The sequence below is a fragment of the Ursus arctos genome, unplaced genomic scaffold (genome assembly GCF_023065955.2).
Source record: "Ursus arctos isolate Adak ecotype North America unplaced genomic scaffold, UrsArc2.0 scaffold_11, whole genome shotgun sequence".
NCBI lineage: Eukaryota > Metazoa > Chordata > Mammalia > Carnivora > Ursidae > Ursus > Ursus arctos.
This window is the reverse complement of record NW_026622775.1, coordinates 15,902,426-16,046,604: the sequence shown is the minus strand read 5'-3', so window position 1 is coordinate 16,046,604 and position 144,179 is coordinate 15,902,426. Positions and strand designations below refer to the sequence as shown.

At 35.9% G+C, this 144,179-nt stretch overlaps 2 protein-coding genes across 3 annotated transcripts; one reads left to right on the top strand and one right to left on the bottom strand.

Annotated features, from left to right (window-relative positions):
* The first annotated feature begins 63,581 nt into the window (after window positions 1-63,581).
* On the top strand, window positions 63,582-67,579 carry IL2 (interleukin 2). The gene is made up of 4 exons (XM_026499282.2): window positions 63,582-63,731; window positions 63,819-63,878; window positions 66,345-66,491; window positions 67,469-67,579. Exons 1-4 carry the CDS (start codon window positions 63,582-63,584, stop codon window positions 67,577-67,579), a joined length of 468 nt encoding a protein of 155 aa, XP_026355067.1.
* Window positions 67,580-93,902: 26,323 nt separating this feature from the next.
* ADAD1 (adenosine deaminase domain containing 1) lies at window positions 93,903-141,389 on the bottom strand. Of its 2 annotated transcripts, none has more exons than XM_026499280.2 (11): window positions 141,218-141,389; window positions 140,254-140,442; window positions 137,698-137,865; window positions 131,186-131,254; window positions 127,149-127,274; window positions 123,206-123,329; window positions 121,250-121,420; window positions 119,642-119,871; window positions 112,873-113,110; window positions 106,928-107,060; window positions 93,903-94,016 (listed from the first exon to the last, which is right to left on the bottom strand). In XM_026499280.2, exons 1-11 carry the CDS (start codon window positions 141,387-141,389, stop codon window positions 93,903-93,905), a joined length of 1,734 nt encoding a protein of 577 aa, XP_026355065.2. The 2 variants fall into 2 exon arrangements, with proteins under 2 accessions (XP_026355065.2, XP_026355066.2); XM_026499281.2 differs by having other exon boundaries at window positions 121,250-121,387.
* Window positions 141,390-144,179: the final 2,790 nt, after the last annotated feature.

Here is a 144,179-nt window from a genome sequence, read left to right as displayed (position 1 = left end):
CTGTGTTCCCTCTCTTGCTGGCTGTCTCTTTCTCTGTCAAATAAATAAATAAAATCTTAAAAAAAAAAAGTACTGAAAAGATCAAATTGCTAGGTAATTCAGGGCAGAGCAAAGGAAACAAGAAACTCTGTCGCCCAGTTTGTGTAGGAGGATAGGAACCTAGCTTAGATGGGTGCCTTATTCCAAGATATAACACCATCTCCTGCCATAAAAATGGGAAGTTGTTTTTTTTTTCCTTCAGATAAAGTCAATTAGCTAGCACAGAGGATCACTCTAATTACGAGGTAAAGTGAGGATAAACTATGTGTGACAAATGGTACTATCAAACTGTCTTACTTGAGGACTAGTTATGGTTCATCTTAAAGATATGTATATAACTGGGGATGAGATCTTTCTGTCTCTGCAATCTTTTAGCAGATTGCCTGTGATGTGCATTCAGGCTTAATGCTTATTCTCCCTAAAAGACAAGAAAAAGAAAACAGGTTAGTAAAGAATATGAAAGGAGGTTATAGAGGGAGTGCACTAAATATGGGCACTGTGTTTATATAGCTACCCTATGAGGTAGGTATTATTATTACTATCATTAATACTCCTGTATAAAGGAGAAAAATGAGTGAGTGAGGGGAAGGAAGTAATTTTCCTCGAGTTTCCCTGTGAAAGACATCGGATTCTAATGTGGCTCATGTTCTTAATGCTACCATGCTTCCTGACCCCAGAGTTTGCATTCTTAACCATGATGCTGCCCTGTCTCCAGAAGGGAGTGTAAATCTAGAATAAATTGAGGAAAGACAGGAGAGAGGCTCAAGGGAGGTGGTCCTGGATCTAGCTTCTCAGCATTCCTGCTACACTGATAGATGAGTACAATTTATTTTAGTTTCCCTGGTAATAAATCTCTGTTATTTTATTCCAGTTCTACGTGCTTGAGGGTCTTTCAGCACAGACATGGCATTACTTCTTAAGTGAATCAGACTTCAGCAGAGAGAAACCACTCAGTAGATATATTCAGTTTTGTGACCAAAACTTGGGAATAATGATATCTATAAATAGTTTGATGACAAGCTGTCCTCTAGGAACTAAGATAAATAACACCCATCTTCATCACTTCAGTCAAAACTATGTAAAAAACTGCATACATTATGGAAGAAGGCAAGCATACTATTAGTGAGAGGAAAATCATCATCAAGCATCTCTATTTAGTGAGAGGGAAATATCTGTTGAAAGAAAGGATTCCCTGGGAAGAGAATTCTTTGCACCGAGTTCATGGTAGAGAAGGCATTTCCCCTCTTCTCCATGTGAGGAAAGATAAGAGCTACATGTTCCCTAAGTGCATCTGGGAGGCCTCAAGAGAAGTATTCTCACAGATGACGGTTATCTGCCAGAACAAAACAGGTTATCTATCTGACCTCACATCTCTTGGTGCGACACTTACCATGTGCTGCCACCACCAGAGTGCACAGAGATGAGCTCTGGGGTCAAACTCATGTGTGCTCCCAGAAGCTTAGGGACACATGTGAATAAGAAACCAGAGCGGCCCAAGAGGGTAGGCAGGACAAGAGGAGAGAGCAGCAGTAGGACTGGGCAGACCAAAGATGCCACATGTTCCCCAGGCCAGTTCTGGGTGAATGGGTAGTGGAATGGCCACATTGAGAGCCATTCCTAAAGGGCTCCAACCCAAAAGGCTATCCACTGGGGGGAGGAAATCATGGCAGAACAAGGTCACATGGGGTTACCACCAGATATAAGCTGATGGGATATCACAAGAGGTCATCTGGAGAGGAAATCACCTAAGTCAAGAACCAGGGCAAGTGGAGATCTCTGAGGAATTCACAAATGTGTGCCATGAAAGGGTCAGTATTTGAATCCCCAGTGTGAGAGAGTATAGTCAACAGCACCGAGTAGTTAAAGCATCATGCTTTACTTCTTATCCCTCTTCTGTCCCTGGCCCTGAAGGAACCAAGGGTAGCAAAAATGTGTGTTTGCAAGGGGAGAGAAAGGACAATGAAAGAGCAGAGTATCCCACTCCCTCCTTCCCTACGGCTGGTTTAAATCCATGAGTCAATTCTAAGCTGGCAAGTAGGAGAAGGCTTAATTGGATGAAAGATTTAGATTTTGATGTTAGACTAACCTGTTCTTATTGGCTGAAAATAGGAATTGTTCCACTATCCCAAAATGACTGTAAAAGATTAGCATCTGCCTCACATATTATCCAGTTTTGGGAGATGGAGAGCTGGTACAGTATTCAGGGGCAGTGATGGGAGAAGAATAATGCTATTATGCCTGCTGAATACATCTGTAATGATAGTATCATATATATAAACTGATATACATTAGCATTGTATATTTTGAAAGAAATAAGAGTAGATCAACAAAGATGAGCATTGTCATTAAGATGGATATAAATTTCCTCTCTCAAAATAAAGACACTGAGAACTAAATAAGCAAAAAAATCCACTACTATTGTATAATTCAGAAGCCATTGGAAATCACTACATTAATTTCTTTAGAGACTTTTAAATTTCATTCTGCCCATAGAGATTTTTTTGCCACTGCTTTGCTACTATCCATTCTACAATACAGTCATTATTGTCAAACTTGAACATGAAACACAATTTATAAAGTTTTGTGGCTCAGATTACCATCAGGTAAAAGAGAATTAAGAGATGTATTATTAAGTCTTTTAGAATAATAGAAAATTATAAGCTCTAGGTGTTTTGTCACACTATATAAATGGTGCATACTCCATTATCATTAATAAATAGATCTGCTTTCCTCACCATGAGTTTAATGTGCTTACAAAGAAATATAATCATTCTCTTCAATATTGTTGATCCTCTTCATCTTTCCTCCCTCTTGGTTCCATGATACACTCTGTCCTAATCTTATTCTTCCTTCTCTAATTTTGTCTTGTCTTTTTCTTTAGCATTTCTTTCCTTTTTTACCCTGTTTGCATTAGTTAGATTACATTCGGTTGAAAGTAAGAAAGACCCAACTATAGTGGTTTATACACACAAGGGTTTATTTTCTCCAATAAGAGAAAATCTAGTTATAGAGTATCCAGAGCTGGTATGTAACAGCCTCAGGAAGTTAACAGAAATTCAGGTGTTTCTACTGTTTGTGACTTCCTCAAGGCCACCTCACGACCACATGACTGCTAGCATCAGCCATTACCTTTGCGTTCCAAGCAATAGGAAGGAGAAATGGAGAAAGAGGACTTGCTCTATCCTTGAAGTCCTGTACAACACTTATGACAATAAATAATTGGCTGGAACTTAGTCATGTGACCAACAGCTCTGTGGTATGTTGAGAAATGTGTTCTTTTATTTCAGGAGGTGATGTGCTCGGCTAAAACTCTGCCTTCTCTTAACTAAGGAAGATAGAAGAACGGATATTGGGTAGGTACCTAGCAGTCTCATCAAACCTTTTACCTCCCTCTATATCCTACATTGGTAATCTTACCCAGTCCCACAGTTGCGTGGACAGCCTCTCAAATCTCCAGCCTCATGTCTCTTCAGCTTTTCCTTTCCCATTTACGCATTCCTGTTCAACTTTTCCATCCTGTTCTCTAGATTCTCTAGATTGTATCCAGAACTATCTCAAGTTCATTATATCTAGAACCAAATTTATAATCATCTTACCAAATCGCCAAGCCAGCTTCCACACAATGCTCTACACTCTTACAACCAGCTCACAGCACAAAAAGCAGTTTCCCAAACCCTCTCAGCATTTATTGCCTTCGGGTTAAACAGCTTGCTGTAACTCATATCATGTTTCACATCACCATTTACTTCTGATTTTACGTGATTCCCACAACCATTTTGAAAAAAAATCAGGTTTTTTGTTGTTGTTGTTGTTGTTGTTGCTTTGTTTTGTTTGTAATTTTTCTGCACTTAGCAAAGCCTCCGCAAGTGCCGGACTAGTCTCTTTACATGCCTCGTCATTATAAAGTAAAATAAGCATCAGTGCCTAAAAATACATGAAACAAGTGACTGGAAATATGGTTTTGCAACCAGTTCTGGGTTTGTACCAGTTTGTCTTTTCAGTCAAATTGTTTTTAACCCAATAATCTGGCATGTGCAACATAGCCTTATTGGTGGAGTGATGGTCCAGCGGGGGTGTTTATTGCCAAATTCATTAATACAAATTAGAAGCTGTGCACCAGCTCTGAGAGTTTCTGTTCATATAACAGTTCTTTTTACCAGAACTTGGTGTGCAAATAAGGCAAGAAATAGCAGCATCTTCTCTATGGCGAAAAAAATCTGGGGGAGGAGAGAATGATCCTTCACATAGGAAGAAGGTATATCTCAGTATATTTGGGGAGAAGGAGAAAGAAAAAAGGAAAGTGAAGAAATCTGCTTCTGGTTGTCAGAAGAAGCTGGGATTCTAAGTAGAGGCTCTAGAAGGTAATGTTAATGCCCTTCTTTTATGGCTACTAAGGAGACACAGGCTGCGGTGAGTAAAATAATGTACCAGATGTCCTTTGTCCACCCCACTGAAATTGATATCTGAGGTCACTGACGCTGAAGGCCCTCGTGTTTATCTATCCTACTCAAGTTCTCTATAGCATAGCATCAGGCACTATAAATTGCACCTCTCTTCCCTTGGTTTTCAATTGAGAAACACTCCCATCTGATTCTTCTACCTCTGTAGTCAGTCCTTCTCAGTCTAATTGCTGGTTCCTGTTTCTTAATCCTTTTATTAGTCCTGCTGTTTCCTGGGGTTAATCTTCCACTTGCTTTTCTTCCCTTTTCTTTTCCTGCTGATCTAATTTATTTCTACAGCATTAACTTTATGCATCAATGATTTCCAAATCTGCAGTCCAATCCAGATTTCCTTACCTCTAGACCTATATCTACTAGATATTTCCACCTGAATAATTTACAGATATTTAAAGTTCAACATGTCATCTTTCTCTTTAAATCTGTTACTGCTCTTGCATTTTCTGTCTTGATTAATTTTGTCCCACCCACCCAGTCACCCAGGCTGGAAAGCCTGTAGTCATCCAAGATCCCTACGTCTTTTTTGTTCCCATTCCCCATTTCATCAGTCACCAAGATCTGTGTATCCTTATAGCACATACCACATGGATCATTGTTTACCTGACCATCCCCACACACCACCTTCACTCCACAAATGATCTGAGAATAGAAATCATGTCTGATTGTAGATTCTTATCTCATATCATTGGACCAGATACTTGGCACACTGACTACTTTGTAAATGCTTTCGTATTGTTGCTGATTCCCCTAGACACATACACATTTACAATAATCAGTCAATACCTTGGTCCAATAAGCAATTCTGAGAGAAAAATACTCTCTATTTGTTTCTCCCAACAGAAAAACATAGGACATGGTTACATTTGTGTAATGAATTACTGTTCACATACCTAGATTTTTAGTTTCTGTAGAGAAATCAAGCCCAGCTTCCCCTCAAAAGGTAGTATGTAAAAAGAAGGATACTGTGGAAATGCCAAAAGGTAAAAATTATCACAGAGTTCCAATGAGGAGAATTAGTTTGGGTCCCCCCAATGAAAGGCCTGAGACAGGGATGTGAGTTCAGGCCTCCTTACATCTCCATGTGGTGATCCCAAGAAGCAGGACTGATGGAGATGGGGGAGTTAGGCAGAGGGCAAAGACAAACAGGTAAGAGGGATTTGCTGGGCTGGTTTCCACCATGTTCAACTAGCTGGGACCCTCAAAGGAGCATGTAGACTGCTCCTTGAGATTGTGTAAGTGCAGAAGATTGGGGCACTGTCTACTGACTCCCCTCTGTCCCTAGAGAAGGATTATCTCTAGGAAAATAAGCCTTCTTGAACTTCTGGACTACTCACATGTTTGGGCCAATGAATTCTTTTGGGTTTGCTGCAAACCCTGGGGCAGGAAAATGGAGAGAATATGACAGATGTCTGAGGAGGAAGATTTTTAGTGGCATGCATAGAAATGTCCACCATGGCTGCAATTGAAATCAGAGGTGGGCCAAGAGGAAACAACTGCTACAAGAATGAAAGTGATCAAACAAAAGAAATAGGTTCCCTGGGTATCTGAGCAGATTGGGTGGATGCCAGGTGAGGACTTAAATGAGTTTGATGACTATTTCCACTAGAAATCTTAAGCACTCTCTACTTTTTAAAAAAATATTTTCATGAGGGACAGAGGAGGAAGGAAGCAAGTGGTAAGAATTGTTTGGGAACCCTGTATGGGTTCTCTATTGGACACTGTATGTTGGTTTCCCCACACCCAAATCCAGCTCTCTACTGACTCTATCTATTCGAGAGGATGTAAAAAGTGAAATAGTTTATTTCCTTTGCCTTCTTTGCTAGAATCTCCAGACATTACCAAGTGATACCATTCAGGCAAAAAGACATTAGAGAAAATCTGCTGACACTAACCTTTTACTCCTTGATCCTCCCCTCTAGTTTCTTGAATGAATAGGATGTGATATCCTGAACTCCAGTGTCCATCTTATAGCCATGAAGTGATACATGAGGAAGAAATCAGTCCTAATTGATACAGAGGCAATGCAAATCCAAATATGGCTGGCTCCCTTGAAGCCTTGGCCTGGCCAGGCCATGCATGAGGTCCTTGGCTACTGCTTCACGTAAACATTTCCTTTATGAAAAGGTGACCAGCTCAAGGAAAATGCTTAAGCCTAGTTCCAACCCAATTGCTGTAGGATAGTCTTACTGTGGCAATACCTTGTTTTTAACCTAGCCTTGATTTTGAACAATTCATCATTCTATCTCTACCTACCCATGTTGTCCCCATCACTATCTCACTGTTCCCAGAACCTACCATGTTTCAGGCTTTTAACCTTTAAGTGGCATTCCCACTCAGTAGCTCTCGTCCCTCTTACCTTGCCAACCTGTTTCAGCCTGGCCACAGTGCCCTCTGTTGCTCCCATTTGCCTTACCCTGTCCTCCTCAGATGGGGCAGAGATAACATTATGAGGAAACAAAGGACTGCAGAACATGAGAGTGCCCAGTTCCCTTTTCCTCCACCTCAAGTTCTGCCAGAATTAAGTCTTTCATTGGCTTCCCAAAACCAGCATTTGTGTTTATGAACTGTTACAGCCAAAGAGGATCAGGAAGGACCCTAATTTTTCTCAAGGTTTTTCTCAAGTATAGTACTATGCAGAAGAGGTAAAAATCTGTACATAGTGAAATATAAAAATTTAGTGGGCTCTTTCTTCTGAAACCACCCCAGCCTTTTTATGTTCCAGTCACACAAATAAAATCAAGAATTAAATAATTCTTAATTCTAAGATTAAACTTTACAAAAGAAAAATCAACACAGAGTTATTGGGCCAGTGAATATATCTAAGGGCAATCCCCCCAAAAAACTGGCCAAGAGTCAATAATTTGTATGCCCATTGTCCCTTGAGACCTTCCTGAATCAATCCTCTCTTCTCTAATATGAACTTATCTCCTTGACATGGTAGCAAGTTCTTTGAGGGCAGGGACTGGAGGCTTCTATTTCTCTTGTAACCTACAGGGAACCTAGCATGTTGTAGTCCACACTGTAGGCCCAAGAAAGCTTTAATGAGTATATGGTAGATCACTTTCTTTATTCCAATCAGAACACCTTCTAAAGTGATTTAGACCATTTGTTAAATAGCAGTCTTCTTAGATGGGAATGGAAAATTCCTGCTCTTTGGTGGTTCATGAGCCAACATAAAATTTGATGGTAGGTGGTTTCTGTTTAGTTACTGTAGGTAGACAACTTTTCTTTCTGAAGACATTGCCTTTTACAGTAATTAGTACTCCCGGTGTTTTTGGTTGGGAGACCAAATGAGTCATGGAGGTCTCAGGTCACAATTGAGGCAGGTTTTAAAACCACATGGGAAAAACATTCTACCTAAGGAAATCAAAGTATACAATTTTCTATCATGATATCATCGCCACCTATTCTTGTATTCATTCAACACATAATTGAGAGGATACTGGGTACTAAGTCATGTACGCTAGAATTGGGGTAGAGCAACGAACGAATGAGATAGAGAAGCTGCCTTTCTACCTTATAGTTTAGTAGTGGATACAGACAAATAGGAAATGTCAACAGAGTACAATTGCAATACAATCAACGGATAATTATGAATAGTCAAAGCAAATCCTGAGAATCCCCATATTTAAAAAATGTAAGTGATGACATACAAATAGACCACCATCCAGTAATCAGGAGAGCTGGAGCAAGAGGTTCTGTGTTTTTCCTGATACTCAAGCTCATAACGACAATAATAATGGCAATGATTCTTCATACTTGCAAAGCAGAGGGGGATTCCTAAGCTGTTGTAACATGTTATACTATTGAATCCATACAACAAACTGTTTGAGAAATATTTTATTATAATACTTTACAGAAGAGGGTACTCTGGCTTAGGGAAGTTAAGTTACTCTGAGGGACTCCCTTCACATTTCAGTGACGACAGCACATGACACTGTTTATTATGAGCATACTCTGTACTAAACGTTATTTGATAATTGTTATCAATTTTCTAAATTAAACCCTGTACTCGTAAATACTGTAAATAAGATTTTTTCTATATAAGCAGGGACATATTTACCCAAGATAAAAGCACCTTATGAGAAATGACTTGGGGACTGTGACTAAAAGACCCAGAACTACTTAGAAATTTCAAGTCTCACTTTCTTTTATCTTGGAATTCTTTTTAAGTTTCTCAATTTTAAAATGTTCCACTCTCTCCTACATGGGAAAAAAGTAAAACCTGTCTTTCTATTTTAAGTTTGTAAAAACATGTTGAATGATCCTTCATAATGTAGTCAATATTCTCAGGACCCATGGTTAACAAACAGACACATCAAACAGCATTTCACAGCTCAATAGATATTAAATAACTATTGATCCTCAAAACACATTCTATAATCATAGTATTATCAATATGCACATCCTTCAAATTCACTTTTCCTTCAAAGCATGAAGAAATGCGAAAATCAGTAAATTCTATTTGTAGTACCACAGTAACAAATGTTCCATATTTACACATACCGGTTATAGTTTGAATACTTTCTTATTACTTGTTAAACCTCAAAATCTAAGAAATAAATTTAAGTTTGTTTTCGAAACCAATAATTAGAGTATATATTGACAATTATATAAATATTTCAATTATTTTAAATGTTTTCATTTATCACTGCAAAATCAATGAACACTTTTTAAGAAAAATTTATCTAAAAAGATACATGGCTATATTATGAAATCAGTTGCTAATATGCCTGAGAAGTCACTCGATTTTTTAAAAGATGTATTTATTTATTTATTTATTTATTTATTTATTTATTTGAGAGAGAGAATGTGTGAGCACACAGATGGAGAGGGAGAGGGAGAGGGAGAAGCAGACTCCCTGCTCAGCAGGGAGCCTGACGTGTGGCTCGATCCCAAGACCCTGGGGTCCTGGAATCATGATCTGAGCCAAAGGCAGATGCTTAACCAACTGAGCCACCTTGAAGTCGCTTGATTTTGAAATAACAGGAAGGAATAGTTTATTTGTAGATTTCTCACAATCTTTTCTGGGGTTTCATTAGTTGGCTTCATTGCTTTTTTAGACCTGAATGAGCATATGTCTTGTTTCTGAAGTATAAGAATGATATTAGGACATTTGCCTGGTTTTCTGAAGGGAGGGCATGTTCTCATTTTTCCCTGTGATTTTTCTTATTTGTCAGACCAAAAAGTCACATCATGTTGGCAGAGGACTATTTAATGTGAAGGAAAGGCAGGATAAACCTTGGGACTCCCCCCTTAAACCGATCCCTTCCACAGCACTAGGAGGGTTCCTATCAATGTGTTTCTATGGTCATATGTTTCTCTCCTTTCCAATTTACATTCTGTCACATTTCTTCTTGGGCTGAATGACATTAGAATGGCATAAACATTTGGGGGGATTTGGTAAAGTATGTTTTCTTACTGAGGGTGATAAATTCCTCCCAACAGAGGCAAAACATCTTACTTTTTATGTATATAGCATATACATACGTTGCATAAGCATATCCATAATATACCTTTGGTATTAAAGTTTCATGTGGGAAGCAATTAAGAGAAAAATATCTATGAATGTTCCATGAAGAAAGGTAATAAAAATGAAAAAAAAAAAAAAAGGTTGAGAAGCACTGGTCTAAGCACTGGTCTAAGGGGAATTACACTGGAAATACCTTTAGTTTCGGTCAATGGCCTATACTTTCCCCATGAAATCAAAATTGTATTGGATGTATTTGGATTAGATTACAAATATGGATATATTTAAGATACATTGTTTGCTGTGCAGAACTGAGAAAAAAAAATTGTGCTTCTCAGCAGATGTAAGCCATAAAAGATGTGTTAGTTGCAATGCTTGCCTGAGTAAGACAAGTAGTTATTAAATGTGGGCTCCTGCTTCTAACTAATGAGACTTGGTGGTAAAATGATTAAAAGAAAAAAAAAACAAAAACCCTAACATTTACTGAGCAGTCACTGTCAGACACTATTCTAAGCATTTTAAATACAGTAACTCATTAAATATACACAACAGACACAGACACACACACAAGAACTAAAGGAAGATACTGTCATTTCTCAATCTTTTGGTTACTTAATCACGGAGATTAACTAAGTTACCCAGGATCACAAAGCTGGTAAGTAGTGGAGTTAGAATTGAAACCCTGCAGGCTGACTTCAGAGCCTGTGCTTTTAACCAGGACATTTCCGGCTTCCAAATAAACAACATAGGAATGTATGAAAAGTAAATGATTAATCAGTGACCCTTTAATCACTGATGGACTGAGGCTCACACGAAACAAAAGGAAATAGTATCAAGAGCACTTTACTGGCTACATCTCAAATAAAGATTAACTTCTCTTCTCTCTGAGGCCAGTAGGGTCGGCAGGCTGCAGGCGGCAGACAAAAGAGCGAGGCCCTGGAAACGACCAAGCTCTAGGTCAGTGGCTCTCAACCATGTCTGTGCATTAGAACCACCTAGGGAACTGTTCGAAAAATACTAGTGCTTGGACCCCACTCCCCGGATATTAACTCAACTAGTGTCGGGGGACAGGCCCACCCACTGCATTTTCTCGAGACTACCCAAGGTGATTCTAAAGTACAGACAGGTTTGAGACACTGCTCTAGACATACCACAAACTCCTGCCATTGTTATTTTATATATCTCCTGTCCTGAAGCTGACCTGAAACCCAACTCTAAACGTCAGTGCCCACCCACCCAGCCCCACCTTCAGCACATTGAAGGTCAGAGCCCTGGAGAAGCCCAGCCACTTTGCGCAGGAGCTTTCACTACAACACCAATCCTGTCCCCCTGGTGGTGGTGGTGGTGGGGGGGGGGAACCTCACAGTGAGGTGACTCCTGCGCTGAGACCAAAAGAGAAAAGGAAGGGTCGGGGCACAAAGTTCTTTGCTGCCCTCCCCACAGAGTGATTTCACTCTACAAAGCTGGCAGGATCAGTGTTTCACTCCTTTTCCTTCTAAAGGTGATACTGGGAAGAAAACAGAATGAGCACCTGATAGAGTTGGGATTTCCCAGGAGCTGCTGATAGAGTTGGGACTTGCCTGGTACCTAGCCTGGGTTCATAGTCAAAGTAAGGACACCAGGATCCACACTTGTAGCTGTCTGCTACTTCCCAGGGAAAAGCCATTGTTTCAGTTGTGATCGTTATCCTTTTTATTGGCTGTTCTAAGTGAATTTGCTTTAAAGCCTCTTCTCGTTTAAGTGTTGCCCACATAATCAATCAGCCTGAGCACTGCAGGTATGACAGACCGCATCAAGGCCGGGCATGGCAGAGCTGTTAAAGCAGGAGGTGGGCAACGCGTGCATACCATTGTTAAATCAGCTAGACAGAGCTAGGGTCAGGGGCAATACTCCAGAAGTTCTGTTGTAGGGGGCCCCAGCGCCTCTGATTCCTAAATGGCTCATGGCTCTGGAAGTAATTCATCCAACCAAGTTTACCTGGAACTTAAGCTCTGCTTTAAAAGCTTGGTGAATTCTCTTGTTACAAGACACATTCTGGTAAGTCTAACTTTACCACCAAGATTCTGTGTTAGAATTCATCCACTGATGCGGAGCTATAGGGGTCCCAAAGGAGATAACCAGCAGAGGGTGCTGACTGGGAGATGGGAACAGAAGTACACATCCTTTTCTAAGAAGAAAAAAATAACTAGAACATGTTAACCAAAGAGAAAGCCAGGGTTTTCTTAGTGACTTCACCTGTTCTCTTTCAGAAGTGGCAATGGAGAAAAACCATTTCTTCCTCATTTTAGAACACAAAGAAACGACCAATCAAGAGTTTAAAAAAATCTCCATTTCAGGGAAGTTAAAGCCTATAGCAAAATAAAAACCAAAGACATACTGATTCCTGGTATATGTTTTTCAATTCTGGAATGTTTTTCAATTCTAAGTATAAAGATTCAAGGTGAAGAGAAAAGACATCTATACAAGTGCAGAGAAACAGGGCGAGATTAAATAATAATTGATCACACCTAAGAATTTGTAAAGTGCCTAATTGTTCCTAAGTGTTTTTATTTATTTAATTATCTTTTCTGTATTTTTTAGCAATATGACTGATATAGAACTATATTTTTGTTTTGCCTTGTTTATTCACATTTTTAAGAATTTAAGTGGGAAAGAATATAAGGTTTTTTTTTATTTCCATGAATTATAAGAAGTCTAGCTGCTGTCAAAGTCAGCCACTGCATTATTAATATTCTTCCCTTTGGAGCCCTATCACCACGCTCACCCACCACCTCTCCTACCAAGGAAGTTTAGATTTAAAGGGATTCACTCACAGGGCAGAGTGAAGGAGATCACAAAGTAGAGATTAGATGAACTTGTCAGGGAGAGGTACCGGTACTGGGTCCTCTCGGATCCTCTGGTCCTTCTAGCTCCACACGCCTTCTCCCCTATAACCAAATCCCCTGGTTCACCCTTTTAGGGATGTTCCTATTGGCATTCTTGATTCCTTCCTCTCTCTTCCACTTGTGCCTTCTTTGTCAAACCTCATCAGGTTAAAGTCCTCCTCCATTCTTTCTATGCTTGCTTTCCACCTTAGAATAAAGTCACAAACCTGGGCTGAATGGATCCACAATGAAACCACCCAACATGACCCTACTTGGGCCCTCACTGCTAATTGACAAGGCTCTCTTTTTTATGGATGCATTGATACAGGTCTCGAGACACCCATTCTAAGTATTTCTATCAAGCCCCGCTGCCATATCCACTCTCAATAAACAGCTTTCATTCTACTTAATTTAGACCAAGGCCACTCAATATAAATCTCCTATGCAATCTTCCTTTTCAACTCACATTTTCTAAGTATGTCTCTCCCTCATTCCCTCCCTCTCTTTCTCTCCCTCCTCCCCCCCCCCCCCCCCCGCCCCGTCTCTGTCTCTCTCACACACACACACACAAACTCTTCCTTCTTTTATGTCTCTTTCCTAACTACTCCGCCAAGTTGATCCCAGGAGCATCATTCTCTCAAAAAATCTTTCTCTTGACCCTTTAATCATCCCCTCTCCACTGACATTTTTTCTTCTAAGTAATAATCTCTAGCACCTTCCAGGTTTTTGCTTTCTTTTTTTAAAGAACCTCTTTCATGACACCACCACTTTTTACCTTTTGTTAAAATTATTTCTGTATATGTTTACGGATAAAATTTAAACATCTTTTATTTTCTCCAAAATCTAAGAATGAATCTTATACACAGTGTGTGCTTAATGAATGTGTATTGAATGAATGAATGAATGAATGAATATCTTCAGTCTTAAATCATTCCTGGGCTTATTCCTGGTGTCTGAAATAAAATCCATGAAAATGCTTTGAACTTGCTTCAGTGAAACATATTTAGGGTTTGGAATATCTGAAATCTGCCCTGGACTTCTCAGATAATTACCTTCTCAGTGTAATGTAATGCCATAGCCCTTTAGTTAATGTTTCTCATCTTATTTAGTGATACTAGAAACTTCACAATTAGAAATTAATTCCCTGACTTACATCTTCAGTCCTCCTTTAAAGTTACAACTCTTAAAAATAAGCAAGCAAGTAAACAAACAAACAAACAAATAAATAACAGTTGTAACTTTCTAGGAGAGGTATTACATTTAGATCAGAGTAAATTAATTTTTCTGATATTTTTCTTTGGACTGAATGTGATACAGAGAACAGAAATACCGTATTTTGTCCACGGGAAATGGGCAGAAATAGGTGTTATGGGGTTCCTTAACAGGGATTCTTTGATTCTTTCCTTTCTCTTCTCCACCTGTGTCTTCTTTGCCAAACCCCATTAGGTTAAAATCCCCATCCAGGCCCAACTCATAGCAGGGACCCTGTGAACCTACAATGGCTCTCCAATAACCTCCTGTGTTGTCCTCCCTATTACGTGATCTGAAATCCCCAAGGGTAGGTGCTCTCCAAGGATTTGTCTCCAGAAAGCCATTATTAAAATGCAGTTAGAAGCAGACTGGAATCTTGTTTCAGTTTTGTCTCTGCTATAAATAAATGGAGGGACAACTTTGAACCTCACCTATGAGTGAATTAGAATCCATTCCTCTGATCCTGCAAGTACAGGTTGTGATTTCCAAAACAGGCCTGTGGCAGTATATGATTTGTGATATTTTTCCTTCTTTCTAAATTTCCATAATTTCAAATGTCCTATACTTCATATACTTTCATTTTACCAGAAAAATGGGCAAACTAAAGCAAAATGAGAGTATATGAATTACAAGCTTTAGAGGGAGAAAACAGGGAAATATCTTTGGGTCTAGAATGTTTTTCCTTAGATTAATTTTAGTGAGAAATGTTCTTTATAGTAAACAATGTCATAGTTAGACCTGGTCTCCACCAATTCTTGATCACCAGGTTAAGAAAGATATTTTAAGAATTATATAAGAAAGAGAATGCCAAGAAAAAGATCTCTTTATATAAAATAAAGATGCCCCTCACTGTATATAATTATACTAAATATTAAATCCTGGCTACCTTCAACATATACACACACACACGTAAGCATACACACGTGTACACAGGGCCACACAGAGGCATTTCTGATTTTCCTAATAGGCATAGATCAGTTTTCTATCAGAAATCTCCAAACTACTATGTCCCTACGCTTGATTGCAGATTTCAATTTCCCCTCAACATCTCCCACAGTTAATTGAGAGCACCAATTCAAAGGGTACCCTTCACATGTGTCTGACTTAGATCTGCCACATTTCCTACAGTGTCCACAGTTCAGAGGGCCATTGGAAGCAGCATCACTGTAGCCCCTCATGAGAAACATCAAGGCCCATGGCAAAGGTGCTTCTCTAGTACTCCCAAAGCTGCCAATTCTGAAGGCAGCACAGCTACAGGGGCTCCACAAAGGAAGCAGTCTTCTCTATAACTTGGTGTGCTTTGTCACTCAGTCTATCCAAAACACATCTCCTTTGCCCATTGGCTTTCTCTTCCAAAGCCCAAAGGGTGGCAGAGAATAAGTACCACATCCACCCCATTACCTAGCCTGGTTCTAGGAGCTGGACAGAGGACAGAAGCTATAACATCATTCCATTTTCCTCACTTTCTTTATTCTGTTATGCTCAAACCCCAGAAAACTTCTCCTTCCTTCCCCTTCACCACCCAAATTCTCCTGCTTTTCTGTGGATAAAAAACTAGGGCTGGGTGTGGAGGCAGGTGAAATAAAAGGGGAGGATGTTTTCTGTGTTAGCAGTGTTCAAGTCCTGGGTCAATCAGTCAAATGCCCTACTGTAATTCATACACCAAAAGATACCAACTTGTCCTTCAGTCAGTAAAATCATGTCACAGGCCATCTTAGGATACAAGTTTTGAAACCAAGAACTGTACACCATTTCCTAGTGGTGAAGACTCAACCTCTACTGAATCCTCACGCATGCTAGGTAAATCTAACAGATTGTTTCCAACTGATTCTTCTTTCACTTGTACAAAGAAGTTTGGGTTTTCACAAGTCGATGCAACACCATTTTGCTGCCAGCCCAGCTCTCTACCCCTCACTCTGCCAGGCCTTCTATTTAGACCTAGTTAGTGGCACCTCAAGGTAATGCTGGATGACCTTCAAATGCTACCCCAAACTGACCTCAAACGAAAGACAAAGTTTGGAAGACAGCTTCAACAAACTTGGAAAAACTATTCTGCGTATCACAACTGATCTAACTGGGTTTCTGTAGTCACGATCATCCCACCATATTCAGAGATTTTGAACTTACAAAAAATAACAAACAGAAATCCTTGACTCTACCTGGCTTTTTCCAACTGGCCTTTAAGTGAGATGAGCACGTTTCTTTTTCCTACCATACCCATCAACCCCCATCTGAGAAGTTCTTAAAGGATGAGGGGGAGGAGAAAAAGGGAATGGGATAAGAAGCAGATGGGGGAATGCAGTGAAATAAAGGAATGCAGTGTAAGTGTGAAAAAGAAAGAGAAAGTGAAGAAAGCCTATAAGACAAACTGTCTTAATTTCATCGTAGACAGGAAATACTGCTAGAATTGCTGATTCAAGTACTTTGGGACTACTTTACAATCCAGTGCCTTGTTCCAAAGACAGAACTCCAAGAAAGACAGTTTTCCCCTCTTCGCTTGTTGCCGCACACATGACACTCAGGGAAAGCACACAGCTTTGTTTTCCCCCAAATCACTCTACGACTAGACTTAAGTTCTTCCATTAAGTGGGCCTTTTAAAATACAGCCCTGAATCTAGGAGTATAAGTGGAAAATATTCATTAGCAATCAAGAATCCTTTCCAGTTAGCGGTTAGCTCCTGGGGAGGAATTTCTCTTTGCATGGTCCTCACCTTTGAAGGCAATCAAATGCACTGATGCAAAATAGGATTATGAGAGCATTTGTACCTGGCTGTGGTCCAAGAAGAGGTTTACTGGGCATTACTTAATGAAAGAAAGTTGCTAAACCGTAGTAAACACCCACAGATCTCTAAGACCAGGAATGAATCAGAAAGTTAAAAATAGTCATAAAACCTGATCATTTCCTTTTCTGTGTCATCTACACAGGGGTGAATAGGTTAATATATTTCAGACAGTTAAAAACAGGACAGGATATGGAGTCCTCGAGAACTCCCTCCTGTAGAGAGGCTAGGGTTAGCTTCCAAACCTCAACTTTATCAACCTTGATACAGGTCATCATGATGTGGATTAACAAGTGACAGGACAGGGTTATCTAGCTATGAGATGGTGTACTGTTGTAAAACCAGAAAATACTTGACAGTTGTAAGAATCAGTCATTAAGAATCCAATTCCTTTCTACCTTGTAACTGATTGGCTTTTCTAATGATTAGGGTCCTAGAAATAGCCCTACATGGGTACTTGCCCTTTCCAAAGAATGTTAACACCCCAGTAGCTAGAATTGTAGATTTATGTAAATTAATGATAATTTTTAAAAAATTACACGCCTGGTTGAAAGCGTGGTATGGTTTTATTGTTTTGCTAAGACTTGAGGTCTTCAGGAAACCTACTTACTCCCAAGGTTAGTGCATGGTGGGACCAGCACCACCCCAGGTTCAAAGGAACTGACTCCATATATGTCAATGTTGTAGGCAAATATTTCTGAGGGGTGGCATCATCAACTGTCTATATCTTCGTTCTGTCTGTATCAATTCAGGAGTAAAAGGCAACCCTCTCATTTCCTTCCCAGAATGAGGAGACCGCTGAGAATGTTACCTGCTTTCTGGAACCTGACAGCCATGATAAACACTAGTGTCTTTCTGAAAGCCAGAAACATACAGTGCTGGGAATATAAAAGTTTGTTCTTAGTCCACAGAAGAATGATTTATCCTGGGGATCATGATCTTCTGCATAAGTCTGTGACACATCGCAAACTTTATGTGGAATTTCTTCCTTCAATTGAATCAAACACATGTGTGAACTCTAATTTAGCAACATTTCCCTTGGCCATATGGGCCTCAGACAGCAATCGTGCTCCACAATTCTATGAAAAATATCACTCCGGTCCTCTTACAAAGGCTTATACTTTTTCTTTATTGATTCAGTCTCAAGACAGCAGTTGTTCAGTTATAAGGTAAAACAAGGTGTTTCTATGTCTGTTATTACCTTCAGCTTAATTCTCCCTTGCTCTCTTGACTGCTGCTTGATTAAATATTCCCTGGGAATTTTTCCTTTTTTTCAGGGATTTTTATGGCACAGAATTATATCCAGCATGTTAAAATCCAGTCTCCTTTGTTCACTTTATTCGTCAGAATATTATGGTGGGAAAGCTTAAGAGTTTTAATCAGGCAATTTTTCATTTTTCTGTGAAAAGGTTGTAACAAATCTCCCTTAATCTGTCAGACAATACTCATTATGCGATACTTCCCTCTACCATAATTTTAAGACAGGAAGCCACAAATTACTTCATTTTTCACAACTCTGAGCTCTGAGTCAATTAGAAGGGGTGATTAGAATCACAGAACCTAAATCTTGAAGGAAATAGAGAGGTCATCTCACTGACTTATCATGAGAATCACCTAGGTTGCTTTTTGTTGGTTTTGTTTTGTTTTCTTTTTCTTTTTTTTTTAAATACAAGATTCCTTCTTTCTTCTCCCTACCCCAAGAGATACTGATTTTCTAGGTCTGACTTGGGAGTTCAAGAATGTATTTTTACAAGTCTCCCTAGGTGATTCAGAGGATTAGTTGTCAGTGATCCTCTAATGCAGTTCCCTCTTCTTTCAAATGGAGGAATATCTACTTTAACATTCTTGGGTTGTGAACATCCAGCTTTTGTAGGAACAGTATAACAAATGAGACCTTCCCTGTAGAGCTGTGCTTATCACTTCACAGACTGACTGTATAGCGCATTCATCACTCACTCTTTCTGCAAGCATGTGTTAATGCTTAAGCTGAGTCCTAGTACTATTAATAGAAACTGTTTGTGAAGAGCCCACAATAGGCAGGCACTGTAAAAACATTTTACAAATAATATATCTAATCTCCACAATAGCCCTGCAAGGTGGATTTGTATAATTGTCCCCATTTTAAGAAGAAATTTAGAAGAGCTAGAATTTAGGCCCACATCTACTAGGAGCTCTATAGCTCATATGTTTTCAAGTGTTTCATACATACCATCCAGTTTCAGAATAATTACATAGATAAGTATATACACTTTGCCTTTTTAAATTAAGAGAAGATTTTTTTTTGTTAGCCTCTGGAAGATGCTTAATCTTTTTCTGGTCATTTTAATTATGCAAACTTAATTACAGCCAATGATTATTGACCACTTATGTCCCAGCTACTTCATGTGTTAGATTAATTATAACCTTGGCAATCCCTTTGGGGATATACTATTTATGTCTATAAGAGGCTTTATGATTTTAAATTTCCACTTCTTTACAGACCTTTTAAAAATAGGATAGATTCTTACCTTGGGGATGGTTTATACATTATACTACTGAAGAATAGATAGATTCCCAAAATCCATACCAGTCCTCCAATTCTATATGTGGATTATAATTAGCCCTGAGACATCCACTACTGAAAAACTTTCTATTTTGTCAGATTAAAAGCTGTTTCCAGTGCATTTATGGATCAAGCAGACTCTATCTAATCACAATGTTTCGCTTTTCCCATGAGTTCAATAAGTTATATTTTTAACATTTTTTCTGAAGCCAGAATAAAGCCACCCAAAAATCCCAACAAACCCCAAGTGCTATTTTCAAAAGGGAGTTTTTTGGCCACAAGCAGTGGACTACTTTTCAAGTGATTGGAGTAAAACTTAGCCCAAGTTAAATTTAAGGTAGTCTCTTATTTTTTTCTTCCATTCAGACTAAACATTTTTAAATGTCTAGATAAACTAGAAATACTTCTTAACTATGAGAATAACTGTTTTAAACTTGAATCTGTGAATGTAATTCTAATTTTTTTTAAAAAAGGAAGGTCATGTGTATAAAGTCAGAGTAAAATCTAAGATAGTGAAAATTCACTGTATACTCCAAACTTTTCACTTCTTGACTGTTCTTTAATATAAAAATGACTAATTCAGTAAACATTTCCTTATGAACTATGATGTGCCAAAAATCATTTTAGCCACTAGATAAATGGAGATGAATGAGATAAGGGCTCTACTCTTGAGAATTTTCAGGTATACTCCTTTTATATTATTGGATTAAACTGCAGCATATTCTGCCACTTTACCATCTTTTACCCACAAAAATGGCAATTTCATATGGTTCAACCTAACAGTTAATATACTGTATTGCACTGATTTATCTTCAGGAGGATGAGTAGGCATTCCCATGAGGAGACATGGAGTGCAAGATGATAGCAAGACTTCCTCATGCCCATACTACTGAGATTGTACTGAATCCTGCAGCCCAGGAGAACCACTGGAGGTTGCTATAGTGTTCTGGCAAAGGGATGGGGGTGGAAAACACTATCTTTCTGTCTTGTTAAAAAGTAATATAATGTTGGGTAGTATAAGGGATGAATGCAAGGAAGGACAAGTTGGATAGCATGAGGTTAGTTGTAAGTTTGTTCCATTAGTTCAGGTGAGAAATGTTGAGGGCCTGAATTAAATCTATTCTATAAATCTTAGAGACAACATTTATGAAAATAACAAGATGGCTATGATGGTTAATTTTATGTGTCAACTTTACTGGGTCACAAGATATCCAGATTCTTGGCCAAACATTATTCTGGGTGTGTATGGTAGGGTGTTTCTCTATGAGATTAACATTTGAATCAGTAGACTGAGTGAAGCAGATTGCCCTCCGTAGTGTGGGTGGGCCTCATCCAATCCATGGAAGACTTAAATAAAACAAAAGGCTGAGTTAGACTGAACCCTTAACTGATTGACTGAGCTGGGATGTTGATCCATCTTTTCTGGCCTTCAGACTGGAACTTAAACATTGGTCTCCAGCTTGCCAACTGGTACTTCTCAGCTTCTATAATTATGTAAGCCAATTCCTTATAATCAATCAGTCTGTGTATTTATCCCTCTATCTCTTATTGGTCCTGTTTCTCTGGAGAACCCCTGACTAATAGTTTTTGGTACTGAGAGTGGTTCTAGAGAAATAGAATGTTAAGGGTGTGTTTTCTATTATTTCTGGGGTTTCTGGAATTTGTTCTCTATTCTGATTAGATTTAAAGATGTTAATGGTTCTATTTCCAGTAATAAAGAAATCACTGATGTGATCTGGAATAGAGATGTATGGGAAGACTTCTGGTGAAGCTAGGGACATTAAATATCTAAATTCTGATGGGTTTTGTCAGTGGAAGAGGCTTCTGGGCTCCCAGTGGAAGTAGCCTCTCTACCCCTGTCTGAGGGGATTAACCCTGTATTGCCTAAAGAAACTCTAATGACCTCTCTTCAGACAGCTCTGTAAGACAATGCTGATTCTCCCCAGGACCACCTCTACCACCCAGTCTTGCTTCTAGACCTATGGCTAAACTTATATCCCAGAAAGTCCCTAAAGAAAGGTACAGTACAAAGTGTGATCCATGAGGAGATATGCTACATTTTAAAATAACTACTCTAGTTTCCTAGTTTATACAGACAGATATCCAGAAAACATGTGTAGGAACGAATATTAGGAGCATGGGATAATGGAGGAAGGAACATTAAGTTTAAATGGGCCAAATTTGATATCAGCTCATTAAGCAGAGATTCTGCATTTACTGTTGCAATTCAGGGAGTTAGAAAGTATTGTAATAGTTTGGTTGGTTGGCTGAAACACAGATCCAGAGCAAGCAAGTTGGAAATATCAGAATTGCCTTGGTTTAATGTAAAGGAAGGGATTCAAAGCCTTAGGGAAATTGAAATGTTAAAGTGGATTTGTCATTTGAATGACACACTAGGAGGGTCCAGAAGACTACTTCTCATGATGACTGTGGACAATACATGACTATGAGGGGAGTTCCAGCATCCTTAAGAGCACTGTGATCACTGTCCTCTGTAGGCCAGACCTTACAGTGGGAGCTACAGTCACTGAATTGAGAAACCTAAGTGTAATGAGAAAAACTAGATCCTGGGGTAGCAGGGGCCCAGTAGCCACACTCAGTCACCAAAGGCAAGGTGGGTGTGGTTGCCATAATAGACAGCAAAGTCAAAGCAGCAATCGAAATAGTCTGATCACAGACCTATAAAGTTGGCTAATTGATCTTTGTGTTCCAGAAGTAAAATAGATAGGAAGCCTACTAAATTCTTACTTGATCTGTATAAACAGAAAAATTCCAGGTTAAATGAACAAAAGCCTAACCTGAATTATAAAAACAGAGTGTCCCAGCCCCTCCATCAATTCCTAGATTTGAGCCAGTTTACTTACCTAAAACTGCTTGAATGAAGGGAGGTTGGGTCCATTAAGGAAGGACTCTAGTACACTACCAAAGATTTACACTGTCAGTCTTCCTCCTAGCCTTCCCCAAAGGAATCCATGGCCTTTTACCAGAGTAACTGTGTGCTGCAGAACAGGAAAATCATCAGACCTTTCGGGGACTACTGCATATTGGCTCTGAGCTGATATTAATTCCAAAAGACCCAAAATATCATTTTTGTTCATAGAGTAGGAGCTTATAGAGGCCAGGTGACTGATCAAGTTTTAGCTCAGGTCTGTCTCACAGTGAGCCCATTGGGTCCCCAAATGCATCCTGTGGTTATTTCCTCAATTTCAGAATTCATAATTGGAATTGATATTCTCAGTAGTTTGCAGAATCCCCACAATGGTTTTTGACCTGTGGAGTGAGGGCTAGTATTGTGGGAAAGGGCCAGTGGAAGCCACAAGAACTGTCTTATCTAGGAAAATATAAACCAAAAACAATACTGCATTGAGTACGAAATTGAGAGATGCAGGAGTGGTGATTCCCACCACATTACCATTCAATTAGCCTATCTAGCTCTTTAGAAGATGGATGGATCTTGGAAAATGACGTTGGATTATCATAAGTTTAACCAGGTGTTGACTCCAACTGAAGGTTCTGTACCAGATGTGGTTTCATTGCTTGAACAAATTAACACATCCTCTGGTATCTGGTATACAGCTAATGATCTAGCAAATGCCTTTTTCTCCACCCCTGTCAATAAGGACTACCTTGCTTTTGACTGGCAAGGTCAGCAATATACCTTCACTGTCCTAACTCAGGAGTATATTAACTCTCCAACCCTATGTCACAATTCAGTTTGCAGGGATCTTGATCACCTTTCACCTACACAAGATAGCACACTGGTCTATTACATTGATGGCATTATGCTGATTGGACCTAGTGAGTAAGAAGTAGTCACTACTCTAGACTTATTGGTAAGATATTTGCATACCAGAGTGTGAGAAATAAATCTGACAAAAGTTCAGAGGCCTCAGTGAAATTTCTAGGGGTCCAGTGGTGCGGGACATTGAGATACCACTGCTAAGGTAAAGGATAAATTAATGGAGCTGGCTCTTCCTACGACCAAAAAAGAGGTACAATGCCTAATGGACCTCTCTGGATTTTGGAGGCAACATATCATTCGTTTGGATTTATTACTCTGACCTATTTGTCAGATTACCCCAAAAGCTGCTAGTCTTGTGTGGGGCTCAATGCAAGAGAAGACTCTGCAACAGGGCTAGACTGCTGCGAAAGCCTGCTCTGCCACTTGGATCATGTGGTTCAGTAGATCCAATGGTGCCCGAAGTGTCAGTGGCAGACAGGGATGCTGTTTAGAGCCTTTGGAAGGTCCATATAGGTGCAGGCCCTTAGGATACTGGAGCAAAATACTGCCATCCACTACAGATAACTACTCCCTTTCTGAGAAGCAGCTCTTGGCCTTCATAGAAACTGAATGCTTAACTGTGGATCACTGACCCATGTAACCTGAGCTGCCTCTAAAGAACTGGTTTTGTCTGGCCCGCCAAACTACAGAGCTGGACATGCACAGCAGCATTCCTTCATCAGATGGCAGTGGTATATATGTTATCAAGCCTGATCAGGCCCTGAAGTCACAAGTAAGTTACATGAAGAAGTGCCCAATTGCCCATAGTTTCCACTCTTGCTACACTGTTGTCTCTCCCAGCTTGCACCTATGGCCTCATGAAGAATTCCCTATGATCACTTTATTAAGCACTCTATATTCATGAAATCACAATGACCTTGAGGTGAATGTCATCATTTCCATTTTCATTTCCATTTTGAGGAAAATGAAGCACAGAATGGGAAATACCTTGCCCAGGACAATTCCAGCTGGAGTTATGCTATGACACCAGTCTGATACCAACATTTCCCTTTGACAAACATGCCATACCATATTTTCTAAAATTCCACAGGGCAAATGTTGTTAATTTCTCTTTTAGCCTTGCTGTTATTTTTAGCAAATTTCCATTTTTCCTTATTGGAAGGGATGATTGTATGGGGAAGAGTGAGGAGAGGAATCACACTATGTGTCCAAAAGATACTTCAGCTAAATGGCACTTAGTCAACTTAAATTATTCTAAAAATTAACAGTAACAGAGAAAGTGACCTAGGTTCTTTCCTGTTGTAGACACAGGACTTCTGGGAGGAGTACTATTTATTTTTCATCCTAAACCCCAAAGGACATGAATAGTCATATCTACTGAAGAAATTGAATTTATAATTAATAAACCTTCCAATAAAATTTTTTAGGTCCAATTTCTTCACTGGAGAATTCTATTAAACATTTAATAGAATCTCTTTCAGAAAATTAATGATAAGGAAACACTTCCAAACTCATTTTATAAGGTCAGTATTACTGTGATACTAAAATCAGTCAGACATCACAAGAATAATTATAGATCAATATCCCTCACAAACATAAATGCAAAAACCCTGAAGAAAATATTAACAAATCAAATTCAGGAATATATATAAAAATGATAATATATCATGACTAAGTGAGATTTATCCTATGAGTGAAAAGTTGGTATAACATTCAAAAATTAATTAATGTAAGTTAATAAATGACTAAAGTAATAAATCATATGATCATCTCAATAGATATAGGAAAAGCATTTGACAAAATTCAACACCTTCATGATAAAACTCCCAGATAACTCAGGAATAGATGAGAACATCCTCATGTTGATAAAAGACATGTATGAAAAACCTACATCTAATATCATACTTGATGATGAAATACTGAAAACCTCCCTAAAATCTGAAACAAGGCAAGGTTGTCCACTTTTACCACTTCTATTTCATATTCTTTTGTGGGTTTTTTTTTATTAGTTTCAGAGGTAGAGTTTAGTGATTCATCAGTTGCATATAATACCTAGTGCCATCCTTAATGCCCATCACCAATCACCCCTTCCCCCCCACCTCCCCTCCAGCAATCCTCAGTTTGTTTCCTAGAGTTCAGAATCTTTTATGGTTTGCATCCCTCTTAATTTTCACCTTATTTTATTTTCCCTTCCATTCCCTATGTTCATCTGTTTTGTTTCTTAAGTTCCATACATTAGGGAAATCATATGGTATTTGTCTTTCTCTGACTGATTTATTTTGCTTAGCATAATACCCTCTAGTTCCATCCACATCAATGCAAATGGCAAGACTTCATTTTCTAACAGGTTTCTAAAGTGTTTCCCAAACTTCATTCATTTCCCAGCTATCTTAAAAATTTCTATCATAGCTTTATAACTCTGTACAACCACATTTTAGGAATGGCTGAAATACAAAAATAAAACAGAATTTCAGGAGAAGAAATTTTCTTGAGGAGAGGGATTATCTAAACACACATGTGTGAATAAGATCAATAGCCATTTATATAGTGGATAATTAGTCTGACCTAGCCTACGTTTCCTAGAAAACAGAGCCTGAGGAAAGGTTTGCGTGTAAAGACTTTATTTGGAGGTACAGTCTCAGAGCAGAAAGAGTGCGGGGAAAGAAATATGTGGTAGGGAAGAACAGAAAGCAAATACAAGCTACTGTATTTGCAAGCTGACTGGTTTCACAAGAAAACATGGATAACTGCTCAGTCACATAGGATATATTTCAAACAGGCTCTTTGGAGCCATATTGCTTCCAAACAACCTATCAAGGAGAGGAATTATCAGCCAAACACTTTCCATCTTCCATGTTTCAATAGTCAAAGTTTGGCAAATGGTAGATACATTAACTCCCTTGCACTTCTTGGGATGTCCCACCCCACTTGTCCAGGCAGCTGCTGGAGAAGCCAGATACCACACCTTACATTAAGATGCTTCATTTGAGACCACAGTGATGGGAGGAGCCAGATTCTGTGTAGGTTTGGTCAGATCACATCTGCATTCTCAACAGGCACAACAGAGACCATACTGGAGCCCAGCAATCACTCTGAGGAGGTGGTGACAGAAGGTAGTATTAGGTGATGACTTCCTAATGGTGGCCAGGGTACTCCACTGACCATGCAGCAAGAACCCAAAGGGAAGGTGGGCCTGAGTAAATCTGTAAAGGTGCATAAACGAGGTCTGATACAGTTTCCAAAGGACTAATTGCTGTGGGTGATCTGCTAACAGTTTGAAATACCCATCTAATACTTGGTTCATTTTTGAAATCCTTTCGGATAATATTCTCAAAAATATTTTATATGTTATTATTTATTGGCAATACACATAGAGAGTTGCTGAGTTTTCTCAAATGTTGCATAGAGTAGAATTAATTGAACATCAATTCATTATCTATGGCAGAAGTCTGAAATTTTTTTCTACTATGATGCATACCCACATGATATACCAGGGCATTATATACTCCCATGAGCTTCCCTGGGATGGGGTGGAACTCTTAGTGTACTTGACATAACCTGATCATTATCCCTCTCTCTCTTCTACGCAAGGGAATTGTCTAGTAGAGAGTTACACAGGGATAGCTATATATATGTATATGTCACACAACCAAATACCTATAAATCATTTGAAATGATTATTATTTTAGAGAGTGAAGGACAGTGCTTAAATATTTGAGTTCTGGAGTTCTTAAGCAATCCAACTTCTGCCACTTTCTAACGATGTTACCTTGGGCAAATATCTTCACCTCTTCTGCTTCATTTATCTTATCCATAAAACACAGATAATAATAATATCCACCAAATCTGGTTGTGTGACAATTTAATGAATTCATCTCTTGCACCAAGAGTGAGAATTGCTGAGCCAGACCAGTACTTAGCATATACTAAGCATTCATTAAATGTTAATTACCAGCAATAGCTAATTACTTGTGATTATCATTTGAAAACTATTATTAATAACAAATGACTTCATTTGCCAATGTGCCACTGGTATTCAATTCAATTCAATTCAATTCTATGAATATAAACCACTGCTTTATAAGAAAAGTAGAAACTGTGTGTTTTGAATTTGCTATAATTTTCTTCTCTAAAGAAACTAAAAATCTAAGTCATGTGTATAGTTCAAGCACCAACCTCAAGAAGGTACATTCTATTTCTATAGGTTAGATCTTTATCCTAATTGTTTTCAAGAGCTGTAAGATTCTGGGTTCTTTACTGAAAAGGTTATTCTGGAATTTTCAACTGGTTTTATTCTCAATAAGCATGGTAAGTTAAAAATTGCAATATATCAGAACTTGTACCTTAAAACCATTGATGGAAATGAGCTCACGTACACAGGTAGGTGGGAGAGCTGTAGAGTGAAGTAAGACAGTGTGGGAGTTCTCTAAGTGGGTGTTTGTCTTTTTCATGTGCTATTTTCTTCCTAGGCATGAGTGCTCTGTTGTACTTAAACAGACATTGTTTAGTAACAGTAACCACTTTGGGCACCTAATCATGTATCTATCTACATTTTCTGTTAGAAGCAGCTTCATCCTTTGGGCCTCCCAGGACAGAAGTCTTGGTCTGGTCTTTGTTTCATCCCCTTTAGACCCTACATTCAGTTTGCCATTATATTCTCTAGTTGTTTCATCTAATTTACACAGGGCCTCATTCTGTACATACCCGGTTTTTATTTGTTTCCAAAATATATTTATCTTCTTATACATCTATCTCCCCCAGGAGATGAACAGCTACTGCAGGGCAGCACTGTCTTTACTTCTCCCTCCCAGCACTTAGCACAAGTGTCCACAGCGGCATTTTCTCAGTGTTTATTAACTGGGCATTGTCTTCTGCTCTTTTGCCTTCTCTCACAAGCTGCTCTGACTTCCCCATCTGAGGACCACCCGCCACAGAGAGCCCAAGAGAGCTAGCAGGACCCTTGGGCAGAACCTATGACCATTCTGCAACAAGAACATCATTTCTCAGAAATCAGGTTTTATCATATTTGTTTGATATAAAATAACGTCTTCAATTACTTACAAGCTAAATTACCTTTCCCCCAAAATCTTTAAGTAAAATCAATGCTCACAAACATTCTGGTGTGTGAGTGGGAGGTGTATACCCCAGTTTGAAAAGCACAAGTCTGTTTTGTCCAGCATGCATCTATCAATTCAATGTTTCTCATACACATTCTAATCATGACTCACCTCTACTTAATAATTCATAAAATTTCCATGTATTCCTGAATCAAGCCTAAACTCCCCAGTCTGGCTTCTATGCACCCACTGCCTCATTTCTTCCTTGGCCGGTGAACACATCACTCTAACCAGGTTATCTGCTTAGTCTGTCCCTTATGTCATGCTCAATTTTATCTCTAGACCTTCGTATTAATTCTCTAAAATGCTGTCTTATCTTCTTTATTCTGTTTTTCTTAACCTTTCAAGAACCAACTCATACAACTCTAAGAAAACTACAGCAGCTCAGGGGTTTTACCTGCTCTAACATCCTCTGTTACAATTTCTCGTTGTTTCAAGCATTTCCTTTATCTTTTCAGTAACTTTTAAGGCAAGGAGCAAAGGTTGATTTCTCTCTGTATCTTCCACATGGCACAGAGTGGATAGTAGAAAAATCAAAGAGTATCAGCATTCTTCTAGACTTCTGTGGCCACTTAGTTTAATCTTATATAGTAATACACTCATTTATTTACCAAATATAAATTTTTCCAGCTTTATTGAAGTTATAATTGACAAATAAAAATTGTGTATATTTAAGGTGCACAATGTGAAGTTTTGTCATATGCATAAATTGTGAAATGATTATCACAATCAAGCTAATTAATATATCCATTACTTTACATAGTTGCAATTATTTACCAATATGAATTGAGGGTTTATTTTGTACAAGTCAATATGTGTAAAATTTTTCACATTAATACATTTGAAGAGGTTATTGGTCTTGCCTGCATATTTGTCATGACAAAAAGCTTAGTTCCTCACAAGGAGGTTTATTTTATTCTTGGACAGCTGTGCAAGTTCTTTTTTATGATGATCTGAAATATGTTTTTTTCTGATCTTTGTTCTGTTTCTGGAACAATTTAGAATAAATATAATATTTCTTCCATATAACAGTCCTTTGATGTTCATCTCATTTTTTTTAACAATTCTATCCCCAGCTGACATTAAGATCCTCATCTTCTGTTCCTCCTTCACTGTTTATCTTCTACTATAACTCTATGCTTCCTAAACGCTTCCCCATCTTAGCTGTCTTCTTTCAAAGACACTTGATTTTGCCACTGTCCCTTGATAACTAAATATGGAAATATCACTGGAATATTATCAGCACAAGTACCTGTTGCTTAATCAGGGCACTTTAACATTTTACCCTAGAGACCAGTGTCTGAAATGACACATAGGCATGTCTTAGTTACCTATATCACCAGTCCAGTCTTAGTTGCCTTCTCATTGTCAAGCTTGTTGACAAAAATCAAATCTCACACTACTCTTTTATTATTAAAAAAATGACTAGCAAAAATGTATTGCAGTTCCTCTTTGGAACATACAGAAATCAGTATGCAGCAGAACCCACTGTGTTCCTGGCATGGTACCAAGGCACTAGGTGTATGGTAGAGAACAGAGATGCCCCCTGTTATCAAAGGGCTTTCAAATTTTTTATAAAGAAAAATAACAAAAAGTAAACAAATAACAAATTAATATAATTGTTATAAACAAGATAAAGAAATGAAGTAAAAATGGTGGGTCCTACTTAGGTTATCAAGGGAAGGCTTCTCTCTGGCGCTGACATCAAGCTGAGATCTAAAGAGAAGAAAGAGTCTGCTGTACTGAACAAGAAAGGTAATCTTCCAGGAAGAGGAAACCAGTTCTGCAATAACATTAGGGAGAACAACCCTGGTTAAGTTTTAAAGCTGGAGGCCAGAGGGCTGGGGCAAGAAGAGAATGAGACAAGACTGAAAAGATAGGCAAAGGTCAGGTTAGGCAGGGGCTTGTAGGTCATGGGAGATCCTGAGCAGGAGAGAACTCAGAAATGGCTTTTAATTTAAAAAAATATTCTGGCTGCTAGAAAACATGCCAGGAGGCAATTGTAGTGGTCCAGGAAAAAGATGATAATGAGTGACTTGGACCAGGGTTGCTGTAGTGGGGCTGAAGACAAGTTGATTAATTTGAGATACATTATGGAGATGCCAAAGACAGTTTGCTGAGATATCATCTATCAAAAAATATGCATCTATTCGCAAATTCCTACAAACTAAAGAAAGGTATTTTCATGTAAGCCACAGGCACAGAAAATAAATAAGTAGTTTTTTGTTGTTGTTGTTGTCTTCTAAAATCCAAAAAACCCCAACCTATAGCAGAGGTTCTGTTTGCACTGATAGGATGTGGCTGTTCATACTTCAGATTTGAAACATCTGGCACTATCTATTCTGAAAACATGAATGAAAAGAAGCGTAATCTAAAATAGTCACTGAGGTTATGCTCCTCTGATCCTTGGAATAGAACAGTGGATCCCAGTCTCATCTGGATCCACATTTTAAAACACTAAATTTGGTTCAGCCTCAGATTTGTGAGTTGATATTCCAGGAAAACAGATTTCTGCTAATTATATGAAAGAACTTTCCCATAGTTGCATTTTGAATAGTTGGTCAACTTCAGGACAAATTATCTGTCACACTTCTATCATCTCCACTTTTTACTGAGTGGCCATTTAACTCACCTAGGGGTATCGAGAGAATGACTTGCTTTGCTTTTGGGAACTTGAGAAATAAAAGCTGAATTTATTAGGTCTCAAGAACGAAATTAGCACAATATCCCAGAAGCTGAAAACTTAAAAAGTGCTTGAAGAATGTTAAGACATTTGAGTTCTGCTGCTAATAGAGATTAACTTTGTTTTCTTGGACAGGATTCTCAATTATTCTGAGACTTCGTTTACCTAAATGTTAAATAGTTATAAAAAATCAATGGTTCTCTCTCCCCCTGTTTCTTAGTAGCAAATTAAAATCTGAAAAATCCCCAAAACTGAAAAGGAAAAGTGAGAGAAAGTACCTAATAGTCAAAAAAGGAAAGAGGGCATTATTGAAGCACCTGGCAACATTAAGTGATCATGACTCAATGAGCAGAGAAAATCAGTGAGTCAAAAATGAATGCTTTTTTTTTTTTTAACCTGAATAGACTTTTTCTGGTCTGTGAGCCTTATTTTTTCACTGATTTCTAATCCTCTGAAAGGCTGTTGGATATCTCATACTGTGAGGGTGCAGATGTCACCAAGACACTATGACCCCATCCTCATCTTGCCTATTGAACTATGTCCTAAGGTGCATTCAAAAGAGGGTGAACTCTTGGTATTTATCCTTTAAAATGTGGCCTTTGAATTGATTTCATGAGTGGCTTTTCTAAAGATCCCAAAGTAGTAGACCTGTTAGTGTTATTGATGATATCTCTCTCTTCCTGGGCAAGTTCCTAACCCCTCTATACCTCAATGTTTTCATATGTAAAATTAGAATGAGGATGTCACATAACTTACTACAGTTGTTGTAACGTTAAGTGATAAGGGCAAGCTTAAATAAGATTAAAAAAACCTCTTGAAAACATGTTTTATGTTAGTGACATATTATGGATAATGTTAGTGACAATAGATGCCAGCCATTATTCATTTTACATTCTCATCCATAGTCACAACTTCAACTTCCATGTGAGTGCTCACAGTCTGCAGTTACCAACCAGCCGATGTTACCGAACTTCATCCTGTTACAGACTCTTGTAGTCTTCCTCCAAAATTATCAGCCCACAACTGTAACCCTTGTTTACTTATTTCAACATGTCTACTCCAGTATATTCCCAATTCTGCCCTGGTTATGTCCTTTCCTCAGCCCTCATTCACAGCCCCTCCCTCGCTTCCCCCCACCATCTGCAGAAATGCACAATCATGCACAGAATCCTGTATCTACGGCTTTGTTCGTGCTGTTTGCCAAACCTGGAATGCCCTTTTCTTGGCACGAACAAATCCTATGCATTCTTCAAGGCCTTCACTACCATCCCTCTTACAACTTTAACTTAACGACCTAAAACATATCTCTATATCAATGTAGTACTTAATTATAGCATCCTTATTTGTGTTTTCATTTGTTTTCTGACTGAAAATCTAATTTTTCTAACCAAATTGGAGACTTACTGAAAGTAAAGACTATGTCTAATGCCTCTTCCATATCTCCTACAGAGTCTATCACTAATATAAACACACGTAAGCACTAGTGGACTTTAACTGATTCTCCACTGTTCTGAAATAAGCTTAGAACATGCCATGAAGATGGCTAAGAATGGTAAAGACCATATCTGTAATTTCCTAAAATCTCTCATAATAACTATCACTTAATAACTTATCCCATGTGCCAGACCCCATACAAGGCCAAAGCACAATCAAAGCTCTCCAAAACCTATTATCTCCAGTTTGCAGATGAGGAAAGTGAGATAGAAGTTAAGTATTAATTTTCCTCTGGAGATGGAGCTTGAAGGTCATTACCTTCAAACTGCTAGTTACACAGTTTTCCCTGCATTTAATTACAGACTATATGTACTCCTTTAATCCATCAGCAATGTAACAAAAACAGTCTGGTGTTATTTAATTTCTTATGTGGAATCTTTGTAATGAGAAGTCTTAAACTGTCGGTCTATGGCCATATCTGGCCACCAATGTTGTTTTATTTGGCTCACAGATTTAAAAAAAAAATTTTTTAAAGAAGACATTTTAAAGCAGATGATTTTACATGAAAACCTAGATTCCTAGCTAAATTTGAATGAATTCAACTGAGATCAAATATTTGATTGTGAAAAAAATTAAAGCATTAGAAGAAAACATGAATTGATATTTATATACTCTTGGGATTATAAAAAGACTTTCTAATAAATACATGAAGTCCAAAGATCATAAACATTTTTGACACAAAAATTAAAAACATCTATACAGCAGAGAGAAAGAGACAGAGGGGGAGAGGAAGAGAGAGAGAGAGAGAGAGAGAGAGAGAGAGAGGGAGGGAAAGAGAAAGGAGGAAAAGCAGGTAAGAAAACGGAAATCAAAAGACAAAATAGGAAACTAAATTTGCAAAATGTATAGCAGACAAATGCTAAACTATCCCTAATATATAAGAAATTCATCAAAATTAATAAGAAAATTATTAAATTCCCAACAGAAAAAAAGACAGAATTAGGAAGTCACAGAAGAAAAATACAAGTGCCCAAATAAACATATGAAAAGATGCTTAGTAACTTAACAATGAAAGACAGTTAAATAAAAACTGATAAGACAATGATTTTCACTCATCACACTGGCAAATGTTAAAAAGATTAATAATATCCAGTAATGGCAAAAGTATGAGGGAATAGGCACTATTCTACACTAATGGTAGAAATATAAAATAGTACCATCTTGCAGAGGATAATTATACAGCATCTTATTAGATGAAAAGTATATGTGTATATAGTGATCTTATTTTAAAATAATTATATATTTATATATGGGAAAATCCAGGAACATATATATAAACCATTAACAGCAATCTTCTCTGGTGAGATTATTTTATACATTTCTGTTTTTTGCATTTTTAATTAGAGTATATTTCTTTTGTAAACTTCATTCACTTGGGGGGGAAAAGCTATATAGATATTTTATAGTTCCTTTAGTATCTTATTTCTCTCCCTCATTTCTGTCTAGGGAGTCATTCCAGGAGGCTAGTATCTTGGGCCATCTGGAGAAGAGATTTTACTATTTTCTTTATTTCCCCCTCCATTCAAGGATCCAATGCATTTATATATTTAAAATCAAGCAAACAACTGGGAAGAGGCTAGTCCTAGTCCTATGTGCTCAATCTTCATTTAGGCTCAAGGAGAATACAATCTAGTATTGTGTTCTTCAGAAACAAGGACTATGTATGTGTGCAACCTTGAGCAAATTGCTTAATGGTTCTTAACTTCAGTTTCCTTCTCCATAAAGTAGTCACAATAATACATAATTATTAGAGTGGTTGTAAGGATTGAATGAGAATATAAATGCCTGGCATATGGTAGTTACTTGCTAAGTGGTTATCATTACTATTGTCATCAACTGGGTCTCTTAGGGTCAGGACTGTACATTTTACTTAGTTCAGGTTTAGATGTAAATGGGTCCCCAATAAACATTTTTTGATAGTTATGGCCACATAGTTACAAATGATTTCTGTTCGTGTCAGTTTGAATGAATAGTGAGTCTTGGTATATTTTTCAGTTTGGAGACTCTGTTTTACAAGTTGACCCTAAGAAATGTTGACCTTGTTCATTCAATCTAAGACTTATATAAAATGCTAGAATTGCCCAGGACTGACTAGCAGTGCTCTGAGAATGGATAGAATATGGAAATGCAGAGGTAAATTTCTCTGCAGGCAGGGCAGGGAAAGGGGTAGAGAGGAAGAAACTGTGTTTGCATAAACCCCAACCCAATCTTCCTTTCAGTTTCCTCATCTTGATTTCGCTAAAGATAAAAACCAGACCTGTCTTTACTTACTACCCCCCCAATTAAACATGATCTTTTCAGGTTTGAAATCTTAGAAAGTTTTTGTAGTTTGATCATTCTTGTCAAAGAACCTCAAAGAAATATACAGGCAGTCCTAACTTAACAAGCCTCTTAAGAATTTGATTTAAAAAATCTATTCATGATTGTGTGTATGAGACACACCATTGTGCATGACTAAAAAGATGTGTTACAGGGAAAAAAGTTTGTTTTTGAGTATGGGCGGGGGATTCCTGATATGATCAAATCATTAGACTATGTTTTCTTGGGTTTGTGATTTAGGAAGGAATTTCATTTCCTCCACAGTGAATTTTCTTGCCTTTGTTGATTGCTTTTAACCTGAATGCCATTGAAAATTGTGCTTTTAAAAAAACTAAAGTTCTGAATGTGGAAAAACAAATTGCTTGCTCATTCTCATTTTCAGTGATGGAAGGTATGACTGCAGTCACTGTGGTGCACACACCTCCCTTACTTTCAGTTTTTCCCTTGTTAAGATATGGAAAGTAATAAAGATGGTAATTTGAATAAAGGTGGGAAGACCAAGGCTTGGGCAAATTTCTCCATTACTTTTGCTTATATTATCAAGTTGATGTGAATAAAAACTCCAGATTTTTAAGGTAAAATTAATGCCAGGATTTCAGCATTTCTTTCCATTATATCAACTCTAATCAACCTCCATCTTTCCCTCTTCAGAAGGGGAAATACATACCAAGATTTGATATAATGCTTTGTAAGTTGTTAAAATTTTCCATTTTTTTTAAGGGTTTAACTTTTATAAAACTTCACATCATCATGGTCCTGTCAAAATTGAGAGCTATGAATGCACTATGAGTACTCCAAAGCAAAAATTCACATTTGATTTGAAGGAAACTTTCTTTGTGTGTATCTCAAAATTATTACACAAAAAAATAATGTTTGTTCCACAATTGAAAATGCACAGTGGGAACCTTTAGCTTTCTCCCTGTGGTTCGCAGGTGACGTAGCAGAGTGTGAGAAAGACTAGCCTGCGCTGCAGGGACACAAGGTGCTGGAGGGAACTCTGGCCTCAGTTTCCCGGCGCTCCTGCTTATCCTCCTCCACTAACGAGGAGGCAGCTTGGGAGCAGGAGCTGAGGGCAGGAGAGAGGTGGGTATTCGCTAAAGGCCTGGCTGGAAGGAGAGTATCTCTGACCCCCCTAAAAAAACCTGCCCCAGAATAAGGAGTCAATCTAGGAGGGCCAGGCAGACAGGGAGAGCTGAAGTCTGGAGATGGACTCAAACCAATACCCAGGAGTCACAGGGCAGAACTGGTGAGTGGAACCAGCCAAAGAGGAAACAGTTGGGATTAATTCCAAAGATCTGTGTGGATAGGTTCACTTTATTAAAGAGACAAGGGTAGGGCAAATAACCATATTGACTTCTACTTTTAAAACCCAGAATTACTTAATATTTTAAGAATTAAAGTTAAAAGTGTAATCTGCAACTTCATTTGAGCCCTGAGTTACAGTGGACAATAATTTTAAAACTAACGAAAATTTTAAAATGAGGGAGCCCTTTGTCTCTGTTAGTAAAACTAACAAAAGGTGGGTAAGTCCTTTTTTTTGTTTGTATAACCCATGACTGGCTTTATCAGTTTAGAGGCACAACAGCAGTCATAATGTTCTAATTTTAGCCGCTAACTATTTCAGCCTCACCTGCAAGTCATCAACAAGTCCAATATCTCAATCTTGTGTCCTTCCTACTTCTCGACCCCCAAACCCACATGAATTGCCAAGAAAGCCAGGTGCCCACTCATTTCAGAAAGGTCAGTTTTGATTCTAAGCAACAAGTAGAAAACACTCCTGCATTGGTTGCTGCTGTGGGTCCCACACAGGCCAATGGACACTGTCTCCTGGTTAACTGATGTTCTTGCTGTCCCAGATCATGCCCAAGCTGAAGTACTGCCGCATTGGGCTTTAAGGAGAGAGCCAGCCAATCCACGTGTTCACAGTCTTTGTTCTAAAGACTGAGTTCTAGGCCAGAGGGGCTCCCTGGGGAGGCCTTCCAGCCTCAGCCATGTGGTACAGATCTCCCTCTGCCCCATGAACCCATCAGACCAGGCTCCTCATCCTGTATGGTACGCTTTCTTCAGGGATCTCTTATCTTTTCAAACTGTAGGAAAATCTCAATTAGAACCATCCTAATTCATCAGAAAGGTTCTAATGAACTGAACTTTAAAAGGTTTTCCACCCCTTTTTCTCTCAGGAAGTTGCTTAGCATCTATTCATATCTGTCTACCTCTTTTCCAGAGACTAGCCATGCACATGAAGAGGTCTTAAGGGAGGTCTTATGGTCAGGCCATATTGAGATTCTGTTTTACCCTTCTCCTGGGGCAATAGGTATCTGTGTGCCTTTTGTTTGTATAATTATGTGAGATCACTCAAATGACTATCTTGAAAAAGAAGACCCACTGTGCTTGCCTATAAGTTCTGGCAGCTTCAAGTGCTGGCTGAAGTTTTTACATTTCTATCCCACAGCACTTTGTTGGATCTGGAAGCCCAAATCGAAATTCATGGAAAATAGAGTGGGTTTGGATAACTTACGCCATATTCATTTTAGAATACAGGGATGTCTGAGCATATCTAGAAGGTCAGCAGGGTGCCCCAGAATTGGCTTATTTGCCTAGGATTTAAAAACCTTCTGGGAAAGAAAGAATTCATTCAAACAAACACAAGTGGCCACATCTTAAGTTTGGTTCAAGAACAAAGGATCAAGGTGGGCAGTGGGGAAGGAAGTCAAGGAAGGGAGTAGACCATGGTGTTCACTACTCAGATTGTCTTTCAGTCCAGCTCCCATGGACTTAATTCAGGTGTTCAGGGGGGAAGGGGCTATGATAAAGCATGAATAAAAACTAAAAGAGTTGTTTCACTAACCTTTATAGACCTTAAGAAACACAAGGTAGTGCTTTCCAGAGAGGAAAATCAGGAGAGAAGGGAGTTTTGTCAGAAGCCAACAGGGCCCTGACAATATTGGCAATTTGGAATATCACCACAATGGGCTGGAGAAGAGAGAAGGAATGGAAAATGCTAGGTAGGAGCAGAGACTAAGTTAGCAAACACAAGTGACCTCCCACCGGGCTTTTCAGAATTAGCTGGGAGCATCTGCAAAGCAGGTAGAAGCAAAGCAAGAGAAATACTATTTTGTGACTGTTACTGTGACTCTGCTTGTACCCCAGAGCTAGGACTGGGGACACAAAGCCTAAAATATAATTGAAGCTTCAACATTTGTTCCATGGAACCCCACCAGGTCTTCTGCATTCTATTTGTTTTCTATAGATAAAAATGTTTCAAAAACTATTTGACAGGAATCCTTATAAATGGTAGCAGCTTCCTGGGGGCTGAAGAGAGAAGAAATCAATTTAGAAAATGGGCCTATATTGTTGAATAAGAATAAACTGTTAGGAACTGAATGATTACAGTAACATTGTCTTGTCAGTGGTAATATATATTCATGCCTGAGGCTCAATGTTCTAACAGGTGCTCTCTGCCCTGAAACTTTTTTTACTACTTAGAAATGTCAAACTTAAGGAATACTTGCTTGCAAATTTCTTTTGAAAAGAACCTGTACGTCAAATTCTGAACTTACATGTTCTCATTGCTTATAATTTAAATCAAAGCTAACTCTCTCTGTGATGATTATGGCCAATATTATATTTTCTTTTTTAAAGAGCTGTTTTGATTTTTTTTCTTTGCTTTTTATTGAATAATCTCTTAGAAGATTCTTTCCTTTTTCTTTATCTAATTTCTCTTTTAACATTCTTTCATAAGTGAAAAGAAACAAACAGAAGAGTATCAGATTTGAGGATAACCCATAGCTGATAAAGGGAAAGCTGAGACTATTTTTCTCCCACAAGGAGAATAGTCTTTATTGTTACTGTTACTATAAAGGCAATACTGCTTATGTCAAAAAATCAAAAAAATATAGAAAGATATAAAGGAAAAGTAAAACAATTATTTCAAAATCACACTATTCAGAAGATAATCACTATTAATGTTCTAGGACAGAATTTACATGTGTCTCTCCATGTACATATAGACAGACAAAAAGAGAGGGAGAGAGAGCTTGTGCAAGAGCCTTTCTAGGTTCTTCAAGAAAAGCGTGGTACTGCCCCTTGAACCAGTGCCTAAATGTTGTCACCTAGGGAAGAAAGACAGATAAGCAAACCCCATGTTTCAAAATTACCCATAACACAGCAGCTCCACAGATCAAATTAACCACACAGGACAGCCCTAAAGATCGCTCAGGAAAATTGCTAGAACCACATTGTTATCTTGTTTCCAGAGCGAATCAGAACATCTTTGAGGAAACTCATAAGCTATAAAGCATTGTCTTTGACGTACATCGTCATCTGATAGGGGCCACAACTCTTAAGTGGCTCAAAATACCACAGAAGTGGGTGGGGAGTGCATCTACTCAGGGAGAGTCCTTTAACCTCATTTCCCTGCATCTGATCTTTCAGAAAGTCCAAGTAATTTTAATTTATCTTTATAATTGGAGAAGGCCTCCCAGAAAGACTTTAACAAATGTTTGGAATCCATTAGCTGCTGCTCTGCACCCAGGATAAACTGACTTACTTTCTATTAAAGCAAGTATTTAAAAATAGCATAAAGTGAAACAAAACAAAAACTTTCATTAACAGAGGAAGAGGACTGATGCTGTGTAATCCCTAACAAGATTTTCAGTGTAGGAGTGGCGTTCCCTCTTAGTGGGAGAACAGAAAGAGTCGAACTATGGAATCACATTGTTCTGAATCAAATGCCACACACTTAGGGCTGTATTATTGTCTATTGCATGCAATATTTGGGACATATTTACACCAAAGAAGTATTTGTTGTTTATCTGAAATGCAATTTTGACTGTGTATCTTGTATTTTTATTTGCTAAATCTGGCACCCTTACACTCCTCAATGTATGACCACATACAAGGTACTTTATTTCTCAGAACCTCCAGCTCTATATAGGTAAGTTGCAGGATAACCATAATTCTTAGGTGATTGAGAAGGACCTAGAATTCACTCATTAGTTATTTACTGAGTGTCTACTATGGCGAGGGCTCTGGCCGAGGCCAGGAAAATAGAACATGTCCTCCTGAAGATTACATTAAACAGTTAACTGCACAACTAGTTACTTACCTTAAACTGTGATTAGTACAACAGAAAAATATAGGATGTTATGAGATGGAGATGTAACCAGTCAGAGCAGCTTTCCTTGAAGAAATGACATTTGAATATGGATGCATATATTCAAAGGGACATACTTGAGTACTTGAAACTCAAAATGTCCAAAACTGAATTGAATACCTTTCATCTCTTCCTTGCAAACCAGTCTTCTGTCCTAGTCCTTAAACTTCAGTTAAAGGGATAACATTCATAGGTTGCCCATGCCAGAAACCTGGGAGTCATTCTGAACTCATTCCTGATAATCACTCTGTATATCAATTCAATTATCAGTTTTTCTTCCAAACATTCCTCAGATCTGTATACTCTTTTACATCTGTACTACCACTGCCCTCACTGTCTCTTGCATGGATATTTTGATAGCTTCCTAACCAGTTAATATACTGCTAGTTCTACTCCCGTAAAACTTATATTTTACACTCAAACTAAAAAACTAAAAAACTAACATTTTAGTGACTTCCTTTTACCAAAAGCCCAAGATTTCCTTCCCTTTCCCCTTTATAACATCTTTAAGAATCATTCCTGAGCAGCCAATAACCTATTCAGGGAATCAGAGATGTGTTTTAAAACCAAGGATACACCATACCACCCCAACAACAGAGAGAACTGAGAGACTGTTAGAAAACCAACATAGGGCTCTTCTGAGTACAGCAAAGAGTAATATGCCCAGCACTGGGATGAGAAAAATAACCCAAAACCTTATAAAAAAATTTGTTCTTCCAAGCAATCAGTGCCTATTATAAACTTAAGCCTCTTTGCCAAAACCTGAAGTGTTTGGAAAAGAAGAGCTCAGGGAATCCTGGATACATGTAAAATGCTGTCACCACTTAGCTTCTTTGGATTTGAACACTTTCTACTACCTAATTTTCATTGCCTTGGAAGCCACACCTGTTCACGAGTTGTGTTTGGATCTCTGGTGTTGATGCTCTATACGTGTATCACTTCTATGGTTGAACAACCAGTTTCAATCAAAAAATGAAAATATGTACTACATTCCTTCATACACCAATTGTGAAAAACCATTAGCCAGATCCCTAGACTCAGAAATCTAAAGTAATTTTTTTATTTCTCTTTGCCTTAGAACAGAACCACTATTGTGGGAGGGGTGAATTCCATGATAGGATTTAAGAAGCAAGCTCAGAGGGAAGTTCATATAGAGGAGAGCAGTGCTGTTCTAACAGAGAAGAGAATAGGAACTGGAGGCAACAGAAGACAATTACCTCCTGCTTGCTGCCTTGGTTCCAAGTAGGTCTGGGATTCCAAGAGTCATCAGAAGGGCTTCAGTCTTTTCTCTATTCAGATTAGGACGAACCTGAGAATGGTGGAGGTGTGGGAAGTAGGTCCTCCAGTCTTGCCCTGTTCTGCATCCAGCTCCTAGATGCTGTGGGAACAAAGCAGGACTTAATGAATGGCAAAATGAAATCCTTTTTGCTATAATCCTTTCTCCCTCTACTGTACCTCTTTACACCCACTGTCCAGTGAGTTATAAGAGATAAAGAGAGGAGATAAGAGAGTTGAAGCAAAGAAGGGGACAACTCTTGAGGCTTAAGTAAGGAGGGAAAGTCTTCTCCATAGTCTGTCAGAGCTTGCCCATCCAAAATAACAAAGGCCACTTCCGAGGACAGAGGAAGAAAGATAGACTTAAGTAATCACTTATTCCTCACATGGACACTGTGAAAGAGTTATGAGAATAGATCATGCAGGCTATTTGTAGGGTAACAAAAAACCAGGTCAGCCACAGCTTCCTCCAGTCTCAATTGTGATTCAATTCACCAAACCAACTGGGCTCTTTTGGACAGGAACCCAGGAGGTTGGGCTGAAAACCAAAAGGTAAGAGGAGGCCATGGATAGTATAGAGTCTCCCATGTCCAGGAGAGCTGCCACAAGTAGACAGCCTGAAGCATTCATACAGAACAGGTTGGCTAGATCGGACATATATAGATCCTTATGCCTATCATCACCTATAACTCATTTCTATCTTCTGGAAGAAATGATGAGCACTGGGTATTATATGCAACTAGTGGATCATTGAACATTACATCAAAAACGAATGATGTATTATATGTTGGCTAATTGAATTTAATTTTTTTAAAAAGCAAATTACTCTACACTGAATTACATATGCTTACCTACATTATCCAATTTGCAGTGTGCAGAAGACATTATACTTGTTTTATGCAGATACCTTCCTCTTAGTCACCTACCAGCCAGGGGAGGCCATGGGTCATTCATTAATTCTGGCTAATTATATGTAAGTAGGGCCACCTTTCTGCCTTCCTCTTGATTAAAATATAAACTTGATATCTGAAATTGCAGCAGCCATTTTGTCACCACGAGTTGACAGACATATATAAAAAAGACTGAAAATCGTGGACAGTAATCTTGACATTGTCAAGCTACTAAGCCAGTACATGAAAATACATATGCTTAGCTTTCTTATGTGACACAAAAAATTTGTTTAAGCCACTCTTTTGGGGTTACTGTCAACCTTAAAGCTTCCCTAAATGATAAAAGGAGTCCAGCTGCTTTACTGAGTTATTAAAGTGTTGGTTACTGACAAGAGAAAGGCTAAACACCATATGATCATTTCCATAGATGCAAAAAAAAAAAAAAAAAGCATCTGACAAAGCACAACATCCAATCATGATAAAAGCCCTCAGCAGAGATTTGGAGGGAACATACTTCAACATAATAAAGGCCAGATATGAAAAACCAAAAGCTAATATCATCCTAAATGGGGAACAATTGACAGCTTTTCCTCTATGGTCAGGAATAAGACAGAGATATCCACCCTCACCACTGTTATTTAACACAGTACTACAAGTCCTAGCCACAGCAAGCAGATAACAAAAAGAAATAAAAGGCATCCAAATTGGCGAGGAAGAAGTAAAACTTTCACTATTTGCAAATGACATGATACTATACTTAGAAAACCCTAAAGACTCTAGAAAACTGAACTAGAACTAAATAAATGAATTCAGTAAGATCTCAGGACACGAAACCAATATACAGAAATCCATTGCATTTCTACACACTAATAATGAGGTAGCAGGGAAAGAAATTAAGAAAACAATCCCGGGATGCCTGGGTGGCTCACTGGTTAAGCGTCTGCCTTCAGCTTGGGTCATGATCCTGAGGTCCTGGAATTGAGCCCTGCATTGGGCTCCCTCCTCAGTGGGGAGCCTGCTTCTTCCTCTCTCGCTCCCCTGCTTGTGCTCTCTCTCTCTCTGTCAGATAAATAAATAAAATATTTTTAAAAAAGAAAAGAAAACAATCCCATGTACAATCACATCAAAAATAAGCAAATACCTCATAATAAACTTAATGAAGGAGATGAAAGACCTGTGCTTTGAAAACTATAAAATACTGATGAAAGAAATTGAAACAACACAAGCAAATGGAAAGATATTCCACGTTCATGGATCAGAAGAATAATTATTGTTAAAATGTCCACACTACCCAAAGTAATCTACAGATTCAAAGCAATTTCTACCAAAATACCAACAACATTTTTCACATAAATAGAATAAACACTCTTAGAATTTGTAAACTGAAAACACTGAATAGCCAAAGCAATCTTTTTTTAAAAATATTTATTTATTTATTTATTTGAGAGAGAAAGAAAGTGCAAGCAGAGGGAGGGGCAGAGGGAGAGAGGAGAGAGAGAATCCTCAAGCCGACTCCCCACTGAGCACAGAGAGTGATGCAGGGCTCCATTCCAGGACCTTCAGATCATGACCTGAGATGAAATCAAGAGTTGGATGCCAGATTTCAAGAAATACTACAAATTTATAGTAATCAAAACAGTATGGTGCTGGCACAAAAACAGATTCTTAAATCAATGGAACAGAATAGAGAACCCAGAAATAAACCCACAATTACATGGTCAATTAATCTTCGACAAAGGAGGCAAAAATATGCAATGGGAAAAAGATAGTCTCTTCAACAAATGATGTTGGGAAAACTGGATAGCTACATGCAAAAGAATGAAACTGGACCACTTTCTTGCACCATAAACAAAAACAAATTCAAAATGGATTAAGAACCTAAATGTGAGACCTGAAACCATAAAGATCCTATAAGAGAGCACAGGCGGTAATTTCTCAGACCCTGGCTGTAACAACATTTTTCTAGATATGCCTCCTGAGGCAAGGGAAACAAAAGCAAAAATAAGCTACTGGGACTTCATTAAAATAAAGGGCTTCTACATGGCAAAGGAAACAACCAAAAAAACTAAAACACAACCTACTGAATAGAGATATTTGCAAATGATATACCCAATAAAGGGTTAGTATCCAAAAATACATAAAGAACTTACATATAACTTAACACCAAAAATACCCCCAAATGATCCAAATCAAAATGGATAGAAGACATGAACAAAGAAGACATATGGATGGCCAACAACCATGAAAAGATGCTTAACATCATTCATCATCAGGGAAATGCAAATCAAAACTACAATGAGGTATCACCTCATATCTGTTAGAATGGCAAAAATCAACAACATAAGAAACACCAGGTTTTGGTGAGTATGTGCACTGTTGATAGGCATGCAAACTGGTGCAGCCACGGTGGAAAACAGTACGGAGGTTCCCCAAAAATTAAAAAATAGAATGACCAGGAGTGCTGGGGTGGCTCAGTCAGTTAAGTGTCTGTCTTCAGCTCAGGTCATGTGCTAGGGTCCTGGGATCAAGGCCTGAGTTGGCATCCCTGCTCAGTGGGGAGTTTGCTTCTCCCTCTCCCTCTACACCTCCTTCCCCTGCTTGTGCGTTCTCTCTCTCTGAAATAAACAAAATCTTTTAAAAAATTTTTTTAAAAACCAGAATTACCATATGATCCAGTAATTCTATTACTCGGTATTTGACCAAAGAATATGAAAACACTAATTTGTAAAGATATGTACCCTATATTTATTGCAGCATTATTTATAATAGCCAAGTCATGGAAGCAGCCCAAGTGTTCATTGATAAATGAATAGGTAAAGAAGATGTGGTATATACACACGATGGAATATTACTTAGCCATAAAAAAGAATGAAATCTTGCCATTTGCAACAACATGGATAGACTGAGGGTATAATACTAATGAAATAAGTTAGAGAAAGACAAGTGTCATATGATTTCACTTATATGTGGAATTTAAGAAACAAATGAATAAAGAAAAAAAAGAGACAAACCAAAAAACAGACTCTTTATTGTAGAGAACAAATTGATCGTTTAGACTAGAGGTGAGGTGGGTAGGGTGCATGGGTGAAATAGGTGAAGGGACTGAAGAGTACATTTACCATGATGACTGAGTCATGTATAGAACTATATAACAACTACACTGGAATCAAAGTAAATAATAAAAATAAAGTGTTGGTTGCAGACAATGACTTAGCCAAAACTAAAATGACAGATGCATAGCTTTGTCAAATAATTTTTCTGCCAGTATCTACTCATGCATACAATAGAGTCTTCATTCTAAGACCTTCAGTATAAGAGAGCACAAGGAAAGTTGGCTAGAGAAAAGGTATCAGAAAGTTAGGACTTTCATTTGCATATGAATATGCTTGCAAAGACCTGGCTATAGAGGATATTGGAGCCAATGTTCCAACATCTACTTTATTTCAGAAGATTAGTGTAAGCCAATCATGAGAAGACTATGTCCCTGGGAAACTGTTAATTGGGGAATGAGTAGATCTAAGCCAACATGGATCAAGGACCTACTGGAGTTCCTGGGGAAAAGGTCTAGTTTCATTCTCCTGCTAGAAATAATCAAAGTATATTATTTAAGCTGTTGCTGGCAACCATATTATGACCATGAGAGTAACCAGTTTTGGCAGGAAGTCAACTCCATGGCAGCTGAGAATTGGGGTTCCTAATGACATCTCTAAGCTGCTAAATCAATTTGCTCTGGAGTCTAACCTACTTTTAGACTTCCTAACATGTGAAATAAATGTGTTTGGTGTTCAGACCAATTTGAAGCAGGGCTTCTGTTACTTATGGCTGGGGGTATTCTATCTGTCATGGAATTTGGTACCTGAAACTGAAGTGTTATAAGTCTCAGACCCTAAAATGTGACATGGAATTTGTTGAATGGAAAAAAGTGGGACCAATAACAACAGGCATTCTGTTGTTATTTCTGGTTGAAAGGTTCTAGAAACTTGCTCAAGAAACAGTAAAACTGTTTAACTTGGGGGACAGATCTATGCCTACTAAAGCTGTAGTATTTGAGGAAATGAAGGAGAAATTAAGAATGTTGGAATGCATCAGATGTTTCTTGTGGCCATAATAAAATTCTACAAGAAAGAAGATGAAACTAAAGGTGGCTCATTTGATAGCAGAGAAGGAAGAAAATATAGATCTTTTCTGGGGGTGGCCTTTTCTGTCTATAGCCTATATTCTAAGTTTTTTGAAAGTCCAATAATTTTTATCCTTGCATGTTGAAAACAGACCAAAAAAATTTTTAAAAAAGCCCACAAAAACCAAAAAGCAAAAAGCCAAACTAGCAAAACAAACAAACCCAAAAACAACAATAACAACAAAAAACAAAGTCTTTTCTCCCAAAAGGGAGGGATGGGGTAGAGTGTAAACATCCATAGAAAAGGTTTGGAAGGCTCCCAGAAACTCTAGATAGGATGATTAATGAAGATCTTTCCTTACTGAAACCAAACCATAAAGACTGGGAGAGGTGGCTGTTTCTTCAAATATGAAGACACCAAAGCAAAGCTATAAGGAACATAAAGATTCAGGGAAATATGACACAACCAAAAGAACAAAATACATCATTATTAACCAACCCTAAAGAAATGGAGATCTATGTATTTCCTGATAAAGAATTCAAAATAATCATCCTAAATAAGTTCAGTGAGTCACAAAAGAACACAGATAACTAAATGAAAACAGGAAAGCAATATATGAACAAAAGGAAGATATCAACAAAGACATAGAAACCATAAAAAAGAACCAAACAGAAATTCTGGAGCTCAAGAATAGAGAGCTTCAACACCTAACTTGATCAAGCAGATGAAAGAATCCATGAACTCGAAGCCGAATTACTTGAAATTTTTCGGTCAGAGGCACAAAACATAAAAATAATGAGAAAGAGTGAAGAAAGCCTGAGGGAATTATGGGACATCATCAAATGTACCAATATGCATATAAAGGAGGAAGAGAAAAAGGAACAGGAAGTTTAAAGAAATAAAAGAATTTCAACATAATAAAGATTATATATGACAAGCCATAGCTAACATCATACTCAATAATGACAAATTGAAAGCATTTCCTTTAATATCACTAACAAGACAAGGATACCCATTGTTCCCACATCTATTCAACACGGTACTAAAAGTCCAACCCATAGCAATTAGGCAAGAAAAAGAAGTAAAAGCCATCTGAATAAGAAAAGAAGATACATTGTCTTTCTGCAGATGACATGATCTTATACGTAGAAAACCCTAAAGACAACACACACACAGACACACACACACACACACACACACACACACACACACACACACAAACCTATTAAACTAAAAAGCAAATTCAGTAAAGTTAAAGGATACAAAATTAACATACAAAAATCAGATGCATTTCTATAACTATCAATGAGCTATTTGAAAAAAATTAAGAAAACAATCACATTTACAACCATATCAAAAAGAAAAAAATACTTAGGAATAAATTTAACCAAAGAGGTGAAAGACTTATACACTGAAAACTACAAAACATTGGTAAAAGAAATTAAAGAAGACACAAATCAATGGAAAGATAACCCATGTTCATGGGTTGGAAGACAATATTGTTTAATATCCATACTACCCAAAGAAATCTATAGATTTAATGTTATCCTCATCAAAATCCCAATGACATTTTTTACAGAAATAGGAAAAAAAGTCCTAAAACACATTTGGAACCATGGAGGTCCCCAAATAGCCAAGGCAATCTTGAGAAAGAAAAACAAAGCTGAAGCCATTATATTTCCTGATTTCAGTATAGCTTGTCATATGTGCAAGATGAATAGGTTCTAGAGATCTGCTATAAAATGCAGTGCCTATTGTTAATAATATTATCTTGTATGCTCAAAAAATAGGTAACAGGGCATTTTCATATTAAGTGTTATTGCTACAAAAAGCAGGGAGAGTACAAGATAGATATGTTTATTATTGCCTTAATTGTGGTGATGGTTTCATGGGTATGCCTATGTCCAAACTCATCAAATTATATACATTAAATATGTACATTTCTTTGGTATATCAATTTTACCTTAATAAAGTTGTGGGAAGGGGCACCTGGGTGGCTCAGTTGGTTAAGTGTCCAACTCGTGGTTTCAGCTCAGGTCATGATCTCATGGGTTGTGGAACTGAGCACCCTGCTAGGTTCCACACTGAGTGGGGAGTCTGCTTGGGATTCTCTCCCTTTCTCTGTCTCCCTCTGCTCCTCCTCACACATGCACTGTCTCTCAAATTAATACTCTAAAAAAAATAAATAAACTTGTGGGGGGAAAAAGTTAATAAATTCTGAAAGCATTTGTATTCTTAGAAATTAGGTTCAAATATGGTTGAGCTAGCTCTTTATTGTGGTCAACCATAAAATGTGAAAAAATTTTCAATTTATTTAATAAAGTGTTTGCTCATGAAATAATACTCCTGGTTACACGAGGCTTTTGAGTCACACACACATTGCTGACAGAATTAAAATATAATCGTTGTTTCTATGACTATTCATTTATGGAATATCTAAATCTCTCTTGTATGGCATGGGTTTGTGGTTTTATCTTTGTTTTTCCATCTTAGATCTCACATTGACTTAAAATTGGAGAAAGAGTTACTTTTTCTCAGAAAGTGAATCTCTCTGTGGCTGAACACCTGAGTAGAAACAATCGGGAACAACTGAGTAAGGGGAAACCAAGCTCATTGATGCCAATTCCCCCCTCTTCCCAAGCTTTCTTAGTGTCTTTGGAGATGTAGAACAAATAATTTGGATTGAATAGTAAATTTGGAGATAGAGGGAGGTTAACCATTTCCCACTAACTTAGTTTAATAACTTTCATGTTTTACCTACACTGTTTTTAGTTATCAATTTATGAATGACTTGGATAGGAATTTTAAGCCCGATATATATGACCAAGCAAACACTGAAATCCAGTGGAATGATTAGGGGTTGGATATTTTAAAGAATGTAAAAGATTTTAGTAGGCGATTTTCTTGGTAAAATTCTGCAAAAAGTGCAGATATTCCTGGGTAAAAGTAGATAATAAAAGATTAGTTTGCCTCTATTTGATGAAATGGAGGTAACACTTCAACCCAGAAACACTCTATTGCACAGAAATGGGAAAGTAGAAAATGACATTTCTCTCTGCAGTTATCACTCTTACATGAGACTAAAAGCACAAACTTCATGTAACTCGGGAATTTGAAAACAGGTGTGTCTCGGTCATATTACTACAACCTTCTCTTAATAAACATTATTTCATTTTATCCACGAATCCACTCTTAACATTCTGACATTTTTGTTTTACAAAATTAAAGATATTTGCAATAATTGTTTAATTATAAACCACATGAATCCAAGAAGGAACAGGTATGAAAAAATAAACCCAAGAAGAAATATCACAAATGGGGGAACTAAGTTTTCCTTTGATTATTATCTGCTCAGCAGGACAGAAGCAATAGTCTCTCACTTAGCTATCAAATTTAAGACAACAGCTCTTTCAGTTCTTTATGGCCAGAAAATTAGCAATATGTAAATTAATAGAAAGTACACTCTAGGAAATAAACTACATGTTGCACTAAATGGTTATGGTAATTGTGAAATACAAACTTTATCCTCGTATAAATACATATCACAATTTTTCTCAAAATATATGGCCTAATCACAAAGAGAAAATGATAAAAGCATGTCATTTAACTATGAAGAGTAGTGTTAAGATGGAAAAGTTCCATGGAAAGGCCAACTTTTCATTTCAGATTATAGGCAAACATCAAAAGAAATCAGAACATACACTTTACCATACATAGTAGAAATCAACAAAGGAGGTTGTTTTTATAAGGGCACATTCTTCTACTCCCCTAGAATTCAGGCACTTAACTATTTGAGCAGTTAACTTTTTCTATCCAGAACACTATAAAATGGCCACCTACTAAGGGCGATTTTTTTGCCAAAATAAAAAAAAAATAAACAATTTCCTTGCTTACTCATGATGAAATAGTTTTGTGTCAGAACTTCAGGTGGATTACTGTACACATCTTTCTCCCCACTCCAACTTCCTCTACCAAAACTTTCAACACTCTTGCTGATTCCACATGATAGCATTGCTTCATTTAAATCTCTTAATACCACATGATAAATTTACATACAAATCTGATGCTGTACCTTATCCTCACAAATTGGTAAACAAAATGCAACTTTATCTTTTATTTAATTAATCAAGGCTTTTCTCAAGGAAATGATAAATTATGTTCCCAAGCTATGTTCAGGTCCAAATAAAGTGTTTCTGCAAAATTTGGACATGAGAAAAGGAAGTCATTCCTGTGTTTGGCTCTTCCAATTTCTCTTTGATAACATTACTAGAGGAATCTTTGTAAAATGCAAATATAAAATCTATCAATAGCTAAAAAAATAATAAAATAAAATCTATCAATAGCTTTCCATTATACTCAGGAAGAATCCTGCTTCCTTAGAATGACATACTGTAAATATTTATTGAAAGACAGCTATGTGTCAGATACTGTTATAGGACCTAGGGATAGCAACAGACATCCCTGCCTTCACAGAGTTTATATTAAAGTGGAAGGACACAGACATTTAAAGAATAAATAAGAAAATTGTGCAGTGTAATTAGAAGGAGATAATAAGCTGTAGGGGGGAAATGCAGGGAAGGGAGATAGCTAGTTTCTGGGAGGTTAATATTAATAAGGTGATCAGGAAAGAAAGACATTTGAGCAAAGAATTGAAGAAGGTGAGGGAATAAGTGAAGCGGATATTGAGGTAGAGAACATTTCAGGCAGAACAGCAAATGCAAACCAGTAAGATTTCTTGACAGATTGAATATGGGCCACAAAAGAAAGAAACAAAGATGATTGCACAGATTTTTGTTTTGAGCAGTTAGTAGAATATGGAATTCACAATAATGAGTGACAGAGAAGACCTATGGAACCATCTTTTCTGGAACCATTGCCACATTTTTTTCCTTTTTTTTTTTTTTTTAAGATTTTATTTATTTATTTGACAGAGAGAGAAAGAGAGTGAGAGAGGGAACACAAGAAGGGACAGTGGGGGAGGGAGAAGCAAGCTCCCGGAGGAGCAGGGAGCCTGATGCGGGGCTTGATCCCAGGACAGGGATTGATCCCAGGAGCATGACCTGAGTTGAAGGCAGATGGTTAATGACTGAGACACCCAGGAGCCCCTGCCACATTTCTATATTATGTGTTGGTACAGTTATTTATCTTACATATATTTTTTAAACATTCAAATATACTGATGTGTTGAAGGATACCATTTTCATTTGCTACTCAAAGAAAAAGCATTACCACTTCTTCAATATTTGGGCCTTAATTCGGTGATGATAACTGGCAATAGGAGTAGTGATTGAAGCCCCTGTGGTATCTTTTACTATTTAAGAATGACAATCTTAAGTTTTAATCTATTGATTTCATTCTTCTTAATTTTAACAATACAGTTGTTTTACACTAGTTGTATACACAATTCTTAGAGATAAATATAGTTTCATTTGGGGACATGTTTATTTCAATATAGCCACAAACCAAAAGCATACTGCATATGTTTCAACCACAATTATGATACTAGAAAAACAAAATAACAACTTTGAGATATAATCTACATACCATGAGTATACACTTCAGTGGTTTTTTAGTATATTCATGAAACTGGGCAACCATCACCACTACCTAATTTTAGAACATTTTCATCACCCCAAAAAGAAAGCCTATGCCCATTAGCACTCACTTCACATTCTCCCTTATTCCAGTCCCTGGAAACCAGTAAACTACTTTCTGCCATGATGGATTTGCTTTTCCTGGCTATTTTATATAAATGAAATCATACAATATTTGGCTTTTTGTGACCAGCTTCTTGAAATTAGCATAGTATTTTTAAGGTTCATCCATGTTGTAGAATGTATCGGTACTTCAGTATTTCCACTGCCAAATAATATGCCATCATATGGATATGCAACATTTTATTTATCCATTCATAAGTTGATAAGCATTTGGGTTGCTTCTACTTTTCGGCTATTTTAATTAATGTTGCTGTGACCATTTGTTTATAAACTTTTGGATATGTTTTCATTTCTCTGACATATACCTAGGATGGGAACTGTTGGGTCATACAGTACTCTAATATTTTGAGAAACTACCAGTTTGTTTTCCAGAGCAGCTGAGCCATTTTTTTACATTCCCACCAGCAATACATTATGGTTCTATTTCTTCACATCTTTGTCAACACTTGCTATTGTCTTCATGTTAGTTATCCTAATGGGTACGAAATGGCACCTCATTGTGATTTTGGTTTGCTTTTCCCTATTGATTAATGATATTCAGTATCTTTTCATGTGTTTTTTGGTCATGTGTACATCTTTTTGGAAAAATGTCTATTCAAATAATTTGGCCATTTTTAAATTGGTTTATTCACCTTTTTATTGAGTTGCAAGAGTTCTTTATACATTCTGGATACAAATCACTTATAAGATTCATGATTTGCAAATATTTTCTTCCATTCTGTGAGTTATCTTTTGACTTTCTTTACAGTGTCTTTTGAAGGGCAAAAGTTTCATATTTTAATAATGTCCGATTTATTTTTTTGTTGATTTTGCTTTTAGTGACATATCTAAGGAATCACTGACTATTCAAAGTCAAGAATATTTACTCCTATGTTTTATTCTATGAATTTTGTTATTTTAGGTCTAAAATTCAGATCTATGATTCAGTTTTGGTTAATGTTTGTATTTGGTATGAAGTAGGGGTCTGAATTCATTCTTTTGCATATAAATATGCATTTGTCCCAGCACCAGCTGCTGAAAAGTCTATTCTTCCTCCCTTTGGCAAACACCAATTGACCATAAATTTAAGGGTTAATTTCTGGACTCTCAGTTCTATTCCACTGAGCTACATGTCTGTTCTTATGCCAGTAAAAACTAGCAAATTGTACACTTAGCAATTAATTGCCCACCTATCCTTTTACATTCACAGTTTTATATTGGAGCATCCCTGTATGTCTGTCTTTTCCTACTAAAATGTAAAATTTTGTAGGCTAGGGATAGCTACCTATTTTTGTCCTCCTACAGCCCATGATGTTGTTCAATAATGTACCTTAAATATTCTGCAGTCAAAAAACCCCAAATAGAACTGTCTAAGAAGAACATGACCTTATGTACTCATACAGTGTTGTTAACTGCGTATACAGCTGACCCTTAAACAACACTGGTTTGAATTGCACGGATCAGATTTTTAAAATAAACACAGGATAATACTCTAAATGCATTTTCTCTTCCTTATGATTTCCTTAACATTATCTTTTCTCTAGCTTACTTTACTGTAAGAATATGGTATATAACACATAGAAAGTATAGTATGTTTTAATCAACTGTTCCAGTTATCAGTAAGGTTTCCAGTCAACAACAGGCTATTAGTTAAATTTGGGGGGAGTCAAAGATTATACATGGATTTCCAAAAGTGCAGGGGTCATTGCCTCTAACCCCTACGTTGTTTAAGAGTCAACTGTAATGAGAAGCCCAAAATAACAGTGGCTTAAACAGATATGATTGTTTCTCTTTCACATAAAAGAATTCAGGAACTAGGCAATCAGAGTGGATTTGGCAGCTGCATGAAATCATCAGTATCACAGCTCTTAGCTTTAATATCCCTAGAGTATGATCCCCTGTCCTTAAGGTCCAGAAGAGTTACTAGAGCTCCAGCCATTATATCTTCATGGCCACACTTTGTTGCAAAGGGAAAGTAGGAAATACGCTCTTTATTGAGGAGCAGCAATATATCCCATTAAGAATCAGGATTCTTTTTCTAAGGAGGGAAGAATGGATATTAGGATGAAATTAGCATTCTCTACAACAGAAATAACAGAATACCTTTTCAAAATCCCTTTGAGCCTGAAAAAAGCAAGGTATTTGGGATGCTCCAAGGTGATTCAGTATCATATAGCTGCCCCTATAGGACTGGGCTGAGATGAGCCTGGGATGGATGTGGAGCTTGTTCTTCCTTTACTTAGGCTCTGACGTCCTCACCAACTGGGACCCTTATGTAGTTCTATCCTGACCAGGGGGTTGTGGCACTGAATTTATATTCCTTAGGAAATAGTACCACACAATCCAAATCTAAATCTTCCCTAAATACTTAATCCACCAAATTTAATTACTTCATGTTCCACTTTCACAAGAACTTACTCTAGTGTAGAGAACAATCAATTAATCTCTTAAAATCAAAGAAATACTAGGGTTTTATTAAACTAATTCTTCTAAGTAGTATATGAGCAAGTCAACAGAACTTTCAGTGATATTTTAACCATGCAAAAGTATTTCTAATAGTTGGGATTTAGCCACTACCTAGCCAACCACAGAGATTGACTGTAGGGGTAAAAGACTATGTTATCTTGGATTATATAACTGGGCAAAAACTTATTCTTTGTTTTCTGTATATTCTACACGGAAAACATGTTATCTTTTGCCTGACCTGTATATATACTTTCAATTCTCAAGAATATTTTTTATACTTTTATGTTGCCTCCTACCCTGTTCATAGGTAGTTCTAAATCAAACAACAGTGATTTCTCATTTGAAGAAATAAAGTTCTTCAGCATAATTTTTCTTCCTGCTATATTCAAAACATTATATCATCATTCTGGTCCATGAAGCAGCCAACCTGTAGCCACTCTTTCTTTTAGGAAATGTACCTGCATCTTAACTGAGCAAGTATTCTCCCTGGAGAACTCTTATTGTTGCCACCCCCGAGCCATACCCCAAACTCAGAATAACAAAACTGTAAGGATGTCCATTATACACACAACATCTAGGGTACTTTCCATACGGTGCCTGGAGTACTCCAAGGGTTTACTCCCTCACCTTAGGAAAGAAGAAATGCTAGAATAATTAGTTGTTCTTAGTATGCTTCATATTTTAAAATCAGCTAAATGGTTTTATAAGAACCATTATAAGAACCTATTTTGCAGACTCGCAATGTGGGGAATCCATGAAAAGTGAGAGTTTGAGAGTAAGAGTGAGGGTGGGGGATGAGAAAATCTCAGTTTCTCCAGGTTGATTTTGCATGGGAAAAGTGCTATTAATGTGAATATTTTCAATGACTATGTGCCTTTAAGATGGGTAGAAGCTTTGTCATATTTGTATACAAGGGCTGATACAAACTGTCAGCAAGCTTACTTACAAGATTTTATTCCTAGGTTAAAATAACCTTATCTATTAATGATGTTTATGGCTCACAATTTATGAATCAGATGAAAACATCCCAGAGACTTGCCAATGCCTGTAAAGCCCATAATACATTCTTACTCCATGGAAAAATTTGCCTGAATCTTTAAGAAAGAAGAAATAATTACAGATGCATATACACATACACAAAAAAAAGATAGAAGGTCTGTCTGGGTTAGTCTATAAACAGGCGAGGCCTAAGAAGTAAAATGAACTCTATAAGAATCTTAATATCATCAGGTAAGTAGTTCAGAATTATTTGCCCAATACTGTGGGACTAGTCTGCTATTTATCAAAGACAGAGAAGAGAATTAAGAATTAGGTGCATATTTATATATTTAAAAAAACATCAGAAAAAAGGCAAGTTTGACTCTAAAATTAGCCACCTATATAACTACTTCTGAAAGCTCTACCAGTGTAAAAAGTCCAGTTTCCATGACGTGGTGTGAAAGCTTTCTCTCTGGTTCCTAGTAATAGAAGCTATAGGTGCATCTTCTTTGCAGAGACTGGCTCCTCCTACCATCTCTATGGGTTGCATGGGTGGGCCCTGACAGAGTGTTGATTTACTTTATTTCCTCTTCTTCTCTAGCATTACCGTCTTCTATAATAATTTTTTTTTGCCTTGACTTGCAGATGTATGAAGTGTTCTCATTTGCTTTTGCTCTAATATCAAATTTGTTTTTACCTAAACCATTTGAAATGGAAATCTCTCCTTAAAATATTAGATATACTGTGGCTTCCTAAACAAAGCAGATATAAACAAAGCAAAACATAATTTCAACATTTTTTGAGGAGGTGGGAGTCATTACTGTTATTACATAGGACTCTTAGGACCTGTTGGGGATGCATGAGATGACTGGGTCATATACTAAGGTTCCAGAGGACCGTACTTTTCTTTGGATCCTATATTTATTTCACTTTTTAAATACTTCAGGTGTTTTTCATTTTTCTATCTACCTCCTATGCCGCATCCTTTTAAACTGTCAGTGGTCATTTATTCTGCACACAGCCCAATTCCCATAAGGTCCTTCACAGCTACCAAGCTCTTGAAAACAAATAACATAGCTGGGTAGATTTGGGCCTAAAGAAAGCACAGGCATAAGAGAAATAAAGAGCTAGCATCCAGGCTATTACTCTACATTCTAGAGCCCATTTCAGACTAATATCCACAACATGTTTCTTCACTGAACACAGAATTATTTTCAGTACAGCACTCCAAGCATACACTGCTAATAGTTCAGCACATGAAAGAAAACCCATTAACCATCTTCACCGTGAGCTTGCACGAAGGACTTTTAAAAAATTAATTTTCTGGTTTTTGGTTGTTTTAAAGAAATGAGTTTGTCTCTCAAGTCAGATCAGGATAGATCAATTTTGATGGTGAAAAGTAGCAGAATGTGCCACCCCAAAACATGCTTCCTTGGCATCAGGATTATTTTGAATTATTTTGAAAAACTGCAGGCCCAGGAGAGGCTCTGAAAATAGAGTAGAAGTTAGTCTTTTATATGGGAAAACTATGTTTATAAGGAAATTTACATCAGGAAGGGGCCTGTGCCAGGAAGAAAGCTATTACCAGAGATAAATTCTTTACCTCAGAGACTTATTTGCATGGCAAGGCATCTTTTGTTTACGAAAAATTCCTTCTTCCCATGAATTGTCTTCCCCTCTTTGAAGCCACAGACCCCCATCCCTTTCCTTAGCCAGGGTGGGATATAAGCTTCAGCTGTTTTGATGCCCTTTGAGTCTCATATTTTTACGGGGCTCCCACAGATATGAATGTATGTAACTGAAATTGTTAATTTTTTCCCTATTACTCTGTATTTTTTATGGGGGGGGGTCTCTGCCAAGCACCTAGAGGGTAGAGAGAAAATGATTGTTCCTTCTCTACAATGGACAGAGATCCCCTTAGATGGGACTGACATATTATGTAATAATAACCTTATCTCTAATAACTTCACAGAATGATTAAAAATTATTTGGTTAATTAAATTAGATTTTGAGTTTAATTTGGGTAATATTGGCATGGTAAATTTTTCTACCTGTTTCTTTCTCAACCCTCAAATTAGGCAGATTAATAAACCTGGATATATTAAGATATGCAAAACAAATGCCATCATTTTAAACAACATCTTAGTAGAAAAGGGCAAAGTGGTAGCATATCAGAAACAGATCATGGGATCACTTATTCATTCCAAGTTTACAAATTAGTGTTGTGTGCTTTCATTTATGCTATCTTGTTTGTTACTCGTAAGAGTCCAGTGAGGTCCATATTGCCATTTTAGAAATGAAGACATGCTTAGGGAAGTTAAATAATTTGTTCAAGCTCACACAGCCACTGAATGGTAAATAGGACTCCCATCCAGGTCTGACTGACTCCCAATTCCAACGATGGACTTGAGCATATTAGTATAACCACAAATCAGCACACATTTCACTAGATTCTCTTCTTTTTCCCTCTTGCCCCCTCCCCTATTTGATAATATGGAACCAATATAGGCAGCACAGAAAAACAGGCTCATACCAATGATAAGGAATATTAAATTTTGATGAACTTTCTGAATAGGCATCAAAAGCCTTAAAATATTCATAGTCTGACCGAGTAATTCCACTTCTAGGATTTTATCCTAAGAGGATGACTAAAAATTTACACAAATATTTATGTGCAAAAGATTTCAGTGAATTACAGCACTGCTCATAACAGTGAATGATTGGAATTAATGTAAACTCTGATAATAGAATACAGCCACACAACAGAATTCTATGTAATTATTAAACATAATGTTTTAAAGGAATATATAATATAATATAATATAAAAGATATTTATAACACATTAAAAGAAAAGTAAGCATGGAAAACTGTACCACAGAAAAAAAGACTAGACTTATACCAGTATATAATATCAATAGTTTCCTCTATCTGGTAAGATTACAGTTGGTTTTCACTTTTTTTTTCTTCTTTGTAGTTTCTAAATTTTCTATAATGAATATGTATTATTTTGCAATTAGATAATGTTATATTATTAAACAAAATATCAGGCTGTAGTGTCCAAAAATTATTAGTGATAAAAGCAAGACAACAGGTTCAAAGTGAAGTCAGTTACGCTAAGCCCCATATCACTAAACCAAGACTCAATTACAGCTGCGGTTCTCCCAGGAATGAAATCTTAAACCAGTCAGTCAGGAATCACCTGATCAGCACTAGATTATCTAGTGCTGACAGACCAGTGCCATCCCCTAAAAGAAAGTGGCCTTGTAATAACCAACTTGGTTTTTTTTGTTGTTTTTTGTGGTTTTTTGTTTCTTTTTGGCCTAGTATAACTTTCTTGTTCTTGCTCCCTCTGGCTATGAAAGTCTTTCATTTCATACAACTCTTCAGAGCTCCCTTCTATGTGCTAGATGTGATGCTGCCCAATTCAAATAGATTTTTGCTCACATAAACTCTTAAATTTTTAAATACACCTCAGTTTATCTTTTAACACGAATGATGGAACAATGGACTGTCGATGATACATCCAAGCTACTGTAGATGAGGGAAGAACAAATGGTTAACAGAGAACTCAGAAACAAAGTTAGACAGGAAAAGTAGTTAGATGAAGATAAATGTTAATAATTTTATTTTCACAAGATTTTAATGAAAGCGCTTAACTTAGTAGAGGAGAAAACTAATATTTATCTGTAAGTTCCAACCTTAATTCTTAATATACAAAGAAAATAAAGTTTTTAGTGAAATACATATAACCAGAAAACTTTTCTTTACCTATTTTGCTGTAAGAGGAGATAAATAGATGTGAAAATGTTTTATAAACTTGAAATGTCTTGCAAATCTATTGCTATTACTGTCAGATTATCTCATTCTACTTCTGGTAACTGCTGTGTAACTTGACATGGGTCTTATATTTACAGAAAAAGTAAAGTTCCTAGGGTTTTGAAGATACTCCCATTCTCATTACACTTAGGCAGTGAAGTGTCTTTAGGTTGCCAAATGCAGACAACTGCCTCGTGTGATATCCCCATGTCAGCCTTGGAACGCTGTACTCCTGAAAGTACAATGCAATTTAAATCCACAGTAGATGCGATCATTTTCTTACTTCAGATACAGAAGTGTTAGGAAACATTAAGTGCTCTACTGCTTTTAAAAGACCCCAGAAAGAGATGAAAAAAACATGAGAAAAACCTAGCTTAAATAGCTGTGTGAATTCAGCTGCTCTAACTTCTTAGAAATCCTACAACTGCTCAAACAAGGTATAGGTTAGGCAAAGGTGGATGATGCCTTGCCTGACTCATCAGCTATCACTGATAGAGTGAAGTGAGATGGAATAGCAGGAACAATCTAATTCAGCCTTCTCTGTGTAGCCTAATGCACCTAGAACTTAGCATCACTATTTTACACCGGAAATACACATGATCTTTAGGGGCCAGGAAGTCTTGGGGTTTTGCTCTAACTTCACCACTAACTTAACAATGTGATATTGGGCAAGTTACTTAACTTGTACAAACGTCAAATTTCTTATCAGTAAAATGTGACTCAATGAGATAATGAATTTGAAAACACTTCATAAAACTAAAAGTACCAAGGAAATAATTCTTCCATCCCAAAAGATTATGAACATCATTAAAACTGACCACATGGAAGAAAAGCACACATGAATGAGACTTAACTGTGATCCACAGATAGATTTACAGTATTATCACATCATGGAGAGCCACAGGTCTGATAAATACAAAGACTAGGCACCAAACTATGCCTGAGGAAATTCAGGTTTTCATGGGAAATACAGAGCTCTTAGCTGAATACTCTCTGGATGATATGGAGATTTTCCCCCAATATGTCCTAATTTCAAAGGGAGATATCTGTATCTTGAAAAGCCAAGAAGTCTACAGAGACTAACAAGAGATGCACTAATATGGGCATCAAGCACCAGTCTAAATTAAAGTCTTAGAAAGCAATGAGAAAGGGTCAGGAAGAAAACATTCTTGCAGGAGGTGGAATCCTCGAAAGTCAGCTTTGATGGATGGACAATGTGGCAACAGGTAGGCAGCTTCAGGGACTAGGGCTTCCCTTTTAAAAGTACTTGGGCTACTCTTGAGTCTAAGAGGCTGAGTTGCAAACAATGTTTATCAATGAAAATAGCTTCTTATTGAATAGAATTTTATTTTCAAAGGGGAAGTAGGGGGTGTGACACATGCAGTAGCCTGCAGTCTCCTACTGACTTTACCACCACTATAGCCAGAGAAGCCAGCTGATGTGTCAAACATGTTAAAAAGTGAAAGTACACCACAGTGTATGGTAGTTTTATCCCCAAGCATTTCAAGAAAGAAATTACCAGGCCAGCTTCATAATGGTGCCTGTTATGCAATAATAGGGATAAGCCAGGGGCTTAGGAACTCAATTTTCTACAGGGTCCCACCAACGTAGCCATGTACTGACCCATTCTCTAATGGAAATAGCTGGAGAACTAGAAATATCAAGACTATGAGAACATCAAAGGCCTCATTGGAAAAGCCCCCACACAGAAAAATGTGTGGGCCTGAATTCTTCCATTCTGGAAGGGTAAAGTCCTGAGCTGATGATGCTGGGATGAAACACTGAAGTCTTTAGAGAAGCAAAACAAGTATAATAAAGTTGACCCACAGATAATCAAATAGCCTTTCCCTTAGAACTAATACTTAATTTTGATTTGAAAGGTAGAGATATTTTGCACTTTTTAGCAATAAAAAGAAAAGAACATGATCATTTGTTCCTAACTTGTCTCTGATCTTTTCTAAAAGATCATTGATCTCTAATCTGGCTTTTCCTTCATTTATTTCCACCCGAGGAACTATTTAATGCTTATTATTAAATTTTACAAAGATGTTTTATATACTTCAGAATGTTACCTAATGCATAAATAGTACTAAACGAAACCATTTTTCTCTGTTTTTTTTTTTTTTTGTAGTACAAATGCTCCTTAGAATGGTTAACCTTTCCTGCCTACCACCCTCTTCCTAATCCTAAATTTACATATCTACAGTTTAACCATGTTGTCAAAATCCAGTTTGAAGTCATATTCCTTCTCCAAAATTCTTTATATCCACTTCTCTTGAGGCAGCAATTTTTACATTTTACCTGGGATTACACTCGTCTATGTACATATCTTCTGTATTGCACATCAGGTTTGTTAAGAAGGAATACAAATGGTAAGAGTGGACTTTGCAGTCAGAATATTCTGGTTTCAAATCCTTATTCTGCCACTTAATGGCAGTAAGGGCTTCATGACCTAGAACAAATTAGTTAACGCATCTGAGATTCAGTTTTCTAATCTGCAAAATGGGAACCATCACTTCACAGGAGCGTTGTAAGGTTTAAACTAGGCTGTGTGTGTTCACATTGTTCTTTTTTCTCCCTTTCTATATATCTGAGGTGCTAGATAAATATCTTTATTTAAAGACTAGACACAAAATGAATAAGGTAGTAAAACGGGAGGAGTTACAAGCAATCTCTCTGAGGAAGGGTTTCCTTAATTCTCTCCAGTTTAAGTTACAAGTATATACCTATACCATCATTATACTGAAGCAGTTAGTGCATTATACTGAGGAAACATTAACACATGTCCTAAGTATCCTACCCAGTCTACCGACTTTAAGAATATTGATCTGATCTTACTTCAGCGTTATTATTTTACACTCATAGTGTCCCAGATATTGTAGTGGATAAACCTGTCTATTAAAGAGGTGAAAATATAACAAGTAAAACCTTATGAACTGGTTTACATATAGAACATATAAAGTCTATTATAAAACTAGCATCAGTACCCTTGGATGCAAAGCATTTTCTGAATATTTGTCATGAGTTGTTTGTAGTACTTTATTCATTTTTTTCATAAAAGGTGCTCTAAAATTATAATGGATACCCCCTTCTTAGTAACTTCTGTTGATTCAATTCTGGCCTATGTATAATAAGAATCATCTTGGAATAAATGAGCCCAAATATCCCTGCTCTGAGGACTGTTCTTACTTCACAAGACACATGCGCACACAAATACCCCACCCCATGACCTGCCACAGCCTCCTAGGCTATTTACTACCATGCGTTTCTCAGCCCCAGCCACACTACTTAGGCCAGTATTGGTACATCTCAAGCTAGCCAGATCATAATCTCTTTCTCCTAAAGAATGTACAAATACTGTCCAGAAATTTCAGTTAGTAAGCTTCCCACAAACAAACCTGGTGATCCCTATTATCCTCAAAATTTTCTGCCTTATATTTAAAGAAATAAAAGCAATCTGTTGAATAGAGAGAGAGAGAGAAATGAAACAGACATAAAGTGGGAGAAAAGATTTAATAGCTCAGCTGGTCCCTGAGACCAAGAGGAAGAAAAACCATCCTTGGTTCTTCTGACATTCCAACTCACCTTACATCCCCTTAATGCCCAGCAAAAATAATAAAGCAGCAAAAATATATTTGTCCAAACTGCCCTCCCCAAAACTAGCATTAGTACCCTTGCATGCAAATTCTTTTCTGGGTATTTGTTAAACATCATACCCATTAAAAAAATGTACAACAGCTATTAAGAGATTAAAACAGATACAAGAAACATTAAAATTAAAATAGCATAAAACAGTACCTCAAGCTCAATGAGCATTTTATGTATTCTAGTCTTAATTTTTCTAGCTGATTGTGTAAGAAGTAATCTATCATGTATGCATTAACTCAGTCATTGTGTAGATCAAAAGGTAAAACCATCCTAAACAGGAAACCAATATTCTTCCTGTTTAATCAACAAATCTAAAAATTTATTCTTTTCAACTATTTACTCTTGTCCACCACACCATAGTGCTCCACATGTTCATCATAGTTTTATGACAAAGAGAAAATTTTCATGAGCCACTTTTGTATCCCCACCCCCTTAAAGAAAGAGGGAGGAAAAATTGTTTCATACAGAAGGCGTTAGTTGTATGAATTACAACTGCCACCTAAGTGTGGGCTCATGTAACCAACAGGGATTTTACCTACATCCATTCAGTCAGTTTATGGGGGTTTAAAGAAATTCCAAAGAGTCATCAGAAGAGGAAAAATAAAGGTGATGCTTTTTGCCACACAGGTAGAATCTTTGAAAATATGTGTAATATGTAAAACATTTTGACACCCCCATAAATATTTTTCCAGAATTAAGAGTATAAATTGCTTCTCTTGTTCAAGTGCTTCCTATCAGCTTCTGTAATCACTACTCACTGTAACCTCAACTCCTGCCACAATGTACAAAATGCAACTCTTGTATTGCATCGCACTGACTCTTGTACTCGTCGCAAACAGTGCACCTACTACTTCAAGCCCTACGAAGGAAACACAGCAACAGCTGGAGCAATTGCTGCTGGATTTACGGTTGCTCTTGAATGGAGTTAATGTGAGTATATTCCCTTTCTTACTAAAATTATTTTAATTGTTTTAACTGGAGTTCATTTTTTAATGAAAATATATTATGCTTTCTCAGAATTATGAGAACCCCAAACTCTCCAGGATGCTCACGTTTAAATTCTACATGCCCAAGAAGGTAAGTTTAACTTTCTACGTTCAACTTATGTCTTAATAAAATTCAAAGTAATACAAAAATTTGTAGCTGATCAGATTAATAGCACTTCATCTGAGGAAAAGAAATAGTAACTTCAATATTTAAAAAAAAAACAATTTGGTAATGAAGTTTTTGTAAAATAGCTTTGCCTATATATTTTTCTGTGTGGTTGGGAGAGGAAGTGGGAAGAGACAAGAATAATATTCCCAGTTTATTGATGGGACAGTTTTAAAAGATCATATTGACTTATTTTTATTTTAAAATGTAATACTTGAGAGATATTTGATTATATCATTTTATCATGCAAATTATCAAAGTTGATTTCCTATTTTTAAAAATCCTTTATTGTTTTAGGAAAAATTCCTAAGGGTCTACCTTTGAAAGGTAGCGTAGTAGTGACCAATAGCATAGTCTCTAGGGCCAGATTATCTGAACTGAAATCCCAGCTCTGTTATGTCTTAGCTTTTGTGACCTTGGGCAAGTTACCTCTCAGTTTCTTAACTACTTATGTGAATGATAATTATATATACTTTATATAGTTTTGTGAGGATTAATGGGTAAATGTAAAGTACTCAGAACAGTGTCTGACACAGGGTAAATACCATATAAGCATTAGCTATTAGTAAAAACAAGGTTCTCCCTGGGAGTATAAAGTAAAATTTTGGACTTACACATCTTTTATGCCAATAGACCTAGAGACTTATGATGCTATATGACTTGTTTTCCAAGATTTGGTCACATGGGCATTCAGATAGATATACATAGATTATCCAAGCTCCTACGGCTATACTAGGAATATAAAGTTTCCTAGTAGTTGTGCCAGTCAACAGAGAATGAACATAACTTGGTGCTGGAAAGAGTTTGTGCCAGGGTGAATCCAAGCCTAGGAAAAAAAAATGGGATTTAAAGGTCATGGATGCAATCTCATTGATCTCTTATTAATTGAAGGAAATTATGCTTCAAACTACTCTTTTGAAAGATGAAAATAACTTAGAGATGCTTCTTCAACTTAACCAGAGCCATATAACTCTTAACTCCAGCACCATAAAGACACTAGACTGTTTTCTGTGGGAAACAGCTCCAAGTTGCTATGCCAAAAACTTAAGCCCTGAACTTGTAGTAAGTTGAAAGGGCAGTGGATGGAAATGTCATAAAATGTGTGTGGTGTAGTCCTATCTCTCCCTTCAAAGATTTTTAGAAAGGTAACCTGAGATTATGTGCATAATCTAGGTGGTGAAATTCTTTGAAATCTAACAGTTTCTAAATGACAACTCAAAATCTATTTGAAACCCAAAGTAATGTGATAAGCTCCATTCATTTGTTCATTTTACCACCATCTTACGTTTGCAAAAAAAATTTACAAAGTTATAAAAACATTTAATTCAAAGGATGCTATGTTAGAGCTATAAGGAAAAAGAACTAAAATGCAATCTTGGCTCCACCTAATCACGTGACCTCGGGAAAACACTTAAATTCTGAGATTTAGTTTCCTTATTTGTAAAATAGAGATAGCATGGCAATGCTATCTCAAGGGGTGGCTGTGAGACTTAAATGGGCTTGTTTGGGAGAAGACACTTTAAAATTACAATGTACCAGAAAAGTATGAAATACTATCATTATAACAGACCACATGGGCATGTGGGTGTATAGGTCTGAGTTAGGAGGGCCACACAAAAGTCCTTCAAATATTCTGATCTTTTATTTGGTTGGGACACATAATTTTTTAATTCATTTTAATATATTATAGGAAAGTAAAAAATTAGGACAGTTAAATGACTTGCTATATTGAGAGTCATTACTATACAGTTAAAATTAGCTTATCTATAAAATGCTGGAAATGTGACAGTATTCAAGAGCATCTCTGTCCTTAACATTCTATGAGTCTCAACTCTTAGATTATTAAATGTTAAAATTATAGAATGTGATCCTATACTTCCATGCTGTGACTACTCTGATTCTAATAATTTCTACACAGACTGGAAAAGAATTCTGCCTATATCTGTGATTTGCATTTGGGTACAGAAATGTTGACTTTTGGCAAAGCCAAATTAAGCTGAAATTATTGACTCATTATTTAACATTAATTTAATTTAATTTAATTTTATTTTTTAGAGAAAGGGAGCGAACACGAGCAGGGAGAGGGGCAGAGGGATAGAGGAAGAAGCAGTCTTCCTTTGATTCCAGGCCTCTGGGATCATGACCTGAGCTGAAGGCAGCCACTTAATCAACTAAGCCACCCAGGCACCCCTCATTATGTAACATTTAATGCTAAGCATGGGTAGATGAACTCTAGTTTTTCCAGTCTTATAAGCTGTATTGGTCCATCTTTACAGTAATGCTGAGAACAGGGAGAATAGTAAAAAACTACTCTTAATAAAATAGAGATTAATTTCTGATTCTGACTTTTAGGGCAAACTGACCTGATAATTATTTTTATTATTATTCAAGGCCACAGAATTGAAACATCTTCAATGTCTAGCAGAAGAACTCAAACTTCTGGAGGAAGTGCTATATTTAGATCAAAGCAAAAACCTTCACTTGACAGACATCAAGGAATTAATGAGCAATATCAATGTAACACTTCTGAAACTAAAGGTAAGGCATTACTTTATTTGCTCTCCTGAAAATAAAATAAGTGGAAGGTCATTTTAAAGTGGTATATAACATTTTTATAATTTGTGAAATTCTCATGCATTTTAAGACCACTGTAAACATGAATCATTTTTATGTTAGACGATACACTATGGAGTTGGGAAGTATAATTTAGAGAGTTTCTGCCTACCATTCACCCAGAGATAACCCCATAACCCAGCACTCTGTCACCTCTCTCACATTAATACAAAACAGGGAATGGGAAAAGACAACTGAATTTCACGGAAAGCAGACAGGTTTTATCACCTGTTAGATTCTAATTCTTTCAGATCATTTTCCAGAATAGCCAATACTAATTACCTGAAAGGCTTTTAAAATGGGGTTTCCCTAATATTTGGTGGAAGGATTAAGAGATTTATCTAAAAAAAAATGGAAACTACTAAAATGGCCAGTGGGTTAGATAATTAACTCCTTATGTAGAGGTAATACTTCCAAGAACTTAACTATTTTTAAACGCTCAGGAAATACTAAATATACAAGGGACTCAGGTGATGATGTGAAGAGATTCATGGCTCTCTTTTCTCATCCCATCTGCCAAAGTACAAACTTCATGAGTTAACCGGCATCCTAAATAGCGTAATGTTAATTGCAGTAGAACCAAGTTTCTAAAATTATGTAATTCCAGTTGTTTCCAAATAAGACATTGTATTAGTAGACTGTTTCTTTCCAAAAGAATACTTATGTTCACTGAGATTGACAGAATTGACAAATGAGGAAAATCTTAGTTTACATGTTACTATCACTTGGTATCAACATACAACTTTTTGGTATGTCATTTTGATCATTTCAAGAAAATGTGAATGATTACTATATTAAACATACTTGAAAATAAAGGGCATCAGTCATAAGTTATTCAACTGAGAATAACTATATGTGGAAAACTACCTTGAACTAAAAAAATTCATTTTTTTCTTTCATAGGGATCAGAAGCAAGTTTCAAATGTGAATATGATGACGAGACAGTAACCATTACAGAATTTCTGAACAAATGGATTACTTTTTGTCAAAGCATCTTCTCAACACTGACTTGATAATTAAGTACCAGGCTTTCTATTTATTTAAATATTTAAATTTTATATTTATTTTTTGATATATGATTACCTTTTGTAATTATTATTCTTATACTTTGTATGATAAATATGGATCTTTTAAGATTCTTTTTGTAAGCCCTAGGGGCTCTAAAAACTCATTTATTTATCCCAAAATATTTATTTTTTTATACTGAATTGTTAAACATAATGTCTATGTAGATCAGTTAATAAAATTATTTAATAAAGTTGATGAATAAAAACAAGCCCAGCCATTTATTATCCTGGAAATAGCACAGAGTAAAACATTTCTGAATTACTCATGTGAACTTATAAGATATGTTAAGATGCTTACAAAACTCACTCTTCCCCAGGAGAGGTATGTGGAACAAGGAAATACGCTTCTCAAAGTTCTTGCTTTCTCCTTTCATAAGCTGATTGGATCCTTAGTTCTAGTCTGAGAAAACCTCATCCAATCACACTACCTTCCTTCTTTAGGTTATGACTTAAACAAGATGCCGAAGACATTATTGAAACTCTTCATATAATGGGTATACCTCTCTATCCATTCTCCAGCATCTTACAACTTTCTGTCAGGAGGCTCACCTCACATATATCAAAGGTCTCCCCTGCCCTCTGGCTTTCCAATAGGTCCCACCACTGGGGAGCTCTGGTAAGATGTCTGAGGAACAAAAGAGATCCTGACTCTCCATGTGAAGTAGCTTCTGGATGGCTGTGCCTCCTAACCAAAGAACCCAGTTTCTCTCAAGACTTTTTCCTTCTGGGTTCTGCTAACTTTTTCTTCCACTCCTCCCTTCGGCCCTAGGGATAGTAACACTTCCACGGTTACTAGCTGCAGGGTACTGCATTATCCCCTGCAGCTTCCCTGTACTATGACCATAGTTTGGTAAATTGTCTCTTCATTAGATCCTCCTTGACTTATTCTGAGTATGCTCTCTTCTGGCTCAAACATAGTAATCATGCCAGGAATAGCCCCCCAAAATAGACCATCAAAATCAGCTCTGGGACTGGGTTCATTAGGAATATAATGATGTATAGGATGTACTAGCATCCTGGTTACTCAAATTATCATCATTGGTAGCACAGGATGAAATGCAGATTGAGGACACGGTGTGAGATCAAATGGCCATGACATTTAATTGCTATAGGAACAACAGTTACAAAAATTATGATTATCACCTAGATTTTTCTGATGGTCTCAGAGAAGAGAGGTGTTAAAAATAACATTATGAATATACAATTAAAAACATGCATGGGCAACCAGAAGTCCTTGTTAGCAATTTTGAAGGAGACCCTCATCCCCTGTAGTCATAGAACACGTATGACAAAGGACAAAGCCAAGAGCCTGATGTAAGGTCTGCAAATGTACAGAGCCAATTAAAAATTTAAACTTTCTAGGCTTCTTACACTAAGAATGGAGGAGGAGTGAGATCATGAGATATGAGTTGTAGATATTCTGCCAGTCATAGAGGCTGAGAATTTTAAACATCCTATTGACAGAGGCAACCCCTTTTTAACAGTATCCTTTTTGAGGAAAAATCACCCCTCTGCTTAAAAACCTTCCAGTGACTCACAAATTAAGGGAAATTTTCCTCAGAACTCACCTCTACCACCTTTCATTACCTCTAGGCCTAAAATGAAAGTTAAGATCTCAACAACGCTAAGGCAGTGAGATAAAAGGTGTTTAGACCAACAGGGGTGAAAATTAAGTCATGGGTAGGCTGATATAATTTAGATCAGTGCAACTCCTTGGGATTCAGAATTTAACGATAACTTGCAAACAGCATTAATAGTTGGTTGAATGAATTCTTGGACTTCACAGTGCCCTTTTTAAATGATATTTAAATGCCAGAGTTTCCCTGTAGAACAGACAGTCCAAAGGACCAGGGAAATGGAAATACTGGAATGGATCTATTATGTGCAATCTTCTCATCTTGCCTAGGAAGATATTAAGAAATGCATTGGTAAGGGGGACACCAGCATCCCCTGAAGTTGTGTGGTGGTTTTTCTTCATTAAACCAGAAATGGCAAGTGATGGTGCAATGGAATTGGTTTCCCTGATCTGAGAATAATGGAACCCTGGAGTGATAAAGTCCAGGTGACAGCATTTAGCCCTCAGGGACAAGGTGGAAACAATCCCTAACTACAATAAACTATAGAGCAAAGTGCTAATCAAAGTGTCTTGATCCAAAGAGATCTGTAATGGTGACTGACTGATCACAAGATCCCTAAAAATTAAAAGATTCTAATTCTGCTGGGAAGAAATACTTGAAAATCATAATTGGGATTCGTGGCCTGTTTCCAGTTCCCAGACTTGAGCCATTTCCTAGGCCTGGTCTCCAAGGACGCTGGATCCCTTTAAGGAAGGCCCCTTAACATGGTCACAGATACATACTGTGAAATTTTCTCCCAGGCCATTTTGGAAGAGCTATTTTCCAGGGAGACCATTTACTGAGGAATGGAGAATGTCTAGATATTCTGGAGGTTATTAGTTAATGGTTCTGAATGTACCCTGTAATTCTGAAGCTCCACTGTGAGCCTCCAGTCAGAATGGGACTTATGGAGGTCACACAAGAGATGGAACATTAGCCTGAGTCCATCTTAAGAGGGTCCAAAGGGATCACAGACCCTACCTGTGACATACCTCTGTAGTGGCCAGGGTAGCACACTGTTCAGGACCCCTTCAAGACAGCCTAGTAGACTGGCAATCTCTAGCTGTTGCCATTTGCATTTACATGAATGAGCAACAGAATAACTTAAATGTCTGGTCCCAAGGATATAATCAGTTCCGCTCTGTTATAATTAGTCTAGAGGGTACTTGATCTTATTATCTCACAGAATATCATCCTGGTCCATTGCATTAGTGATGTTATGCTAATTGGATATGATGAGAAATAACAGAGGTAGTGCCTGAGCAAGGCATATGTTTGGTAGAAGAAGGGAGGAAATCCTTCAAAAGTTCAAGGATGTATCAGGAAAATGAAGTTTCTAGGGGTCCAGTCATTTCATGCATACTAAGAGAGTCCTCTAAAGTGGAGGATGAGATGATGTACGTGAACAGCCCACTCTACAAAGAGGTTCAAAGCTTGGTGGACTTCCTTAGTCTGAACCACTTGGTTGGGGGAGGTAACCCACTAGGCTGTCAGTTTTCAGTTTGGCCCATAGTAAGAAAGGGCTCTATAACAGGTCCAGGCCTAAATAAAATTCCCCACCCACATGCACTTTATGACCCAGGAGACCCAGGGATAGTCAAAGTATTATGACAGAGATGCTGTTAAAAGTCTCTAGAAAGTTCCTGGATAGTTTTCAGAAAAAACCATGCCCTACTGTGCAGATAACACTTCATTTAAAAACATAACATGGCTTGTGACAAAACCCTGGTAGAGGAAAATTTCTGACCACAGGACACCAAATGATTATGCCACCTGAACTTCCCATGATGGGCTAGTTACTAACTGATGTACTGAAACGATATTGGGTGAACAGAGCAGCATTTCATCATAAATGAAAGTGAGTAGGTTTGAACAGGTCCAGGAGGGAGAACTAAACTGCATAAGCAGGCAGCTCAGAATCTCATGGTACTTGATTTAACCCTTCTTCATCAGTCCATTCTTTTGGCTTCTTGGGGAGCTTCCTATTACAAATTAAAAGAGAGGAATAAGAACCTGGTTTAAAAATGGATTTGCATCAGATGGTGTTATCAGCAAGAAAATGGATGACCGTAAAACTATAACCCTAGTCAAAATTGTGCATTTGTCTATTTCATGTGGAAGGAAAAATGGACAAAGGTATGGATCTAGAATAGACTGACTTAAGGAAAGTGACAAATGAGTTCACTAAATGATCATACATTGAAAAAGAAAATGGAAAAATGATGATAAAGAAGTCTGGGAAAGAGGTATGTGAATGGACCTCTTGAATGAGCAGAGAACGTAAAAATATTAATGTCCCACTATAAAGAAAGCTATCATTATGCAAGTGGACAAGACGAATCTTCCTGTGAAATGCCAGCCACTTTAGTTTCCTGGCTAATCCAGTGCTTACTCAATAGATCTACGTACAAAGTGGCTATGGCAACAATGATGGAGACTATGAATGAGCCCAACAACATGGTCTTTCAGTCACAAACGCTGATCTGGCTACTGCCACTGTTGAGTATTCACCCTCCCAAAACCATAAGCCAAAGCTGAACTTTCAATATAGCACCAATCCACAGAGGAACCAGCTGGCTATTGGATGGTAGATTGATTATATGGATCTCTAGCACTATGGAGTGAACACTGTTTTGTCCTCAAAAGGATAGATCTACATTCTAATTCAGATTTTCATTCTCTACCTGTTTTGCAGCACCACCATTAGATTTATGGAATGCCTTCTCCATCACAACATTGCCTCCAAACAAAGAACATAGTTTATGACAAAGTATGGCAATGGCATCATGCTCATGGATTTCACTGATCTCACTATGTACCCCAATATTCAGAAGCTGTTGGCTTGATAAGAGAGTCAAATAGCCTGTTGAAGGTTCAGTTACAACACCTGTTTGAAAACAGTATCATGAATATAAGGTATAGTCCTACAGGATGCACTATTTGTGTTAAACCAGCAACCAATATATGATACAGTCTCCCCCGATGGATAGCACAAGTCTGGCAATCAAGAAGGAGAAGTAAAAGTGGTCTCTCTCATTATTACACTCACTTAAAAATTTTTTACCTCCAATCAATAAAACCTTAGCTTTGTCATTTTTAAGGTCCTAGAGCTCAAGGAGACATGTTTCTACCAGGAATCTCAACTTCTACCAGAAAACTGATTAAACGGAAGCTAAGACTATAAAATATTTACAAGTGGGAACTTTTCATGCAGCTGAATGAACAGGTACATAAAGGACTACTGTACTGGCCAGACTGATTCTGATGACAAGGGTAAATCGAAGTTCCTGCTACAGAACAGAGGCAATAGCTGCACAAAGGGTAGCACTATATTTGGAACCCAGGAAATCTAGCAGGGCATTTTAAGCACTCTTGCCAACAGTACTAGTCAATGGAAAATTGTACCAATCCCCAAAATGCAAGAACATCAAAGACTCAGATTCCCCAGAATTGAAATTTGAAGTCCACTACCAGGTAAAGAATTCCATCCAGCTGAAGTAATGGCAGAGGGTAAAGGAGCATATGCAAAGAGTATTGGAAGAAGGAAGTAATTACCAACTCTCATGACTAGCTATTGAGCAGAAACTCAAGTGTATTTATTTGACCTGTTTTTCTCTCTACTTGTCCCGTACCATGTGAAATAGGACTTCACATAATCTCCCTACTTTCTTTATGTGAAAAATACTGCTGGTGCCTAAGATTTTTAAGTTTCAGGAAAAGTATTTCTGAATTGGTATTACTTCACAATGATACCAAAGTTGGTAGAACTTCATGTGTCTCTTTTGCTTGGGGCACTTTTATTCCAAATAAAGGAAGAGTTTACATGTTGAAGAATAAGTAAAGTGTGCCAGATATCTTCTATTTTCTCCTTGATGACACTACATCTTTCCCCACCCTAAGCTTGCTTGTGTGGACTACATTAATGTGTTTTCTTGCCTTGTGGTTTCTGGTTGAGTTTGGCCAAAGGGGATCCCTGATAAGAGTTGGAGGAAGGATCACCTCAGGATGCCTGCATCACTTGACAAAAGGTACACTCCTCTCAAAGTGGTCCTATCTTTATGACCTTGTCCTTAAGTTTCTAGTAGTCTACTCACTCCTCCTCCCTTCAGGCCTAAGTCTGGCAGCAGTTTCCCTATGTGAGGACAGAAACCAATGCAGGCAGGTCTTGCAGGTTACATTCCTCAAGACAGAACACGTACAAGGGACATCCTGGATTTTCTCTGAGGGTATGTTCCAAACTATGGCACAGAGAAATGGAACCCAAGTAGTAGTCCCACAAGGAAATTGAAGTAGGAGTTCAGGGTTTCAAAGTGTATGGGATTTGAGAGGCAAAACAAAGGCAACTGTGGAGGAGGAGCCCATACATCCACAAATTCTCTTCAATTTCTCTTCATCAGCTGCATATGCACCTCTCGACCACACACACACACACACGTACACACACACACACACAGCAGAAAACAGTAACTAGGAGGCAAATGAGCTATGTAGAGAGCTGTGCGGTGCTAAGGAGACACAGGTTGGAGTTTAAGCTCTGCCATGGGTAGGGTCTAGTAAAAGTCAGGATTTAAGGTGAGAAAAAAGAGGGGCTAAAGTTCTAGGTAAACAAGCCTTGAAATAAGGGCATATGTGAAATATAACAGCTCTAACAAAGCCTAAACCACACTTCAAAAGGATCAAAGGCATCTGCTAGATTCTTGCCTCCTGAAGAAAATTTAACTTAAAAGATACTATCATCCAGAGCCTCTATAATATTTCATCCACATATGGCATTATTTAAAAAATTATGAGGTATGCTGATACACACAAACACACTCAAAATTAAGAGGCAAAACCAGTAAAAAGGGAAAATCTCCAACACAGAATTCAGATATAGGGTTATAAGACACAGACTTTAAAACAACAGATTAATATGTGCAGGAAAGCAGCACGATACCTAAAATATAGATGAAAATAATAGATTTCTGCAGAAAATGGAAATCTATTTGAAAAAATCAAGTGTAACATTCTAGAACTGAGAAATATAGTATCTGAAATTAAGGAATAACTAGATGTGTTTATCAGCATACTGGACATATCAGAAGACTGGATTAGTGATCCAAAGATAGGCCAATAAAAAAATATCCGAAGTGAAGATGAGAGGAAAAAAGAAGGTGCTAACAAGAAAAACATAAGAAACAACTGAAAAAAGCAAGCAGAATAAATACAAAACAACAAAAAATCCACATAAAACCCTCAAATCCACACCTAGGGAAACCATAGAACTGTTGAAAAGCAAAGACAAAAAGCATCCAGTGGGAATAAAGGCATTGCCTTCAACAAAGCAATAATAAAACTGTCGGCTAATATTTCAACAACCCCTATTGGAAGTCAGAAAAACAAAGGAATAATATATAGATGATAAAACAAAACACATGATCATCTAGAATTCTGTACCCAGAATTCCTTAGAAATTTAGGTGAAACAGATATTACAGATAAAACTCTGAGAAGACTAGTCAAAAGAAGACCTGAACTACAAGAAGTACTAAAGGAATAATTTTCGGCTGAAGGGAAAATTCCCTGATGGAAGCACAAACTTGGAGGAAAAAAAAAAAGGAAAAGAAAGAAAAAGAAATGAAGAGTACTACATAGGGTCAATCACGGCTAATGAAGAAGACAATATATCTTGTGCGTTTTAACATATACATAAGTAACATCCGACAACAAAAAAACAAGGTCAAAAGATGATAAATGAAAATTTATATAGATAAAAATTAAAATGCTGCAGGATCCTTGCATTGTTTGGGAAGTGCTAAAGGAATGTATTTTAGGTAGACTGCAGTAAGTATTAAAATAAGAAGCAAATGGAGACCTGTGTTGGAACCTTCCTGAGCAGACAAAACCCATTTAGTCATACAAGTCAAAGCTTAGTTTAGCATATTTTGCAAGACTAACTTGACCTGGGTCATTTCTTGCTTATGCCTCCAGAAATCATAAACAAAACTTGAACTGTTTCCCAGGTTTATATGAGATAACCACTTAACAATTCCCTACAATTTAAGAACAACTCTAATATAATGAGTCAGTCACTGCTCTCCCACTGTGTAAGCCCATTCATAACAATATACCACAAGCCTCATACTATGTTTTGGATTGAGTGCTTCCAGTTTGCACACTGTCTTTCTGATGTGTGCAAAATGTAATTATTACTTTGGTGATATACTGGTTTTATTTCTGTTATTTCTGAACTTTTGACATAAGTCAAATTTGCATATTATAATATAGGTAACCTCTAAAAGAATAGTATAACGAAAAAGTAATAAAGCAGGAAATATTAGAAATACCCAACCTAGAAATAGGCAAGAAATAAGGAACAAATGGAAACTAAAGGAAGAAAGAATAAATGAAACAGAAAATAGCAAAAAGGAAGATTTAAAATAAACCCCATTAATGTCTCATTACATAAAAATGAATTAAAAGCTCCAATAAAATATAACACCATTTAAAAAAAAAACATGCTTTAAATAGACAAGGAAGGGTTAAAAGTAAAGAATGAAAAAGGATATACAATACAAACACTAGCCGAAACCAAAACATCCCCCAAAACAGAGATAGCTGTACTAATTTTAAAAATGGGACTTTAAAGCATGAAATACAGCTAGAGAAATTTCATGACAAAAGAGCTCATTCCATAAGAATATGTAACAATTCTAAATTTAATCTATTTAATAATTCCGTAGCTTCAAAATGTATATAACAAGACTTCTGCCTTCCAGCTTTGAGTAACTGGTACCAGACGTCGTCCTCTTATAACCATAAAAGTAGAGTACTGAAGAACAGGCAGTATAGAAATGCGACATCTAAGAAAAGGGACGCAAATAAGATGAGCCCCAGAGCACAGCAACCTCACTGAGTTAAAGCAACAGACATCAGAGTTTCAATGTTACTGAAACAAGTGAAATTTGTGGTGCAGTATACTGGAGAAAAAAGAGCTGTATAGTAAAGTAGCTACAGAAATATGTATAGAAGACCTTTATTTTTTGTCTACTTTTTTTTGGCTGAATACTAAGCTGTTGCTATTTAGAGGTGAGATTCCACCAAGCTAAACAAAGAACAACTAATAAGGAAAGGATATATCCTTAAAAATTGTGGTCTAAACAACCACAAAAGCTTGTATAAGGTTAGAAGATACTCAAAATTTTCTTTTATTATGTTCAGTTAGCCAACATATAGTACAACCTTAGTTTTTGATGTAGATGCTCAAATTCTAACAAGGAGAGTAGAGAAACCTTACTGAACACTTTGGGAATTTGGTAGAAATCCTAAAAAGACCAGGACTTAGAGTTTGGACCAATCTAGCCTTATTGTAAGGACCACTCTATACATGCCCTAACAAAGTTTAAAAGCAAGTCTTGAAAGATTCAAGATAATCCACAAGTAAATTAATTCCATTCCAGAACAAAATTCAACACTGTCTAAAATAAGACAACGACATGGATGGAGCTAGAGTGTATTATGCAAAGCGAAATAAGTCAGTCAGAGAAAGACAAATACCATATAATTTCACTCATATGTGGAATTTAAGAAACAAAACAGATGAATATAGGAGGAGGAAAAAAAAAAAAGAGAGGCAAACCATAAACCAAACTCTTGAGACTAAACTGAGGGTTGTTAGAGGGGAGATGGGTGGGGGATGGGCTAGATGGGTGATGGGTATTAAGGAGGGCACTTGTTGTGATGAGCTATGGGTGTTATATGCAAGTAATGAATCATGAAATTCTACTCCTGAAACTAATACTATACTATATTTTAACTAAAATTTAAATAAAAACTTGAAACAAATAAATAATAAAACATAACAAAACCCAGTCCAGAATAAATAAAAAATGAATAGGCATGTGAAAAAACATGAAAATGTGACCTATAATGAGCAGAAAAATAAAATAGAAGCAGAAAAAAAATGACAGAGATGATGGAATTCACTATAATAAATAAGTTCAAGATATAAAGGACAAGCTGAACACAATGAGGAGACAAATAGAGAATCTGAGAGAAATTAAAACTGTAAAAATGAAACTATTTAAAAAGCTGAAAAATGAACCACAGTTCTAGAACGGAAATTTTACAACTGAAAACTATATGGGATGAAAAATTCACTAGATGGGCTTTAAAATTAGACACCGAAGAAGATCAATGAATTTAAACATACTTTGAAGTAAATTCCAGAGAAACAATGACACTAAAGCACAAAGCAAAACAAAGTCTGAATAAAAAGTAAATGGGGGGGGGGGGCGGCGCCTGGGTGGCTCAGTCAGTTAAGTGTCTGCCTTTGGCTCAGGTCATGATCCAGGGTCCTAGGATTAAGCTACGCATCACTGGGCTCCCTCCTCAGCGGGAAGTGGAGCCTGCTTCTCTCCCTTTCCTCCCTGCTCATGCTGTTGGTATCTCTGCCTCTCTCTCAAAAATAAATAAATAAAATCTCGAAAAAAAAAAAAAAAACTAAATGGAAACTAATGACTTTCTGAAGAATATTAAATGATTTAATGTATATGTAATAGGAATGCCAGAAGGAGAGGAAAGAAAAAAAGTTTGAAAAAATAAAAAATAATGGAAAATGGTTCTGCAATTTAAAACTTTCCCATGAAGGAAACCTCAGGACTAAATGACATTTCTGTCTTATTCTTCCATATATTAAAGGAATAAATACAAGCAATCTCACACAAGCAATCTGAAAGTAGAAAAAGAAGGGACACTTCAAAAATCATTCTATAAAAAAACTTCCAACAAACAAAAGTCCAGGACCAGATGATTTCACAGGCAAATTCTACCAAACATTTGAAGAGTTAATACCTATTCTCAAGCTATTCCAAAACATAGAAGAGGAAGGAAAGCTTTCAAATTCATTCTTTGAGGCCAGCATTACCCTGATACCAAAACTAGATAAAGATACTACCAAAAAAAAAAAAAAAAAAAGAAGAGAGAGTACAGGCCAATATATCTGATGAACATAGATGCAAAAATCCTCAACAAAATAGTAGCAAACTGAATCCAACAATACATTAAAAAAAAAATCTTTCACCACAATCAAGTGGGATTTAATCCCATGGTGACTCAGTATTTGCAAATCAATCAACATAATATATCATATCAATAAAAAGATTTAAAAAATGATCATTACAATGATCAGAAAAAGCTTTTGACAAAGTACAACATCCATTCATTCAATAAAGTAGGTTTAGAGGGAACATACTTCAACATAATAAAGGCCATTACACTCAATGTTGGCAAGACTCAATGGCATTTATATACACTAATAATGAAGCAGCAGAAAGAGAAATTAAGAAAACAATCCCATTTACATTCATGCCAAAAATATTCAAATACCTAGGAATAAACTTAACCAAGGGGGTGAAAGACCTGTACCCTGAAAATTATAAAACACTAATGAAAGAAGCTGAAGATAACACAAACAAATGGAGAGATATTCCATGTTCATGGGTTGGAAGGACAAATGTTAAAATGTTCATACTACCCAAAGCAATCTACAGATTTAATGCAATCCCTATCAAAATACCAACAGCATTTTTCATAGAAAAAGAACAAGTATTCTAAAATTAGGACAGAACCTCAAAAGACCATGAAGAGCCAAAGCAATCCTGAAAAAGAACAAAACTGGAGGTATCACAATCCCAGATCTGAAGATATACTAAAAACCTTTAGCAATCAAAATAGTACGGTACTGGCACAAAAATAGACATACAGATCAATAGAATGGAGCCCAGAAATAAGCCATGATTATATGGTCAATTAATCCTCAACAAAGGAGGCAAGAATATGCAATGGGAGAAAGACAGTATCTTCAGCAAATGGTGTTGGGAAAACTGGACAACATACCAAAGAATAAAACTGGGCCACGTTCTTACATTATACACAAAAACAAACTCAAAATGGATTAAGGACATAAATGTGAGACATGAAACTGTAAAAGTACTGAAGAGAGCACAGACAGTAATTTCTCTGATGTCAGCCATAGCAATATTTTCTAGATAAGTCTCCTGAGGCAATGGAGACAAAAGCAAAAATAAACTATTGGGACATCAAAATAAAAAGCTCTGTACAGCAAATAAGATAATCAACAAAACTAAAAAACAACCTACTGAACAGGAGAAGATATTTGCAAATGACATATCTGATAAAGTCTTAGTATCCAAAATACAAAAAGAACTTCTACAACCCAATGCTCAAAAAAGTAATAGTCCAATTAAAAATGGGCAGAAGGGGCGCCTGGGTGGCACAGTGGTTAAGTGTCTGCCTTCGGCTCGGGCGTGATCCTGGCGTTATGGGATCGAGCCCCACATCAGGCTCCTGTGCTATGAGCTGCTTCTTCCCCTCCCATTCCCCCTGCTTGTGCTCCCTCTCTCGCTGGCTGTCTCTATCTCTGTCGAATAAATAAATAAAATCTTTTAAAAAAAAATGGGCAGAAGACATGAACAGATATTTGTCCAAAGACATACAGATGGTCAACGGACACATGAAAAGATGTTCAACGTTACTCATCATCAGGGAAATGCAAATCAAAACTACAATGAGATATCACCTCACATCTGTCAGAATAGCTAAAATCAAAAACACAAGAAACAACAAGTGTTGGTGAGGATGTGGAGAAAAAGGAATCTTTGTGCACTGTTGGTGGGAATGCAAACTGGTGCAGCCACTGTGGAAAACAGTATGGAAGTTCCTCAAAAAATTAAAAATAGAATTACCATATGACCCACTAATTGCACTACTGTGTATTTACACAAAGAATACCAAAATACTAATTCAAAAGGATATATGCACCCTTACGTTTATTGTAGTATTGTTCACAAAAGCCAAATTATGGAAGCAGCCCAAGTATCCACAGATAGTTGAATGGATAAGGAAATGGTGTATATATGTATATGTATAGACACGCAGACAGACAGACAGACAGACAGACACACACACACACACACACACAGGAATATTCAGCCATAAAAAAGAATAAAATCTTGCCATTTCCAACAACATGGAGGGATCTAGAGAATAAAATGCTAAGCTAAGTCAGTCAAAGAGAAATACCATATTATTTCACTCATCTGTGTCATTTAAGAAAGCAAATGAACAAAGAAAAGAAGAGACAAACCGAAAAACAGACTGTTAACTGTAGAGAACAAACTGATGATCCCAGAGGGGAAGTGGGAAAGAGTATGGGTAAAATAGATGAAGGGGATTAAGAGTATATTTACCTTGAGGAACACTAAGTAATATACAGAATTGCTGAATCACCATACTGTACACCCGAAACTAATTTAACACTGTATGTTAAGTATACTGGAATTAAAATTTTTAAAAAACTGAAGTTGCCTTACTTTCTTTCTCACAAACAATAACTCTGATTTTGTACTTAAAATTTATAAAAATAAATAAAATACATAAGTAAATAAAATAGCCAAGACATTCTTGAAGAAAAACAAAGCTGGAAGGTCACATTACCAAATATAAAGACATTTAAAAGCTACTTGGTAAATAAGAGATTGTGGCACTGATTGACAGAGCAGTGGAGAAGAAAAAGACCAACATATATAAAGTTACATGAGATGTGCAACTATAATTCAGTGAAAAAATAGTCTTTTCAAAAATACTGCGCCAGATCAACTGAATAGACTTACGTTTTTAAAATGTCCTTGAACACTATGTCCAAAAAAAAAAAAAAAGAAAAAGAACAACTGTTGACAAGAATGTAGAAAAATTGATACCCTTGTGTATTGCTTGTGTGAAAGCGAAATGGCGCAGCCACTGTAGGGAACAGTGGTAATTCCTAAAAAGTTAAACACAGAATTACCATATGATCAAGCAATTCCACTTGTAGGTTTACGCACAAAAGATCTGAAGGCAGGGATTCCAACATACTTATACACTCATGTTCATAGCAGCATGATTTACAACAGCCCAAAGATGGAAATAAGTCAAATGCCCATCAACAGACAGATAAACAAAAAATACAGTATATCCATACAATGAAATATTATTCAGCCTTAAAAAGGAAGTTCTGATACATGTTATAGCATAAGGAAACCTTGAAAACATTATGCTAAGTGAAATAAGCCAAACACAAAAGGACAAATATTGTATGATTCCACTTACATGAGGTAGCTGGAATTGGCAAACTCAGAAAATAAGACTAGTGCTCACCTGGGGGTTGGGGAAAGGAGGGAGTAGGAGTTATTGTTTAATGGGTACAAAACTTCTGTTTGGGATGATTTAAAAATTTCCAGAAATGGGTAATGGTGATGGTTGCACAACACTGTGAATGTACTTCGTACCACTAAATTGTACAGTACTAAATTACACTGGTTAAAACAGTAAATTTTCTTTTGTATATTTTCCATAACAATAAAAAATGCATGGATGTTCATTATAGTTTTATTTACAACAGGAAAAATTGGAAACAACCCAACTCTCCTTAAATGGTGAAGGGATAAAACAAATTGTGGTAATATACTAAATGGAATACTATTCACCTATAAAAAAGAACAAACTGTTGATATACTCATCAACTTGGATTGATCTCAAGGTCATCATCATGAGTGAAAAAAGCCAATTTCCAAACATTATACTATATGATTCCATTTATACAACATTCTCAATATGAAAACATAATATATAAAGATTGCCAGAGGCTGGGGGAGAAGACTTGACTGACTATAAAGCTTGAGGAAGTTCCCTTGTGGTAATGGAACAAATCTGTCCTCTGTGGTGATAATTTATCCACATATACATATGAAAATATTTCATAAAACTATACACATGAAAAAGGAACATATATGAAAACTGATGAAATCTGAGTTCGGTGGTCTACTTAACAGTATTGTGCCTATGACAATTTCCTGGTTTCATAATGCTCTATAATTAAGTAAATGCACCATTAAAGGAAGGTGGGTAAAGGGTACACAGGATCTCTCTGTACTATTTATGCAACTAACTTATGAGCCTATAATTATTTCAAAATAAGAGTTATTAACATTCTGAAAGGAAAAATAATTTATTTAAAAAAGAACACATTAAACTTGGTGTCATATACCATAATTCAAAAAGCTCTTGGCTTCTAAAAATATAAGTTATGTTAATAAGTACACAGTTCTACAGGAGATGTAGTCATTAAAATTCTATCAGTAAATGATTAAACAAGACAATTCATCTATAGGAAAACTACATCAAAAACTAAGGATGTACTGTATGGTGACTAACATAACATAATAAAAAATTATTATTAAAAAAAAAGAACATACAGCTAAGGGAGCCAGAAATGCTCCAATTTCTGCAGTAGTAAATTTTACTGCTTCTAGATATGAAGGATAGCTGTACCTTTCATTCTTGGGGAAAAATTTTTAAAAATTGATAGCAGTTTTCAATAAACCAATGCTAACTAATTACTATAGGAAAGTCATTGTCCAAGCGGCAATAAGTAAAAAATGAATAAATTTACAATTTAGTAATAAATATGTAAAAAATAAATGTAGTAAGATAGGGGTAGGATATATAAGAGTTCAGAGATAGGAAAGACATTTAAAACTAAAAGGTTTCAGAAAAGTTTCATGGAAAAGTTATATTTATATTTATATAATTACTATAAGCTGTAGCTAAAATGGGAAGAATTTTGATAAAAATGGATTGGAGAGTTTCCAGTCCAAGATGGCAACACAGATAGATCCTTAATTGGCTTCCTCCCACAGACATACTGAACCTACAGATATATGTAAAATAATTTTCTCTGAAGGAAACCTAACAATTGGCAGACCAACTCCCTCGTATTGGGCAAGTGGGAGGGAAACAATATCAAAGCAAGGTAAGGAAAAGCTGAGACACAATCTCACCATAAATCCCATTCCCAGCTCAGTGACCCAGAATTGGGAGGGAACTCAAAATGTACAGCTTCTCCCCGAGGAACAAAGAATCTGTACCCCACATCAGGCACACCAACTTTTAAAAACAGCATCTGAGGGACAAGCCCCCAAAACATCTGCCTTTGAATACCAATAGGACTCTTGCCCAGGAGACCTGTGGAGGCAGCGGCCAATTGAGGAATAGTTCTTAAAGGGCTTGTGCACAGACCTTGCTGCTCCAGGGCCCAGCACAGAAGCAACCTTTTGAAAAGAAGACTTATTTCTTAAATTTTAAAGCACAGGTCTGAGAGTCAGGGGCCCTCTGGGATACTCTTCAGGGGACAGAGGCTAGTGGGTGCCATCTTCTTGCTCTCCCTCTGCCTTGCTAAAGCCAGTGACTATCACCTTCTTTCTTACTTTTTTGCAGCGGGTGTCATTTTTGCCCTCCCTTTCTGCCCCACTCCAGCCAGAGGGTGCCATCTTCGTGTTCTCCCTCTGCCACACTCCAGAATGGCAATATTTCTTGGAGGAGAGCTTCTACACATCTGGTATCTTGATTTTTACACCTGGTGATGCAGTTTTTGTGGCTGCCACACAGGGGATGCCACCACATGCTCGTCTGGCTCTGGTGGCTGGTTGGGGGGGGGTTGGGAGAGCTTGAATTCCTGGGTTCTCTGGGACTGTAACAATCAGAGAAACAGTTCTTGGGAGGTTACCACTCCCAGAGCACTATAGAGATAGCAGACTAAAACACACACCCCGACTTTCTGTGAAAGAGATCTACTTGCTAGTTCTGGAGTTTCAACCTTAGTAGCAGGGTTCAGGTTTGGTATATGTCTAGAGGCTACAGAGATCATTTCAGGGAGCATAGGTTGGGGAACACCACCTTTGCACACTACCTCTACCCAGATGCAACTCACTAGTATCTCCCAGAAAGGAGCTTACACACTTGTCTGAAGCCCCAATTTTTATGACTGTTACCCAGAGGATCCCCCAGGTTGCCTGGCTCTGGGGCCAGCAGGGCTTATGCTTGTAGTCACACAGGACTGTATATATTTATACATACATTAGAAGCTGCTGCCTGAGGAGCTGGCTTCCAATAAGATCTGAGATCCTCCCCTTTGAGACACTGAGAGGTCTTGGCACACCCTCACCTACTGGGAACTGTTAAAAATAAAACTGAATTTCAGTACTACACTGAAATACAGCATACCATGTTTATATATATGTATATATATAAATAGAAAATACTGAATAGTTTCCAGTAGTTTGAGGGTGTGCCACTAACTGGAATCTAAATAAAAACTTAAAAACTAAAAAAACAGAACAACAACAAAAAAACCTAAAAGAAATAAACTGCTTGGACAATCACAAAAGCTAGACAATAAGAGCTAAGGGAAGTTTGAACAATAAGGTTCGTCCTCTACCTGAGGCCACTCCTACAACACTGTTTTATCTAATGCACAGAAACCAACCAGAGAGTCCAGGAAAATGAAGAAACAAAGGAGTATGTTTCAAATGAAAGAATAAAACCTCAAAAAGTCCTTAATGAAACGGAGATAAGTCATTTACCTGATAAAGTATAAAACAACGGGTATAAAGATGCTCACTGAGCTCAAGAATGAATAAACAAAGGGAGAGTTTTAACAAAGAGGTGGAAATATATAACACAGTACCAAAACAAAGTCAGAGAGCTGAAGACTACAATAAGTGAACTTAAAAAATACAACAGAGGGACTCAAAAGCAGAATGGATGAGGCAGAAGAAACAGTCAGTGAAGCTGAACACAGGGCAGTAGAACTCACCCAATCAGAGCAGAAAAAAGAAAAAAGAATGAAAAAGATGAAGACATCTTAAGACTTACAGGACAATATCAAGCTGACCAACATTTGCATTGCAGAAGCTCCAGAAGGAGAAAGAAAGGGTAAGAAAACTTATTTGAAAAATAATAGCTGCAAACTTCTCTAGCTTGGGGAAAGAAACAGATACCCGGTTCCAAAAAACCCTAAGAGTTCCAGCTAAGGTGAACCAAAAGAGACCCCCACACCAAGACATGTTATCATTAAAATGTCAAAACTTAAAGACAAGGAGAGAATCTTACAAGCAGCAAGGGAAAAACAACTTGTTATGTACAAGGAAATCCCCAAAAGATTATCAGCAGATTTTTCAGCAGAAATTTTGCAGGCCAGAAGAGAGCAGCATGACATAGTCAAAGTGCTGAAAGAAAAAACAAACTTGCCAACTAAAAATACTCTTCAAATTGTTCTTCAGAACTGAAGGAGAGATAAAGAGTTTTCCAGATAAGCGAAAACTAAAGGATGAAGGAGTTCATCACCACTGAACACTCTACAAGAAAGGTTAAAGGGATTTGTTTAATGTATATTAAAGGCAACAGATCAAACAATTTTAAGGATAATATGAAGGTTAAAAGACAAAAGTAGTAAAAATAACTGTAACTACAATACTTAATCAAGGGGTAAATAAGATAAAAAGATGTAAGTTGTGACATCAAAAACATAAAATGTGGGTTGGGGGAGTAAAAATGTAGAGCTTCAGAATGCATTCAGACTTAAGTTGTTATCAATTTAAAATAGACTGCTATAAATATAAGTTGTCATATGTAAGATGGACTAAAGATATTGTTCTCACAGGGTTGAGGGAAGAGCATAAGGCAATACAGCAGGAAAGACAGACTATATTAAAAAAACAGAATTATTCAAATTGGCTAAAAAACAGGGTATTATTAAAGAACTAGGAAGTAGTAAATAAACTGGAAGAATAATTGTGGTGGAGTCAAAAAAAAAAAATCAACGACTTTCCTATGGTGAAGAACACTGAAGGCAATGCCACCATCATATTTTTCAATTCTCAAATATAGTAAAGCTTGACAGTCTCAGAGCTATAATATACAAAGTTTAATTTGAAAATGACATAAAACTGTACTTTAAATATTTTTCAATTAATGGAATAATTCAAAAAGAGTGGATAGAAAAGAAATTATTAAAATTCTGGAAAAGCATCCACAGATGTAGCTTAATTATATTATCAGGTCATCTATCCAGACAAGTTACATATTAGAATGCTTCTTCTCCAACAGTGAATTTCATCTATATTACAGTCAAAGTGCAAACCAAAACTCTGACAAGCATACTAATACATGTAGAACAATTACAACTACAATTCCCAGGAAAAATTCGTTTTAAAGTTTTAGATGTTAATACCAACCTTCCAGGATTAACATACCTTTCTACCTTGACCATCATGTAACAAATAAAAATTATAGTTTCTATGAAAACAGAAAACAATCCAGACTTCAAATACCCGTAAAGAAAGGCAATTCAAGTTCAGCAGAATTTTTAACAGAAACATGTATGTTAGTTCCAAATACAAATGCTGTTTTGGTCGTCAGGATGCTCCTTTGGTACTACTAAAACAAACAAAATCAGATATTTTTTATACCTATTATAACATAAGAAGTGACAGAGTAAGTTTATTTTAAATCAACTTAATTTATAGGATGGTATCAGGATCGAAAGACTTCTAAAGAGGAAATTCTCATGTTTCCTGTTTACTTAACAATATTCTTTTTCCTTTCTCACATCAAAGAACAATTATCTTTATCTAGGAGCCATCAATTTCAGCTCATCCTCAAAGAAAATAAACTTGCATCTGAAAGTAACGGTGACTCTTCATTAACCGTTATGAAGCTTGACAACATTCATATCCAATCCCCATCAATATTTGCAAAGTATTTTTACATATTTAATGCATATATTATACTCAAATTATTTTTCACAAGTTTCATCTAAGGCTTCCTTAAAGTAATAGTCATGTCACATCATCTTATGTGCAAAATGAAATGTAATTATCTAAAAGTATCACCCAACCAAGAAATTGTTTCTTTAAAAAAAAAAAAAGGTTTTATTTATTTGACAGAGAACACAAGTAGGCAGCATGGTAGGCAGAGGGAGAGGGTGAAACAGGCTCCCCACTGAGCAGAGAGGGCAAAGTGGGGCTCAATCCCAGGGCCCTGGGATTGTGACCTGAGCTGAAGGCAGACGCTTAACCAACTGAGCCACCCAGGTGCCCCAGAGAGCCTTGAGACATGATCAATACCACCACATTTTTTATTAAGAAGTTTAGGAAGCTGTAGTCATCAAGACAATATGGTACCGGCACAAAAACAGACACATAGATCAATGGAATAGAGAATCCATAAATGGACCCTCAACTCTATTGTCAATTAATCTTTGACAAAGCAGGAAAGAATATCCTAAAGAAAAAAAGACAGTTTCTTCAACAAATGGTTTTGGGGAAAAATGGACAGCAACATGCAGAAGAATGGAACTGGACCATTTTCTTACACCGTACACAAAAATAAATTCAAAATGGATGAAAGACCTAAATGTGAGACACGAATCCATCAAAATCCTGGAGCAAAACAAAGGCAGCAACCTCTTTGACCTCAGCCTCAGCAACTTTCTACTAGACACGTCTCCAGAGGTGAAAGAAACAAAAGCAAAAATGAACTATTGGGATTTCATCAAGATAAAAAGCTTCTGCACAGCAAAGGAAACAATCAACAAAGCTAAAAGGCAACCTACAGAATGGGAAAAGATATTTGAAAATGACAGATCAAGGGCTACTATCCAAAATCTATAAAGAACTTACCAAACTCAACACCCAAAACCCAAAAAATCCAGTCAAGAAATGGGCGGACGACATGCGCAGACATTTCTTCAAAGAAGACATACAAAAGGCTAACAGACATGTGAAAAAATGCTCAACACCACTCATCATCAGGGAAATAGAAATCAAAACCACAATGAGATACCACCTCACACTGGTCAGAATGGCTAAAATGAAAAACTCAGGAAACAACAGGTGTTGGCAAGGATATGAGAAAGGGGAACCCTCTTACTCTGTTGCTGGAAATCAAACTGGTGCAGGCACTGTGGAAAACAGTATTGAGATTCCTCAAAAAGTTAAAAACAGAATTACCCTATGACCCAGCATTGCACCACTAGGTATTTATCCAAAGGATACAAAAATAAGTGATTAAAAGGGACACAAGCACCCCAATGTTTATAGCAGGAATTTCCACAATAGCCAAAATACGAAACAGCCCAGATACCCATCGAGGGATGAATGGATAAAGAAGTGGTACGTGTACACACACACACACACACACACACACACACACACACACACGCACGCGCGGGAATATTACTCAGCTATTGAAAAGAATGAAATCTTGCCATCTGCAACAACATGGATGGAACTAGAGTGTATTATGCTAAGCAAAATAAGTCAGTCAGAGAAAGACATACCACATGATTTCACTCATGTGGAATTTAAGAAACAGAACTAATGAACAAAGGGGAAGGGAAGGAAAAATAAAATAAGATAAAAACAGAGAGGGAGGCAAACCATAAGAGACTCTTAACTGTAGGAAACAAACTGAGGGTTGCTGGAGGAGAGGTGGGTGGGAAATGGGCTAAATGGGTGATGGGTATTAAGTAGGGTACTTTTTGTGATCAGCACTGGATGTTATATGCAACTGAAGAATCACTAAATTCTACCCTTGAAACTAATAATACATTATATGTTAACTAAATTCAATTTTTAAAAAATATAAAAAAAAAAAGTTTAGAATGCTGCTTTCTAAACTTTTCCATACCATGGCACAGACAGGAAAATGGCATTACTGAACATAGGGGTAAACAATAGGCTGCCTAAGGCCAGGGTTGACTGTCCAGGGCTCTAGTTATCCCTGGCACCACAGATCCCTCAAAGATAGAATGGAATGAACACTAAATCTCAATTCATAAGCCATTTTTCATGCCTAGATTTCAACTATTATTTCTAATAACTGAGTTAGACTGAAGATGAAAGAAACATGACAAAATACAGGCCAGAGTCAGTATCTAAGATTTCAAACTTTGAAAATACCCTGAATACAATCTCCTGTTCTTTCATATTTGCTCTCTCAGTGAAACTGCTTTACTTCCACTTAATTCTATGTACTCATAGTTTATTTCCCCCATTTTGGCTTGAGCCATTTCAGTAATATATTCACATCACCCAAATCTCCCTAAGCAGAGCCGGTCTGATTGCAATGAGGCCAATTATCTGACCTGACATCCACTATTCCCCAAAACAAGTCATCAATATCAAATTAGGTGGCTCCACTATAAATTCACACACATTGATGAAATCTTCAGCTTATAAACAAAAAAATCCCAAAAACCGAAACAGCCATATTAGTCTCACCACCAAGCTGCTAGAGAGAATAGAATTCAGTCACTAACTCTAAATCCTCATCTCTCATTTATTTCTTAATTGTGGCCAATCTTTCTGCCACCACCAAACTTTTATTACTTTGCAGGGTGGTGTTGTTCAGTGTGGTCAATATACTACCCACATCAAATCATCTGCAATAACTTGTTAAAATGTAGATTTGAGAGCTTTTCCAAGATCTGCTCAATCAGAATACCCTGGAGTGATGCCTCTTCTGAGCAATTAGCTTGGGGAACTGCTATTTTAGTGATTTGTAGACTCCTGGTTGTCAATTCCAATGATATTTTTGTAGTTCTCATTCTCCGTGACCTGTAGAGCAATTGAGAATGCCTATTCTATTCTTTGAAGTTCCTCTTTCTGCCAACCTCACCCACTGTTGCTTCCTCTTATTTTTCCAAATGCAAAATATGAGAGTTTCTTGGGAATCTAGCCCGAATATTCTTTTTTTTTATCCTCCCCAAGAAAAAGCAAACACCTTTTCTCACAATTTGAGAATTGCCTCTTTGCAAGTGATACCTAGTTTTTTATCCTTACTCCAAAACTTTCTCAAAGGTCTCTATACCTGTATTTCCAATTGCTGAATATCTCCATTTGGTGATCTTATTACCACCTTAAAAATATATGTCAAAACTTCAAATATTTTCAAACACACCATTCTTGACTCCTCCACTTTTATTTATAGTACTTCTGGTTTCTAGCTCAAACCCATGGTATCATTTTCATCTTGTCTTCTCCTTTGTTTCATATATTCTATTTTTAGGTCCTATCTCCCCATCACTGCTTGGACTTATCTTTCCCTTAATAACTGGTCACAATCTTGGTTGGGGTCATCATTACTTTTTAGGTTACTGTCATGGCTCCTGACTTTCTAATCTCTTCTACTCTAAGCAACCTAAAAAAACAAAAACAAAAAAACAAACTGCCACTAGAACACTGTAATAGCAGAAAAACAGAAAACAACCCAAATGACTACCCATATGTTTATGTGTGTGTGTGATTACATTAACAATAAAGGATAAATGAAAAACCTAATAATTTTATATACATATGCATACACATATATTTATGTGTGTGTATATAAAGCTAGAGAGGGAGTATACATGCACACACATTCTTAGGAACAAAGGATAAAAGCTAGATGTTTCTGCATAATACCTTGTATTACAGATTTGTTATGTATTTTTACGGATTTATCTATTTATTTTTAGAGAGAGCGAGCATGCGCGCGCACACACCCGTGCATGAGCGGGGTAAGGTGCAATGACTAATTCCAAGAATGGAGCAACGAATGCACAAGATGAGGCAAGAACATTCAGTCATAAGAAAGGAAATTAACAAAGACTACTGGGATCATGTTCAGAAGAAAAGGCACCAACATGACAAGGTTCTTACATAAGACAAGGACACTGCTAAACTACTTCTACTCACATTGTACTGGGAAGCTATAGCCAGTACAAAAAAAAAAACAAAAAAAAACAAAAAAAAAAAACAAGAAAAAGAAATTAGAAGATAAAGATTGGATCAGAAGAAATAAACCTGTCATTATCCGCATATGATGTGACTGCGTATAAAGAAAATCCAAAAAGTGCTCCTGCTATTAGAATTAATTTAGCAGGAGCACTGGATATAAGGCCAACATAAAAAAGTAGTTTTATGTTTATATGTCAGCAACAAATAGAAAATAAAACATACAAAATGATATTACTTAAAAGAGCATTAGAAACATCAACTAGAAGAACAACACTGAGAGGTTTAGAATAGGTTCTTACTGACACAAGAGAAAAATATGAATTGTAATGAGTGAAACACAAATATGTTTAAACTCATAATGATACTGAAAAAAATTCTCACTGGTGAACTTTAAAAAATGACAGGGAACCAACCATTTCAAAAATCTAAAGACAGAGAAACAATCTAGCCTTTTACCAACTATGCCCCAGGTCATCAAATCATCTATAAGCAAACATTTCTTTTAACGGAAGCATTTCATCTAATCAGATAATTTATCACCTGCAATCCCTAATAAAATAACGGAACTGGGCAATGATCAATGACTGCTAGTATTACAAAAAGAGACATCCCACACATTATGTGTCTTGTGATGAATGTACACAATACTACCTATGACATATTCTTGCTAAAAAAATTGAACCTCTATTTGAAAAGCCTCTAGATTCAACTATTGATTTCTGGAAATACAGGTCACAAAGAAACACACTAAATGACATCATGGAAATGTAAGCAGTAAATATGAGATTGTGGAAGACTCCACTAAGAACGCAGTTTTTTTAAGGTACTAATTAAAAAAAGAAAAAAAAGCCAGAGAAAATCTATAGATTAACAGATATTTAACACACAAATTCCAACATATGGATGTTGATTTTGATCTTGATTCCAACAATCTATACAACACTTAAGAGATATTGGGAGGATTACTATTAATTTTTAAGGTGTGCTAACTGAATTGCTGCAATACGTGTGTGTATATGTGTATGTGTGTGTGTATTAAAGAGTTCTTATGTTTCATGGATGTGTATCAAAGTATTTTCAGAGGAGAGAGAGAAACCAAGAAACAGACTCAACTCTAGAGAAAGAACTGATGGTTACCAGAGGGAAGTGGGTGGGAAAATGGGTGAAATAGGAGATGGGGACTAAGAAGTGCACTTGTGCTGAGCACCAGGTGATATATGGAAGTGTTCAATCACTATATTGTGCACCTGAAACTAATATTACACTGTATGTTAACTAACTGGAATCTAAATAAAAACTTAAAAAAAATAAAACTAAAACAAAAAAGAAATAACTTGTCTGGCATTTGTTCTAACATAATCCAGCATGGGGAGATATATACAAAATAAGACTGCTATGTTTTAATAATTATTGAAGTTGGGTGATGGGTACATGGGGATTCATTTACTATTCTATTTTTGTATGTTTGGGAATTACCATAATAAGTAAACAAAAAATGTTTGGAATGGTGTCTTAATGTATGTCACTTTCCTACACAAAATCCTTCAAGGGTTCCCTTCTGACTACCCAAATGAGAACATCTGCTAGACTCAACCCTCAACTTTTCCATCCAGTGTTCTATAAACTAGGCTCAAACACGGTAATATTTCCTATCCAATTTTTGCTTTATTATTTCCAACTGGAATATATCCTCTCTCTCATTTTAGCCTTCTCAATTTTTATCTATCCTTTAATGTTTATCTCGGATAACAGAACCTGAGAGCTAAAAGAGGACTTAAATTTAGACGTAACTAGTTTAATGGCTTTTGTACAATTTTAAAAGTTGAAGTTTAGAAGTTGGAATTTAAAGTTTGCTTTTCTTCAAGAAAAATATCTTATACAACCATAATACATAAAAGAGGCAATAAGCATTACTGCTTTTGATGTAGGGCAGTCTAGAGTCTTTTATATCAAGCTTCTATCTCTGAACAAAGAATGGCAACAACTAGTATCAATTTCAATCTTGCAAAGATACTTTTCGAATAGACAGAATAAAACAAAAAACCTATATCGACCTCATCAAAGATTATAAAGACCCAAGCTAAGAGGAACAAAGCCTGAGACCAATAATGTTTAATTCATCTGTGATTGAAACTAAGGAATAGGTAGGTTGAAGAGGCTGAAGTATGGAACAAACTCAGTTTCACTGAAGATATATAGCCTAACTCAAGTATAACTAAACTTTCTTTTTTGATCTAATCACTGTATAAACAAATGTAACTGTAAAGCCAAGTTATCTTTTGTTGATTATCAGAAATCCCTACTTATTGAAATTATAAATATTAAATCACATTTGGATGGATCTTACACATCACTTGAAAATGTTCAATCTTATTTAAAGCATTTATGATGACCTTTAATCAGAATAACTAATTTAAGAAATTATTCTCTAACATGGCTAACATTTTTCTGCATGTATATAAGCAGTTTGCATTCATAAATTTCTTGGACATGAGAAATGGTGCTCTAGTTGCTATTTTTCATTATCACACAAGCATGGTGATTAGCAAATATTAGGTACTCAAATGTTTGTTGAATTAACCAACAAATGAGCAAAAACTATTATTTGTATTCCTGGATTCTATTTTTAATTAAAAAAGAAACAACCTGCGTGAGATACCCAGAAACAATGTTGAATATATTTGCTAAATAGATAGCTTTAAAGCAAAACTTAAAAGAAATTTTCTTTTAAATTACAAAAAGGGCAGTGGCTTTATAATGCCTGTAAAAATAAATGCAAAATGGCTGCATAATGACTCAGGTAATAATTTTTCCAAAAAAAGCCACAAAAAAACCCACAATATTTTAATGTAAATTATTATTTTCAGCAATTTCTGGGCACTGCTGTTGCAAGACTCTGGTTTTGAAAGCTGAAAGCCACCAAAATTTTTAAAATATATTTACTAGTCAAAGACAACAAAAAATAAAAGATTTTTAATATGACAATGGATTGCCTAAATCACATACTAAATTGCTCTATACAGGGAGATTTCACAATCCAGGAGCCATAGCCATGTTGCTGCAAGTAGGATTTCAGCAAAGTTTTAGCTTCTTGATAGGATCCAGACATACACTATAGAAAGAAAAAAAATTGAATTATAGAATATAGGCAGAATTTAGCTTATGAAAAGTAGCCCTAATCTTGCTTCTCTAGTTTGACATTTTAAAAATTATTGAAAGTATTTTTGAATTCCTATTTTTCTCATTATTTTTGAAATTAAACATTTTCCTTTCCAACACTCCTTATAGACAATTTTTGTTTGCAACATTTTTAATTAAAATAATCATACACATTACAGAAAACTTGGAAAGTAGAGAAAATATAAAGAAGAAAATAAAAACTGCCTATAATCCCTGAACAATAGATAACTACCATCATTTTGGTTTATTTTTTATAAATGAACATACAGACGAACTTTTAAGACGGCTTTACTGAAGTATAATTACATACCATAAATGCACTCACTGCAAGTATACAGTTTGATGATTTTTAATAAATTTATAAAGATATGCAACCATCCTATAGTCAAGTTGTAAAATAATTCCATGACCTGCAAGAAAGTTCCACTGTGCCCATCTGCCGTCCATTCTGTACTCCCAGCTCCTGCCAACCATGAATCTATCTACTTCGTCTTTAGAGTTTTGCTTTTTCTAGAAATTTCATAAAAATTGATGAACACAATATGAACTCTTTTGTGTCAGGCTTGTTTTGATTAGCATAATGCTTTCAGATTCATTCATGTTGTTTGATGTACTTGTAGTTTGATTTATTTTATTGCTGATTAGTATCCATCATATGGATTTGCCACATCGTTTATGCATTCACCAACTGATGAACAACTGAATGTTTCCAGTTTTTGGCTATTTATGAATAATGCTGTTGTAAACATTTATGTACAAGTCTTGTGTGGATATGTTTTTGTTCCTCCTGGACAGATACCAGTGCCGGATCACATGGTAACTATATGATTACATTTGTAAGAGATTGCCAGACTGTTTTCCAAAGAGACCATACTATTCTCATCAGAAGTGCAAGAGGTCTCCAGCTTCTCTGCAACAACACCTAGTATATAGTGTTTTGGATTTTAGTAGATAAGCAGTAGTATCATCAACACCTAATTAACAACGAGGCTGAGCATCTTTTACAGAGTATTAGCCATTTGTATATATTCTTTGCTACTTTTAAAAACCGGTTGTTTTTTTTTTTTTAATACTGAGTTGTAAGAGTTCATTATATATTATTACAGATCCAAGACCTTTATCAGATATATGATTTGTCAGTTTTTTCTTCCACTCTATGGCTTGTATTTTCATTTTCTTAATGATGACTTTCGAAAAGCAAGTTTTAAATTCTGGAGTCCAAATGATGAATTTTTTCTTTTACAGTTTGCGCTTTTGGCATCACATCTAAGAAACTGTTTCCTAACCTAAGAATACAAATATTTTGACATTTTCTTTGGCAGTTTTATAGTTTTAGCCCTCTTAGATATATGATCTATTTTAAGGTTTTTTTTGGTATGACTGATATGAGTCTAATTTTTTTTTTTTTTTTTTTTTTGTCCACAGATATTCAACAGTTCCAGCACCATTTACTAAAAAGACTATTCTTTCTCCCATTAAGTTACCTTGGCACTTTTATACAAAATTAACATAAGTGTATGGGTTAATTTCTGACTTTTTCTGTTCCAGTGATCTATATGTCTATCATTATATCAATACATTGTCTTGACTACTGAGGCTTTATGAGAAATTTTGTAAACTAGGTAGGGTAAATCTACCTTTGGTTCTTCTATGTCCATTGGATTTATACATCAATTTTGATCAGAATCAGCTCATCAATTTCTACACAAAGCTTGGGATTCTAGTAAGAGTTTGCTTTGAATCCATAGGTTAATTTGGAGAGAAGTGACATCCTCACAATATCTAATTTTCCAACCCATGAAATGGTACATCTCTCCATTTATTTAGGTCAATTACTCTCAGCAATGTTTCATCATTTTCAGTGTATAGATCTTGTACTTATTTTTTTTAATTCATTGCTAATAAGCATTTTTATGCTATTCTGGAGAAAACAATTTCCCAATTTTAATTTTAGAGTGTTCATTCCATATATATATATAATTCCATATATATTATTCCATATATATATAAATACATATATGTTTATAATTTATTTTTCTACATTGTCCTTATACTGTGTACTAAATTCACATATGATAGTAGTCGTTTTTGTTAGATTCCACAAGACATTTTGCATACAAGATAACATTACTTAGAGTTAAGAAGTTTCTCTGTTCCTTTCCAGTCTCAACGACTTTTCTTTTTCTTGACTTGCTGAACTTACTAGGACCTACAGAACAATGTTGAATGGAAATGATGAGAGCAGACATCCTGCTAATCTTGGGCCGGGGGGGCGGGGAAGAGTATTCTTTCACCATTAAGTATGATGTCAGTGGTAGGTTCTTCATTTGAGGAAATTTACTTCTATTTCTTATTCAGGATTTTTATCATGAATAGCTGTTGGATTTTGTGAAATACGTTTTTTACCTTTTGAGGTAATTATGTGGGTTCTGTACTTGAATCTATTCATATAATGATAGTACATCAAATAATTTTCTGATGTTAAATCAACATTGCATTCCTAGAACAAACCTCCTTTGTCATGATGTTATAATCCTTTTTATGGGTTGCTGGATTGACTTCGCCAATATCTTAAGAATTTTGTATTTATGTACCTGAGTGATAAGGGTTTGTAGTCTTCATTTTTTGGTGATGTTTTAATCCTGTTTTGGTATCAGGGTTATAGTGACCTCATAAAAGTTAGCAAGCGTTCTCTATTTTATGAAAGAGTTTTTGTAGGATTTGTATTTTTTTTTTTTTTTGCGTGTATGTTTAATAGAATTTACCAGTAAAGCTATATTTGCACTCTGTTTTTCTTTAGGGAAATAATTTTTTATTTTAATTCCAGTTAACATGCAGGGTTATATTAGTCTCAGGTATTCAGTATAGCAATTCAACAATTCCATACATGACTTGGTGCTCATCAAGACAAGTGCACTCCTTAATCCTCATCATCTATTTAACCCATACCCTCCAAGCCCTCTGGTAACCATCCGTTTGCTCTCTATAATTAAGAGTCTGTCTTGGTTTGTCTCTCTTTTTAGGAAAAGAATTTAAATTAATAATTCAACTACATTAGTTCAGTTTGGATATTCTCTTTAGTCACATTTTATAATTTATATCTTTTTAGAAATGGGTTCATCAAACTCATCTAATTTTTTGACAAAAGATTGTTTACAATATTCCCTTAGAATTATTTTAGCTCTTTGGGGTCTGTAATGATGACCCTTCTTTCATTCCAAATTTTGATCGCTTGTGTTATCCCTTACTATTTTATCAGTTAGTCTAAAGGATTATCAATGTTGATTTTTTTTTAGTGAATCAACTTTTGATTTCATTGATTTCTCTTTTCTACTTCACTGATTTCTATACTATTTTATATTATTCCTTCTCTCTTTTAATTTGTTCTTCTTCTAACATCTCAAGTGGAAGCTCAAATAACTGATTCTACAATTTTCTTCCTTCCTAAGGAAGTGATTAAAGCTATAGATTTCTAACCACTCCTTCAGTTATATGCCACAAATTTTAATGTGTTGTATTTTCATTCAGTTGAAGATATTCTTTAATTTGTTTATAATTTCTTCTTTGACTCACACGTTATTCAGAAGTTAAGCTGTTTAATTCTCAAACGGATAACTTTCCAGATTTCATTCCACTGTTGATTTTTACCTTGTTTTTTTTTCAAAATAATATTTTTATTATATTATGTTATTCACCATACAGTACATCCCTGGTTTTTGATGTAAAGTTCGGTGATTCATTAGTTGCATGTAATATCCAGTGCACCATGCAGTACGTGCCCTCCTTACTACCCAGCACCAGCCTATCCCATTCCCCCACTCACCTCTCCTCTGAAGCCCTCAGTTTGTTTCTCACAGTCCATAGTCTCTTGCTTCATTCCCCCTTCTATCACCCCCCTTTTCTTTATCCCTTTCTTCTACCGATCTTCCTAGTTTTTATGTTCCATAGATGAGAGAAACCATATAATTGTCTTTCTCTGCTTGACTTATTTCACTTAGCATTATCTCCTCCAGTGCCATCCATGTTGCAGCAAATGTTGAGAATTCGTTCTGATAGCTGAGTAATATTCCATTGTATATATGGACCACGTCTTCTTAATCCAGTCATCTGTTGAAGGGCATCTCGGCTCCTTCCACGATTTAGCTATTGTGGATAATGCTGCTATGAACATTGGGGTGCATATGGCCCTTCTCTTCTCTAGGTCTGTATCTTTGGGGTAAATACCCAGTAGTGCAATGGCTGGGTCATAGGGTAGCTCAATTTTTAACTTTTTAAGGGACCTCCACACTGTTTTCCAGAGTGGCTGTACCAACTCGCATTCCCACCAACAATGTAGGAGGGATTCCCCTTTCTCCACATCCTCTCCAACAATTTTTGTTTCTTGCCTTGTCAATTTTTGCCACTCTAACTGGCGCAAGGTGGTATCTTAGTGTGGTTTTGATTTGAATTTCCCTGATGGCTAATGATTTTGAACATTTTTTCATGTGTCTGTTAGCCATTTGTATGTCTTCATTGGAAACGTGTCTGTTCATATCTTCTGCCCATTTTATGATTTATTTGTTTCTCGTGTATTGAGTTGAGAAGTTCTTTGTAGATCTTGGATACCAATCTTTTATCTGTAGCATCATTTGCAAATATATTCTCCCATTCCGTGGGCTGCCTCTTAGTTTTTTTGACTGTTTCCTTGGCTGTGCAGAAGCTTTTTATCTTGATGAAGTCCCACAAGTTATTTTATCTTTTGTTTCTCTTGCCTTTGGAGATGTGTCGTGAAAAAGGTTGCTGTGGCCGATGTCGTAGAGGTTGCTGCCTATGCTCTCCTCTAGGATTTTGATGGATTCCTGTCTCACATCGAGGTCTTTCATCCATTTAGAGTTTATCTTTGTGTATGGTGTGAGAGAGTGGTCAAGTTTCATTCTTTTGCATGTAGCTCCAATTTTCCCAGCATCATTTATTGAAGAGACTGTCTTTTTTCCACTGGATGTTTTTTCCTGCTTTACCAAAGATCAGTCCACTGTTGATTTCTAATTTAATTCCACAGTGGTTAAGAACATACTTTGTCTGATTTTAATCCTTTTAAACTTATTGAGACTTGTTTTATTGCCAATACTGGAGAATGTTCCATGTGTACTTGAAAATACTGTGTATTCTATTATGTAGGGTTTCGTATAGGCCAGTTTGGTTGGCAGTGATATTTAAGCCTTCTAAATTCTTATTTTCTGTCTAGTTGTATTATCAACTGCTGAAACAAGACTATTAAAACCTCCTACTATAATCGTAGAATTATCTATTTCACCTTTCAATTCTGTCCGATTTGGCTTGTGTATTTTGGGGTTCTGTTGTTACTAACACGTGCGGTTATTATGTAACTATTTGTTAGATGTTTCAATGTATTAGCCTTTTTTCCCACTATAAAATGTTGCCCTTTGTCTTGTAATATTTCTCATCTTAACCTATGTCTGATGTTAATATAAACACTTCAGTTATCTTTATTGCTGTTTGCATGTTTTTTTCATCCTTTTACTTTCAACTTTTTGTTTTTGAATTTCACGTGTTTCCTGCAAACGGCATATAGTTGGATCTTGCTTTTCTTTTTTTTTTTTTAACCCAATCTGATGAGCTCTGCCTTTTCTTTGGAGCATTTAGTCTAATAAAATCTAATGATTATTGGTATAGTGGATTCTTGTCGGCCATGTCACTAATTTTCCAAGTCCTATGTCTTTTATTTTTCTGCTTCCTCTTTATTGCCTTCTAGTCTTTTTAAAAATGAATTTTAATACACCATTTTAATTCGTGTGTTGATATTTTGTATGTAGTTTTCCAGTTATTTTCTTCATGGTTACTTTAGGAATTACAATATGCCTCTGTTCAAATTCAAACTGACAATCTGGTAAAATACAGTACCTCTGTTCCAATAATGACTGATTTCTTTCTCTGTCCTTTGTTACACTATTGCTGTTGATATTGCATCTACCTTTGTTACAAAATCAATAACACACTGTTAAAATTGTTTTAAAGAACTTCCATTTTTTAAAAAAAATAAGAGGAAACACACATACATACACACCCCCTTATATATTTACCCCCATAATTACCACTTTCAGTATTCTTTATTCCTTCCTATAGATTTATGTGTCAGCTGGTTGTAATTTCTTCCAAGCTTCAAGGACTTCCTTTGGAATTCCTTTTAGGGAAGTTCTGCTAACAAATTTTCTTAATTTTTGTCTGCCTGGAGATTTTTAAATTTTGCTTTGAAGAATTATCTTGCTATAGAATTCTTGGTTGCCAAGTTTTTCTTTCAGCACTTTAAACATATCATTTTTCTTTTCTTTCTTTTCCCAAATTTTTATTTAAATTCTAGGTAACATCATGTAATATTGGTTTCAGGAGTAGAATTTAGTGATTCATAACTTACATATAACACCCAGTGTTCAATACAAGTGCCCTCCTTAATACCCATCATCCATTTAGCCCATCCCCCCACCCACCTCTCACCAGCAATTCTCAGTTTGTTCTCTGTAGTTAAGAGTCTTTTATGGTTTGCTTCCCTCTTTTTTCCCTTCCCTTATGTTCCTCTGTTGTTTCTTAATTCCACATATGAGTGAAATCATATGGAATTTCTTTCTCTTCTTTTGCTTAGCATAATACAATCTAGCTCCATTCATGTTGTTGCAAATGGCAAGATTTCATTCTTTTTGGTGGTAATATTCCATTATATAATATATATCCATTTTATAGATATAGATATACACACACCCCATCTTCTTCATCCATTCATCAGTCAATGGGCATCTGGACTCTTTCCATAATTTAGCTCTTATTGATAATGCTGCTATAAATATCATGTGCCCCTTTGAATCAGTATTTTTGATTCTTTGGGTAAATACCTAGTAGTGCAATTGCTGGATCATAGGGTAGTTCTATTTTCAACTTTCTGAGGAACCTCCATCCTGTTTTCCAGAGCGGCTGCACCAGTTTGCATTCCCATAGTGTAAGAGGGTTCCCCTTTCTCCACATCCTCACCAACACTTGTTGCTTCCTGTGTTGTTACTTTTAGCCATTCTGACAGGTCTGAGGTGGTATTTCATTGTGGTTTTGATTTCCATGATGATGAGTGATGTTGAGCATCTTTTCATGTATCTGTTGGCCCTATGGATGTCTACTTTGGAAAACTGTCTATTCCTGTCTTCTGCCCGTTTCTTGACTGGATTTTTTGTTTGGGTTTTGATAAGTTTGATAAGTTTCTATATATTTTGGATACTAACACTTTATCTGATATGTCATTTGCAATTATCTTCCCCCATTCTGTAAACTGCCTCTTGGTTGTTTCTTTCACTGTGCAGCTTTTTATTTTGATGAAGCCCCAATAGTTCATTTTTGTTTTTGTTTCCCTTGCCTCTGGACATATGCCTAGTAGGAAGTTGCTACAGTCAATGTCAAAGAGGTTGCCGCCTGTGTTCTCCTCTAGGATTTTGTTCATTTCCAGTCTCACGTTTAGGTCTTTCATCCATTTTGAATTTATTTTTGTGTATGGTGTAAAAAGTGCTCCAGTATTGCCAACACTGTTTGTTCAAGACACTTTTATCCTTTGGATATTCTTTCCTGCTTTATCAAAGATTAGTTGACCATTTCTGGGTTTTCTATTCTGTTCCATTGATCTATGTATCTGTTCTTGTGCCAGTACCATACTGTCTTGGTGACTACAGCTTTGTAATATAGCTTGAAGTCTGGAATTGTGATGCCTCCAGCCACTTCTTTTTCAAAATTGCCTTGGCTATTTGGGGTCTTTTGTGGTTCCATACAAACCTTAGGATTGTTTGTTCCAACTCTGTGAACTGGTGGTATTTTGATAGGGCTTTCATTAAATATGTAGATTGCCTTGGATAATATAGACATTTTAACAATATTTGTTCTTCCAATTCATAAGCACATCATTTCACTGCATTCTTTTCTAACAGCTTTGTTAAGATATAATTCATGTATCATAAAATTCATCCTTTTAAGTGTACAATAAATGGCTTCTAGTATATTCACAAAGTTGTACAACCATTACCAGTAATTCCGGAAATTTTTCATCACTCTAAAAATTAATCCTATATCCATTAGCAGTCAACCCTCATTCTCTTCTCTCCCCATTCCCTGGAAGCCACTAATCTACCTTCTATCTCTATGAATTTGCCGTTTCTGGACATTTCATATAAATGAAATCCTATTATCTGTGGCCTTTGGTGTCTGGCTTCTTTCACTTAACATGTTTTCAAGGTTGATCCATGTTGTAGAACGTATCAACACTTCATTCTCTTTTATAGATGATTAAAGAGACATGCCACATGTATCCATTCATCAGTTGATCAACATTCGGGTTGTTTCCATCTTTTGTGTATTATATATATGACTGCTATGAATATTAGTGTACAATTTTGGTGTGAATATATGTTTCCAATTTTCTTAATGCATATACCTAGGAATAGAATTCCTGGGTTACATGCTAACTCTATATTTAACTTTTTAAAAATTTTTAAAGTTTTTTAGTGATCTCTACACCCAATGTAGGGCTCAAACTCACAACCCCAAGATCAAGAGTCACATGCTCTTCCAACTGAGCCAACCAGGCACCTCTTTATATTTAACTTTTTGAGGAACTGTTAAATTGTTTCCCAAAGAAGCTGCATTATTTTACATTCCTATCAGCAATGTGTGATGGTTCTGATTTCTTTATATCCTTGCCAACACTTAAGATCTTTCTTTTTTATTACTGATATATCCTAGTATGTGTAAAGCAGTGAACCACTGTGATTTTTATTTGTATTTCCCTAATGATTAATGATGTTGAACATCTTTTCATATTCTTATTGGTCATTTATTTTCTTTATAGAAATGTCTATTCAAATTCTATGGTCATTTAAAAAACTAGGTCATGTATCTTTCTATTACTGAGTTGCAGGAGTTTTTGTATATTCTGGATACAAGTCCCTTGTCAGATGTGTGAGTTGCAAATATTTTCTCCTAGTATGGAGCTTTCCTTTCCATTTTCTTAATTTTTGAAATGCAAAAGTTGTTATTGTAATAAAGTCTAAAATACTAATTTTTTTCTCTTATGGATTGTATTTTTGGTATCAGATCTAAGAAATCTTTCTTTAACTTAAGAATATACATATTTTCTTCTATGTTTTCTCCATAGAGTTTTATAGTTTTAACTCATATATATGTCTATCATCCATTTTGAGTTAATTTTTGTACATGGTATGAGGTAGAGGTCCAAGTTCATTCTTTTCCACGTGGATATCAGCTGTCCCAAGACTATTTGTTGAAAAAACTAACTTTTTCCACTTAACTATCTTGGTACTCTTGTTAAAAATCAATAGTCCATAAATGTTAGGGTTTATTTCTTAACTATCAATTATATCCTATTGAGCTGTATGTTTAGCCTTATGCCAGTATTACGGTGTCCTGATTACTGTGGCTCTGTGGTATGCTTTGAAATCCGAAGTGTGAACTGTCCAACTATATTCTTCTTATTCCAGACTGTGCTGGCTATTTTAGGTTGGCCTCCATTGTTGCTAAACAGAAATCAACCCTTAGATGTACTGCTCTATGGTTAATATTTTTTTTCTTTCACTGTTTTCAAGATTTTCTCTTTGTCTTGGTCTTAAGTAGTTTGAATAGGACATATCTAGGTACGGATCTTTTTAAATAATGTATTTTTAAAATTCCATTATGATTAACACACAGCATTATATTAGTTTAAGGTACGCTGTATCATGATTCAATAATTCAATATATTACACAGGGCTCATTACAGTAAAGATACTCTTAGTGCCCTTCACCTATTTCATCCATTCCCCCACCCACCTCTCCTCTAGTAACCACTAGTTTGTGCTTTATATTTCAGAGTCTTTTTCCTTGCTCATTTGTTTTGTTTCTTAAATTCCACATATGAGTGAAATCATACAGTGTGTGTCTTTCTCTAATGGATGGATCTAGCGGATATGGATCTTTTCAAAGTTTTTTCTTTTCTTAGAGATTTGCTGAGTTTCTTGAATCTGTTAATGCTTTTCATCCAGTTGGGGGATTTTTTCGGTTATTATTCCTTCATATTTTTTCCTGTTTTTCCCTCTCCTTTCCTTCTGAGATTCTTAATACACATCTGTTGGTGTGCTTAATATTGTTCCATAAATCTTTGAGGCTCTGCTTATTTTTCTTCAATCTGTTTCATTCTGTCTTTAAAAAATAATTTGTTGATCTTCAAAGTTCATTGATTTTTATCTGCCATCTCAAATGTGCTGTTGAGCCCATCTAAAGAATTTTTCACTTATTAGTTTCAATTCTAGAATTTTTTTTTGTAGTTTGTTTCTCTACTGAGATTGCCTATTTATTGATAAACTGTTATATTTTCCTTCAATTCTCTGAACAGCTTTATAAGAGCTGCTTTGAAGTCTTAGCTATATTTAACATTTGGACCCCCACTCAGAACGAGTTTCTATTGACTATTATTTTTTCCTGAGTATAGGTTTCAGCATCCTGTTTTTTATATATCCCATATTTTTTGGTTAAACTTTTTAGATAGTATATTATAGAAACTCTGGATGTGGTTTTATTTTTTCTGAAGTTTTTTATTCTCTCTGGATGAGGTTTTTTCTGAAGTTTTTTTATTTTTAAATTTAGCTTGCTTAAATTGTGAGGTCTGTTTTCTCCATGGTGTGTAGCTGCTGTTGGCCCTTCCTGGTTTTTTCATTCTTATTTTTATGTTTTAGCCTGGTTTCCTGATGGTTACCCTATATCTGCATAGCTTAATGATAAATAAATGTTTTCAGTAGACACTGCTCAAACACCTTAACCTATAAGGCATCTACCTTCTCATCAGTTTGTGTGTGTGTGTGTGGGGTGTACATAGTCCCTCCACCCTATCCATGGTTTTGCTTTCCCTGGTTTCAATTACCCATAGTCAACCGCAGTCTGGAAGCAGATGATCCTCCTTCTGATATCAGGAGGTCAACAGTAGCCTCATGCTACACCACAATGCCTACATCATTCACCTCACTTCATCTCATCAAATAAGCATTTTATCATTTCATATCAACACAAGAAAAAGAAAAATGAGTAGAGTACAATAAGATATTTTTAAAAAGAGACCATATAACTTTTATTACAATACACTGTTGTAATTGTTCTATTTAAATTATTGTTGTTAATCTCTTGTGCCTAATTTATAAATCAAACTTTATCATACATATGTATATATAAGAAAACAACAGTATATATAGGATTCAGTATTACCTGTGGTTTCAGGCATCCGCTGGGGTTCGTGGTAGTATTCCCCATAGATAAGGAGAGACTACTGGATTAATGTTGCAGCCAGTTCTCTTTTACAGTTTCACTCTTTACTGGTTTCTATAGGGTCTTCCCTGCACAAGTGTAGGTTCTCATTCAGCCAAGGATATACGGAGAATTTATCCTAGCCCTTCCATGGCTCTTTCATTTTTAAAATCTACCTAAGTAAGGTACTAGTTGGTCCATCACTTGCTCCAAACAGGACTGCAATCTTGGGCCAGCAAAATTACTGATTTTCCCCATCTGTTTCCTACTAGGTTTGGCATATTAGCTGACAAAGCTTCAAATTTTTACCCTCTGCCCCAAATTAAGTCCACCCTCAAGCAACAAATCTACTACTTCCAGTTGCATCCTCACTCTAGTAAAAACTATAGTTCTTGCCATTCAAACTAGCAAAGAGGAGGAAAGAACAGGAACAGCCTTGGGTGAACTCCTGTTGTTTTATCCAAAGCTCAGTTTTTCAATAATACACACTTCTGTCTTCAATTTCCAGAGTTGTGAAAGGTAGTTTTTTGACAATTTTGTCCAGTTTTTATACTTGCTTTTATAAATATGATCTGCAACTTCATGTCACCAAAGCCAGAAATTGCCTAGATAAACTTTTATACTTAAAAATGTGTGTATATACCCACAAATCTGCAGTTAATATAATTGTTTCACAGGTTGGGATTATAAAGTCTGAGCGTTAAGATATTATTGAAATTAAAAGACTTTCATACAATACTAGATTATTGACTGAAACTGAATTTAGGTTGTCAGAAACAATTTGTATTTAAAAACTTGATGCCCTGGGTATGTCATATTATGATAACATGGTTCATGTCAGACTATATACCAAATAAAAAAAGCTGATTAAAAAACACATCCAGTATATTTTAAAATATATGCATAAACAAATATACATATATGCAAAACACACAACAAGAAACTTAAAGAACATGCTTACAGGACTAAAAGTATCATAATTTGAATAGTAGGAAGGATTACAAGTACTATTTTTCCTATTTAAAAAAAAATTGCCAAGTTCTCTATGCATTATATGTGTAATACTAAAAAAAATAAATATTTTTAAAGAGAGAAAAAGGCTATGTACATCATCTACTTAATCAGTCCCAAGTCACACGCTGAAATTAAAGCAGTTTCACAACTTTAAAAAGGAAAATTTGTATGGATATCTTAATATATTATTTTAGAATACTTATAAAGTTTGCAGTTAATATACACAGAAGAAATTTTATTACCATTTTGTTTTCCTGGGTATGAAAACAGGTTTTGATCAAATATCGTCAAAATAAGTACATACCATATTAAGGTGGCTACTTTAAGTGGCAACACTCATTTACATATTCAATTTCTGGAACAGTCATTTAAAAATTAATTCTACCAGTACATGACAATACCTTATATTCAGGAACTATTTTAAGCAACTTCTCCTATGTCTCATTATCATAAAATTACATTTTTGTTGTCTTAAATTTTATTTCTATGATCAATTTCATTCCTTTAAGGACTTACCTTTGCTGCATGGTATGTACTAGCTTCAAGTAAATCTTCTTTTTTAGCTTCTTTGGCAAGCAGGTTAAATCGACTTAACATTGCAGCTTTACAAAGCCGACTTGCCATTGACACACCACTTTTAAATGGAGAACTAAAGTAGAAAGCAATGAAATATCCACTAATCATTATTCAAGGATTTATGTTGGCAATTGTAGAGATTGAAATCAACACAGAATCTACAAATATTTTTCTCAATTATATGCAATGAAGACAGTGAAAGATTTTTACACAAAAATCGTTCTGAATATTACTTTCTGAAGCTAATTTCTTTTATTAAATTACAGCTTAAATTATTATAGTGTTGCATTAAAAATTAAAGAAGATGGATACTGGAACATTTTATTGTTTGAAGCAAAATTAATCTATGCTGATCCAAATTAAAACAGTAGCTGTACCAGAATTGACTGAAAAAAGGTACAGAAATATTTTCTGGAATGATGAAAATGTCCTGCATTTTAATGGGTGATGGTTATACAGGTGTATACATATATCAAAAGTCATGAAACTATATAGTACATTTCACTGCATTAAATTTTAACTCACTAAAAAAAATAAACTATATACACACCTCCTCATGACCTTCTTTCCATATACGTGTATGTGCATGCAGATATATTTTTGTTTCTAATAAAAGTGGGTCTATAGACCATGAAATTTTTTGCTATAACTCTCTCTTCATTATATCTTATTAGTTGTTTTTGTATTTACAAAAATTGCCCAAATCCTTCATTCCTCCCTGTCTCCATACTCTTTATAATGTGACTTCTCACATTCTCCTCTCAGTAACTGTGGTTGATTTCCCCTCTGCTGAATTTGGGTTAGCTTTGTGACTTATTTGGTGAATGGAATAGAGGTTGTGTCAGTACTGAGCCTGGGCCTCACAGGTTTGTGTTCATTCTCTAGGGAATCCTTCCTCTGCCAAATGAGCTAGCTGGGACTAGTCTAGGGGAGGGTGAGACAACACATGGACTGGAGCCCTGTCATCACTCTAAGATCAGCAAAATTAAATTTCTGTTAACCTAGAGTTAACCCCAGATGAATGAGGGAGCCCCAAAAAATCCAGCTCAGTTGACCTAAAAACTTGTGAGCAGTAATTAATGGTTATTTTAAGTCACTAAGTTTTGAGATAGTTTTATATATAGCAATAGTTAACATATGCTCCTGTGTATGAAATCTATTGATCTCTTTATTAATATATTCACCATGATACCTTTTGTTGTAGTTTTACCAATAATTCTCCTGGGCTTTTCAGGTAGAATATGATACCATATGCAAAGAATGGTAATTTTACCTTCTCCCTTCCAATATTTTATAATCTCTCATTTCTTTCTCTTGTCCAAATGCTTTAAGTAAAATATTAACAACAGTAAACAATAATGTCTTGTTCTGGATGTTATCAATCATGATGATACTTTTGACGAATAAACACACATTTTATCCTTAACAAAAATATCAAAACTATTGCTTTTTTATTACCTTTCTCTAGAATAACTGTAGCTATATTATATGCCTTAGAATTTATAGAGATGAATATGTGATATCCTTAATTCAATTAATAAGGCGACTTATTTTATTTTTTTAACTTTATTTATTTATTTATTTATTTATCAGAGAGAGAAAGAGAGCACAAGCAGGTGGAGCAGCAGGCAGAGGGAGAAGGAGGCTCCCCGCCAAGCAAGGAGCTAGGAGCTGGATGTGGGACTTGATCCAAGGACCCTGGGATCATGACCTGAGTGAAGGCAGACACTAAACTGACTGAGCCACCCAGGCGTCCATGAGCCACCCAGGCACCCCGGCAACTTATTTTAATAAGAATTTCTAATCTGGTATTAGTTTCTATTATGTTACTATCCTCACTCCCACAAAAAATACTGACTGATATTATTGTATAAAATATGTATTTGTTAATGTACTGCTACATTCTGCTTAATATTTTATTTAGCTGTTTTGCTTCGATATAAAACAAAGTTTCATCTGTAACTTTTGTGGAGGGAGGGCAGCAATCTTCTATCAGATTTAAGTAGCACTGATACGCCTGCTTCATAAAAGGATTTTAATGTTTTCCCATCTTCTTAGATAGCACTGGAAATTTCTGCTATTTAAAGGTTTAAAAATTCGTCTGAACCACCTCAGAATGGTGCTTTCTTTGAGAATAGATAGGGCACCTTCTTGATAACTTTCTTATGAAAATAATCTGCTTAAGTTTTCCCCTCTTCTGTACCAGTTATAGAAATAATTTTTCCTAGAAATGTATGCATTTCACAAGGTGTTTAAAATATTTAAAAATATTTTAAAATATTTACTTTTACTCTTCTTTTTCTGTTATTTACTCCCTTATTATTTTATTAAATCTGAGATTAGCTAGTGACATTTTTTCACAGAATCTTTTATTACTTCCAACTTTTTGTTATTTAGCTCTTTAAATTACATTTCTAGTTTGGCTGATTTCTTCATTCTGCTTATTTCCATTATCTCTTGATAAAGCATCTGAATGAAGTACTAGCTTTTCCATTCAGCTTTGCTTTTGCTGTATATCCTACAAGTTCTGATATGTAATACTTTCAATAACCTTGTTTTCTAAATATTCTGTGGTTTCATTTTATATTTCCTCCTTGAGCCAAAAGTTAAAGGACTTTTTTCCCCAATGAAAGAAATTCCTAGTATACTGATTATTTACAGATTTACTGTTTCACAATCAGAAAATACTATCTACATTGCTTCTAACTTCTATTTATATTCAACTTAGTTAACATACAGTGTATTATTAGTTTCAGGGTAGAGTTTAGTGATTCATCAGCTGCATATAGCACTCAGTGCTCATCACAAGTGCCCTCCTTAATACCCATCGCCCATTCAGGCCATCCTCCACCCACCTCCCCTCCAGCAACCCTCAGTTTGTTTCTTATAGTAAAAAGTCTCTTACGGTTTGCCTGTTTTTATCTTAGTTTTCCTTCTCTTCCTCTATGCTGTTTCTTAAATTCTACATGCATGAAATCACATAGTATTTGTCTTTCTCTGACTTATTTCACTTAGCATAATCTACTCTAGTTCCATCCACACTGTTGCAAATGGCAAGATTTCATTGTTTTTGATGGATGAGTAATATTTCATGGTATATACATATACACCACATCTTCTTTATTCATTGATCTATCAATAGATATCTGTGCTCTTTCCATATTTTGACTATTGTGGACACTACTGCTATAAACATTGGGGTGCATGTGCCCCTTCAAATCACTATTTTTCTGTCCTTTGGATAAATACCTGCTAGTGCAATGCTGGTCATAGGTTAGTTCTGTTTTTAACTTTTTGAGGAATACTGTTTTCCACAGTGGCTGCGCCAGTTTGCATTTCCAGCAACAGAGTAAGAGGGTTCCCCTTTCTCCGTATCCTTCCCAACATCCATTGTTTCCTTTTGAGTTTTTCATTTTAGCCATTCTGACCAGTGTGAGATGGTATCTCATTGTGGTTTTGATTTCTATTTCCCTGATGATGAGTGGTGTTGAGCATTTTTTCACATGTCTGTTAGCCTTTTGTATGTCTTCTTTGAAGAAATGTCTGTTCATGTCTTCTGCCCATTTCTTGACTGGATTTTTTGGTTTTCGGGTGTTGGGTTTGGTAAGTTCTTTATAGGTTTTATAGTAGCCCTTGATTTGTCATTTGCAAATATCTTTTCCCATTCCGTAGGTTGCCTTTTAGCTTTGTTGATTGTTTCTTTTGCTGTGCAGAAGCTTTTTATCTTGATGAAATCCCAATAGTTCATTTTTGCTTTTGTTTCTTTCACTTCTGGAGACGTGTCTAGTAGAAAGTTGCTGAGGCTGGGGTCAAAGAGGTTGCTGCCTTTGTTCTCTAGGATTTTGATGGATTCATGTCTCACGTTTAGGTCTTTCATCCATTTTGAATTTTTGTGTATGGTAAAAGAAAGTGGTCTAGTTCCATTCTTCAACATGTTGCTGTCCATTTTTCCCAACACCATTTGTTGAAGAGACTGTCTTTTTTTCCTTTGGATATTCTTTCCTACTTTGTTGAAGATTAGTTAGCTGACTATAGAGTTGAGGTTCCACTTCTAGGTTCTCTCACTGCTTCTTTCAGAGTTTGAGATTTTCTTTGTGGCCTAACGTAGGATCAATTTTTTTCAATATTCTGTAGAATCTTCAAAAGTATTTTTACAGACAGTTTTGTGTAAGTTAATCAAATCTACCTTTCTGTTATTTAAAACCACTAATATCCTTGTTTATTGTTTTGTCTATTTGATCATGAACTGAAAGGTCAATTACTGTCTCAACTAGTAGTGGATTTCTATTTTTCCTTCTCTTCTGTAACTTCTGTTTTATGAATATTGGTACTATGTTATTTGTTGCATAGATATCCATTACTGTTCTTTCTTCCTTGTGAATTATACATTATAATAATAAATTATCCTTTGCCTTATGTAATGCTTTGGAGCTGAACTACACCTTGTCTAATATTTAGATCACATCTGCTCTCTTCATTTGTAATCATCTGGCAAGCATTTAGCTATAATAAATTAGTTAAGCTCATTTTACATTAATTTCAGCTGTTATGCTCATATTTTATCTGCTTTCAGTAAAAGACTTTTTAATGTCTTATCAAAGACTTGTTTTGTTTGTGTGTGTGTAGGTTGTCCATTATTAAGAGCTGATTCAAGGCAAGAAAAGTGTAATCCACACTAGTTGAAATAATCAATAATAAGCCTGAGTTCATATCAAGACACTTTTGTATGTGGTCTTAATTTAAACCCATCTTTCACAAAGAAAGTTTAGGCAGTTTAGGCAATTAAATTTTTAACATTATTCATTACCTCATTATAAATGTATGGTCACGCTGAAAGAACAGTTTTAGTTTTACTTGATAATCAATGGCAGGGATATTATAAAGAAATGTCTAAAAGGCATAGCATATTATGGTTACTGATAAGGGCTTTGAAAATAAAATGTCCAGATAAGAACTCCAGCTGTGTTACTTACTATTTGGGTGACTTTAAGCAAGATATTAAACCTAGCTTGAATCAGTTTATCTGAAAAAGAGCAACATTACCATCCAACCTACAGGGTTATTATAAGAAGGCAATACAACCTAGTACATTAGTTTTCACTTTTAAGTATATGTAAGTAATACTTGAAAACACATGTCAAAAATACAGATTCTCAGCCTTAGATCCAGAAATTCAGATTCAGTAAGAGAAAATGAATTTTTAAAACAAATACGTTATATGATTCCAGTGTTAACTAAAATCACAAAAAGATACTTAGAAAAATATAGGTTCTGGAGGCTGATTTTGAATGCTGGCTCCATTCAACTTACTATGTAACTTCAGTAAGTTATAGAACTTCTCCAGGTCTTCTTCTCATCAGAAAAAAAGAATGTTTTGTTTTGTTTTTTTAAATTAGCACAATGCCCACAAAATCGTTGCACTCAATGATAACTATTATTATTGTTCAGAAATAAAAAAACTGTACCTAAAAAGTTAGAATAATTTTAAAAGTTCTATTAAAATGCATTTTTCCTTAATATTTTTAAAGGTTTTGTTTTGTTTTTATTATAGCATTGGTGGAGGTAGATTTACTGTGAAGCTTAACTTTCTGGGCCCCTTACACTTGCACAGGCCCCTTCTAAATATAGCTGACCCTTGAAAAGCATGGGTTTTAAACAGCACAGGTCCTTTTATATGCAGATTTTTTTCTGATAAATACAGTATTATAAATGTATTTTCTCTTCCTTAAGATCTTTTTTTTTAATTTAAATTCCAGTTAGCCAATACAGTGTAATGTTAATTTCAGGTGTACAATTTAGTAATTTAACACTTAATACAATACCCGTTGCTCACCACATGTGTCCTGCTTAAATATGCGATTTTAAAAGAAATTAGTAATGCTAACCTTTCAGTGATCTTTCCACTTAGGCCATCCACAATCTCCAACGAAATGTCCCCCTGTGCCCAATTCAGACTCAGGGTTTTATATTCCAAGTTTGTTTGAAGTGGATATGCAGAAGGTACTAAACTAACATGAGGTCTGTTGACCAAGTAAAACATGGGAAGTTTTGAAGTGAGTGCATCATCGACCCGTTGCTTTACAGCAATTTCTAAACCTCTAGTATCACTGCAATTCCCATCACCTAGAAAGTAAAAACAAAACACTCAGAAATTCAATATCAAAAGACTAGACCAAAAAAAAAAAAAAAAAAAAAAGAAGAAAGAAAGAAAAAAAGAAAGAAACAGTCTAGGTCTATTTATCTTTTATCTTGCAAACTTCCTTTCCTACTTCTCAGCAGCTACTTCTATTTTCTTTACCAGAACCAGGACAAGGTAACAATGGTCATAATTTCCATTCAAAAAAGATTCTACAGAAAATAACTGACATTTCAGTGAATAAAAGTGAAGAGCCAGAACTCACCCAGAAAAAAATACAGTACTTTTTACAGGGTTCTCCCAGAGAGAATTGGCTCCTCCTGTCTTGATTTCTCAGATCACATTATGAAACAAGCAAACAATATAGGAGATAAATGCGGCTGAGAGATGGTTGGTGAGATTAAGTTATTTTTCCACATCTAAGGGCCACAAATTACAACTATTCCAGTACCACAATGTTCCCAGTTTCACAACACAAAATAATTTAAATAATGACCATTTCCGGTTACAATTTTGACTAATACCAAAACCTTTGAGTTTTCAGTTAAAATAACTGTTGAAAGAAAGCTCAAAAAGATGTAATATCACTAGTATAGTATAAAATAGTCGGCTGATCAAACTTAAAATAGAAGTTAGACAAGTCATTCCTATTTAAAAATTAGTAATTCAAAAATAGATCTCTTTTCTCCTTAGAGAAAAAGGTCAGAAGTTCTCACAAAGAGAAATTTTACACACCACTAAACATTACTTCACAAAGTTTTGTTTCCATACATTGGAACTGTTGAGATGGCTACTGGTCTTACATTCATTATGACTATTTGGAAACTAGAAAATGATGTAAAAAGAACATGAACTGCTGTTGACATCCTTTTTCTAAGCACTCCTTTGTGTTTTTTTTAATCCCAGTAACATACAGTGTTAGTTTCAGGTATCTAATATACAGATTCAACAATTTTATATATTACTTGACACTCATCAAGATGTGTACTCTTAATCCCCAACATGTACTTCACTCATTCCCCCACCTATCACCCCTCCTCTCTGTCTGTTCTCTATAGTTAAGAGTCTGTTTTCTGGTTTGTCTTTTTTTTTTTTCTTGTTTCTGAAATTCCACATGAGTGAAATCATATAGTATTTGTCTTTCTCTGACTTATTTCACTTAGCATTATACCCTCTAGATTCATCCATGCTGTTGCAAATAGCAAGATTTCATTCTTTTTTATGGCTGAGTAATATTCCATTGTATGTATATACCACATCTTCTTTATTCATCCATCAATAGACACTAAGTACTCCATTGAACATTCCAAATTAAGAAATACTAACAAATGAAGACCAGTTAAAAATATGCTTGGGCACAAAAAAAAAAAAAAAGATATACTTGGGCACAAACAGTTGGGAAGAAATAAGGTCTGTGGAATAGTCACTGTATCTAAAATGAACAGAAGACATGGATTCAAAAGAAAATGTTACCTATTATTACACACTGTGCTACAAACTAAATGTGTCTCCATAAAATTAATGTTAAAACCTAATTCCTAATGTGATAGTAAGCCTTTGTGAGGTATCCTTGTAAAAGAGGCTCTCACCCCTGCTAGAGTATCAGGACACAGTGAGAAAATAGGCATCTATGAATCAGGAAATGGGCCCTCACCAGACACTGAATCTGCTAAAACCTTGATCCTAGAATTTCTAGACTTCAGAACTATGAGAAACACGTTTGTTGTTTAAGACACCCAGTCTGTGGAATTTGTGGCATCCCAAACAGACTATGACACACTGTACTGAGATAATGGCACTATTTGTGCCTAAAATACCAACACACATGTGGAAAAAAAACCACCCTGCAAGTCAAATTCCATTTAAGATTCCTTACATACCAAATTGTTCCACCTAAATGTTTTAATAGGGTGGTATAAAAGCAATAATGTAATAGGAAAAAAGTATACTAATATTAGAAATTTTACTTTTCCCCTTTATATATGTATGCTTTAACTATTAACCAAATCTGAAGTACGGTTTTGGTTATACCTTGAGGCTAAATCTTGTTCCTGGAAAAATATAGCTCTAAAATCATGTCATATAATAGGGAAAGTTTGGTTTATCTCAAGTCATCTAAAATAACATGAAACTCAAAGGTGAAGTCAAAAATTAAATCTATTCGAGGACCACAGTTGACCTGACTGGACAGCATTTTATACAGTAAAGATTCTCAGGAACTTAATCTACCATAATTGTAATATAAGTCAGCAGAAATGGTTGCTGAAACAGCTGTTAAAAACTGAGGCTGCATGAATAAGAATAAAGCATATAAATCAAAGAATCAAACATTAAAGAACTATGCACTGGTCCTACCATATCTGGAACATCATAATCAGTCTGAGGCATTACATTTTAACACCACCACCCGTATGTCACAGGACATCCAGAGAAAACAAATCACGTCCCTGTGAAACACAAATGTGTGGCTAGGAGAAGACATAAAGGCAAGAAGCATCTTGCCTTTGTACTCATAATGCTCACTCTGTATTTTATTACATGAATGGTATCTCTGAGAATAATGCAACAGTGCACAACACCTAGCATATAGTAGGGGGCTCAATAAATACCCGATGAAAAAAGAATATAAAAGATTAGATTATCAGAGAGCAGTAACTATCAATCCTGGATGCACATTAGAATCTTGAGGGGTTGGGATATTAATACCAATGCCATTCTCACATTATTTTAAAAGCTTCCTGGGTGAGCATAAAATGCAACAAGTTAAAGAATAAAATTTATTTTTCAAGTGTTCCAATTAGTTTTAAGTAGAAAAATAAAAGCACTTTCAACAACAAAACATGCTGACTCTAACCATTTATTCATGAAATATTTACTCACCCCTTGCAAAAACTGGATCAAGATGACTATGGCAAAGCATCTGCCTTCAAGAGTGTGAAGTTTAACAGACATAGCAGTGAGATTCTAGTCACTTGCTATGCTCAGACAAAGCTATCAGAGCTCAATTTAATACAAAAAGCAACAGCATGAGAAGTTATAAAACTGGTTTTGAGTCCAGGCTCTGCCAATAGGCAAACTGAATGACTTGGAGCAAGTGTTTTATTAACACTATGAACCTCCTATTATTGATCCTTAAAAAAAAAAAAAAAGAAAGAAAGAAATAACAGAATCGCTAAGGTTATCAAAGTCCATAAACTATGTTTAAAACAGATTCTTTCACTAGTAGGGAATTAGCAAATGGTATTCTTTATAATCCAAAAGTACAATTCAAATAAGTGTATTAAAAGAACTGGATGGAAATACCTGTGGACAAACACTCTTGAAATATTCAGACAGATGAGCTTACCATAATAGAACACCAAATTTGCAAAATATACCTTAAAAAGCTTGAAAACTAATATAAATCCAGCTGTTTTTAAGTACTTAAGCAAAGTGAATTTTCCTCCTAATATGGATTTATTTATTTTTTTAAGATTTTATTTATTTGAGAGAGAGAAAGAGAGTGCACGTGCATGAGCAGGGGGCAGGGCAGAGGGAGAGAATCTCAAGCAGATTCTGTACTGAGCACAGAGCCCCATGCCAGGGCTGGATACCACAACCCTGAGATCATGACCTGAGCCAAAATCATGAGTTGGAAAACGTAATACTTTCCCAATGGTAAATGATCTAGTAAATAAAGTTTTTAAGAATTAAAGAACTGTAAAAGATTTCATTAGACTTGTGAGAAAACAGGATGAGGTCATTATCCTCAAAGAATTAGATTTAACTTATATTGTCAGTTAACAGAATTAAAGGGAAGCAAATTTCAATTCTAAATAAGGAGGAATTTTTTTAAAAACAACTGGGGCTATTCAATTAATTAGAATAGACTGGTTTTAAATCCTACACTCCACATTACTGGATGCTTTTAAACTAGGGTTAGATGATGCTCTATCAGGAATGGCATAAAAAAATTTATATGCTAAGTGAGAAACTGTACTAGACTACTAATAAAGTTCAGTGAACTCTGAAGATTCTTTTAGCTCTCTAAATTTCTCTCTTCTAGTGTACAGAAACTTTAAATGAGTATTTCTCAAAGAGCCATTCACATCATCTGTATCAGAATCACCTCGTGGTGCTTTTAAAATGTATATTCCTCTGTCTCAAAACTCCTACCCCCTCGCCCAGACACAGAATAGAGATCTTAAGAGGTCCAAAAATCTGCATTTTTTTAGAAGATTTTACTTATTTATTTGACAGAGAGAGAGACAGCCAGCGAGAGAGGGAACACAAGCAGGGGGAGTGGGAGAGGAAGAAGCAGGCTCATAGCAGAGGAGCCTGATGTGGGGCTCGATCCCATAACGCTGGGATCACGCCCTGAGCTGAAGGCAGACACTTAACCGCTGTGCCACCCAGGCGCCCCTGCATTTTTTACCAACAACTTAAACACATTAACATCATTTAGGTTGTACCAGACAGCACCAATTATGCTTTGTGTCCCACAAAAATGCCAAGAAAGAGAAAAGAAATAATTTTACAAAGTCTTATATGTTTTTATTGTTACATGGTGTTCCCCATTGCTAGGTGCAAGATGACACTCAAAACAACAAGAGATTTAATTTTTAAGCTCCTATCCCAAACCACTAACTAAATACTAAATAATTTTACAAGAACCTATATTCATCCCTTTAAGAAACTAAATATAGTATGGAGTTATGTCATATAAATGACAAATTTTACAATATTTTTTTCACCAAAGTCAAAGAAAGCTGTGATTCTAGAGAAAGCATAGACAATTCTTAGATACTTAATAGACATTCGAGAAAAAAATAGCCTTTCTTAAAGGAGACTGAAAAAAGTTTAAGTGCCTGAGAGAGTGTATCAGACCTGACTAAAAGAAAATAAGGCAAAAAACTTTAGTAAGCAAATTAAATCTAAGAAATGTATCATCTACAAGAATATGTATCTGGAAAAAGTAGATTTAAAAGTAACTACTTTTGAGGGTAAGAATAATTGCAATTATCATATATTACCAGTGGGAATGTGGAGTGTAACTCAGTAACATTTTTCAAAATTGCAAATGCATACATCTTTACCTGTGATTCTACTTTCAGAAATTTATCTTAGAGATAGATATACTTTTACATGAGCAAATAACAAACATAAAAAGGTCATGTACTATAGCATTTTGGTAGCTGAAAAAAATTAGAAACAATCTAAAATTCCCTCAACCTACAAGTGGTTAAACAAATTATCATACCTTTATACAAAGAAATACCATACAGTGAGACACAAATAATAATGAAGAAATTCTTTACATACTCGAGATGGAAATATTTCCAAGATAAATTATTAAATGAAAAAAGCAATATGCAGAAAAGTATGAAGTGTATTATCTATTCACACAAAACACAAAAAGAAAAAAAAAAAGAAAAGAAAAAGAATATGCATTTACTTCTATAAGTATAAACTATCTTTGGAAAGAAGAACAACAAACTAGTAACAACGAATGCCACAGAAGAAAAATGTGTGCCTGGGGCACTAGGATGGGAGGAAAACTTCACTGAAAACCTTTCTGAATCCTTTGAATTGTGAATCAAGTAATGTATTTTCTATACAAAGAGAATAAGCTTAATGTTAGAAAATAAATAACCATTTTCCTTTTTACAACTTATTAAAGCCAAACAAGAACAGCATCTTGTATACACATGGAACTGAAAAAATATTACTTGTAAGAGAAATTCCTAAGAAATGGGTATAAAATATATAAAGAACAAAAAATTAATTTAAAAACCCAGAAATATCACCACCTAAAACAAAAATATTCTCATAAGAAGATCTCAATCTTACACATGCAATTGTTATAAAAAATTAACGTCAAGCAAAGAAGAACCAAGTAACAGTAGTATTTAAAGTGTTTCACAGAGGTAAATTAAAGTTTTGCAACACTCAGTGCTTTATGAAAACTATACAAATGGGCCCCCAAATTGTTTATTGACATAATGTCTGAAAAACCATTCAAATATAATTATATAAGTCTGTAAATACTTCCCCCCAAAGAAAGTAAATTACTAATTTGCATTATTTATCTTGTGTTCTAGTTACTTCCAACTCATTTGACAAATTAAAAGGATCCAGATCATAACCAAATGTGTGAAAAAGGTAGCAAAAAAACCAATGGACATTTAAGATTTTTCTTATTTTAAGGATAATTAAATATAAGCTGTTAGACTTGAGAAGTTCAAGAAAACATCTTTTTCCAAAAGAAAGGGGTGAATTTGAATGTTGTGCAAACAAAAGTGTAAGTTTAAGGTATAATACATCTAACTGGCTAATTTAAAATATTATTCTCTTCCTGATAAGAAGTCATATTATACCAAGTATGATCACAAGTTACCATGAAATGAAAAGCTCAATGAAACAATGAATTTTTTTTTACCTTAAATAAAGGATCATGTATGCAAAATCCAATTTTATACGGATAAATAAAATATATTTACTTAGTGAAAGAGGCCAGGAAGTACTAAAATCCCACTCACCAACAAGTATACTGCTGATATAAACTGGCTGTATAAAGTGACTCAGCAATGCTCCCTGTACACCAAGTACTTCCCATCTTGTCAATTTGTCACTAGAGGACATACTGCTTACTCTGTTAACAACATCTGCAGGACAGTAGACAGTCAGATAAATTTTGCCTTCAACAGCCACATGGAGACTCAGTTCTTCATTGGCTTCAAATGCAGATATAGAATGTGGATTAAGACGCCTAGAAAAGGAAAGGTTTTTTTCCTTTAAAAAACAAAGCATACAAAGTGGAATATTACTCAGCCATGCCATTTGCAATGGCATGCATGGAGCTAGAGGGTATTATGCTAAACGAAATAAGTCAGAGGAAGACAAATACCATATGATTTCACTCATATGTGGAATTTAAGAGATAAAACAAATGAGCAAAGGGGAAAAAAGGGGGGGCGGCAAACCAAGAAACAGACTTTTAACTATAGAGAACACACTGATGGTTACCAGAGGTGAAGGGGGTGGGGAGATGGGTGAAATAGGTGATGGGGATTAAGGAGTGCACTTGTGTTGAGCACTGGGTGTTGTATGGAAGTAATAAATCACTATACTGTACACCTGAAACTAATATTATACTGTATGTTAACTGGAATTTAAATAAAAAATTAAAAAAATAAAAATATACGTACTTAAGAATTGTTTTCAAATATGTCTAACTTGCCAGTGTACATTTAATTCTAGCAACAGAAAAAGATACAAAACTAAAGCAAGGTAGGAATGGAGTGACTTGGTTCCACAAGATTAATACCAAACAGAAATTAACCATATTTAGAGTTTCTTGCAAAGATAAATTCTTTTTACTGCCTTTGTGTCCCTTAAAATCAAATGAAAACCTAATTTTTGTTCCTACCACAGTTATTTTTTTTCTCTGTATGAAAATTTTCAAAAACTACAAAGAGAATGAAGGGAAAAAACCCTGACAATTTGTATTCAAGATTCTTCTCCAATAAAATATGTTAAAAAAAATAAAATGTAATATCGTTTGTCCTGAATTTTTTCTCCAGGAACATTCCTTGCCCTTGTTTTCAAATGTGTAACTGGAAGAATTTGTAACAAAATATTAGCCATGGTTATCTCTAGACAGTCAGACTTGCTTTCTCCTTTGTGCTTGCCTGTACTGTTTACATCTCACGCTGATGCTACCCATTAATCAAGATAACGAAGTTTTGGCTACAGATTGACCAGAAAAACAAACTGCATTTCTTAGCTCCTGTATTAGTACGTGACAGTACATAAATCCATGCTTTCCTAACATTTATGAAGTCTTAGAACTCTAAAGAAAAAAATTTTCAACAGCATAGAAAGTGGTAAATTACATGGAATGTTTAAGTAGTAGTAACAGATCAGATTGAGTGGAGGGGAGGAGTGGAGAAGTAGTAACAGATCAGACTGAGTAGTAATAGATCAGATCGGATTGAGTGGTCCTCTAGCAGGCCACAAATAACACCTCAAGCCAGAGGGAGAATACGAATAGATAAGAATTTACTTGTTCTATTGCTGTAGGGATTCAGAATATATGAGATAGAGCCATCTTGACTGCTTTTAAAAACAACTTCCAAGATACTTACAATTGTGACTTAATCTGGGCTGACCCTTTAGGCAACTGGTTCATATAGAGATAAATGTTAATAATCTGTTTGAGAGTGAGTAGATTAGAAGCTGGTTCTGTACAAAATATTGATTTTTCCATCATAGCAGGATTTTTGCTGTAGAAGAGTAGAAGTTGTCTATAAAAGTACCTAAAATAAAAGGGTTATAACTTTATCAAATAATAAAGTTTTAAAGTAATTTATCTTAAGCATCGTATTCTCATGTGTGGTGAGCAATGTCCCTCCCTGTGTGGAAAGTTTTGATATTGATAAGAACTCCTAAAATAACTTTAGCCTTACTTAATGAAGAGTTAAATCCCATAAGAAGTCCTCAATTGGAGCCCAGTCTGACATGTGACCTGCCTAAAAGTGCCATTCCTTGACTACCGTTCCACTCATTTCACGTGAGTCCCCAACTGTCATATCCTGCAAAAGACCCATTTCTCTAGTGATCCCTCTCTTTGTTCTCAGACAGTTCTACTCTCAGCCTCCTACCTGGAGTGTCAAAATTCTGCCTTGCTTCTATTTTCCTTTCCCCACCAAGACAGACAGACAACAACTGTGGTTCCTGCTCCTTAGTGGTTTTAAAGACAAAAACACAGAAGTACAAGAACAACAGAATGAAGACCGTAAGTTATATAAAGAAGTGAAACAAATCTCCTGAAAAACTAATACTAATCAAATGAGGGGACTAATACTATTTTGATTATTAAATAAAAAACATGATTTCATTCCTTTCATCAGAAATAATAAGAAAATTCAGCACAAGCATAAAATAAGGCCAAGCATGGGAAGAAATGAACATAAAAGAGGTAATTTTAAAGAGGCCAAATAAGCACCAACAAGGATTAGAGGACAATGACATGCATTACCTTCCTGGATTTCCCCAAAACTTTCCTTTTAAGATAACAGGATTCTTTCCTTATAGATACATGTACTTAAGTTTTTCAGGCAAAATAATGTCTAAAAATGTTTTAAAATACTCTACCAAAGAAAATACCACCAACAAAAAGTGAGGATGCATAGGTTAAATAAGAACAGCAGAATGCCGATAAATGGATATGCTGATAATTGGATATGATCACTTGGTACTGATATCAGAATGCTGATAACTGAATGATAGAATTCATTATCTTATTCTTGTGTTTGAAATTTTCCATAAAAAAGTTTTATAAAAAGTAAGTTCAATGGCTTAACAGAACCACAATCAGATGGATCCTGGAGAAAATAACAAATTTCTCACTTTTCATATGAAGGGACTTCTAAGGAGTAACATTCCTGGCTTCTCTCTCCTACCTGCTCTTCACTCCTTTTGTAAGGAGGATGAGAAGTATAGCATAGGGAATAGTGTCAATAATACCACGATAACATCATATGCTGACAGATGGTGACTACATTTACCATGGTGGTGAGTGTGGTGAGTGTTGAACATTAACATGTGTAACATTGAATGTCAACTATACTTCAAATTAAAAAAGAAAAGAATACTGTATCTATGTTCTGCTATATAAAACTTTGCACAGACCTCGTGAATGGAAACTGGTTTCTGGCGCTGTCTTTGGATAAATATGACTAATTCAGGGGGGTGACTATTACCAAGCCTACTTGGTCCCAATATAAAGCTATATATTCCAATTACTTTGTTCAGTAATAAAGATAGTATATTAAAAAAAGTTGTAGAACTCTTAAAACTGAGTTCATAAGGTCTTGATAATAGAAACCACTAAAATCCACAGATTATATAGACACGGCAGTTACTGTAAGGTTTTAAAAAATGACCTGGAAATAATCAGATGACTTGGATAAGTAAGAGACTGTCATATCCATGGCTCAATGATCCCTAAAATTCCATTTGTAAATAAAGACACTGATATGTGGTTACTTTGAGCTGAAAGCATTACTATTTGGTGGCATTAAATATACATGTTACCTTACCTAAGGAGAGACCTTCTTGCTGTAACGACAGCATGAGTGTCGTGCAACACTCTTCCATTTGGCTTAATGCACTGGCTATAATTGTATTCACCTGTGCCTACAGCTACAACTTCATGCTGTCCAGCTGAAAGGAAAAGGTTAACAGTAGGTTATTTTGACCTCCCTCTTTCCTTTCCCCTTACCATTTTAAAGTTACTTATATTGACCAAAAAGATGGAAAAAATTTCAGTTTCATAGAAGAGTTCAAGAGTCTTCTAGGAACCAATTTTTTAATAGTTCAATAAAATTCAATTAAAAAGGCAGTTATAATAGTTCATCTAAAACTTTACCACAATCAATAGAATAATCAGATATCCTTAGTTTTCAAACATGCATTTATTTCTTCTACATCTAGATATGTTTGGCTTACTAGAGACATCATTTGCCATTCTATTGCTGCCTTAAAGTTATCTATAGTGGCTCTATTTTTTTTCTTAATCCACTCAAATTCTCTACAAATCATAGTTTATCTGTTCTACTGACACTGCTTTTTAAAAGATTTTTTGAGAGAGAGAGTGTGTGCACGAGCAGGGGCGGGGGAGCAGAGGGAGAAGGAGAAGCAGACTCCTCACTAAGAAGAGAGCCCGACCCAGGGCTCAATCCCAGGACCCCAAGATCATGACCTGAGCCGAAGGTAGATGCTTTAACTGACGGAAATTGGTTTTTTAAAGAAAAAAGCACCCTATTCTTTTTCTAATAGTTTCACTCCATTTACTTTTTGCTGTACCCCATTTGAGATTTCCTTGAAACTCTATGCTCTGATTATACAGTTCTTTTTTCCTTTCACATCCTAACTATGAGGCCTTTCTATAGCGTAGTCACTAAGTTCATTGCTCTTTCTTCTCTAGAATATTCTCCTCTTGCTTTTTCTTTTACTTCTGTGTTGATGATTTCAGAAAATCTCTAATCTTAGACTTTCAAACAAAGTTCAGTTTCAGGGGTGGCTCGGTGGCTCAGTCAGTTGCGTTGAACTCTTGATTTTGGCTCAGGTCATGATCTCAGGGTTGTGAGATGGAGCCCCGCAAAATGGAGTCCAGAGTCGGGAGATTCAGCAGGGAGTCTGCTTGAGATTTTCTCTCTCCCTGTCCCTCTGCCCCTCCTCCCGCTCACATGCTCACACACTCTCTTTAAAATAAATAAATCTTTAACAAAAAGAATAAAGTTTCACATTTGCAAATACCTAAAGGACTTTCATTAATTCAACAAAAACTGCTGAGGTCCTACCGAGTTCCAGGTGCTAAAGTAGATGCTAGGAATAAAATGTTGGAGAGACAGAAAAAGACTAAACAAACCAAAAACTGTGATACGTGCTTTAAAGGAAAAAAGTATGGAGCCAATGTAAAGAATAATGGTGGCGGGGGGGGGGGGGTGGTTGGGGAAGGTTACCTCATGCAAACTAGTTGTGGAATCTCTCCTTATGAAACTGAAATTTAAGTTCCAGTAGGAGGAGTAAGCAGCATGAGTGAGGTAAAGGGTGCTGTAGTCAAAAGAAAGAGCTTGTGCAGACCCTGGACAAAGAGAGACCAGCAGAGCTGCTTCAGTAAAGAGTGAAGGGAATGGCATAAGATGAAGTTAGAGAAGGACGCATCATAAACCATGCTAAGATGTCTGTGGATTTTATCTAAGAGCTATGGTGAAGCTACTGAGGGTAACGGATTGAAAACCACATTGGGTTACATTTTAAGACCCCTCCTTTATGTGATAATGCTATAAGTCCAAGAAGCTGAAGACATAATGACTTAAGACTTGAGAAATGAAGATGGTTGGAAAAGAATAATCAGATCTGATAGTTTAGAGACATAACAGAACTCACAGATAAATTTTAGGGTGTTAGGGAAAGGACTTAGCCTTTTAGTCTGAGCAACTGGAAAAATGCCATTTACTGAGATGGAAAAAGCTGGAGGAGAAATTAAAATTAGATGGGAAAAATAAAAAGTTCCATTAAAACAAACGTAGTTGCTCCAGTAAGGAGGGGATGATGATGGTAAAAGCAAAGTATATAGTGTCAGTGTAAGCTCTGGAATGGTGATATAAAGTTCGCAGTTATAAATAGAAACTCAGTTTCTATTTCAACTCTGTAACTCGACCTGCCATGTTTCAGGGAGATACTAGTCTGATAATGCAGGAAAAAGGGGGGATAACAAAAAGAAGAAATTCATCAAGATGTGAGAAGGAACAGAATCAAAATTTAAGTGAAAGGATTAGCTATAAGAGGAAAGATCCTTCCTCCACTCACAGTAGAGAAGATGAGCACAAATACAAGGAATTATAGATTTCGTGGCAGAGAACAGAAGTAGTTTGGATTTGATAGCTTCTTACAGACACAATTAAAAATTATGAGGCATGACCATTAGTTGAAAGCAAGGATGGAAGAGAAGATGTAGGATATTTGAGGACAAAGGAAAGTATAAAATGGACATTTCAGGGAATGTGTGAAGAATACCCATTTGAGGTTTCTAATACATTTTAAGTATGTATTGATTGTGTGAGTTACTCCAGGAACATGTACTGAATTTTACTCAGTCTTTCCCCACCCCACATTCACTATCATATTTCTAAAACCAGATTTATTACTCTTATCCATCCTATTCACACAACTTCACATCAGCTTCCAGATTCCAGGGGATATGGAAACACCATTCTACTATGTAAACTTGAAATGTTATGTTTTATTCATCTCATTTCAACTATCATTTGTTGTCACTTTCATCTTATCACATCATATTTCTAAAAAATATTTTCTTTGCCCGTTCATGTCTATCTCAACTCTAACATAAGCAGCTCCATCACAATCAAGTAAGTTATGATTCCCTAATTCAGGCCCAATCCTTGTAGTATTAAAAAAAAAAAAAAACTGTTGGCAATCATTGTTTAAACATCAACTTATTTTAATCATTACAAATGTAATTTAAGCTTTTCCTAAACGCCAAGTACTGTGCCAAGTACTTTATTTATATTATCACATCTAATCCTAGTAATTCCATGAAGTAGAGAGTATTTCTATTTTAAAGAAATTAGAAGAAAACAGAAGCAGAGAGATGTTAAGTATATAACATGCCCAAAGTCATTTAAGTAGCACACCTAAGTCTCGTGCTGTTTCCAACAATTAGAGTTCTGTATCAATCCCTGACCAAAAATCTTTTACCACTTACTATCTCATTAAGTCCAACTTCTGACTGGATTTCAAATGACTCCAGAATCTGGTAACATCTTATCAACCGAAGTATATTCTGTATTACCCCTGTATATATATATATATACTTCTCTGCACTAGTAATAAATTTCTCATAGTTCCATAAACAGTTTTTTCACTGCTGCTTTCTTCCTCCCAAAATGCCCTTTCCTCTATTTATCCAAGTCTTATTAACACTTAAAATTTCACTACCCAAAGATTTTAACTCTACCAGTTCTCTACCATCTATGAATTCTCATGCATTTTTGGATTATAGAAAATACTTTTGTATATAGGTATCTATATATATAGCTATAAACAGATAGATTTTACATATACCCACAAAAAAAAAACAGGTTCATGATTTTTCATATTGTAATCCTTTCTTACCTGAAAGTGAAAATTTGTTCATTTTTATCAAGACCTTTTCAATGTTTGTTACAATGGAAACTAGACTTCAGGTTGATCGTAGTTTCAACAGAGCTATTGTTTAAAATGTTAGGCATTTTACCATTCTGCAGCTCTCTATTAGTTTCTGGTCAGTATACTTTAATGTTGACAGCCTTTATATTTAATGATCCACACCCACTAGAAAAGGCCACTTCAAATCAATCAATGTAACACCGTTGTAAAAAGGGTCAAAGATAGTTAAAATACTGCTATATATAGCTCAAATGATTAGGATATTTAATAGTTTTTCCACAAACACATCCCAAATATTTGTGGACTTACCTCTTTCAATTATAAAAGCTGCCAATGAATTGCTACATTTCAGATATTCTGAATGATTGGAAATTAGTTGATTAAATGTTTCTTTAACAATTTGTGAAATCTTTGCATATTGAATATGTCTCCCTTCTGGAAAAAAAAATCAAATGGAATATGAATTTGAAGAACACGGTGCTTTCTCCCAGAGGCCTCTATTATTCCTATTGTAACATTACAATTGAGTTTGTAATTTATAGATATGGGAGCAAATTATAATTTAGGTCATGATTGATATTTTAAAGCATTCAATTCTAAAAAAACTACATTATTGAGCTTTATCGAAAACTTATAAAAAATTCTTAATATTACATATTAGAGAATTATTGATCTATATATAATGAAATATTCAAAAGTCATACAAGACACAAGTCATTTCTTTGTTGAATAGGATTGTCCCATATTGCAAACCAACATCTCACTGAACGTCAGTAGTCTCCCCTCAACATGGTGACAATTAAAATACACTCCTTAGTATGTGCCCCACTGAGAACTACAGCGAAGCACTAAGCACTTAGACCCCTGATATAGTCCATGTTCCCACTAAAAAAGTTCTAAACTTGAAAGGGAATAAAGATAGTTTTAAGTAACTAGGATTACTAGAGAACAGTTTTAACCAAGAATATACATCAAAAGTTACCCATGGATTTCTTTTTAAAAAACATGACAGAGCCTACTTAAGATTCTGGGGTGGGACCCTGGCCATTTGTTGCTTTGTGTATCCCTACTGAAGAACAATTGTTCTAGAGAATGAGAAGTTGCAGAATCACCTAATATAGTGTTTCTCAAAGTATAGTTGTAAACCACTGATAATTCCTGATGTTTCATGGTAGTTGCTAAGTAGTCTATTGAGTGGTTCACAGCCCATTTCATATTTTTAGAGGAAAAAAAAGCAAAGAAACAACTTTGCTGTCAAATTTTCACAGAAATTTTTTTTACCTGCTTAATAATCATTACATTAAAAAAAGCGCACAAATGATAAAAGTATGACATTAGCAATCTCAGCTAACATTCTGCTAACAAGACACAACGCATTTCAGTTAGGCCATTTACATGCTTTTGTTTATATTTGTTAAACTTTATTTTTTCTGTTAATATTGTTAACGCTCTCTTGGCAAAGACAAATTCGCATTATCAAGAAGAATGTGAACAATCACAAAATTATTCACAAAATGAAGCTCTGAGAGAAAAAAATAATGAAGTAATAGCTATATTCTTCTATCTCATCACAAAGCATATAACGTGGAGGTGCCAATTATTACTATAATTGCATGCTAGCATATACTTCACTAAAACTGCTATCAACAAAACCATCAATGTGTGGTACATAAATTAGTTTTTGGTCCTTATGTAGTAAAAATATGAGAAGTACTCAGCAACTTGGCTCTGCATTATCACCAAAACTCATGATACAGAAGAGAGAGAGAGAGAGCACGCACATGCGCACAAGACAGGGCAGGTTCAGGGGGAGAAGCAGACCCCCCCACTGAGTGAGGAGCCTGATGCAGGGCTCGATACTGGGACTCTGGGATTACGACCTGAGCCTATGGCAGAAGCTTCACCAACTGAGCCACCCAAGCATCCCAAATTTAACTTTTTTTAAACTGAAACAGCAATATAAAAATATACATTCAGAAGTTCCCTCACCAAATGCAGGCAAAAATTACCGGTTTCTAATAGAAATTTTGAGATCTATAAATATATATCACTTCAAAAAATAGAAACTGGGACATGCCGAAATGTATCTTTTGCATTTACTTGTTCTTGGACATCACTCAAGGGTATTATCTCATCCTCCTTAATGGGTCCATAGAATGAATGTACCATAATTTGTTTGATCATGTCATATATAGTCAACAAGTATTGTGTTACAATGTAGAGTAGAAAAACCACACTGCAATTAGTACAGAACAAGAATTGTGTATAGGGAAAAAAAAAATGTTCTGCTACACATTAAAAAGTTGCACCTAAATATCATAAAGAACATTTGGGACTTAACAACATACCAGTATACCTCTGGGTCTTAATTCAGTGTTGAAGGAAATAATATTGTGAATATAACCAAGTCCGTCTTACTAAATGTATCTCTTATTACCATGCATGTAAAAAAAAAAAAAAAGCACGTGAAATACCATTTTCCTTATAAATGTACCCTGGCTATTAAGGAAATAAAATGTTCTCCCAAATTACTGAAAATGGAGGATAAGATAAAAATATGACATAGATAATGCCATTTAACACCATTTCTTTGATTTCGAGTAGCTAATTTCAAGTAATCTTCAGTATCCTGTAACCTGAACCTATCTTCAGAGCCAAAATATCACTTTTTAAAATTTTTATTTATTTGTTTATTTGTTTATTTATTTATTTAATTTTTAGAGAGGGGGCAGGAAGCGCAAAAGGAGAGGGAGAATCAAGCAGGCTCCACACTTGGCACGGAGCCTAATGTGGGGCTCCATCTCACAACCCAGGGATCATGACCCAAGCCGAAATCGAGTTGGAAGTTGAATGGACTGAGCCACCCAGGCACCCCAAAGTATTGCTATTTTTAATGAAATATGGTCCAGTTAGAAAAAGGACAAAGCAGACAGGCTGTGAGATAGTGATATGCTCTATAACTGGCCCAACAGGATCTGTTTGGGAAATTATTGTGGGTCTCAAATCTTTTTTCTTCAAAGGCAACAACATCCAGCCCCTGTGTTTACCCATTAGTTTGAAGGATGAGGTTTGCTGTTTTGTGACAACTTGACTCCTGTCTGAACCTACGAAACTTGACTCTAATCATGTATTTCTTTAAACATATTGTTAACCACATTTTCTTTGTTCCTCACAGATTGACCTGTTTTCTCAGGGTAATATTAATCTATGCTGTCAGTCATTGACCAGAGATTCTGTCCCACTATTCATGAAAATTGCCCACAGAGGCTGAAAAGACAGACTAGGGCCGTCTCCCATATTAAGGGATATTATCACTAGATTCATCCCTCACTTCCCTTCGTTTCATCAATTCTTATGACTGTTAGATCAAACTACTATATTAAACTTTAGTAAATTTTGCCACTTGAATAGGCTTATTTTCCCTGGTCTTGTCCTTTTACTCCAAACCAGCTCACAAATGTGCACAGTCTTTCTCTGTTTTAGAAAGATAATGTAAATAAAAAAAGACAACGGACAAACCAAGTCTGAATAGACATAAAGTTGGTTTTTAAATCCTAATCTCCAGACCTAGAAAGAAAGGCTCGTTTTCATTTTAATTCTGTAAGTATTCTAAACTTTGAAGTCTGTAGTGTTAACTACTATGTAAGCAATGGAGAAATAATTTCCTGACTTTCAGAGGATTCATAATCCAATAGGAAAAGCATACAACTACCAACACAATATGTCGAATATGACAAAGTGTTATAATAAAAGGTTACTGTTTAGGAAGCATCTACTGGCACTGATTTAACTATTTAACATGTATGAATTCATTTAATCCTAATTACCCTATGAGGTAATTATTGTTACGGCCATTTTACACATGAGAACTTAAGGTGCATGGAGAAGTAGCTGATTGTAGATCATACAATTATAACTGCAATTGTAGTTGTTTTCTTGAGCTCGAGTGACAAATAACTACCATTTAAATTAAATAGATTATTTAAAATGAACGTCCCAACCATTAAGCACCAGAAAGCCACTGGTTTTCATTAATGACAAGCCTACCAAAGCACAGCATTCTCAAAAGAGCAGCTATATGAAACTGATGAATCACCTCCTTATAGAAAAAAAGCCATTTCTTCAATCTTTCCTCTCCCTTCTCTTTTTTAGCACATATAGAAGGAAATTTTCCTCCCTGTAGAAGTGTGACAGGTTTGAATGATAAAATACCAATGTATATGTTCATACCTAACCATGTTTTAATTACAATTTAAATTTAATTATAAGTTTAATTATAATAAGTTTAATTATAATTTTTATTGAGTTACTCTTCTAAAAAAGAAAATCATAAAGGATTTTCCTACCATAATGTACTTTTGAGACATATACTGGTTCAGGTGAAACAACAGGTTCTGCAGGGATAGGAGGAGGACCTGTAAATAACAAAGAAAGAAACATGAAATTTCAATGTTCCAAAGAGCAGGTACCTTACTCTTCTATAATAAACAGCAATCTTAGAATGATTATTTTTTCTGTATAGTTCTGCCAACTCTAGGCCATCAAATATCCATTAGCTCAGCCTTGATAAATGTCTTTCCTATATTGAAATTATACACACACAGTTCTGGATTTCCTAATCCTATGCTGCTAAATAGTTTGCGTTGTCATAGATGCCACACTCCAAAAAGCATTCAGAATGAAGCCATGTTTTAGATGCTCGTGAACAATTTTCTATTTGTAGTAATATTATGTAAAATACTTAAAATTAACATCCTATCAAAATTTAATAAGTAAAAGTTACCATTTTTCCTAGGGGAGTACTACATTCAAAGTTTTCAAAGCTCTTAGTCTCATTTTTGCAATGGCTTTCCAATTTGGATCCCAAGTTAGGGAACCCGGGAAAAACAAAAAAAGAACATGACATTAAACCAAAGAAACAACAAAAAAAAGATCAGAAAAGTTTAAATGGACAGTTTCCAGGAGCAAAGTTTCAACTAAATTAATTAGTATCTCTCAAGAATCATTCATAAGAACAAAGGAAGCAAAAAATACTGCAACGGACTTAATTTTGAGTAAGACAAAATACTGACTGAATATATCAAAATTAACAAGGGAAGACTGGCAATGTCATCTTGCAGTTCATGTTAGTTAAGCAAAGGCTGATAACTATAGTTAGAAATATGCACTCTGGACTTTAAATAAACATAACTTCAAAAACTCAGAGAAAGATGGATTTTTTTTCCATTTATCTAAGAGAGCTGGGCTCAGGTAGAATGAAAACCAAAAATATTAAATCCTGTTCATCAAGAACAAATAATTTCAATAAAGAAAATGTGACTGCACATGTTGGTTTGCATTTTAAAGCACCATGTACAAATAAGCAAAATAAAATAAAGTTGGAGGACTCACACTTCCTATTTCAAAACTTAGCACAAAGTGACAATAAATCAAAATAGTATGGTAATGGCATAAAGACAGACATATAGACCAATGGGATAGAGAATCCAGAAATAAGTTCTCACATATTTTCTCAAATGATTCTTGACAAGGGGCCAGTACCATTCAAAGGGGGAAAGGGCAGTCTTTTCAATAAATGATGCTGGAAAAACTGGATATCCACATGCAGAAGACTGAAGACAGACCCCTACCTAACCCCATACACAAAAATTAACTCAATATGCATCAAAGACCCAAACATAAGGGTAAAAACCATGAAACTCTTAGAAGAAAACATAGGAGAAAAGCTTGATGATGACACTGGATTTGGCAATAATTGCCTGGATAGGACACCAACAGTACAGGCAACAAAAGAAAAAATTGGGACTTCATCAAAATTAAATACTTTTCTGATCAAAAAACCACTATTAACAGAGCAAAAATGCAAACCGCAAAAAGGGAGAAAATATTTTTACATCACATATCTGACAAGGGACTGATATCCAGAATATACAGTAGTGTTTCCCTTATCTGAGGGGATTAGCTCCACTGCAGGTAATATCAAACCTTATATATGCTATGATTTTTCCTCTACATATGTCCTTATGGTAAAGTTTAATTTATGAATTAGGCACAGTAAGAGATTAACAACAGAACATATATACTGTAATAAAAATTATATGAATATAGTCTCTCTCTCTGAAAATATATTTTTGTACTGTCTTCACCCTTCTTGTAATGATGTGAGATTTTAAAATGTGATGAGATGAAGTGAGGTGAATGGCATAGGCATTGCGACCTAGTGTTAGGCTACTACTGACCTTCTGATATGTCAGGAGGAGGACCATCTGCTTCCGGCCCACAGATGACCACAGGCAAATGAAGCCGTGGAAAGTGAAACCCATAGGACCCTTAAAACTCAACAAAAAAAACCCCCAATAGCCCCTTTCAAAAATGGACAAAGGAATTATTACATTTCTCTGAAGAAGATGTACAAATGGCACATGAGAAAATGCTCCCCATCATTAATCATTAGGAAAATGCAAGTCAAAGCCACAATGAGATGCCATATCATACCCAGGAGAGTGGCTACTATACAAAAAAAAAACCACAAAAAAAACCACAAAAAAAAACAGAAAATAACAAGTGTTGGTGAGGACATGGAAAAACTGGAACCCTTGTGCACCACAGGTAGGAATGTAAAATGTTGTAGCCATTATAGAAAACAATACGGCAGTTCTTAAAATAAAATTAAATATGAAATTACCATATGATCTAGCAATTCCACTTCTGGGTATGAAACCCAAAGAATTGAAACCAGAATGTCATAGCTATCTACACACCCACATTCGTAGCAGCATCATTCACAATAGCCAAAAGTTGAAGAAACCCAAGTATCCATCAACGGATGAATGGCTAAACAAAATGTGGTATATACATACAACAGAATATTATTCAGTCTTAAAAAGGAAGGAAATTCTGACACATGCTACAATGTAGATAAACTTTAAGGACATTATAAGTGAAAAAAGCCAGCCATGAAAAGACAAATACTATATGATTCCACTTTGCAAAACCTAAAGTAGTCAAATTCATATAGACAGAAAGTAAAATGGTAATTGCCATGAACTTGATGTGAGGGGGAAAAGGGGAAAGATGAGAAATAATTGTTTAGTGGGTACACAATTTCAGTTTTGCAAGATGAAAAGAGTTCTGGATATTGGATACACAACAAAGTGAATGTACTTCACACTAAACTGTACACTTAAAATGGTTAAGATACTAAAATTTGTTTTATATATATGCATTACAAAATTCTATTTGACCACATTAAAAACTTTTTAAATGATTTTTTTAAAAAGGAGTATTGAAATAAACTTAGAACCGGATTCTTAAATCATCGTGTCAGAAAGTATTAGATTTTAGGGATGCCTGGCTGGCTCAGTCAATAGAGCATGCAACTCAATCTCAGGGTCATTGAATTCATGCCCCACGTTGGGCGTGGAGCTTCAAATAAAAATTTAAAAAAAATTTTTTTAAAGAATGTGTTAAGGTTTTCAAAACTTACATTAACACTATCCTTAAAAAAAGTTAGAGCAAGAAGTTTTGTACAGTTAAAAAAACAAGATTATACTTGAAAAACACCATGTACAAAATATGGAATGATATATACATGGAAAAAAATTTTGATGAGTCCAAAATTTTGAAAAAATTAAAAATAAGTTTTTTAAGGTTTATGTTATAAATGAATAGGAGATCAAAAAAACTGATATAAAGCTCACAGCAAAGAAAAGAAATACTCAGCTCTTATCTTCCATATCCCTCCACAAGAAAAATAAATCTTTAAACTCAGCTGTTCAGGACATCCTAAAGAATGTAAGGGAAAAATTGATCTAATTAAATTAATTATTAAATTATTACTAGGCTCTGTGACAAGAGAAAATACATTACTAAAAAATCTTTAGTCATAATTAAGGTACTACTGGCACTCTTTGAGAAAACAACGGTGAATATAAAAGGGGCATCAGTGAAGATGGGAAAGTGCCACATTAATTTTCAGAGAAGGCAAAAGATAGATATTTAGAAACTAAAAACTGTGAGAGACTGTGGACTCTGGGAAACAAACTGAGGGCTTCAGAGGGGAGGGGGGTGAGGGATTGGGATAGGCCGGTGATGGTATTAAGAAGGACACATATTGCATGGTGCACTGGGTGTTACATGCAAGTAATGAATCATGGAACACTGCATCAAGAACTGGGGATGTACTGTATGGTGACTAATATAACAAAATAAATATTATTTAAAAAAAAAAAAAAACTAAAAACTGTAGTCCACCGGGCAAAACATTTGCTAGCCCTAAATAAGCATTTTAAAGACCCTTAGGGAAAACATCCTTTCCTAACAATTAGATTAGATGCTTGGGAAATTCTGTAGACATGTTTTAACGTAATTTCAACAAAGCATTTTAGTTTCTTGAGGGTAGAGGACAGATCTTACTTGATTCTTGATTCCCAATACCTACCGCAGTCCTTGGAACTCAGCACATCCTGAAAATATAGATTTACTGATTCTACTGCATGCTACAGCTGGAAGGAAACTGGGAAAATATTGCTGGGGTATACTTAGGTGGGTAAATAGCTGATAAAATAATCACATATAAAGAATTTCCTTAATAAACTGAAGGAATGCCTTAAGAATATTATTTGTCACCAGTTCGGCATTTCACATTAATTTGTTAAAGACTCTGGAGAGGCAAAGGCTTATCTATAAAAGAAATAAATCACTCATCACACTAAGCTCAAAGTGAGTAGGATTTGTTCATCTATAGGATAAATCAGTGTGAAACTGAATAAAAGAATGATGGACAAATACGAATATTGGTAAAGATAGCAAAATTATCAACTGATAAAATCAAAACTCAAAATTATCAGGGGCACCTGGGTGGCACAGCGGTTAAGCGTCTGCCTTCGGCTCAGGGCGTGATCCCAGCGTTATGGGATCGAGCCCCACATCAGGCTCCTCTGCTATGAGCCTGCTTCTTCCTCTCCCACTTCCCCTGCTTGTGTTCCCTCTCTCGCTGGCTCTATCTCTGTCAAATAAATAAATAAAAAATCTTAAAAAAAAAATTATCAAAACTGAATTCATATCAGAAAGGGGAATTTCTAGGTTAAAATCAGTACATACCTTCCAAATATTTAAAAGAAAAAAAGTCAAAGAAAACATTAGCCATAAAAGGAAAAAAAAAAAACCATAACATGACACTTACCATTCATAATAAATGCAAATATTAAGTTTTTTATTGAAATATTCGTTATGTCAAAAAAAATCTAATTTTATGCTCAACAGAAAATCACTAAAAGCAAAACAGGATAAAGATATTAAACACAAAAGGTAACTAAAAGCACTGTGAGAATTAAAAAAAAATTCAAGACCAAAAACATACATAACATATATAAAATATGCAAGATAAAAAAGAAATAATTTGATATTGAATTTAAAAAAGGTTTACCCTCCAAGAAAATGAAATCACTGCATCATTGCTTTTTATAGGTCAAATAACATTAAGAATCAAAGAATTCAATAAAATAAGGATAATATGACATTTATAGTGCCAGCATGTATAAGACAAAATCATCATACCTAATCCTGAAAAATTAATCTGAAAAATAGTGAACAGAAAATAACATGGAAATTAACAAAATACTTTCCTAAGTACTTAATAAATCCAAAGTATGACAAACATCAAAACTTACATGTAGCAAATCATTTTAATTACTAAATAATGGTTTTAATTAAACAAAAATAAAAATGCATGAATAAGAGTTAAACTTAGAGAAAAAACAAAATGAGCTAAAGTACTACAAAAGAAAAAACGAACAGACCAAAAACAAAAAAAGCCCAGTAGTACAATAAAAGTGATGATTTGAATTTAAAAAGAATGAATTTATCATCAAATTTCTTTTCTTTTTAAAGTTAATTTACAGATAAACCAAAATGTAATCTACCATTAAGTGACCACTGACAAAAACTGCTGATTATGCTAACACATATATAAAATGGTAACATATTCCTCAAACTGATTAATATTTAGTAAGAGCTACTATCATTTTATTACAAATTATTCACCAAGCACTGGTTGAGTGCTTTGCATTCATTATTTATTTAATCCTAAGAACAGCCATAGGAGGTAGTTACTATCAGAGTCACCATTTTTTTTATTACTTATTATTTTTTTAGTGTCCCCACGTTTTAAATGATGAAACAGGTTTAGAAAGCAAATAACTTGCCTATCCCAGGTCAATATTTCAACCAGAGCAATCTAATTCTGGAGTTTACAGTTAACCTATTTGCTATGTTGCTTTAGGCCATTATTTTCTCAAGTAGCTTTACCATTACTGAATTTAATACAGATAGCCAAACTTCACAAAAACTGCATTTTAAAAGTCTAAGCATTAAATGCACATTATTAAGAGACTAGGAACCCAATAAATTACAGAGAAAAATCAAGTTTCTGGATAAGAAGCTACTGAGAATCTGACAAATTATGAGACAATTCAGTCAACATGTTTATAGCTCATGGTGCTGAAATATACAAGAGCATTTTTTTCTTTTATAGAAAACCTTTTTATTTTTTCTTTGCTATTTTTATTTTTAATTCCAGTACAATTAATATACAGTATTAAATTAACTTCAGGTGTACAATATAGTGTTCAACAATTCCATACATCACTCAGTACTCATCACTGTAAGTATACTTTTTATCCCCTATACGAGAGCATTTTAACTAATATTAAACATGGCAGCAGATAGCAATGGAAGGAAATAAATTCTGCTACTCTGTCTTGCAGTTGCCACGTAACTCTTCATTAATAAATCCTGCAGGTGATTCCTTCTGGGAAAAGATACATTTTATAAATCCTTTATAATCAAGAGTATTTACCTGCTGTTTCTAAAATTCTTGGTTCAGGTTCATCCAATTGTAGAAGCTCATCAAGAGCTAATTTCGCTGCATTGGATCGAGACTCCTTTTTATTTTGTCCCAGTCCAGTCTTATATTGAATTCCATCCACCACAGCACAAAAAGCAAAATATGGTCCCATAACGTTACCTTGAAAAAGAAGTCAGAGTGAATGCTGCAATAATTCACAGTATGATCTTGCAAATGACATTTGATATACAAAAATATCCCAGCACAAAAACTGTGGAAAACAATCTTGGCCTATCAGATTTGTGTTTTGTTTTGTTTGTTTTGTTTTTAGAGAAAATGCAGATTAAAAGTAAAGCTGATAAGTGCCTGAACTAGTTCTGAGGAACCTATCAAGCAGCCAGGTTAGCTCCAGATTCAGCATGAACGGTACGGACAGCTTTAGAGTACAGATCATACACGGAGCAACAGTGGCTTGTATAATGAAGCCTGGCAATAGTAAGCACCCAAATATCTAATGAATGACCAATGAGAGGTAAGATATGGAGCTTCTGGCAACATCTCTTCTTTTGAAATTCAATGCCAATAAAGTTGAATTTCTCCCACCTTCTGAGTGCTCTGATACTCTTATAAGTTCCAGAATAAAAGATATCCCTTTGCGGAAATCTTGTGAACCTATCAGGGAGTTATGGTAAGCAATTCACACCACCACAGCCTTGAAGGCAAGTGGAGGGGAGAGAATCCACAAGGAAAACCGAAACAAAAACAGAGAAGATATGCTAAAGAGTTAAACTCAATGTCCAGCCATCCAAAATTCCTAGAAGAATTACCTTTACACAATTACTTTTACCTAGTTTTCATTTTTGCCTAGTGAAAAATGAAATGGAATCATCTAAATTTACAGGGCAAAGATTTTTCCAGTTCAAGTTTTCCTTGTTGGTAATTCAGACTTTAGAAAGTCTTTGGTTAACTTAAGATTCTACCCTGGTTACGGATGGATAGGTACAATTACACTCCACATAAGCCTCATCGTCATCATCATTGTTATTATTTTCTCACCTATTACACTAACTCCTGGGTTTTTTAAGATGTACATCAAGGTTTTACAAGCAACTCCTGACTGCATCTGAGTAAACCGCTTTCCTCTATCTATGACTTCAGTTTCCCAAGGTTCCACCTAGGTTCCAATCCAAATTTATAAAACCTGAGAATATTTTGTATACTTAACTAGTGGCCCATACGATTCTTGTGTGAGATATCCTCCATCAAATTTGTTAATTAAGTACTCTGTGCCAGAGTGCTGAGCCTTTAAACTTCATCCTATCATACTTCAGATTCTTAAACTTTAGTATGTCTTTAAATCACCTGTAGAGCTGTTAAAATACTGCTACTTTGGTCTCATCAAACCTACTGATTCAGATTACTCAACTAGTACTATGTACATAAAGTGAATACCATTACTAATGGATTGTGTTTTTGAGTAGCTCTTGCTCAGATCATTAAAGATTTGCCCTCACACATTTTTTTCTTACTGTGACCAATAGTTTACATTTTCCAAGAATGGTCTGAGAAGAATGGAGGGAAAACTACTGACCACAGTATTGATCATGAAGAAATCCAACCTACAATGATTAGATTTAGGAAAACTTCACCTTCTATACTAAGACTCTATTTTTGTCACCTGTTTACTATTATTTCCTCCAAAACAAAAGACTGGAAATCTGACTTCACTATGACAACCTTAGCTAAAATCTCAAAAGCTTTAAATTCTTTTGCAAGGATGCCTTGAGATACATATTGGCAAAAGCTACCAATGGTAAGAGAAAATTTAAAAAACCAAACTACCTGATGTCTTTGTATATATACAAACAAACATACACACACACACATTTGTACACATACATGTATTTTTAAAGACTCCGTTTCCTTGACTCTCATACTTCTACCCCATTCATGTCAATTAAGAGCACTTATTCTCTTATCCCTCCACTTTCCTAAAGTTCTTTCTAATCACTGGTCACGAGATAAAGAGGTTAGAGGCTGGATTTTATTTGATCTGTACTATTGTAGCCTTCCAATTCCAAGAGAGAATGCGGAAAATAGTCAGACAAGTCTACAGATAGAGTGTCAATCATGTAAGTGCTATTTTCACCTCTAAACCTTGAATTTCAGAAGCTAAGTTAGACCATAATTTTGTTAGGTATCATCATCACAGAATCCTTCTCATTAAATAATCATAGTCCAAATATTTAACAACTCTTCAAAAACATGTTAGTCTACAAGTACTCACACCTGAAAATAATCCATAAGGCTGATGGGATTTCAGTTCAACTAGCCATACACAAAAAAATTAAAATTCGATTATAAAAATTTTGTACATATAAGTTATTTGCAGAAAAATACGAATATAAAAATTTCTGAAATATACTTGTCAAAACATACCAGTAGTTACCTAACCCCAATATTATGTGGATATAGAAAATAATCAAATTTAGTACTATTTATATGCTCTGCTTTTAACAGGAAAATATCTTCCAGCACTGTAATAACCAGATATAACTTTGCACTTGCCTGTTGTTATGGTTTCCTTAAGGTCAAGGTGAACCCTCTGCATTTGTGCAAACTGGTGCAAAGCTGACACAGGATTTATCTCACCACGTTTGTATTTCATTATGAATTCCTTAGGTATTTTTTTTGGAGGAAGGACAGGATTTGGAATAGATGAAAGACCTTTGGAAAGCAATGGTTCTGGAAAATTACCTAAAAAGATATGGTTACAGTTGTCAGTTCAGTAAAATTTAAAAAAAAATAGCAAAAGCACTAAATCCTCACCTAAAAATGGCAGATTGTCCCGGATACAACTAGTTATAGGTGTTCTTCATTACAAGTAAGTTTCTACTAAAAATTTTGCACACATGACAAGTGTAACCTGTTCATGCATATACCTTTTTGGAGTACAAAAATCATTGTTTGCAAAGAAGTGCTATCCTTGTCATTATTGAAGTGATGTCAAAGAATCACAGAATTTTAATGATGTCAAGGTCTTCAGAAGCTCTCAAAGCATTCCCCCCCACACACACACACATTATGTCACTAAGGCCTGGACTAAAGACAAAGACCTGGGACTAAGATCAGTTTCTGATTCCTAGTCACTATATTCTATTACTTTTCACATTGAATTCAAATGAATTTAAATGTTTGTCCCTGCTTTATACTTATGCTAAGCGATATTGGAATAGAAATCAGTACAAGTCCAGTCCTTTTCCTGAAGGGACCAACATAGTCTCACCTCAAAAAGGCAAGACAGGCTTGAAGCTGTTAACAGTTCCTAAAGAATAAATGAGCAGCAAGGAGAAGAATTTCCACAGGCCTCTTACAGTGTTCAGAGTCAAATCGGAGTTCCAAATGGGACTTAGCCACTGGTAAATGGATGTATATCTACCCAACATTTAAACTGGAGGCTCAACAGTACTCATTGGCCATCCTAGAATCTTGAAGAACTAAGGTATTACTGTAAATGAAAATGAAATCGTACCCGTCACTTGCGTAACCTTGGAAGCCATATTCGACACGCTGTAACTTTCTGAAGAATATCCTGCTGGTGTAGTTACCGTCTGGGTTGATGGCTGAACTGGCAAGTTCTTTTTCAGCATTTGAGCAAAGCTAGGGACCCGGGAACTCTGAAACCAGTCATTGTTGCCAGACATTTTCTCACCTACAAATCGTAAGAAAATTGGCAGGAAACATAAAAATACTAGATAAAAGTACTTACTCAAATTAAAAACATATCGATCTTCATAATTGGCTTAAATACGACACAGAACTAAATCTCTCTAACTGATGTCATGACTGCTTTGTGACTAGAGTTTTAACAGGCACAGGCCTCGTCCCTCCTATATCCCTTCCAAAACACTGCTACAAAAGGGTAAAGAAGGATCAAAGCTGTCCACGGGGAAAGCCCTTAAAACTACTTGGGGGTCAGAGAATAGGAGAAAAAGAAAACCTACAAACATGAGACCCTCAACAGCCCGAATCCCAGCCCAACTCCCACCCACCAAAATTGTCCTTCCTGCCCCGTAGGCCAGAGACCGAGCCCCAGGCCCGGGGCTCCCCGGCCCCAGCCGCCGACGCCGTTGCTTCCTGCTCCCGGGCTCAACCTCTGGCTTCGGGGCGCTCTGTGTGAGAGCCACGCGCCCAGGGTTGCGTCTTTCAAAAGCGGCCTCGTGACGTCCCCCAGTACCCGGACTAACACCCCACGCCGAGCCTCATCCAATCACCAACCGTCTCCGCCGCTGGGCTTCCGGCCCTGCGCTTGCGCCAGCGTCAGCGCCCGCGCAGTGTCCCTGGGGCTCTGCGGGCTTTGCGGGCTATGCGCGCTATGCGGCTGCGTCAACAAGCGGAGAGACGCCGGACGGCGTCACGAGCGCGCATTCGACGGCCCATGACGCCGACCTTGTTCTCTGAGAGCGGCTATTCGGGCCTACTGAGGCCGTGACTGCCACAGAAGTCGGGTTAAAATTGCGCAGTGGGGCCTCTTCACTGTCCTACTAAGTGCCCTCCACACACCGCCCCCCTCGCCGTCGTCCTGACAACGCACTGTGTTAGGGCCTTCTTATCCAGGATGCTTGGAGGTTGTCCTCGGGGTTCCAGTCTGTGGGTGGTTTCAAGGAAACCTTTGGCCCTAATCCTGGTTATACTCTGAGAAGGCCCCTGTGGACAAGGTTTGGCCTCAACCATGTCTTTGATGTGCGCAGAAAAAAACACCTTGGACTCCTGCGTGAGTTTCACTGGTGGAGCCAAGCAGTGAACAATCATGAAAACAGGTGGGGACGTTGAGAGCTAATGATAAACCCATTTTGGGTGTTTTCAGTTCAGTGCGCTCGTGAAAGTTGAAGGAGACCCTAATGGAGGTGTTAGCTGACAGATGGTTAAATGTATATGTATTTCCCTCTGAAAGCAATTGGTTTTCTTATTTATACACATTATGATGTTGTAGACAAGATCTCTATATGTGGTAGGTCAATCTCGACCTTAGCCCAAATCCAAGGGAGCAATTTTTATTAAACAAAATAACCTCATCACTTACGGGTGTGTAAAGTAAATCACTTCGTAAAGACTCAAGCCCTCCCCTCCTCCTCAAGGAGAATGTTAAAACAAGACCGCACTACACCTATGACTAATTAATTACCTTCTGGCTAATGCCTGGCTCAGTTTCTCTTTAGTAAATTACCGATCAAGTTTGGCTTGTAACCCAGAAGGAATTCAAGGAAGTGAGTGATAGTAGTGTAACAATATATAAATGCCCCCCTCCCTACTTTTTTATATAGATAAGATTTCTCAGGGGTTAAATTGTTTTAAAGGAAAAAGAAAAAGAAAACAATAGAATTGATAGTATTCTACCTCATTAAAGCAAGAAGTAATATCCATGCACAAACACAAATGTTAACTGGAAGAAAAACAGCTTCATTCCTCTCATCAAGTAATGCATTTTCAATAAAAGCTTGCTTTTCTTTAGTGGTTACTGAAATGTATCGATATGTTGCTTTGACCAAATGCCCATTAATAATTGTAATAAAGCAGAATTTTTTCTCCTTAACATTTGGAGATTTTTGTTTACAGGAAATTAAAAAATTCAAATATTGTTGCCAAGAAGTGTGGCAGGGATGATGAATAAGACTTCTGAGTACAGGGAATAGAGGGCAATCTGAAGGGGGAGAAATCAGAGAGGAAGATGAACCATGAGAGACTATGGACCCTGGGAAAATAACTGAAGGTCTCAGGAGGTAGGGGGGTGGGATGAGGGGGTAACAGGGTGATGGGTATTAAGGAGGGCATATGTTATGAGTGCACTGGGTGTTATACCTAACTAGTGAATCATTGAACACTACATCATAAACTAATGATGTACTACACAGTGGCTAACTGAATGTAACAATAAAAAATACAAAAAAAATACAAAAATAAAACCTGAGTACAAAAATATACAATTACATTAGGATCAAATTTGAAGAGGGACGTGTAATGGAAATAGAAGTTCAAGAAGTAAAAGGAATGGGTAAAAATTACTCTTAAAGATAAAGTGGGTATATACACAATGCTTTCTTTTGAAATAATTTTAGATTTACAGAAGAACTGTAAAAATAACACACAAATCTCCCCTATACCCTTCCATCAGTTTTCCCTAATGTTAATATCATACATAACCATTGCACAATTACCAAAACTAAGAAATTGGCATAAGTACAACATTACTAACTATACTATACACTTCATTTGGATTTCACCAGTTTTTTAAATTAATGTCCATTTTCTGTTTTATGATTCAGTCCAGGATATAGCATTGCATTTAGTGGCCACGTCTTAGTCATCTGTCTCATATAATAGTTTTTCAGTCTTTCCTAGTGTTCATGACCTTGCCACTTTTGAAGAGTAATGGTTGGATATTTTGTAACATAGCCCTCGGTTTGGGTTTGCCTGATGTTTTCTCATGGTTATAC

Excerpts from the sequence above, each read along its gene's own strand:
- IL2 (XM_026499282.2), top strand. The coding sequence starts at position 63,582 with ATGTACAAAATGCAACTCTTGTATTGCATCGCACTGACTCTTGTACTC. Across the intron at positions 63,732-63,818 it reads TGCTCTTGAATGGAGTTAAT|AATTATGAGAACCCCAAACT; the intron begins GTGAGTATATTC and ends ATGCTTTCTCAG. Across the intron at positions 66,492-67,468 it reads TAACACTTCTGAAACTAAAG|GGATCAGAAGCAAGTTTCAA; the intron begins GTAAGGCATTAC and ends TTTCTTTCATAG.
- ADAD1 (XM_026499280.2), bottom strand. The coding sequence starts at position 141,389 with ATGTCTGGCAACAATGACTGGTTTCAGAGTTCCCGGGTCCCTAGCTTT. Across the intron at positions 137,866-140,253 it reads TAAGGAAACCATAACAACAG|GTAACGTTATGGGACCATAT; the intron begins GCAAGTGCAAAG and ends TTCTTTTTCAAG. Across the intron at positions 123,330-127,148 it reads AGCTTTTATAATTGAAAGAG|CTGGACAGCATGAAGTTGTA; the intron begins GTAAGTCCACAA and ends TTTTCCTTTCAG.